The following is a 144,179-nucleotide window of genomic DNA, read 5'->3' on the forward strand; positions in this document are numbered from 1 at the left end:
TTCTTTCACGCACACATTTGCCACCTTTCTCTTTTGACGTTTTCCCTCGGTAATCTCCGCAGTTGTGCTCGTCCGTTGCCACAAAGCAACTTATTGTAAATGTTTTCCGCCCCTAACCAATATGGCGGCGCCCGGCTTTCAAATCCGACTCGCGGCTTCTCCAGCCGCCCTTGTTCTCTATGGTTCCGTGGAGGTCTGTGGGCAGGGAGTCCCGTGACGAGTGCCTGGGTACGCGGTGACGGTGGCCGGCAGGAAAAACCGGAGCCTTCTTGGTAAGGAGGGGTTGGGCAGTGAGAAAGAGGCCTGCGGTAGGAGCGGACGCCGAAGGGAGTAGCTCTCCGGCTGCGGCTGGAATGTGAGGCGAACGAGGCAAGGAGGAAACGCCGGAGAGAAGGCCGTCGGTGGGGGTAAGGCTGTTGGAAGGACTGGGATACATGGAGGGAGGCGGGCGGGTGGGCGGGAGACTGGCGGAGGGGAGGAGAGGCGAGGCGAAGCGAGTCTGGCGGATTAACAGCTTGGGGAGGGCGGGAGGGGAGTGTGGGGGACGCCGCCAAGCCATTGCAGGAGACGGAGAGGGAGGTTTGGGCCCAGGCGCGGAGCGGAGGAATGTCTGGGGCGACCCAGCGGAACTCGAGCCAGCGCGGCTGCGAAGGTCGAGCGAGAGAACGAAAGGAAAGCCGCGGGTGCGCGGGGAGCAAGAGAATCCTGGGTGCTGGGAGGGTCTCCGAGGCTGGGCCCGGAGCGAAAGGAGACAATGGGCACGGCCGTCGGTCGGGCTGGGAGGGTTTTTGGACGGACGCGGCTCCGTCTAGGGCCGGGGGAGGAAAAAAGAAAACAAAAAAGCGGGGCGATCTTGGGGCTGAAAAGGGGGAGAGCGCAAGCGAGGCAGGCGGTGCTGAGAGGCGGGTGGGGTGGGGAGAGCAAAGAGACAGCGGGGCCCTTCTGCTTTGGGAAGGGGAGGCTCTCTGCACCTGTGCCCCGAGATGGAGCCCAGGTCGATGGGTCGGGCCCGCGGGGAAGAAGTGGCGGTTGTTTCAGGGGGCAACCCGGGGCTGAAATTCAGGTTGTGGGGCCGAGTGTCGATGGAAAGGGCTGGCGAGGCGGCGGCGGCGGCGGCGGCGGTCGTGGAAGAATGTGCTGGGGTTTTTTGTTTTTTTTTCCCCCTCGTGCGACCTGCCGTTTTGCGTTCCTGCCTGCTGCAAGTCTGTAGGTGGAGAAGCCTCTGATCTAGGCTGGGCTGAAAGGCGGTGGCTGCTGACAACCGAAGGCAGGGGCTGGGCTTCAGAGGCACAGGGCAGAACGAGTAGTAGCAACAACAACAACAACAATGGAGGAGGTGGCTACGAGAAGAAGAAGAAGCAGGAAACCCCAAACGCAGGCTGCCCAGACCGTTGAGAGCTGGATTATTTGCGTTTAAACGGCACCTATAATGTGAGGTACCTTGGTTAGGTTTCTCCATTCCCATCAGTCCGGTTGTGTTGGGCTATTAACTCTCAGGCCCTGCTTCCACTATGCCGATTGGAGACCAGGGTTGGAGCTCAGTGGCAATTTAGGATTTAAGAAAAGACATTGCCACCAAGCACCCATGGTCCTTACTGGTCCGGACAAGGTAAAGAGCATGAGGATGGTCTTTATTGGCAAAGGGCATATATGAAGGCGGGGGCTGGAGGGGAGAAAACTGGGGAGGATGCTAGTGAATAGCAGACAGGTTCCAGGGGTAAGCATAGAGACTTTGTGAGCAGGGCATCAGATTGAGAAAGGATAGTATAAATTGATACATTTATTCTTCAGTTGTGGTAAAACATGGTTTATGCTAGCATTGTTTCACTGTTTTTTGCAAGAGGCAGAAAGGCTTATTTTTATTTTCCCTCTAATGTCGGACATGCTGTCTTACTTGTAGGAAGCTGTATAAATTTTTATATTGCATTTCTTCATCAGCTTATTTTCAGTTGTCCTAGCAAGCATGTTGATTGTTGTACTGGATTTCTGCAACATTTGTTGGTTTATTATTGCAGACGGCTTTGCTGATATGTGCACTGTTTCATAATACATCCACCTATATTATATATAATTTCAGACAGATACAAAAGGAAACTATGACTGATAGTTTGTAACTCATCTTACAGAAGGCTGGAAAAAGAATACATTATTTTAGGGTTTTTGAATGGCAGTTGTTTAAAGAGAAGAGTTTTAACACCAGCTCTTATCTTTCAGAGATTTATAATTCTTTTTCAATTTTAATGTAGTTCTTTCATCAGTTTTGCTTGGGATACTTAGTAGTAGTTTTTGACTTCTTTTAAATTTTGAAACGTATGCAGTTATAGACTTAAATAACTAATAATAATTTGAAATAATTAAGCATATATTTATAATATTACACAGGTTGCAGTGTATGAATGCATGCTGTATATATACTTAAAAATAATCATTTGTATGTAAAGTTCAAGTTCAAAAGTTCAGTATCATATAAATTTCAAAATGTAACTTGAAGTGGACTTTGAAGTAATCATTTTTATTAAGTAGTTACATACATAACCAATGGTGCTTTGCAGAAAATAGTAGTTACAATATATTTTAAATGCACTTCATGGTCTGCTTTAGGAAAAATATTGATTAAAGATGATTTGGGGACTTCCAAAGTTGACAATTAGTTTTTTGTAGTTTTTAATAGGAAAAAATGTTCTTTCTGTTTTGCCTTGATTTTAATTTATATTAAATTCTAATATTAGACATTATACAACATATTTAGCCCTATCTTAAATATAAATACTTCAATGATATCTGGATTTCTACTGAATTTTTGTCAAGGGCTCAAAAATCATGCTTGTGATTGTATTTTAATGAATTTTGAAAATGTGTCAACTAACTACACAACTAAATGTGTTGCTATATCTTGAAAAATAAACATGCAACAAAATAGCTAATATATGTACAGAATGTCAGATGAATTAGTTGGTGGGAGGGGAGGTTGTGACCTTACATTTTGTTTCTATTCTAGTCCCTTTAGTTTTTTTGGCAAGATTTTTTGGACATGATTGCCATTACTTTTTTTTCCTAGAGTTGAGAGAGTGACTGGCCCAAGGTCACCCAGCTGATTTAGAGTCTAAAACAGGACTAGAATTCACTATCTCCTGGTTTTTAATTGGATGTTTTAACCACTACGTTAACATGCAAATTGGTTTTATAAATCTATTGATTTTATTTTGATTTAACAAGAGAAATGAACATGAAGTGATCATCTATAAAGAATAGTTTGAAAAGCAACAGCTTTGAGGTAAGACACTGCATTGGGTATTTGCAATAAAATAAAAACAGAGAAGCAATTTCCAAATTACAAGAATATGTATTTCGTATAGTTTATAAACAGATAATTATTTTTCTCGTGTGAGTCAAGATCAGAAGTAAAGTTTGTTAATATGCTAAAATGTATGTAAAACTCTGCTTCATTATAATTTTTTGATTTTGTAAATGTAGAATAAGGAATATTACAGTCTTAAGTTGGTTCTTTAAGATTGCAAATGATCCTTCACATAAGCATATAATTTGTGAAGCCATATTCCAGTGCACTAATCTGTGAAAAAATTCTGTTTGTGAATATACATAATGTGAGTGTAGCTTTGTTTCATAATTCTTTTACTCTGTCTTTGTATATAATTAATTTGATGGCTTATATCAGATAAGGTAATTGCCAACATTTAAGGTATGCACTGTAATTTTCAACATCCTAAAAAAAGCTATTGGAGAAAATGGATCCAAAAGGATAATCTTGTGAAAAGATATCATAAATATGGCTCCAGTGTTCTCTCTTAAAATCTAAAATGAGATGAAAGGATCAACAACTCTGCTTTTTTTAAAAGGAAAATTTCAGGTTTTTTAGCTATATTCCTACATCAAGTAAAATATTAACAAATGGGCACCTCGTGTCAGCCTTAGATGGATGAGGAATGAACCTTTGATTTGGAAAATGGCTATATCATCCATAAGTACAACAGTACTACTGCCTTGCTTTACAAACTTCAATACGTAACATGGTTCTTGAAAGTGTATTTAAAATAAACTAGATGCAATAGTGTTATCATTTTGCAATCTACAAATACCACTTAGCACTCCTATCTATATTACACTTTTCCTGGGAAATACATAATATAGTTATTGCACTTGCATTTTATTATTGAAGAAATCTTTAATTTTTTCCCTCATGATTATATTATCAGCTTATTCTACTGTGTGAGGGACTACTTAAAATGACAAACATAGCAGATCGTTCAGAAATGCCTAAAGTCATATAAATGTATTTGTTAATTTTGATGTGGTTTCAAATGTTTCAGCAGCAGTTGTATTCCTGCAATGAAATTACTAGGATGTGCAACTTGCATATTTTTATTTGAGATGTGCTTTTGGTGTAGGTTGTTTGTATACTCTGAGGAGGCTTCAAGTGGAATTGTAAGATAGCCTGCCAGACAGAGAGCACTAATAATTTCCCCTACAATGTGCTGGGGTCAGCAGATAATCTTACTGCTGGCACTTACAGGGTTTTCACTTGTCAGTTATGATTCTGTCATAATAGACTACATATTAGGAAGAAATGATGCCTTTTAAAAAGATTCATAGACAATTTGAAACGTATCATAACATTAAATCTTTGAGCAAGTTCTCTTTTCTGCTTGTTCTTGGTGCTAATTTTTTTGCTTTTAAAAATTTGTTATCTTGGGAGGTAACTTTATCATTCCAGCAGAGTGGTGAAGCAATAGAATACAAGGGTGCCTCATAATAAACTCAACTTATTATTTAATTATAGACTAGGAAGTCAAGGCGACTCAACCCCAAATCTAGGTTTGAGTTTGAGAACTAGGAGCAGCTGGTGTTACCAAGCTATACTTCCCAAATTCTTGTTGCACACTAACAAAGGCTGAAAGGTTTAGCTGTGACTTTTGTGGTTCATAGCAGTTTTAGTATTCTTGCTAAAATATAGCACCATCAAGGCTTTATTTTATAATATTCTAGTCTGCTTTTGCTCCATAATTTTAGGCAATGTACTTGATATTCTATATTAGCTGAAGCTAAATAGGTAAAAAGCAGTGTTTCTTATGTTTTACCAAAGTTTTATGCAATAATTGAGCATATATTTTGTTTTACAATCTTAAGCCTAGAAGAAATATGGGCAATTTTTCATTCACTCAAAAAGGCTGGAGGAAAAGATACCAAATTTATATCCCAGAGTAGACATACATACTTAGGTTCTGCAGAAGTCAGACCGTTTGCTCATATGTGCCTTCTGTCTTTACAATAAAACAGCAATAAGCAAGTTCCTGAATTTAGGGTGAAGGGTGTCAAGAGAGGAGACATATTGCCACCTGGCATAAACTCTTAATATTTTCCCCACAATCAAGCAAGGTACAGTTTAAATACAATATCTAATCCAAAATCATTTAGTGAGTTTCCTTGTTTGAGTCTGGGTTTTAATGATAGCTTTTCAGTATCAGTTGGTTTGAGGGCCTGCACATAGTAGCAATCCACAAGGGCACTTGTAGGGAAATTGCTTGTGAATAAAATAATTAGCCTACATCTGTCTTCTAGACGAAATGTCTTCTAAAATGATGCTTGAACATCAAAGATGCTTCTAGGAGATTTTGCCATTTACATTGAGAATACTGTGATATCATGGTTCCATTGGTAACAAAGAGGCTACCCTGATTCATCTTTGGAGTATTTCACACATAAGACAAAATAAACTTTTGGCCTTTTACCTGTGTGTAAAGATGGCCTGAAGGTAGAAAAGTTCAACAATAGTGAGATCATTCCTGATTAAATTTGAACTTAAGGCATCAGTAGCTTTATAATTTAAATTAGGTAGCTCTTCCCTAGGAAATATATGGAATCCAGTAAAATCTTAAATGCATTGAGGAATTTTCCAATAATTAGAGTGCTGATGTCATTCTCCTTAAAGTACAGGTAGTCTTCTCATGACAACAAAATTTTGATAGAGGCAGAATGCGACTAGACTTGTTTTTACAATGGTGGTAAAACAAACCCTATTTCTTAAGTGAATCACATGGTTGTTAAGCAAAGCTATTCTTAGGAATGGAAATGGCTTCTTCCATTGAAGCTGATTTGTGGGAATATGTACTTGATAGTTTTAAGTCATGAAAATCAAGCCAAAACGTCTTAAAACTGTTGAGATTAGGAACCATGCCCAGCCTGCCCCTTTACAAAGAATAATAAAAAAAAGAAAGTTAAACTTTGTTTTTTGGAACCTACAGTGCTCTGCTTAGCTTTGGAAGAGCTGTACTCTTCACAGAGCCTTGGGAAAGTGAGGGCACTACAAAGCCAGTTCCAGTACTCTAGCACCATCCAGGAGCATGGGAAAAGAAGTATTTTAAGACATTGTAGCTGAGTAACTTTAGGGCACAAGGCTGGGTACAATGGCACAAGGTTGGGCAACCTTGTGGGAAGAGGAAAAGGGTGAAGGTCAGTTGACATGGTGCAGAGCAGTGAGGGTGGCTGAGATGCAGCTTCCAAGGTATTTGGGGCTTTGTAGAAGAGGTGATTACTACTCACCCTTGGAGTCTCAGGAATTTGGAGCTTCTCACAAGGCAGCTGCTTTGTACCACTCTGTGAAGCACTAAACTTAACCCATTTGAAGTTATTATTATGCTGAAAACACAACTTTATGGCTCATTTATGATCATTTATGGCCTTTGCATTATCACATAGTCGCATAATCTCATTAACAGTTAGTGCATGTTGTCCCATGCCTGAATTGTGTTTTTTTTTCCTCCCCCTCACTTGCAGAAACGATTGATTGGAGAGAAAGAGATTACAAGAATATAAGCTGTGGGGTCCTTAGTGTTTTCTCTTGATTTAACAAGAGAAATGAACATCATGTGATCATCTATAAAGTATAGCTTGCAAAGCAACAGCTTCAGAGTAAGAATCTGAAGAATCAGTGAACTGATTCCAATGCAGTGATGATGCGACCAAGCTCAGAGAGCACCAAGGATGCCACAGTTTAACCCTGAGCTACAAATATTCTCTTCTATCAGAGAGTAAGCTGCTTGATCTTTCACACCTAGAGATTGTGCTGGCAGCCCAAGGATTGGGAGCCATCGGTGAGCTATGCAAACAGCTTACTGTATTCGCTTGATATCTTTCTTTCCATTATCTCTGTTCTGTGGGGAAGGGGAGGCAAAAAGGCAAAAAGATCATCTCTCCTTTGCCTGATCCTTTGGGACCTATTCTGTGGCAGGGAATGCTGAACACGAACCTTTTCTGGCAAGTCTCTTTTGACTACTTTTCTGCCTGTTCAGTCGCAGGGAAGCCATATTGGCAGCCCTAGAACATTTGGAGTACCACTAAAAGATCTGGTTTATTGTACTTCTAAAAGACCTTGCCTAGACTTTTCAGAGGCACTAAACAAATGGGCATTTTAAGATATGGCTTTTGCCACCCAATCTTAAAAAAAAATCTAGGTTCCATTGAAACAATTATTTATTTATTTATTTATTTATTTATTTATTTATTTATTTATTTATTTATTTATTTATTTTGTCAGATTTATATGCCACCCTTCTCCCACAGGACTCGGGGCGGCTACACAACAATAAAAAAACCCAACAATAAATAAGAATTAAATAATATTAAAACCAATTTAAAATCCCCAGTCCCCAAGTTAAAATCTACAACAGATCAGGGAAGTTGATGAAAAAGCCATGTCTTTAGGTCGACGCGGAAGGTGCGGAGGTTGGGGCCCATCTGGAGCTCGGTGGGCAACCCATTCCAAAGGGTCGGTGCGACCACAGAGAACGCCCTCATCCTGGGGACCGCCAGTTGACACTGTCTAGCCGAGGGGACCCGGAGGAGGGCAGCCTTATGTGAGCGCACTGGGCGGTGGGAGGCCGGAAGGAGGTGATCCTGCAGATACCCCGGGCCCATGCCATGAAGGGCTTTATAGGTAAGTACCAGCACCTTGAAGCGAATCTGGCTTCACTGCACTGGCAACCAGTGCAGCTCGCGCAATAGTGGTGTTATGTGGGAGTAACGGGACACACCCGTAACTACTCGCGCGGCCGCATTCTGGACCAGTTGGAGCCTCTGGGTACACCCCAAGGGCAGCCCCATGTAGAGGACATTGCAGTAATCCAACCGAGAGATGATGAGAGCATGAGTGACCATATGGAAGGCGTCCCTGTCTAGAAAGGGTCGTAACTGGCGCACAAGGCGAACCTGTGCGAATGCCCCCCTTGTCACGGCCGTACAGTAATACTGCTGCAGTGCATATTGTGAACATTATTCTAGTCAGTAAGGTTCTTAGTTGGGCAAGGAAGGTAATGTTTAAGAAAGAAAGTGTGGTTTGACACTGTAAGATCCATACAGTTAAAATTCTTGTGAAGGAATTCCCGTGTACAGTAAGTTTTTCTGAGCCTTGCTTTCTCCCTTGAGGAAGAGTATCTAGGCCTGTACAGTATGCAGCCTGCTGACCACATGCTGTCCACAAGCGGTCGTCTGTATACTGCCAGCATTTTTTTAAAAAAATCATTGCCACTAAACATTGTTGCCGGGAAGGATCTGCCACCACTCTGAAAAACATAGTGTCAGGTTTTGATGCTATGGTGCCACATAGCATGGTGCCAAGGTCCTCCAATGCCTCCAAGACTGACTCCTGCTGCCTGTTCAGAGCTGCTTCACTCTGGTAGATGCCAAACAGTTGATTGTTGTGGTAGAGATACGCCTTTGCAGCCCACAGTTATTTTTAATTTATCAATGTGGCCCTTTCCCCTTACAGGTTTTACAGAGCTGAGTGACCTTTTTTGTGTTAGACCTTGAGGTCCAAAAGGTACTTCATAGTAATTCAGCCATACTAAAAAATGAAGTTCTTTGAAAACTAAAGCTAGAGTGCTCTTTCCGCAGTCCATCATATTGGAGGTCTGTTGATTTTCAAGTAATTCATTTAGGCAAAACTCTAAATGATATCAAAGTTACTTTACAATCTAATTATAAATGTTTATCACTTGTGGCAGTAATTTGTGTATCTGAAGCTATAATGGGTTTAGTGGAAATCCTGTTTATATTGAAAGAGGAACAGTATATTTTCTTTCAAAATTTATAAAAGATGTTTAGAATTTCTGGAAAAGGGCCTTTATGTCTAATAGTACGGGGAGCACTGCAAAATAATACATTTGTTTATAAACAATTTATCACTGATTACATGTCATGAAGTATTCCTGCTGTTACAGAACTGTTTCAACTTAGACTGATCTGTACTGAAGAATGCAGTGTAAATGTTGGATTTCTACCAGCCTGCAGTTGTAATTGTTTATGACACTTTTTTCTTGGAAATATATGTTCTGAGAACAATTAAAAGCAACTTTACAATATTGTAAGTTTTTCAAAACACAGAATTTGATTGTGGATCCCATGTAACAAAAATAAATTGATACATGGAGAGCTATAACTTATCTTCAATTTATAAAGGCACTTCCCCTTGCTGTTGATTATAGTAATTTAAAAAAAGAGGGGCCAGAGATTCATTTACATTCCAACATCACATTAGTAGATTCTGCTAAATGGACAGCGCCCAAACAGTATAATGGACCTTGTCCAATATATATATATATATTTTCTCCAAGTTTTTAATTTTATTTTACATATACATATCAATGCGTGAACAGTGTAGTACCTGAGTGTCATACATTCTAATGTAAATAAAATTAATACAATTAATCATAGTTATTACATTCAACCAACTTATATAATTCTAATAATACACATTTATATTAAGTTGTAGTCTATCATTTAATTATTCCATGTTTTAATATATTGCTCTAATGCCACTCACCATATTATTTGAACATACATAATACCGCCATTCAATTTCTAAGCTTCCCTCTTGTTATTGCTTTTATTTTATTATGTAAAAAAGCATGCACTAATATTCCCCCTTTCTCTTATTTCTATCTATTCTAACTTTTAATCATGTCACCCTTTTATTAAAAGACATTTTCTTTCTATCCAACATCTCTCTACTTTGGTGCTTTAAATCATGTTCATTTTTAACTTTCCTCCCATATTTCACTCTTTGCTCTATTTGTATTAAGATACAATCATTCATTATGTTCCACTCATTTCTTCCTTATGAATCATTTTATTTTATTTTAAAAAATCCCACTTTTGTCCAGTAGTCCAAGAACTGTTTATTCAGACCTAAAGCTGCCCTTCAAGAAATACACTAATCACAGTTCTTTGTATCCCATAGGTAATCAATCAGTTCTGTTTAAATAGTCTTAGAAGTTATCAAAAGCCCCTTTGCATCCCTTTTACAGGTTCAATCTTCTAGCATAACATTCAGAGGTCACTTTAATTAAATAACTTTCTTATTCTCATACTTAAATCTCTAGTAGTTGTGGGGTAGTTCGATATAACCCAAGTAAATATTTTCACAATCCTTCATGTAAGTATTCCCAGACTTGTATATTTTCCTTTTGTCAGCAGATGGCGCTCTCACAACTTAAATTTCAGTGTTGCTACTAGTCAGTCTAGTTTCAGGTTTTTTTATATAATTGTAATTTTAATTGTAATTCAATTATAGAAGCAGGATAGGTTTTTAAAGTAAATAATTCCAACATTTTAAAATGCCTTCCCATTACCACGTCTTCCCAGTTTAAGAATCCAATTTTCTGTATTTTTAGAAATTTATTGTTTTTCTCTCTTTAGGTCTTTTCCTTCTGGTTTGGTATTTTTCTCAGTGTGCTTAATCGCTGCTTTAACAAATAATTCTTAACAAATAGTTCTAAATTAGTCCTTGAGGTTAGGTTTTAAGTGAAAAGGAATCCTCTCCCCCAGTTCCAGTCACTGTTCACCTACTTTGCTCCAGCCCAGTCTTAGTTGTACTCTGGTTGTCCCAGCTTCGTGGCAGCCATCTTTATGCTGCCTTTTCTCCTCACCGTGGCTGAGAGGGAAAGAAAACCCCGGGTCAGTCAGGAGAGCTGCGACTCTCTGCAACCTCACAGGGCACCTCTCTTTGTTTCACCGCCCCTACAGGGTGGCTTTGGCTCCTTTCAGAGCCCATCAACAGGAAGAACTTGGCACGGGAGCATGGACTCCTTGTGTCCAATCTTGTCGTGATGTCAACCGGAAATCTTGTCCAATATATTGAGCCAATAGTATATGTTTGGAAAAAAATATGTGAAGCCCAAGGATAATCATTTTTTTTAATGAAATAAATTGGATGTTAGGCAATTATTTGTTACTTATAAGCTAAAAAGTTCTCTGTTATTTAAAGAAAAACTCAGAAGGTTGTCATTATCAAACTCTGGTTTTCATGACAAGATTAATGCAAGTAAATCATACCCCAATTAAAAAAGAATATTCTAAAATCTGGATAAATCGGGAATGAGCTTCAAAACCATTGCCAAGGTCCATGATCAGGAGAGACGTATACAAATGGTAAAAATGCTTTGTCACACTAATTCATCTCTTAGTACCTCAGCAAGTCCTCTCTAAAACTGGTTGATTATAGGAAGTTCATTCCACCCCATTTTGTGGCATATAACGTAATTGAAAATTGGCTGTGAAGTTTGGGATTGCCAAGTTTCAGTTTGCAAATCTCTCAATTTGCTGCTGTTCTACTAATGGAAATATAAAATGAAGCTCTAAATCTCTATGTGAAATTCTGGTGAATCGTTGCCTTCAATTAAGGGCACAGCCCATTTGGCTGTCCCTGCTTTCAGCATTCTAGAACAAGTGACCCCTGGAGCACTCTAGGAAATTCTGCTAGCTGACCCAGCACAAGCAATTAACACTGAGTTGTGAAAGTCAGAAAATGATCCTGGACTCCTGATTTCTCAGCAAAGAAGTATTGGTTTGACTTCAGGCTGTTGACCTACTCCTGGCTGAAGCAAATCTTGTTCCAAATGCTCTGCTGGTTGTATCATTAGATTGTCAGGCTTATTATTTGTATGTTCACTTGCTATTGGTGTTGCAATAATACTTTAGCAAGTTCCTCTGCTGGCAGTGTGATGCCTCAAATATTGATGCCATCTCCATAACCAAAATAAGATTTGATGTCTCTCTGTTTAGAGTCTAGGATGGCTTTCAAGATTAATGTCAATTCTTCAGGGTAGGTCAAGTCAGGAAATACCTAATAATAAAATCTTGAAAGCTTGACAGAGTTTCCTTTTACTTCTCTTATACCAAGCAGTATCAAGTTTCTTTCTACCCTTTATTTCTTCCAAGAGCTAAGATGACATTTACTTTTAATAATTCTTACGTTCTTTGTTCAAGGTTGTCTCTGTACTTTATCTGTCAGGTTGGCAGGTAAATGTTTTCTCTGGCTGTTAAATTTCTTGTACTGTATTCAACCCCATCAAAGGCTTTCTGCAGTTTGTAAACATGTCTCTAGGGTGCCTGTTCCTCTTCAAGTCTTCACTGAGTCTTTGAATCTTTCCTAGCTATGCATGTGTCTCTCTCATACCAACAAAACAGTGTATCACTGCCCTGTTCAGTTTAGGTTTATTAGCTAAACAGTTGACTTAAACAGTTCCAGCTTTTGAAGATCAGTGGTTTTAATAAGAATTAAAAGCATTCAGTTCAAAAGCTGGAACTGCTTAAGTCAGTCCTGCCAACCATTACCTCAGTTGCAGTTCTCCTATCCTTCTCAGAGTCTTCTCTGTTGTCAACTCAACATCCATAACCCCTCGTCTTTGATCAGAAAGTTTCTTATGAAAACCAAACTACACTCTTCTTTTTCAGGAAACCTAGTGTAAAGCATTTGTTGCATTTTGGCATGGAAGTTTGCCCATATGATGAGCCAACAGAGACAGGCATATCATATCGTGGTTCTTTCCAGTTGGCTGCTCTCTTTGATTATAACTATTGTTTTATTGTATAATGGTAAAGGTTTCCCCAGTGAAGTCATGTCCAACCCATGGGGTGGGTGCTCATCTTTGTTTCTTAGCTGAGAGAGCCAGCAACATCCGAAGACTTTTCTGTGGTCATACGGCCAGCATGACTATACACCAAGACTGTTACCTTCCCACAAAGTGGTATCTATTTATTTACTTGCATTTGCATGCTTTCAAACTACTAGGTGAGCAGGAGCTGGGGAAGTGTAACAGGAGCTCACCCCATCGCAGGGCGCTTGGGTCTTGAACCCAGGCTGTCAGCTTTCCAGCTGACAAGTTCAGCATCTTTAACCAGTCACAGCTACCTCTGTTTTATTGTATAACATCCTGAAATCTGAATTTGGCAGATAGCATGAAGGCATTTCCATCAAACATGGAGTATTTCATCAGCTGTAACTACATTGTATACTTTTCAAACCTATAATATCTGAGATTGACTTTCATAGTATGTTATTAAAAGTCAATCCCAAATTGACTTTTCATTAGTATTTAAAGACTGCTATTACTTAGCATCTCCTACGGTCTCTTTCTGAGCATCATACAAGATTTGGTTCTTTCTCTTTAAAGCCCTGTAATGTTTTGGATTGATTCCCAAAGGAATATGTTCTTGTTTTTACTTAGGGGTCTGGAAGAGGTGCCTCTCCTATCAAAGATGTGGTTAAGTGTTGATTGGTAAAATTGACTTTTTAGTAGTGATATTCCACCTGAAGAATTCTATTCTCCATTGTGTCGGGGAAGATCATCCAGGAATGGGTAATATTCTGCTTCTCTGCTTGGGGACCGAGTAAATTTTTTCTTGGCCATGCCTTCTTTGCCTGGGTGCTCCCCAGTTTGACTCGGTCTTCCAGCGTGTTGAGACTGAGAAAAAGAGGCTCACCCATTCCTGGATTTCTTCATTCCACAGGACGGAAAGTTATTAATTTTTTTTTTTTGTTGAGCAAGGCTCAGTGATCGCTGGGGAGCGATCTGGGGGGTTACCGGTCCGCTGGTGATCTTCCCTGCTGGCTTGTGGATCAGCTAAGGCCCTTGCCAGTCCCATGTTTAGTGGAGGGAGTCACTGCCTGCCAACGGGCAGTCCCTGGCATTCGTCTGCTATGGCAGAGAGAGGCTCAGTTACTGTCTGGTTTCATCTAGGCACACTGATAGCGGAGAGCACTTTTACGCCAAAAGGGCCATGGCAGGAGCACTCATGATGAGCCGGCCTGCCTGATTTATATGCGGAAAGCGGCTGCCGAATCTCAGCATCATCACAGCAGAGAGCTCCTCGTGAGCCAGTCTGCCCAGATCTGCAGCCCTCTGTTCACAGTGGAGACAGGAGACCACCGCCCCCGCCCCCCGAGAGAGTTAGGTGTCCGTCCGAGGAGCATTCCACAGCGGAGAAATCGCTGACATGAAATAGAACCAGTGTGCAGATCAATGCTCAAGCCGGAGTCTGAAGTGAAGAGTGAGTGGGATAGTCGTCAGTGCCCACTGGTGGAATTGCCCCCCCCTGGAGGCTAGAATGACCCGAATTACCTTGGGGAAGTATCATCCCAGCCGATGACACCCCCCCCGGGAATACCGGGCCGCCAGCCCGAACAAGAGGGTCTAGAATGGCTGCCATCTTCAGGACGTGGTTACCTCCAGAACTGAGTGGCAGAGTGGCTTCCAGCGGTATTTTCCGCATGGTGGCCCCCTGCCCAGGTTTCCAAGGTTAGTGTCTCCAAGCCGACCGAACTGCTCGCTGTCTGCTTCGGGGGGGGGCCATCAGCGTGTCCAGCCTGATACAGCCTGCGGTTCAGATTGAGCATTTCTCCTTCCATGGTGTGTTCTTGGAACCATACGCATACAGCTTCATTCCGTGGCCATTCTGCCACGGCCACACATGGCTTTCTTCCGCGACTGTTCTGCCACAGCTTCTCTGAAGCTGCGGATGGCCTGGCAGAGCCTGACAGACCGCTAGTTTCACCGCTTTCCCTACGGAGCCCTTCTTTGGGGGAGATGGGGTTCGTATTTTTGCCTTCCAGATGTCCTCCAGGAGCACCAAGGTCGGTCTGTTGCCTTTCGGACCTTGGGGTCGAGTGGGCATTGTCTTGTCTGCCTTCTTTGGATTTGCTGGCAGCTCATGAATCGCTCTGCAGCCACCCGAGGCGCATTCACACCTGTGCATGGGATGTATGTTTTCCTGTCAGGTATGTAGATAGAGCCGTTTTGTCTTCCCCATCCCTAATCCATGCCATCGGGTGGATGCACACTCCGCGGCTCGGCCACTCTTGGCCAGGCGATTTTGCCAGGGCGCTTGTACACAGGGGGGACTTCGGACCAGACTGCTCCCTCCCGTATGACTAACCAGTTTTGGTAAGTCCCATTCCTGTATGATCTTCCCCGACACAATGAAGAAGGGGCTTTGGTCCTACCTGATACGCTCCTTCTCAGGGTGTGGGGAAGATCATCCAGCCCCATCCTGCTGGCCATCTGGTCCATAGTCCGAGAGGGGCTTCTGTTTTCTCAGATTGTGAGCCTCATCTTCTTCATTATCATCACTGCGCCTTCATCGAACTGGGGAGCAGCCAGGCAAAGGAGGCGTGACCAAGAAAAAATTTACTCAGTCTCCAAGCAGAGAAGCAGAGTATTACCCATTCCTGGATGATCTTCCCCACACCCTGAGAAGGAGTGTATCAGGTAGGACCAACGCCCCTTTCCAAAGTCTCACCTATTCATTGTCTCTTTAATATTAGGTGAAGACAGAACTGGTATGTCATTTTAGAAGTCCTCTTCCACTCACAGCTCTTGGCTGAAAAGAGGTGGCAACAAGAAGACTTTCACACATAGATTTATCTCATATTCTAATTGTGCTCTTTCCCAGACTGCAAGTCTGTTCACATAGTCACTCATGCCATGACCACTTTGCATTTGAACTTTTGCAATGTGCTCTATGGAGGGCTGTCCTTGAAGACCACTCCAAATCTACAGCATTGCGAATACAGGTAGTCCTCAGTTAGCAACCACTGTTTGAAATTACAATGGCACTGAATGAGTGGTGGTTATAATTAGATTTTGATGTTCTGGCCATCTTAGCATCCCTATGGTCATGTGATCATGATTTGGATGGTTGGCAATTGGCCTGCACATAACAATCATTGACATATCCTGCAATCATGTGATTTCTGGGAAGCCAGTAGGGAAGATTGCAAGTTGCTCAGATAAATGTTCTCATCTGTGCATCCACCCACAGTCTTGCTGCACTCACACTGCATCTCCCCATCATTTGGGCATCTTCTCCCACAGAGCAGAAGCCACCCTAAGCCCCGCTGCTTTCATGCCATACTTCCTCCGGCCACCCATGGAAACTTTTTTTCCTTCATCCATTAACCATCACTTACCTGCCTGCTGGTCCACTTGTAAGCCACCTGGACCTCCAACTTACTGTTGGCTTCTCCACTCACTGGTTGTTGTAAGTCAGCAGGAAGTTGCAAGTAGATGCTTGCTTAACAGCACGATTTTCACTTAACAACAACAATGAGGACTGCAGGAATTGCCATTGCTAAGCAATGCAGTCACATGATATTGTACTTTATGACCGCATCACTTAGGGATAGAAGTTCTGATCCCAATGGCCTTTGTAAGTTGATCACTGCCTGTAATTATCGGTTCATCTTAGTTCATGGTCTACTATGAGCTGTTTTGGTTACTAATGAGCTTCAAGGTGTTCATTTCATGTGTTAGTTATCGCCCACAAAGCTTTTCATAGGAAAGGAACTGGCTATCTATGGGTCCATCTCTCCCATTATTTTTGCCTCCCTTGTAAAAAAGGGCATCTGATGAGACTTAGGAATTTTTTCTGCCAGTGCTTGTGGCTTGAATTCCCTTTGGAATAACATCCTCATGGTTTGGATCACCTAAATTCTGCAAGCCTTCAGACAATTTTTAAAAACTGGTATTTCTTCCAGGCTTTGGGATAGTTTGGGTTACACCTCCATGATGTACAATGTCTATTATATGTTAGACTAATGGGGTAAATTCCCCCCACCCCCATTGTGTTTACTCTGGGAAAGGGCAATTTTATTAATTACTGTATTTTTCGGAATATAAGACGCACCTTAGTTTTTGGGGAGGTAAATAAGAAAAAAGCTGATTGGCGGGTAGATCGGCTTCCTGGAATAACCCCAATCAGCTGTTTCCAGAGGTGAATTTTAGCAACAGGTTCCTTGGTTGTGAGCTTTGTGCTTTGCTTTTTTTTTTCTGCCTCTGAAACTTCTGAAACTGTTTCAGAAAAAAACTTTCTTTTCTGCCTCTGAAAGCCTCCGAAAACAGAGCTTCAGAAAAAAAGCCTCTGAAGCTCTGTTTGGGGGCTCCTTTTCTGAAGCTCTGTTTGGAGGCTTTTTTTCTGAAGCTTTGTTTGGGGGCTTCTTTTCTGAAGCTTCATTTCCGATACTTTTTTCAGCCTCTGAAATCCCGTTTGAGAAGCTGAGAGGGGCTACAAGTCAAAGCTGGAATCTAGTGCCCTTAGTATTTTGGTTTCCATAATATTTGAGAATGGCCAATATTCAGGATTATGAGGTTTGTAGACCCAAATATCTGAAGTATCAGATTATCTAAATATGAAATAGGATGGTTTTCTTGACATAGCAGGTGTCAAGTTCAGCAGAGATCAGAATCCTTTGAAAATAGTCTTACATGAATCTAAAAACCACATGTCTAAATGCCTATAGTACAGGTATGTCAAACTGGCCTGACTAGGTGGCTCAGTTGCTAAGACACTGAGCTTGTCGATCAGAAAGATCAGCAGTTCGAATCCCTAATACATGTCTCCTGCGTGAGCAGGGGTTGGACTAGATGACCTCCAAGGTCCCTTCCAACTATGCTACTGTTACTGTTACTGGCAGCCTCCAGGCCGGATGCATCACATGCAGGCTACACCAGTGGTGGTATTCAAAATTTTTTACTATTGGTTCTTTGGGTGTGACTTGGTGGTCATGTGACTGGGTGGGTATGGTTAGGTGGTCATGATCCTAGTTCCCCGTACGAGGATTCCTGCATCCGGACCTTTTGCAATCCCCCAAAGGGTCAAATAAAACCAGATTGCATACAGCTCTGAACCCTTAAGGCAAACCAAATACAAGTGGTCCTCGCTTAATGACCGGTTGCTTAGCAAGTATTCAAATTTATGACTGACCTCCCCAGAGCTACTTGACCTGTTTTTGGAGTTTTGACAGCCTTCTGGTTTCCGTTTAAAAAATGACCATTGGGGAAAATGGACTTGTTTAACAACCACAGTGTTCGCTTAATGACCACAAGGTTCACTTAACGACCATGGTGTTTGCCTAACACGGGTCTGCAACCTTAAACACTCAAAGAGCCATTTTTCTATTTTCTTTTAAACAGGTATCTCTCTCTCTCTGTCTCTCTCTCTTTTCTCCCTCTCCCTTTCCCTTTCATCTCTCTCTTTCTCCCTCTCTTTGTCAACTCCTCTCTTTTTCTCTCTTTTCTCTCTCATATCTCTCTTTCTTTCTTCCTATCTCTCTTATCTCTTTCTCCCTCTCTATTTCTCATCTCTCCATCTCTCTCTCTTATCGCCTCTTACTTATCTCATCTCTCTCTCTCTCTCTCTCTGTGTCTTGTCTCTTTCTTTTCCTCTCTCTCTGTCTCTTGTCTCTCTCTTTCTCTTTCCCTCCCTCTGTCTCTTGTCTTCCTTTCCCTCCCCTTCTCTCTATGTCTCTTGTCTCTCTTTCCTCTCCTCTTCCTGTCTGTTTCTCTTTCCCTTTCCCCCCTCTCTCTTTCTCTTCCCCCCTCTCTTCTCTCTCTTTCCCTCTCCCCCTCTCTTTGTGTCTGTCTCTCTTTCCCTTCCCCCTTCTCTTCCCTCTCTCTCTCTCTCTCCCCCTCCCTCCCTCCCTCTGTCCATTGGGCGGGGGAAGGAACCTCTAAAGTGGTGTTGGGTGGTGGGAATCTGATGTCCGGAGGCCAACAAGCCAGGTACTGAAGACCAGATGGGGGCAATCCCACAGTCTCTCCAAAAATAACAGATGTCTTATCATTTGCGAGTGCTTCTGGTGAGGAGGAAGAGAAGGGCGGTGGGAGGAGGTTTGGCGGGTGGCAGACGGATGGCAAGCACTTCACGGCTCCTAAGGGGGGTAGAGCCTCCCCACTCACAACATCTTCACCTGTGGGTATTGCTGGTAGCTGCTTCCTGCATCAGGAGGTCCGTGCATGGAGGCAGGAGGTGGCGGTTTCTTTCGCTGCCTGCAGGCAGCGAGCAGCAGAGCAAGTAAGCCATCGATCTGCTGGCTGCCTCTAATCTGCAGTTTACTCGTGAGCACATTTACTCGTGAGCATGGTGCTCCTGACGCAGGAAGTGGCTGCCAGCGATGCCCACAGGTGAAGATGTTGTGAGTGGGGAGGCTTGATCCCTCTTAGGAGCCTCCGTTTGCTCATGAGCACCATTGGCCTTTCTCCCTGCCTCTTCTGGCCAATGTTGGTCACGAATAAACTGCAGTTAGGATCTCCCTCGTACTTCCCTCACAGGTCAGGTGGGCTGGGGGAAATACATGGGAAGAGCTCCGGTGCCGCGATCTCCTGCACGCTCCCCTCTCTGCGTGCATTGGTCCACACGCTGCTGGTATTACCCCTCCGCCAGCTCTCCCTCCCCTGCCCACCTGCTGGCCCGTGCCCTTTAGCCTTACCTTTGCCTGTAATAGTAGAAGTATGTGGCTAGATTCTGCAAGTAGTGGCTGGTTGGGGTGGGCGGGCAGGCAGCAACGAACACGTGGGCGGGGCGAGCGAGCATCGGGAGGCCAGGGTGAGCGAGCGGTGACCTGGCAACTGGTTCAGGAGCGTGGCCAGCCAGAGGTCACTACCGGTTTGGTGAACTACTCAAATTTCTGCGAATGGTTCGTCCAACTAGTGCGAACCGGCTGAATACCACCTCTGGGCTACACCCACCCTAGCTCCGCGAATGGGAAAAATGTTGTGAAATGTCACGTGACGGCAATGTGACACGGCGAGTTTGATACCCGTGCTATAGTAGAAGAAAAACTTAATTATGTTTTGCAATCTGTAAAGTAAATTGATTTGGGCAACTGACAGATTTCATGGTCAGGTTTTCTTCTTTTTTCTTCTCTTTTCTTTTCTTCTCGTTCTTTAATAACAGACATTAACTTCTAAGATTTCAAGTTAGTGTATAGCTCTTGTTTATGTAAAAAAATTCTGTATTTAGTTTGGAATCTGCTACCAACAAATGTTAGGCTCCAATCCTCTGCACTTTTAACTGGGAATGAGTTTCAATAGAATTTTTCAGGTATACAATTATAAATCAAGTTGAAAGATTCTTGTAAGCAATAACATGTTTTCTCAAAATATATACTGAGTTGTTAATCTCTCCCAAGTGTTCTGCAAGTATAGCTTCTGATTCTGCAGTCTCCTTAAGGTGTACGTGTAAAAGATACTTTTGATACTATTTATGAAGACTGAAAAAAAAATGATAAAAAGTCCTCTTTATGAAGACTGCACGAGCAACATGAGAAACAAAGAACCTGGGAACAAACAGAACAATTTGTAAATAAAGGCCAGATGCAGTGTGAAAATGGAAAGTAAGCAATCTGTTATAAAAAGTTGGGAAAAGCAAAATTTTACTTTATGGGCATTCAAATGTATGACACTAGATTTTTAGTCTACATTGGAAGCTACTCTTCAGCCTGTTGAGATCAATTGTATGTCTAATGGGTCATGTATTAGCATTGTACTTAGCATTGTAATGGGTCGGTTCCATTATGGCCATAAATTGAGACCTATCTGTATACTGAAAACCATAAAACAATAGAAACTTTTCAAAAAGGCAGTCGCTTTGCTGGGTAAATGAATTGGGGAAGTAGCTTTTAACTGGGCATCTATTATTAATTTTACACTTAAGTGCACTTCCCATATGACATATATTCTGTCATATGTAAATCTATATAGTTTTAGTTATCTGATTTTTTGGATGAAAGCCATAATTATGTATTTTCAGTTTTTATTGGATTCTGTCCAATAGCATCATTACTTTAGTTCAAAATTTTTATCACATGTACAATTTCTGTGTCTCACTAAGCAAGTATCAAATCCAATGTTTTGATGCTATTTATGCAGGCTATCATAGAAGCATTATATAACACATGATGACTTCATCCCACCTTAGGTGGTATTTGTGTTAGCTACAATTGTTCGTCAACAGTACTTGTGTGACTACTACTGGTACATGTAGCTTTTGAAGACAACTATCCAGCTCTTTTTTTTCCTTGTAATATTATTTTTGGGTAAAAAGTGTGGTTGTATAGATGCAAACATGAAATAATGATCATAGTGTGATCTTCCCAAAGTGGATGAAAATAATATTGTAATCCAGTGTATAAAAGTAACTGGATTTTTCTTGTTGCATATCTATAAATGTTGATAATAAGAATTCTTTAAAAATTTATAGATTGTCAATTTTTTCACTACATTGGATTCATTCAGGTGATGTTCTGGGACCTTTTTAGTTGAAATGTCTGTCAAAATACTTGTGTGTTCCTGGCATGTAGATGGTACAAAATTTTCTTCATTCTTTTCTACATCAGTCAAAATCTGAAATTAGCACTAATGAATAACACAGAGTGAATAATACAAGCTTAATTTATGAAGATACTTCATAATTGAGCAATCCAGATGCTGCCCTTCATGTAAGGCTAGAATGTGGCAGAGTAATCAAATGTATTATATCAAATGTATTAAATTGTTTATAAGGATTATGCCATCTTTATTTGTTTAGGTAGCATTTTAGGATAGTAATTTTTCTTTCTTTTTTTTTTATTTTTCTTTTTGCTTCTTCTGGCAAGCTTCCATTCTGTTTTGATTTATTAGTGTGCTAAGCATACTTTCATAACAGATTTCCATTTTTTCAGATCTTTTATTATAAGTTGTTTAAATTGAAAATTCATTTCTTATGTTTTGATCTATATCCATTGTTGTATGAGCAAATTTCTATGTGGCAATGGATCTTGCTTTCTTTTTCACCCAATCCTGGTTTATGCTCTGCTTTAGTGGTCATAAATAATGGCGGCTTTTAATACCATCGACTGTGGTATTCCTCTGGAGCAACTTCGGAGGTTGGGAGCAGGGGGCTCTGTGCTATCCTGGTGCATTTTCTTCCTCTGTGGAGGTTCTCAGTTGGTGTTAATAGGCGAAAGATCTGGCCCTTGCCCACTGCTTTGCAGGGTCCCACAGGGCTTGGTACTCTCTCCACTCGTATTCAACATCTACATGAAGCCATTGGGTGAGATCATCCATCACCATGGACTGAGATATCAATATGTTGATGATAATCAGCTGTATATCTCAGCCCGTGATGAGTTAAGCAATGCCATGATCTCTTTCTTGCAGTGCCTGGGGGCTGTTACTGGCTGGATGGAGAGCAATGGGTTGAAACTGAACCCTGGCAAGACCGAGTGGCTTTGGGTTTCGAGTTCTTTGGTCCATGGAGAATTGCCACCTTTGGTCTTGGGGGGTGGCACTGCCCCAAATAGACCCATTACGTAATCTGGGGGTTCTTCTGGACTTGTGACTCATGCTTGAAGAGCAGGTGGCAGTCATGGCCAGGAATGCCTTTCTGCAACTGCAGTTATGCCCTTCTGCAATGCCAGTTATGCCCTTTCCTGGACCAACAATCCCTACTTACGGTCACTTATGCCCTAGTCACCTTCTGTCTTGACTATTGCAACACGCTCTACATGGGGCTGCCCTTGAAAAGCATCTGGAAGTTCCAGTTGATGCAAAATGCAGCAGCCCTCATGATTTTGTGCAGATTTCGGTGTGCACATGTATTACCTGTCCTGCGGGAACTGCATTGGTTGCTGATTTGTTTCCGGGTGCAATTCAGGGTGCTGGTTTGTTAACTTTAAAGCCCTTCCGTCATGGGTTGGGACTAGGTTATCTGAGAGATCATCTCTTGCCAGTCATATCTACCCAACCCACTAGAGCAGGGAGGCAAGAAATGTTGTGGGTCCCATCCCCTAAGGAGATATATCTGGCAGGACCCAGAATAAGGCCTTCTCCGTGATGGCTTCCTCCCTCTGGAACATAATCCCTTCGAAAATTAGACTGGGCCCCATTCTAACACTCTTTCGGAAAGCCCTGAAGATATTCTGCCCGTGGGCATGGGGAACCCAGAGTGGAATGGAGCCCATTAAATGACTGATATAAATGTGTGTTGTTGCCGAGGTGGTGATAGGGTTATTATTTTATTATTATTATTTATTATTATTTTTATTTCTTTTATATTATGTTTTTATGTCCTGCAAACCGCCTTGCATCACCATGTGCAGATAGGCGGCAATATAATTTTTCTAAATAAATAAATAAAATAAACAAATAACTGGAAGAGGGAGAATCCATTCTGCTGGTGGACATTGTTCCATCAGCAGAATGGGACCATTAAATGTAACCCATTATTATGTCTGGAAAAAACTAATATTCATCATAGCTTTGATAATACTGGATTAAATTTAAGTCAAAGTATTTTTATATCTTAATATTGGCAGAATTTCTAGACTACTTCTTTATTCAATAAATATTAGGTTTTTTTTTTTTTTTTTTTTTTGCAATTTAATACCTACATAAACTATTGAAACAAAATAAATTTGGAAAGAATAACCACTTTTTCAGTAGTTAACGTGCCAAAGTGCAATTGTTCTCAGATTTTCATAATTCTGTTTTAGGTTTTTAGTAGGGATCTGCAAAATGTACCATGTATGAACTATGCAGGTGAGGTGTGACATCAACAACAGTTGAAAAGAGTGAATTCCAAATTTCAGTTGTGTCAAATCATGGCTGACTCACAATAGTTAAGTAGAACCCATAAAATATTATTGTTTTGTTCCAGGTTTGAAACATAAGAATTTCTTGGTTTGCGCATGCCCTAGCTTTTGGTTATTTTCTCATGTTTACACAAACAAAACTTTATGTTCATTTTTTTCTATCTCCCCTGTGTCTAATATTACTGTTTTCATTTTATTCAATTAACATAACATACTTTTTGAAATCTCAGTCGTATGTAAAATATGTGAAATATTTTATGAATATTGGCATTCTCCTGATATAGTTTGTGTTCATACCTCCCCTTTATTCATTCCCATAATATATTGCTGCAGAAAAACTATGTTCTGTTATATGAATAAGAATTGTTTGTTTTATTGAGAATCACTATATCACTATTTTGTTAGGTTTGGTTTTTAATATGTTTGTGTTGTTTGTATCCAGTGGAATAGTTGTCAGTGATATATTTTCCCCCTAGTATTTAACTTCTCCCTAACTTTTGTTTTTAAGAGAATGGTCATGAAAACTAAATTTTAAACAAACAGTAGCCTGGTAATGATTAAGATTATAAAAAAACAGTGTACAAACTTTATATTTAAAAATTGGGAAATCTGAATAAAACCAGCGTTATAACACTAAAGATTAATGCTTGATTTCCATAAAACTGCCCCATTAATATGCTCCTGGCTACCGCATTCATTTGTTTATTCAGCAAGAGCTCTTATGGCTATGTTTGAAAAGAAAAGAATGTCTGCTATGCATATTCAATATATAAACAATTCAGAATTATGATTACCAGGATATGAGATGGCAGGGTTGCACAGTATTAATGTTTTTTTTTCCTATCTGAACCCTTGCTATGCCGTGTGAGAATAGGTCAATCAATTTTATCCCTTCCCTTTGAATAACCAACAAAAAGATGTTTATCCAGTGACCTTCTTGGCTGAATAGTGATATGAACTTCAGTGTTTTCAACTTATAGTTTCCTCGTGTGCCTTTAAACTGATGGCATGTGGGGTGCAAAAGATTGGTTTGCAAGGTAGTCTTTTGTTTAAAGATTCTAATTTGCATGGAACACAGAGAACATGCTTGGGGTAAAACTAGACTTTTGCTGAGCTTGTGGTATACTGGCCAAAATATCCCCAAATTGATAGGAATGGTATTCTTTTCATGCTGTTATCTCTGTCTCTCTATCTTCTCTATCTCTATCCAAAATCAGTCGCGGGTGACAAGCACTTGGGGGAAAAGCAATGAAAAGAAAAAAAAACTATGCCTGCCTGCCCCCCCTCCCTCCCTCCCTCTCTCTCTCTGTAAAACACCATAATAATTTGGTAATGTTCATTTCTAAGAATAGAAAAGAGCTGAACACTTTTTCACAAAAATGTATGTGCTGTTCTGTTTGTAATGTTTCCCTCCTCCCAGTTAACACACACTGAACAGCTATGACATCCACCCTGACCAATCTCTTAGTTTCTGTATGATGAAGAACTTTTATTTGGTTGTTTGACAAGGACATTTACTATGTTTAATCAGAGGTACTGCAAAATAATTATGGTTGAGAAAATTGAAGGCTAACTAAAGTTCTTAGATGTGGTTGCCAATGAAGAGAAGGCACCACATACTATTTTAAGCATAACTATATTAGTCCCTTCTAATCTTTGTTTAATCAGTGACTTACATGCTTGGCTAATTTGTGCATCTATGTGTTATATAAACCAAACTAAAAACAATTTTAGTCAGTGTTTTGCAAATCCAATTATTTAGTAAACCATGATGTAATGAGTTAATGAAGACATATAGAGGAATCTAATAAAAGAATCTATCATTCAGAACAACTCCTGTTTTTATTTTCTCAAAAATAACTGGACATGGAGTTACAAGCACAGATTTATTTTGCCATGATGATTCTGTGGTGTTTCCCTTTTTGAAACTGGTTAATTAGAATGTAATTGAAAATATATAAAAATGCTACTTTTAGTTCTGATGGGAACATAGGAAAGTGTGCAAAGGTCTCCATGGTGATAAGCATCTTCGCTCACTTAGTGAGTTGAAATGCCTATGTATGAAGCTGTTAGTTTCTTGAATTCTGAAGGGATAACTTAGCTTCAAAAAAAGGCTGTAAGTGCAAAAGATTTTGTTTGAAAAATACTAGTTCTTTAGAATTTTTGACAAGAAACGGAATTGAAATGAAAGTGGTGTGAAAGAAACATATGAAATGCAAAATGAGGAAGAACATTGCCAAACATCAGTATATATTTATCATAGATATATTTATGATATTGGTTGAAGTAATGGAATTTTAAGGATTACTAAGAACTTGCATACAGATATAGGTAATTCTTCCACTTACAACCACAGTTGGACTGAAACAACCACTGTCGTGGTTGTTGAGTGAAACAGTAGTTAAATGAGATACTATGTGACCGCTTTGTTCAAGAGTTGCAATCCTGGCTGTTCCAGTTGCAGTCATTCAGCAGGCTAATAGAGAGAGGGCCTGGGGCCTCTCCCCACCCTACTGGGGAGAATGATCACAAGAACCCTGCTGTTAGTTAGCATTTTTGCCAGATTTAAGGTGTCCTTTAGGACGTGGAAGGATTTGCCCTCCCTGCATGGAGGGATGGACGGACATTTCTTGATGTGCTGGAAGAATGGACCTCAAATTCAGTATCCCCTTTACTTGTAACTTTCCCTTCTGGCTTTCCTTATTGACTTTCTGAGGAAGCTGGCAGAGAAAATTGCAAATGGTGATCACATGATCATAGGGCACTTGGCAACCGGTCGTAAATGCAAACAGATTGCCAAGTGCCCCAAATGCAGTAATGTGACAAGGGCACCCTCAGTGTGACATTTTATGGTGGCTAGTAAAGCACCAGTTCCAAGGCCATAGCGATTACAAATGGTCATTAAATGACTGGCCATAAATCAAAGACTACCTGTAATGTCTTTTAGGTTTGATATAAATGTCAAATACTAAAGAAAAAAAAAGAATATCAGCAGATTTATGTGGTAATATATATTATTTGAAAATTATATCAAATTTGCGTGCTGCTCATCTCGCAATTCAAAGCAACTCTCAGAATATGAAAGCAATAGTAGTAGCACTTAGACTTCTATACCACTCCATAGTGCTTTACAGCACTCTCTAAGCGGTTTACAAATGTCAGCATATTGTGTCCAACAATCTGGATCCTCATTTTACTGACCTTGAAAGGATGGGAAGACTGAATCAACCTTGAGCCTGTCAAGATCGAACTGGCAGGGGCCAGACTTAGCCTGCAATACTTCATTTTAACTGGTGCGCCAGCAAGGCTCCTCCCAATGAAACTTCTCAAAAAAAAAAAGAAAGAAAGAAAGAAAGAAAGAAAGAAACTTTTATTATACTCATAATTTTAAAGTAATGTTTTTTAGAAATCGTAGTATTTTTATAACATAAGTGTGAATCACACTTTTTACTGTTCAACTTCATTACAAAAAAAATTATATTTGTTGGAGAGGGGCATTACTCTCATTCTTGATGGCTTTCCCTCCTTGTGGAATAGGAAGGCAGAGTCTGACTTCTAATTCAGTGCCATTGTTCTGCCTGACAGCAAGAATTGCCCTAGGAACTTACATTATGTCGAAGAAATGCATGAAATGAACTTGGCTTGAGACAGTTATTTCGCAATTTGTGCTGGTAATGCTGTGGAGTAGCAAGTTGTGGTGTGCTTTAGTTGAAAAACCTGTGTAATATACATTTATGCAAGTCATGAAATTCCAAGGGCTGAAATGCATTTCAGACAAGATACAAATCTTAATCTCTTTTTGTACTTAATGGAAATTATGTTGACATAGTGAAAATATTGCTTTTGAAGTATGCTTGGGTGTTTTTCCAATGAAAATATACAAATTATAGATAAATGTCCAAGTACAAAGAATGAAAATATGGTAATGATCAAATACACCTACTTATGAGCGAGTACAAAGATACAAATCTGTTTAATTGCAAATGAGTTTTTGCTGTTAAGTTAGAGATTGCAATCACTGACTTGTTTAATTTTGTTTTAGTTTCTGAGTAGTATTAAGAAGATCTGGAAGTTTAATATCTTCCTCCAGTAAACTTGGTGCTTCTTTTCAATTAGTATAGTATGTAGTAGAATGAGGGAATTAGGATTCATTTGACTTTATGAGTTTTAATAATGTAGTCAATGAGCATGAGTTTTGTAGCCCTTTTCTATACTACAGGAGTTAGTTTTCGGTGTCTGTTCAAGGATCTGTCAAATGTTTCTCTAATAAAAGAATCCCCCCCTCCTTTTTTTTTTTTTACTTTTTAGTAAATTAAGATGTTGAGCTCTTACGGAGACCTGGCAGGGCATGATGGGAGCAGTTGGATTCACATCATCAACTAGTTATTAGGTACATCAGTGAGAGGGGATATTGCAATAGTTAATAAGGAAGCTATCTTTTTGCAACAGGTGTTCTTCAAATTGGTGTTGGCACATTCATGTTTGGCTATCTTAATAGATGCAGTTCAGGATCTCATAGCTTCCAAAGGCTTTTCTTGGACTATTTTGGTACCCACCCATGAGGCACATCATAATCTTGATTGAGTTCTTTCCTATTATGCATAGGACCCCCATTGGATCGACCACTATCTCTTGAGTTCTGGACTCCTCTATAGGGTGAGGGCCAAATAAGGAAACTCGTAGATCCTGTTGAATTGTAGGCTGTTCTATGGGGAATATTTTCTTCAAAGTGGCTGACCACCTAGGTCTTGATAAGAAATTACAGCATCTTCCAGGTGTTTATTACTGTGCTGTTCAATGTTCCTAGTCCATGTTAGAACATGTAGCACTTTGAGTTACTCATAGCAGTTGCAGACACTAAAATATGGCAAGCAACTTGAATGAATATGGAGCAAGTCTAGAGAAAATTCCTCGTAGAAAAATTGAGACATTATCATAACACCTTTACTCTTACAATCAGGAGAAAAAACAATATATTTCTTCCCTGTCATCCAGGAAATTTAGGAAAGTAGCCCAACATCTAATAGTTTAGGACAATGATCTGAAATGATTTGAACTCCACTGAGAGCAGTTTACATGTTTCTTTGCAGATGAAGTCACTCAGATTTGTACAAAGTTTGATGTTGCTTTCAACAAAACCATTTCCTACTATTTGTCTCGATCAGTTTCATTATTTACCCTATGAGAAAGTGGAGAAGGTTCTTTCTGCTGTTACTTAGATCTACTTTAAAAGAAGCTGTTTGAGAATCTAAGATTATTGGACTTGGCCAGTTTATAAAGCTATTGGGCATTAATCAGTATTTTCAATTTATTTATGTTAATGGCTTAGATAGTGACAATGCAACTTGGATGGAATGATTTGGCTTGACACTTTCTAGGCAAATTAGACCTGGATTTGATTCCTTTTTTCATTGGAAAGAATTACAATGTGATGATGTTACTTCTGACTGTCTTGGGACTTTTGATACCATTGATCACAGTACTTGATCAATGGGAGTTCTTTCTTTCTGGATGCATGCAGAAAGTAAGGCCAGGTTTTGCTATTTTGTAGAAGAAATCCCTTTTTTAGAGTATAATTTTTATTAAGAATTTTAATTGCAGTAGTAAAAACTAGTACAAACTAAAAATACAAAAAGAAATAGAAAGGAAAGAAAGAAAAACAGAAGAAAAAAGATTAGAAAGAATATGTGTGTGTGTGTGTGTGTGTGTGTGTGTGTGTGTGAGAGAGAGAGAGAGAGAGAGAGATACTTCCAATTCTTCACCCCTATACAATTAAACAGATATCTCTTGCTTCCGTATCTCATACCTTATATCTAGCAAATCCATAAAATGTATGTTTTAAATAAACCTGCTTCATACTCCTTCCTTTATATTTCACTCTTGGTTTTTAATTTAATGAAATGATGTAGGATTTGATGTCTCTTCAATTCTTTATCCCATCACACAGATACATTGAAGACTCTTCTGTAAATCTAGTAAGAAAACATTTTCCGGATCATTTGTTACAAATGGTTTATCATTTACATTTCCCTTTTTAGTTTTTAAACTTTGCCAGTTTCGGATAAGGATAACAGTAAATTATCCTTTTCAAAATAATTTCTTGGCCTGACATTTGTAGTTTCACATTCTTCATCTTGTCAGATAAAATTTGTTCCATGTCTATCATTTGTTCATTAAACCCTTTTAAACAATATAGCCTTAGAAGCAAACATTATTGCTGACAGTGTTGATATTGTACTTGTGGCTCAATTCCATATGGTTGATGTACTAGAACTTATTCAAAAATCAAGGAAAATTCAAGATTAAATCAAAAGAGCAACTAATAGCAGAATCGTTGTCAATGATTTTCCCACTTACGTTTATCAGAAAGATTCAAATTGGACAAAAAGAATATGGGGAGCAAAATAAGATTTGAACCAAAATTGTGCACTGATGATAAATATAGAATTGCTAAAATATGTAATTGTAGTTCAAATTTAAAACGGGAGGAACAGGTAAACATGTTTGTTAAAGTGGACTAAGAATTTTGATTATATATAGTTAAAAGGATTAAAATTTACATTGTTACAAATTCTCTTAAAGAGAATTTTTATAAAACGATGTATGGTTGGTACATGATACCAGGAATTGTCTAGAACAGGGGTCCCCAACCTTTCGGACCACTAAAATCATAATTTTAAATCCCACGGACCACTAATATGATCTGCCTAATGACCTGCTGGGTGGGCATGGCTAGGTGGTCATGGGACTGGGTGGGCATGATCAACTCGATGTCATTCACGTCGAGATGCACCTAGCTGGCCTCTACACACCCCTCCCCTGCCAGCCACTTCTCGCCTCCCCATCCGGGCTCCTTAGGGCCCCAACAGGAAGCAGTTGTTAGAGCTAAGCAGTCACCAAGAGAAAGAGTTGGCAAAACAGCTGGCTCAGTTCAAATTGGATTTGACCGAGAAGGAGGCTCAGCAGAAGCACCTCACTGTCATGATGTAACTTCAGAGAGAGAAGTTAAAATAATCTCTTTAATTTTGAGACAGTACCGCAGTCTAACAGTTGTACTTAAAACTGCACTTCTTTATGTCTTTAACAGCTTTCTTTATATCTTGTTCTTTTTTTACCTAGTTTCTTCTGTTTTCTTTTCTTTTAGTTTTTTTTTCTTAAAATTTCATTTTATTTGTTCTAATTTAGTTTGTTGTACTTATTTTTAAAAATAATACAAAATATAAAAAACCCTACTTTCTTGCTCTGTTTTCAAAAATCTCTCTTAATATTTCTGATGCTGTAAAGTTTTATGCAATTTTGTAAGTCCCAAGCTTGTTTCTTTTTCCTTCTGCTTAATCTTTAGTTTATTCTCGTGTCCACTTTCTAAAATCATCACTTACCTTTTGTTACGACTGAGGGATCCTTGATGCTGTCTGAGTTTGGTTGTTTTTTTGCAAGAAAACAACAAAGCTCATAGAGCACCTAGGACCCCTTATTTCAACCCTGAGCTACAAATATTTTTCTTTTTGTTACAATAATAAGGATGGCCAAAGTAACCCAAGAAGTTATTTATTTATTATAGTTAATTCCAGAATTTTATAGTAAAAATCAGTACTCCACATTTATCTGGACCCTTAAAAAAAACCTTGAACTTTTTCTTTATTTCAAATTCTTTAATTTCTTAGGTTTGCAATTAATTTTTCTTTGTTCAAAGTCAAAGATATACTTACCCAATGAAAACTTCTCAAACTTGTCATTTTGGACATCTCTAATAGCTTTAGAATAGTTGATAGGCAATTTCCAAAAGAGAAAGTGATTTTGGAGAAGAAATCCTGAAAGTTTCAATTTGTTTTTCATGCTTTTTATTATTTATTTGTTTAAGCTGGTTGTCATTAGTATGCTAGTGATTGCAATTCTTTTCCTTTCTTTAAAGACTTTATTGTTATAGAACCAAGCTACTTATAAGATTGCCTGGTCCTATGCAGAGTATTCTCCGTAATGAGGGAAACGGCTGTCACTTTGGGGGTCGACAGTTCCATGAAGCATGTGACCGAGTCCTATAAATTAACATAGCTCCGCCCTCTTGGCCCAGTGTTTCGACTCGGTCTATGCTGACCGGTCGTGTCTCCCTGTGTAGCTGTTTCCTTTGTCTCCTGCTGCAGCCTAAATTGTTCCTGTTTATCAACTTTTGGACTCTTACTCCCTTTTTTCTTGTTTTTTATTTGCTTTTTTTGGCTATCTCGATTGTCAGCGCTGCGTTTCGTCGCCTCGCGCTCCCCTCAGCCATCGGGTTGAGCGCGGCGGTGCTTTTGCGCGCGCTTTTCGCCTGAAGTCTCCAGCCATCGGGTAAGACTCTTTGAACTTGGCGTGGCTATTTACCGGTGAGGAGAGCGCTCCTGGATCGCTATTCGGCCTGTTGGTCTGTGATCAAGCCTCATTCCCAGCTTCGGCTCTCCGTCTCTCTCCCGGTTGCCGCTTTAACAGCCCTTCGGCTGGCGGCGTTTTTTTGAAGTGACTGACAGCCCGGATTGCTTAGTTTAGCCGCGATCGCAGTAATAGCCTTGAGCTAGCGATCTGCCTATTGCCGCCTGGATCGCTGAGCTAGCGATCGTTGCTATAGACTTCGGAGCTGGGGTTTGGCCCTTTTTATGTCTCAGGACAGCGGCGGCTAATTGTTATTAGTGTCAGCGGCCATTTTGACCTACTTTGTTTTGCTGGGGCTTCTTCTAAAATGGCGGCTAGGCATCAGTCTGCCTCACATCATTCGAGCAGAGCTTCAAAGAGACCTGCCCAAGATGACCCATTGGAGGGTCCCTCTCCTAAGCAGCCCAAATCCCATCGGGGCAAAAATACCAAGCCTGTCTCTGCAATTTCGAAGGATGAGCAGCGGCGCCACAAGGCCATCGAAAAGGCCTTTACCAAAGCCCAGTCTCACGTTGAACAGGCCAATCCTAGCACTCCAGTGGCTCCCTCAAGAGCTCGGTCACCCGCTCCATCTCTGATGTCCAGTGCCGCCCGGGAGCTTTCGCCAGATGGTTCGATTTCGGCTGAACCGCCACATTTGCCTGGTGCTGACTCTCTGTTTCAAACAATTCCTGATCCTGAGGCTCCCCAAGGGACAGTCAGAGACGATCCAGCCCCGTTGGCTCCTCCCGTGGTGTCTGCTCCACCCATTCCAGAGGCCTTTGAGCTCATGCTAGCCAGGGTCATTAAGCAAGGACTTGCCCAATGTCTACAACAGGGCAACCCCGCTCCTGAACCTCATCTTTTACAACATCATCAACCGGACCCAGCCGGAGACTCTGTATCCGAACTAGACCCGGCGGATTCTGTGGCATCTCCTGACCACGTTTCTCTGAGTTGGATGAGGTTCCTGATTCGGCCCTGTCTGATGATGAGGGACTGGTTCCTGATCAGACTCCTTTTATTGGGCTTTTCAAGCCGCAACTTTTTCGTTCTTTGTTACGCAAGGCCATAGTGACTACTCGTTTGGGCAATGTTTCTTCTGTTCCACCGGATTCCGTTATTCCCGATCCAGCTTCAGCTGTCTTTGCGGAGCCTGCAGTCGACCCGGAGACTATCCTGGCTCCCAAGCTTTTCTTAGATGTACTTCAACGCCAGTGGAAATTGCCAGGGGCTGGCCCTAGTCCAAATAGCCTTGACAAGAGACTGTACAATTCTGCTCCCGCCCTTTCGGATTTGTTGCAGCCTCCTCCGGTGGACGCCCCAATAGTGGCTCTCTGCAATTCCTCTCATTCTGCTGGTCCTCCGGAGGACTCTTTGCATCCGGAAGATCGCAGGGCTGAGAAGACCCTGGTCAAGGGGCACCAGGCGGCTGCCTGGGCCATCAAGGCCTCGTCATCAGCCTCGTTCTTCAACAGAGCCGCGCTGTTATGGATCAAACAACTTCAGGACCGCATTCAGCCTACCGACGCGCGTTCCCGTCAGGATTTGAACAAAATCTCAGCGGCCCTTGAGTATTCAGCGGGTGCCACTCTAAATGCGACTAGATTTGCGGCAAAAGCCCTAAGTTCCAACGTGACATCGCATCGCCTCCTGTGGCTACGCAACTGGAATGCCGACATGCGAAGCAAGTGGCAGTTGGCTTCCGCGTCCTATACTGCAGGCTCTTTGTTTGGACCACCGTTGGAACCTCTACTTGTGGAGACTAGAGACCGACGTAAGATTCTTCCCTCGGTTTCCAGACGCTCTGATTCTCGTTTTTCAGCTCTCCCACGGAACCAGTCCTTTCGTGCTCCCGACTCTGGTCCTTACCAACACCGCTACCAACGTCCCTTTCCTGCGAGAGCCCACTCCCAGGATACCCAGGTTAGACAGGGAAATAGGTTCTTTCCTAAGCATTCCTTCCGGGGGGCAGGGTCGTTTCCAACGTAGATCCCGCTAATTCTGCTCCCATTGGGGGACGCTTGTCCCTTTTTCTCCATCAGTGGGAGGTTTCTACCTCTAATGCCTGGGTCCTGTCTACCATTAAGTCGGGGCTTTATCTAGAGTTCCTTTCCCCTCCTCATTCTGTTTTTCTTCCCTGTCCCGTTTCCCGGGATGTTGCTAAGAGGGCTTTAGTATCTTCGTCTATTTCCCATCTTTTGGACATTAGGGCCGTCCAGGAAGTTCCTCGGGAGCAGTGGGGCCAGGGTTTTTATTCTCGTTTGTTTCTTGTTAAGAAGTCCTCGGGGGGTTGGCGTCCCATCTTAGATTTGAAGGCTTTGAACCGGTACGTTACTTACCGCCGGTTCAAAATGCATTCTTTGTCCACCATTTTGGAGTGTATTCACCCAGGGGATTGGCTCTCCTTTATAGATTTAACCGATGCATACCTTCACATACGTATTGCTCCTTCCCACCGTCAGTATCTCCATTTTAGTTTTTTGGGACATTACCAGTATAGCGCTCTTCCCTTCGGGCTGTCCTCTGCTCCGAGGGTCTTCACTAAGATCATGGCCGTCCTCATTGGGCATATTCGGACCCTTTCTATACGTTTGCAATTTTATTTAGACGACATTTTGGTACTGTCCTCTTCTTCCCCTTCGGCCCAACGGGATTTATCTTCTGTCCTGTCCATATTGCAGGCACATGGCTTCTCGATTAATTGGGACAAGAGCCAGCTTAATCCTGGTCCCCGTATTATCCACTTGGTGGCTTCTATTGACACGGTTTCTTCTATAGTTTTCCTCTCCCCGGAGCGCCAGATCAGTGTTTCTTCACTGGCTTCTCAGTGTTTGGGGGAGGGTTCTTGCTCGGTGCTAAAGCTTTCCTGTTTGTTGGGCAAAATGGTCTCCACCTTTGGAATAGTTCCCTGGTCTCAATTACACAGCAGACAGCTCCAGTGGTTTCTGCTCCCTCACCAACGAGCCGGCCGCAGTTCCTCTCTCGTCCTCCTTCGGCTGTCCCCACAAGTTTCCGCGTCCCTTCGGTGGTGGACTTCAGACGCCATCGCAAGAGGAAGCTTCTTTCGCGAACCTCACTGCCTGTCGCTGGTGACGGATGCCAGCCTTCTGGGCTGGGGGGCCCATCTTCTTCACCATCAGGCCCAGGGCCTTTGGACGGTGCGAGAACATCGGAACAACATCAATTTTTTGGAGCTGCGAGCGGTCCGTCTAGCTCTCCTTCGTTTTCAGCATCTCGTGGAGGGCAAGGACCTCCTTGTCCTAACGGACAACATTTCCCCAAAGGCCCATATCAACAGGCAGGGGGGCACTCGTTCCCGATTGCTTCTAATGGAATCTCTGCGTCTGGGCTTATGGGCCGAACGTCACCTCCGGTTCCTCAGGGCAGACTACATCTCGGGGGCCTTAAACGTTCAGGCGGATGCCCTCAGTCGCCACGTCCTGGACCCCGGAGAAAGGAGCATTCCACAGGCCCTATTTCAGAAGATCGTCGGCAGGTTTGGGACGCCTGTTGTCGATTTATTCGCCTCCTCATCGAACCGCCGGGTTCCTCGGTTCTTCTCCCGTTATCCAGACCCTCGGGCGGAAGCCACAAACGCCCTCCGCAGTCCCTGGCCGTCCGGCCTCCTCTACGCGTTCCCGCTTCTGCCCCTTCTGGCGAAGGTGATTCGGAAACTCCTGGAAGAGAGGGCAGAACTGATTCTCATTGCCCCGCATTGGCCCCGTCAACTGTGGTATGCAGATCTTCGCTCCCTGTCGGTAGCAGCTCCCTGGCGCATTTCTCAGGCCTCTCTCTCTCTTTCCCAGGGGGCGCTCCAGCATCCGGATCCGTCGGGCCTCCAATTGACCGCTTGGAGGCTGAGCGGCGCCTTCTAACCGATGCCTGCGTTCCCCCGCGAGCCATCTCCATTATGCAGGCTGCTCGCCGCGGTTCTACCACGCACATCTATGAGGCGACATGGGCCGCATTTTCCTCCTGGTGTAGGCGGAACACGGTGGATCCCCTGACTGCTTCTGTCATTGTGGTCCTTTCCTTTCTTCTGGAGGGTTTTGATGCTGGGTTGGCTCCGTCTACCCTGCGCCGGCAGGTGGCTGCTCTTTCTACAGTCTTAACGTGTGGCTCTAAAGACTCTCTCGCCCATCATCTGCTCATCAGAACTTTCATGCGTGGAGAAACTAATTTGCGACCTCCGGTAGTCCACCTGTTTCCTACCTGGAATTTGAACTCCGTCCTTCGGGCTCTTATTGACTCTCCGTTTGAGCCTCTCCGCGAGGTTTCTTTGTGTTTTCTGTCATTCAAAGTGTTGTTCTTGGTGGCGATCACCTCGGCTCGTCGTATTTCAGAGTTGGGGGCTCTCTCCATTCGCCAGGACCTTTGTATTTTCCACAAGGACAGAGTGGTTCTCCGCCTTGATCCGGCTTTTCTACCCAAAGTGAACTCCCTTTTTCATCGGACTCAAGAATTGGTCCTCCCTAACTTCTGTTCCCGTCCGTCTCATCGCCTCGAACGTTCCTGGCATACTCTGGATGTACGACGAGCCCTCTGGATTTATATTTCGTGGACAAGCTCCTTCCGTAAGATGGAAGCCCTGTTTATATTGTTCCAGTTGGATTCCATTGGCACTCGGGTCTCTGGACCTACTCTGGGCCGTTGGATTCGAGCCACCATCGCGACGGCTTACCAGCGTCTCTGTCTGCCGATTCCCCCTCGGATTACAGCGCATTCCACCCGGAGTGCAGCAACTTCCGCAGCCTGGGCTACCCGCGCTCCATTGGAAGAAGTCTGTCGTGTGGCCACTTGGACATCTCTCACGCAGTTCATCAGGCACTATCGGATGGATATCTTTGCCTCATTGGACGCTGCTTTCGGCCGCCGGGTCCTGCAGGCAGTTCATCGCCCATGACTTCGGCAGATCCGGTTTTTCTTTCTCCCGCCCTGGAGGACATTCAGCTCTGGTATGTCCCCAAAGTGACAGCCGTTTCCCTCATTACGGATAATGGACATTGGTCTTACCTGATATGTCCGTTCTCGTTGTAGGGAAACGTCTGTCACGCCCTCCCTGATGGGTCTAAGGGGTGGGAGGGGTACTAATTCTTTCTCGTTCTAGGGAGACATGTCAGTCTACACAACGCCCTTGCCGAAACACTGGGCCAAGAGGGCGGAGCTATGTTAATTTATAGGACTCGGTCACATGCTGCATGGAACTGTCAACCCCCAAAGTGACAGACGTTTCCCTACAACGAGAACGGACGTATCAGGTAAGACCAACGTCCATTCTCAGATAACAAATAGAATTTTTTCCTGTCAAATAGCATATATTTGTGTTTAAATGGTGTTTATTGTCAAGCTTTCTCCATAGTGGTAGAAACAGCATCCAGGAATGGGTTGTTTTGATAAATCACAACTATATAACATTTATAGATTTTTGCAGCTTATATTGGTAGGGGAAGTATGCACAATAAATAATATTCTAAGGTTCTGCTCAAATACCTCTCCTATCGGCTTTTGAAGAATTAGTACTTATTTTTTGTCTAGGGTTTATTTATTTATAAATCACATTTATAGGCTAACATATTCAAATGACTTTGAGCAGTGAATAATTTAAAAATATTGAATTGATGATAAAAACAAAGGTGATAACTGAATCTGGTCCATTTTTTAATGTGATTTTTCTTTTAGTGGCTGCCCACCCCCCCTCAAGTGGTCCTGTTCTGTTCAAATTTCAAAGGGTAATAATGAAAGTCTGTGAACCCTTTGTATTTCTCTCATCAGTATATCTTGGATAGACAGATGGATGACAGAATTCTGACCCTTTTACATAATTAATTTCCAACATGCTGTTGACTTGTAGAGAATAAAAATAGAGAGAACTAAGTGTGATTGAAGAAAACTGATTCTGTGCCATTGAGCAGCTGTAGACATTGAGTGCTCATTAATGGACCAAACTGCTGAGAAGTTTCAGTTAAACATTGTTATAAATGCTTTTGATTCCATTTTAGAAAAAAAAAAATCAGGAGACCCAAATCTGGATGGAATCAGCATGTCTGCAATTTGTGCAGAGGAACACATACAAGGAGAAGTGTGCAGATATGCATAATAAAGGATAGAGGAGTCTGACTTGGTGACAGTAAATAAGAAAACGATAAAAGAATCTTAAAAGAAATGGCAGGAAACTAATATTTAGCTAAACGCCGGAAGAGATATCCTTAGGGTAAGAGCTGTTTGAACAAGTGAAAGGACAGGAGGCAGCATGCAATCAAGACCTGGATGGACACCTGTCATCAACATTGTATTTATTACATCTTTCATTGCTTAACCATTATTAATGATTGAGAAAGGTTAGATTAGTTCCTAGATCATTTCAGAGTTCTTTTGATTGCAGAATGATATTCACATTTAACCAGGGGTGAAATGCTCCCAGTTCAGACCTGATCGCCCTATCTGGTAGCGATGGTGGCGGGTAGTTCGGAGAACCGCTAGCAAAAATCTCTGCCCCCCCATGCCCAGCTGAGCCGCATGATTATCAGAGGCTTTTTTTTTTACTTTTAAAAGCATTTTTTCTACAACCTCTAAAATGCTTTTAAAAGTTAAAAAAAAAAGCCTCTTATGATTGCGCAGCTCAGCTGGGATTGTCAGAGGCTTCTAAAAGCACTTTTTTCTGCAACCTCTTCGGCTGAAGAGGTTGTAGAAAAAAAAATGCCTTTAAAATTCTATTTCAAACATACTGAAGCTGATTGGCATTTTTAAATCGTGCATTATAATACTCAGTATTCAACTTTTAAAAATATCATTACTAAAACTCCTTGTTTACTGTACTAACATTGCCCTCTCTCATGTATCTTTATTTTTTGGATAGGTTTATTCAAAACAATTCATTCCGCAGTTTTTTTTATCCAGGGAAACAAATATAAGCCTAATTTGTAACTGAATTTGAATCATTTTCACGCTCACCATTTCATGTAGTAATAAATTTCATAATAAAAAGCCTGCAAACATGCTTGCTTCAATTACAGTTGCAAGAAAAAGTATGTGAACCCCTTGGGATTATGTGGAGTTTTTCATGAATTGGTCATAAAATGTGCTCTGAACTTCATCTAAGTCACAACAATAGAAAAACACAGTCTGCTTAAAATAATACTACACAAACATTAGATGTTGCCATGGTTTAATTGAACATAACATGTAAACAATCACAGTGCAGGGAGGAAAAAGTATGTGAACCTTTGGACTTAATAACTGGTTGACCCTCCTTTGGCAGCAATAACCTCAACCAAACGTTTCCTGTAGTTGCAGATCAGACCTGCACAACAATCTGGAGTAATTTTGGACCACTCCTCTTCACAAAACTGTTTCAGTGTAGCAATATTCTTGGGATGTCTGGTGTGAATCGCTCTTTTAAGGTCATGCCACAGCATTTCAATCGGGTTGAGGTCAGGACTCTGACTGGGCCATTCCAGAAGGCGTATTCTGTGCTGTTGAAGCCATTTTTTTGTTGAATTACTTGTATGCTTTGGGTCATTGTCCTGTTGCATCACCCATCCTCTGCGGAGCTTCAGTTGGCGGACAGATGGTCGTACGTTTTCCTGCAAAATGTCTTGATAAACTCTGGAATTCATTTTCCCATCAATGACAGCAATCCGTCTAGGCCCTGAGGCAGCAAAGCAACCCCAAACTATGATGCTCCCTCCGCCATGTTTTACAATGGGGATGAGGTTCTTATGTTGGTGTGCTGTGCCTTTTTTTCTCCACACATAGTGTTGTGTGTTCTTCTCAAACAACTCAATTTTGATTTCATCTGTCCACAGTATATTTTGCCAGTAGTGCTGTGGAACATCCAGGTGTTCTTTTGCAAACTTCAAACGTGCTGCAATATTTTTTTTGGACAGCAATGGCTTCCTCCGTGGTGTCCTCCCATGTACTCCATTCTTGTTTAATGTTTTCCTTAATTGTAGATGTGTCAACAAAAATGTTAGCATGTGCCAGAGATTTCTGTAAGTCTTTAGCTGACATTCTAGGACTCTTCTTTACCTCATGAAGCATTCTGTGCTGTGCTCTTGCAGTCATTTTTACAGGACGACCACACCTAGGGAGAGTAGCAACAGTGCTAAACTTCTCCCATTTGTAGACAGTCTGTCTTACCGTGGACACATGAACATCAAAACTTTTGGAGATACTTTTGTAACCCTTTCCAGCTTCATGCAAGTCAATAATTCTTGATCGTAGGTCTTCTGAGAGCTCTTTTCTGCGAGGCATGGTTCACATCAGACAGTGCTTCTTGAAACCAGTAAACACAAAACAGGTGTGTGTTTTTAAAGGGCAGGACAGCTGTCGGCAACACATCCAATATCATCATACTGATTGGAGTCAAGGTTGGCTCACTCCTGGCTCACTTACTTTTTCCTCCCTGCACTGTGATTGTTTACATGTTATATTCAATTAAACCATGGCAACAGCTAATGTTTGTGTAGTATTATTTTAAGCAGACTGTGTTTTTCTATTGTTGTGACTTAGATGAAGTTCAGAGCACATTTTATGACCAATTCATGCAAAACTCCACGTAATCCCAAGGGGTTCACATACTTTTTCTTGAAACTGTATATTCAAATTTTATTGTGTTCAGTATTTTTGTAAGGAAGAACTATTTATTTATAAACAAATGGCTAGGCATTCCTCTCTTTAGTTACAATATCTCTTATAAAGTTGTGATTCTTCTCATGATCTTTGCATCTTTACATAGCAAAATTATGTAGTCAGGAATTCAAATATTGCACTTTTGTATGTTGCAATCTTATTTTTTTTAAAAAAATGAAATTTAAATTCTAAATTTTAAATGACAATATTTGGCAGAGTGCATGTCTATTTATGGGTCTTTTAAATGTCTGTTACTGATTGAATATGTTTTTATTGTAAAGGGATTTTAACTGTGTTTGTTACTTCAAATAATAATTTTAGATAAGAATCATTTAGGAGCGCTTATTGTTCTGTGTTTTTAAAAAACATTTCTCAACTTTACAATAGTAACAGAAATTATTTGGACATTTATACATTAAAATTGCCTCTAGAACAATACTGGAAAAATACCTGTGACTTCATGCTACAATAATAATGTTTTCCAACTCTTATATGTTCTTTAATTCTGCACAGTGTCTAACATAACTGTGTCTATACAATGTGTATGTGTCATACATGGAGCAATACTAGCATGCAGATCACAGGTTGGATATCAATGTTGTAAAGATACACATTTTCAAATAATGCTTAATAGTTGCTATCTGCTATAGGGCTCTTTTTTCACTTGACATTTGTCCACTCCTTCTTGTGATGCATACCAACATTTTAACACTTCTATTTATTCACCATGACTGGTTGCTGTGTAAAATGAACATTTAGAAAGAATACAGATTTTATAATTTTGTTTTGATTTTATTCTTTTGATTTTTATAAACAATATTTGTCCTGCAATTTAGTTATTTTTTTCCTCAAAAATGATAGTTATATTGGTTTATTGTAGCAAAAATTGAATAGCGTGTGTAAAAACCATGCTTTATTACAGATTATGATCCAAAAAATTCCTAGTACGAAAATCCTACAGGATTTTTACTAATTTATGTTTCTATATAAACATTGTCCTTTTTTTAAAAAAGTATTCTTTGCATAGACCTGAATGGGCACAACTGTTATTTGGGTATGAGTCTAGGTACTTGGCTGTATGCTAATAGAAGGATATTTTCTTTCTTTTTTCAGAACTGAACTGAAAGGTCTTTCTTATTTCTTGAAATAAAATCAATCTGTTCTCAGATTCTTTAACAGTTATGGATAGAATTTGTGTAGTGATGAAAGTATGAAATTTTACATTGCTGAGGGGGCAGATCTGACATGCATTAAAAGCATTTTTCACTGAAGCAGACAAATGGTAGCCAGTCAGCTAGAAAGGCAGTTAATGTGATTGATTACAGCACAGTCCTATGCATGTCCATGCATCTAAAATATAAATCTGAATTTGCTGAGCTTCACAGTAAGGTGCTGACTTGTGTGATTTTGTGGAAGTCTGAAGACAGAAACATTCCATTTCACTTTTGGCATCCATGATAATGGATTATTATTGGTTTGTTGCACTAGACTAAATGGCTACTGCTCAAAAAATGGTATTTCATCAACTTTCTTCTAATGAATCATGACGTACTGAAACATGTTTCATGGTATATTATCAACTCCTAAAACATCTCATAGTAACTCATAGACAACTACCATCAGTCTTCAACCTTTCCTTTTCTAGGAAAGGTTCAGAAAGAAGTGAGACGCCAGCCACTGAACATCCTGAAAGAAATGGTCTATTTGGATCTTTTATCAGAGTTCAGGCATGGGATGGAAAGAGCTTTGGTGCACAGTGGATAACCTTTGTAGACTTGGATGGGAGAAGTGCACCTATCCTATTTCTTTTAGACACTAAAACATACTAAAATGTGGCCTTTAGAAGCATTGCTCATGGTAACGTTTTAGACCCACTTGTGATTGGAGATTAAAGGCACTTTCTGCAATGACTTTGCTTCTTCCTCAATGGAAAGTTCCCATCAATGGGAGTAGGAGAGGAGAAGTTGGCTTGGAGGCTACTTCCTTGTGGATGCAAGAAGAGGCAGTCTTCCTTTCCTCCTGTTTAACATATACATGAATCGGGTGAAATTTACTTACCTTAGCTACCAGTTCGCAAATGTAAGCGCTCGCTTGCGTGTGACACCTCTGTGCATGCACAGGACTTTGGCGCATGCACAGAGGATCAAAAACATGATGACATCCAGGTGGGTGGGCGGAACCTCCTGCTGCCGGCGCTACCGGTTCACCCGAGCCAGATAGAACCGGCTCAATTTCACTACTGACATGAAGCCACTGAAAATGGTTCAGGGTTTGGTTCCATCACTTTGCTACTTGATAAATTATTAATCTGGGCCAAACTGGTGGCGTTGTGGCCATGCCCTTGTGCCTGGATGCTGAGAGTGTGGATTGGAGAGAACAGGCTAAAATACAATTCTAGCAAGAAAGAATTACTGTTTGTTCATTTTAGAGTTTCTTGGTGGCTCCAATGGTATCTTTGGATAGGTATGCATTATCCCTGAAACAGGAAGTCCATGACTCCAGGGTCTTCTTGAAAAAGTTGGCAGAAGCTGTGGGCAGAGGGACCTTTGTCTTTGCCTCAACTAGAGTGCCAGTTGCAACTCCACCTGGGATGAGACAACTTTGCTGCAGTGATTCATATCTTTATTTATAATTAGCCACCTGGATTATTGCAACACAATCCACATGGTGATGCCTTTAAAGATCACTTGGAAGCCTAACTTGCTAGTGTTTCATGTAACGTTTTGGTAGAAAAGAAAGCAAGAGTTCATTGTGGTGTTCATTCCTTATTTTGTGGGCTCAATGTAGATACCTAGGTGTTAAGTAGTTAATTCAAGAATATTGTGCTGGATAAGTCTTTGCTGGGATCTAGATTGCCTTTTTTATATTTATCTCTTTGGAATAAAGAGAAAAATGAAATCAACTGTGCTGTATCCAGAAATCTAGAAATGCATGTTAAGGAAGAAGTCTCTTTGTGTGAGTCAGTTTTTCATTTTGCTAATCATATTCTTGAATGTGTGTCTGCTTTAAAAAACTCAAATTGGTGCAACTTGGCTTCCAGTCAACCTTTTCATGTACTCCCTTCCATCAACAAATATGTCACTAGTGCTAGCATTTTTGTAATGTGGGTGTTATCAGATGGTAGATAAGACCATCACTCATAGCAATTTATGGCTTTCAAGATTTAACAGATTATGCAAAATTGTAATGCAGCACAGATTACCATGACAACTGTGATAAAGAAGTCAAAATGGTACGTGCTGAGAAACCACATGGGATGGTGTACAAACTGTTTCCAATTGCTGGAAACGAGGTAGTGCAGAATAAAAGGATTGCGCTCTGAATACTTCACAGATTAGTTCATAAATCTAAAGTGGAAATAATTTTTTTAGACCCAGACTATATACTTCCTCCTGTAATACATTCACTAAAACCGAAGTTTGTATTAAGTTTAAATTTGGAATTGCAAATTCAGAAACAGAATTTGGACTGTAGTATCTTGTGTGGTATGTATTAATTTAGTGACCTGACCAGCTTATTGAAGATAAAAAATAACTTGTTATATTTTAAGAAAAAAAGGTACCAGGAAAAATCTTGCATTTTACGTTAAAAACACAAAATGTGCTATGGGTGTGTTACATTGTAATGCCTAAATTGTTAGTAATACGGTTTTGTCTTCTAGAAATGTTGGTTTGTATCTTTTTATTCGTATCTTTATATTTTAAAAATAAAGTCAAATCTTCTTCAAGTTGAATTACACTTCTGATGGGTGTTTCTCATACTATAGAAGCTTACAGTGTTATGTATCCCTACAAAGCTTTGAGATGAACACAAGACTATGATATCTAAGCAATTCTATGGTAGCTCACAAAAGAACCTCTTTCAGAGATGATCACATAGATCAGGGGTGTCAAACTCGATTTCATTGAGGCTTGCATCAAGGTTGTGTTTGACCTCGGGGGCCGGAGTGGACATGGTCAGGATGGGCATGGCCATCTCGACATCACTCTTGTCAGGGGTGCCTATAGTGGCCCGAGCACTCTGCCAGAGAAAACAGGCTCCCGGGCCAGTCCTTCACTGTTTCCAGGGTGGCCCCATGGGCCAGATCTAAGCACTCTGCAGGCCGGATCCAACCCCCATCCTTAAATTTGACACCCCTGACATAGATTATCTGCTTTTTTAATCTGCTTTTCTAACTTTTGTTATCCATTGCTTGGGTGTAGACCTTACTAAATATTATATCCAGTTCTATTTATCATATATATAAGAATCTACATCCTTGCTTGTGATTTGAAATCATAGAAAATAATTATTGTTTTCCTGCCATGTCTCTTTCAGATACATTACTTGCTGAAATTGTATTTGAGTTAAAATATTTTTAACAAGAAATGCACCATTTTAACTTTAAATGCTTTACCAAGTAGATTAAACTTTTAATTTTTGTGCAGTATCTAGATTTCATAAAACAAACTATAAAAATTTATAGCCTCATAAAAATACATTTATTGTATTCTTCATATGACAGTAACTCATTCATTAAGGTTGGTGGATCCCTTTTCTCAGTTCGCTTTAGTATTTATTAAAAGAGGTCTGAGTAGTGCATCTTAAGTGTTTAGATTTCTTTAAAAAATAATTTTGGACTGTATAGTTTTTGGAGAAGCTATCTTGCGAATAATTCATTTGTAATTCCATAATTTTTAAGAAAAGGCTAATGGGAATATATTCTGTTCTTATCTTTCCATTTTTTACTTCTGTATGCTATTCCCATTCCCATTTCTTGGAAGGGAAAGGAAAATATTATTTCTGATCTAATAACAGAATGATCTTTATGCAAAGGAAGACTCTGCATCCAGATTCTGTTTGATTTGATGATTATGTGCCATCCACATAGATTTTTTTCCTGGTTGTTCAGCTTTTTCAACTGTGCACTCATTGCTAATAGTATGGAATGTAGCTGATCATCCTGTTCTAACTGGATTAATTTGACCCTGGGTCTAGCAAATTAGATAATATTCTCAAGTTCCATTTTGTAGATACATTTCCAGAAGAAGTTGTTTATGAACAGGAAGGGAAAAAATGCAGGATCAATTAAAAAGTCTACTTCAGATTCTGTTTTCAGCAGTGTCTATCTGCATATTCTGGAGGTATCCCAGTAGCCTTGCAAGGTTCATAGGCCCAGACTAGGCTTATCAGTGCAGATTGTTTTATTCTCCATCTGCAAGTATGAAATGTCTACATTCTGCAGGCATTTTGAAAATTAGCCAAATGTAATTCCAGAAGGCATTCAGCAGCTGATTTCTGTTGTTTTCTTCACTAGTTATATATAATTTTTAGTACTTTGTTCTTTTAATTTATTGCAGATTGTCCAGACACTATCTGGGTTGTGGAAGATAAATAAATAGATGATAAATAAATATATTTCAATATTAACATCTTTTTGGAGGAAATGGCAAAAGTTTTTTTTTTTTTTGCAAAAGCTAACAATAAATTGATGGCATATGATCCAAGTTTTTAAATGATATTTATGATTCCTTTTAAACTGGAATTCACAATAAAAGTTTTCTGTGTCTAAGTTTGAATGCTAGAAATTGTAAGTGAATAATCTCTCTGCTTGGTTTTGGAAGAGTCCCCCTGTCTCAGTATATCTAGAAATGGAGATAACTCATGCTATTCAGATAGTCCTTGACTTACGATTACAATTGAGTCCAAAATTTATGTTGCTAAGTAAGACATTTGTTAAGTGAGTTTTACGACTTTGCATGCCACAACTTGTTAAGTGAATCACTGCAGTTGTTAAATTAGTAACCCAGTTTTTAAGTAATCTAGTTTCCCCATTGATTTTGCTCATCAGAAGGTTGTAAACTTTGATCACATGATTCTGGGACTGCAACTGTCATAAATATGAACCAATTGCTAAGCATCTGAATTTCGATCACATGACCATGGGGATGTTGCAACAGTGATAAGTGAAAAACGGACATAAGTCACTTGTTTCAGTGCTGTTGTAACTTTGAATGGTCACTAAATGATCTGTTGTAAATCGAGGACTACCTGTACTCATGTTGGTGGTCCAACCTTCTAGAGCAGAGTTTCTCAACCTTGGTACCTTTAAAATACATATTCCCCATCGCTTGTTGGGAAATTCTGGGAATTGAAATTCTCAGATTTTAAAATTGTGAAGGTTGAGAAACAATGCTCTAGATAGGATATAGGAAAACTGTGTGGACAGTGGGATAGAAAGCTAGAAAGGAAGAGTTGGATAAAACTAACTTTTTTTTTGTAGAGCTGGATAAAATCTAAGTGGGATTAGGGAATGCTAAATTGTCAAGAGTATATTTAAAATAACTTCTTTTTTTATCTTTATAAATTTTCCATGTGTTTTTTTTAATTACAAGAGTTATTGTGGGGCCCCAAATCTGCATTACTCTTCCAGATTTTCAATTTATGGTACTTTTAAAGTGATTGTTGTACAGCTACATTCCAGAATATCAGAGCATTCTATCACGTAACACCAGTTTAGAGCAAGGCAGGGAGCCTCATTGAAATATCTTGTCAGCTGATTACTTATGTTAAGATCTTTGGTTTTTATGCAATTAGAATAGCAATCCTAACTTATATTAGTGCAGTTTTGGGAAATATATCTTTCATTCCTTATAAACAATTAAAGAAGAATCGTTACGAACTGTGATTTTATATCTTTTTTTTGCAGAGCAAATCAACATGGGGTTTTGAGAACATCTGTGCATTAATGTCTCTCTTCTCTCCTTATGTTACAGAACTTCTAATGAAGATTTTTTTGACTATCTAAGCACCAGTAGCCGAGTTTTCTGATACTGAAGCTGTCTGGATCCAACATGTAGCAGATAATTACTATGCCACCACACTTGTTACTTCTAGGCCACACTTTTGTCTTTTAAACCTCCTTGTATATCAACAGTGAATGAATCTTCTTAATTTCTTTTTTGGATTTTGTTAACTAAAATTCAAGTTGGATTTCAAGTGGTATTAATTAAACTAAGGAACAATGAGTAGTAGTCTTGGAAAAGAAAAAGATTGTAAGGAGAAAGATCCCAAAGTGTCTTCAGCAAAAGAAAGGGAGAAAGAGGCCAAGGCCTCCGGTGGATTTGGGAAAGAAAGTAAAGACAGAGAATCTAAGACCAAAGGGAAGGAAGCCAAAGATGGGAAAAAGGACTCTAGTAGTGCACAGCCAGGCGTGGCTTTTTCAGTAGACAACACAATAAAACGGCCCAACCCAGCTCCAGGTGCCCGTAAAAAATCCAGTAATGCTGAGGTGATCAAAGAGCTAAACAAATGTCGGGAAGAAAATTCAGTACGTTTGGACTTGGCTAAGAGGTCTATACATCTTCTCCCATCATCTATCAAAGAGTTAACCCAGTTGACGGAACTTTATTTATATGGAAATAAGTTACAGTCACTACCTGCTGAGGTAGGCTGTCTTGTGAATCTGGAAACTTTGGCCTTAAGTGAGAACTCACTCACCAGCCTTCCGGACTCCCTTGGTAACTTGAAACAGCTTCGTATGGTTGATCTACGGCATAACAAATTGAGAGAGATTCCTCCTGTGGTGTATAGGCTAACTTCCCTTACTACACTTTATCTGCGCTTTAATCGTATCACTTCAGTGGAAAAGGATATCAAGAACTTATCCAATCTCACCATGCTAAGCATACGGGAGAACAAAATCAAACAACTCCCTGCAGAAATTGGTAAGACTTCTTAAAATCCTGTATGAAATGCTTATTTCTTGTCTACATTGGTATTATTGTATATCTGCTATTAATGAGCAAAAGTTGTAGCAATTAAAACATATTGATACTAATTAAGACTTGATGGCACAGTGGTTAGAATGCAGTATTGCAAGCTAACTCTGCCTACACTCTGGAATTCATCCTGATGGGGCTCGAGGTTGAGTCAGCCTTCCATCCTTCTGAGATTATTAAAATTTACCACATATTCAACAGTCTATTTATAATGAATGGCAATTTTTAACTACTGTCTCATAGATTTATTTCACTTGAAATAATACATAAAAAGGTAAATGAAAAGGTTTCAGCTGTCCAGTTGTATCCAATTCTAGAGAGCCAGCATGGTTTCTTGGCTAAGGAAGCCAGCATTGCCCATAGACATTCTGTGGTCATGGGCCAGTGTGATTATACATTGATTTACATGAAATGCTGTTACCTTCCCATCAAAGTGGTACCTATTTATTTACTTGCATTTACCGTATTTTTCGGAGTATAAGATGCACTTTTTTTTCCCCTAAAAGAGGGTAAAAATTTGGGTGCATATTATACACCGAATGTAGCCCCGCCCAGCCACCGGCCCCCACCCTTTTGGAGGTTTTGGAGGCTGCAAACGCAGCCTCTCAAATGGAGAGCCTCTCAAACAGATTTTTTTTTTCTAATTTTTTTCTCCCCCCAAAAGAGCCTGTAGTACAGTGGACTAAGCACTGTTATTAACATCTGCTGCTTGCAGTTACTGCAAGTTCAAATCTCACCAGGCTCAAAGTTGACTCAGCCTTCCATCCTTTCAAAGGTAGGTGAAGTGAGGACCCAGATTGTGGGGGCAATAAGATGACTTTGTATAAATATACAAAAGTATGAAGGCTATTGCTTAACGCATTGTAAGCCGCCCTGAGTCTCAGGAGAAGGGCGGCATATAAATTAAAAGCAAAAAAAAAAAAAGTGCGTCTTATACTCTGGAGCGTCTTATACTCCGAAAAATATGGTATATGCTTTCGAACTGCTAGGTGGGCAGAAGCTGGGGAATTAACAGAAGCTCACCCCGTTGTGCGGTATTCAAGTCTTGAACCCAGGCTGTCAGCTTTCCAGTTGACAAGCTCAACTTCTTTAACTACTGAGCCATTGTGTCCCCCCCATGATACATATCCATTTTTAAAATTTTGATTTTGAAGCTACTGTTTACTTCAGGATTGAACGGCATGAATTAAAACTCCGGGATATTTTTGGGATTTGTCTTATTGCCATTTATGTAGTTCCTTTTGAAAATACTCAATTAGCTAGATAGTATGAAATCTATTTTCCCAAAGGCAACAGCAAAACTACTCAAGCAATCTCAAGATTTGCAACTTATCTCACATATAGTTGGCTGGTACGGTAAGAATATGTTATGGTTTTTAAGAATGGTTTCTTTATTTCTCAACCAAATATTCTACCTCTGTGAAATATTTCTCTTCTCCTCCTACCTAGATTTCCTTAGTTCACTGTAATCTTTTCCCAAACTGCACCCTGCCTCCAGCACAATTTTTTCCCTAGTTCTTCTAAAGCTTTGGCGAGTTCCACTCTACTCCCAAACACATTGTGCAAATGTAAGATGATATGACTAGAAAGCACTGTTGCACTTTGAAACAAATCCATTGCAAGGATTTTTTTAAAAAATTATAAACAGGGCAAGTTGAGTCACTTGAGGGCTGAAGATACGTGTAAGAACAGACCTGTGTTAATGGGCATAGCATTGCTGACTTCTGAGCTAAAGAAATGGACTATTTAACATATTTGATAGCATAGATAGCATAATTTTTTTCTTCTCTGTATAGTTTGGAGAATAGTTTAAAATGAAAAATCCTGACAATAGATTACAATAAAAAATGTAGGTTCTTTTAAGAAAAAATGGAGAAAATTTCCCTCTTTTAAGATCTAATGTTTTCCATATCTGTGTATGAAATTTTCTATTACATTGAAGCAGCAAAAATGAAGAGAGGGATAGAAAAATGATAAATGATAGTGAGTAACAGACTAAGCATGAAAAAATAAGAAAGAAATATGGGTGTGTGTTTGACCGGATTTAAGGTGTTTTTATAACTGGAAATATTGGTTCAGGTTTAGTACGGGTGGTTTTTTACAGTGGGGCAAAAAAGTATTTAGTCAGCCACCAATTGTGCAAGTTCTCCCACTTAAAAAGATGAGAGAGGCCTGTAATTGTCATCATAGGTAGACCTCAACTACGAGAGACAAAATGAGAAAACAAATCCAGACAATCACATTGTCTGATTTGGAAAGAATTTATCTGCAAATTATGGTGGAAAATAAGTATTTGGTCACCTACAAACAAGCAAGATTTCTGGCTGTCACAGACCTGTAACAACTTCTTTAAGAGGCTCCTCTGTCCTCCACTCATTACCTATATTAATGGCACCTGTTTGAACTTGTTATCAGTATAAAAGATACATGTCCACAACCTTAAACAGTCACACTCCAAACTCCACTATGGTGAAGACCAAAGAGCTGTCGAAGGACACCAGAAACAAAATTGTAGACGTGCACCAGGCTGCAAAGACTGAATCTGCAATAGGAAGCAGCTTGGTGTAAAGAAATCAACTGTGGGAGCAATAATTAGAAAATGGAAGACATACAAGACTACTGATAATCTCCCTCGATCTGGGGCTCCACGCAAGATCTCACCCCGTTAGGTCAAAATGTTCACAAGAACGGTGGGCAAAAATCCCAGAACCACACGGGGGGACCTAGTGAATGACCTGCAGAGAGCTGGGACCAATGTAACAAAGGCTACCATCACTAACATACTACGCCGCCAGGGACTCAGATCCTGCAGTGCCAGATGTGTCCCCCTGCTTAAGCCAGTATATGTCCGGGCCCGTCTGAAGTTTGCTAGAGAGCATTTGGATGATCTAGAAGAGGATTGGAAGAATGTCATGTGGTCAGATGAAACCAAAGTAGAACTGTTTGGTAGAAACACAACTCGTCGTGTTTGGAGGAGAGAGAATGCTGAGTTGCATCCAAAGAACACCATACCTACTGTGAAGCATGGGAGTGGCAACCTCATGCTTTGGGGCTGTTTCTCTGCAAAGGGACCAGGACGACTGATCCGTTTACAGGAAAAAATGAATGGGGCCATGTATTGTGAGATTTTGAGTGCAAACCTCCTTCCATCAGCAAGGGCATTGAAGATGAAATGTGGCTGGGTCTTTCAGCATGACAATGGTCCCAAACACACCGCCCGGGCAACGAAGGAGTGGCTTCGTAAGAAGCATTTCAAGGTCCTGGAGTGGCCTAGCCATTCTCCAGATCTCAACCCCATAGAAAACCTTTGGAGGGAGTTGAAAGTCCGTGTTGCCCAGCGACAGCCCCAAAACATCACTGCTCTAGAGGAGATCTGCATGAAGGAATGGGACAACATACCAGCAACAGTGTGTGCCAACCTTGTGAAAACTTACAGAAAACGTTTGACCTCTGTCATTGCCAACAAAGGATACATAACAAAGTATTGAGATGAACTTTTGATATTGACCAAATACTTATTTTCCACCATAATTAGCAAATAAATTCTTTCCAAATCAGACAATGTGATTGTCTGGATTTGTTTTCTCATTTTGTCTCTCATAGTTGAGCTCTACCTATGATGTCAATTACAGGCCTCTCTCATCTTTTTAAGTGGGAGAACTTGCACAATTGGTGGTTGACTAAATACTTTTTTGATCCACTGTATATGGCTAGTGCAGACACCTTTGTAATAAAATTTCCCTTGGCATATTGGGGGAAAAACCAATCTCCCTATTGTTTGAGAAATATAGATGCATTTTTCCTGAAATTGATTTTTTATTGTAAAACTCCTCTGTTGTATTATTTAATATTTTCCTGTACATGTCTAGACATCTTCAAAGGATTCTGAACTTGCATAATTTCTCAGTTCAAAAGTTAAAAGTTTTACAGCAAAACAATCTAATTTTATATGCCTGAATTGTTAAATTCAGGTTAGCTTATAGAAAGGGCAACAAAAGTTGACATGTTAATTAGCCTATATATTTCTCAAACAATAGGGAGATTGGTTTTTCCCCCAATATGCCAAGGGAAATTATATTTCAGTTCAGACTAATGGGTTCTAATATTGTATGTGCTGCCTCCTGAGCTTTTTAGCACCTGGACATGACAGCATAGTAATAATAAAGTGTTACTGGGCCTTGATCTTTATTATCAGGAATAGCAAATTAATATAATACTTGGTACTTCATACATTTGCCGCAAAGGGTACCGTGTTAAAAACTTTGGAACTATAAAAGTATTTCTGCTAATTTCTAAGCCTAATGTATTATGGAAAAATTGTTTGTTTTTTCCAGTCATTGTGAAACTAATACATATGGCTTAATTTTATGTTTTTCTGACTACTTCAAGTTTGTGTACACTTTTTTAGCTTCTGAAAACAGTCTGTATTTTCCCTATATGATTTAGTGCAGGCTTTATCATGAGGAACATTAAAATGTCAATCTGCTTAAAAATTTTAAAATTAAGAAAAAACAGACCAAATTAACAGTCAAACCAAGACTGTTGGCTATTTTATATATTGTTTATGAAGTTTGAATTATTTTCCATCAAATGAACTGCTGCAGGAAGAAATTCTGTCTGAGAAGTGGATTTGTGTGGGGTGAATTTGAGAAAATGGGCACTAGGAGAAAAAGAAGAAGAGGAAGTAAATAGATGCAAAATAAGAGCTAGTGACATGGAGAAGATTTCAGGTTCCAGAGTTCACTTTCCATTACCTTTTTATCTCAGCCTTTATTCAACTTTGATTCCTGGGTGAATCACTCATTAGACTTAGTGTTCACTTTGGAACAAATGGTGCATGATCTGAAAATGAGGAACAGTATAATTAGTCCCTTGCCATAGGTGTCAAATTACACATTATTTTCATTCCTGACGGCTTATCCTGGACATCTGATGGATTCCAGCTAATTGATGGATTGTTCTGTTAGGTACAATTCTTACTGGTTTTCTGCAGAACAATTTTAAAAAGGCTAAATTATCAGGTATTGGCAAGTGATTATTAGTTTTCTTGTTTGATACTTGACACAGGACTTCTGTCTGTTTATTTTATTGATGCTCAGTATAGCTAATATAACTTGGTGTGTATAATTTCTAATTATATAATTTGCTTGTACTCTTGTTTGGATATTTTTTTTAAGAATACTTAATACTTTTTGGGATCATCTGAATTCTTCAAGCATTCCTTCAAAAGAAAAGAACACTGCAAAATGTTTCTTTTTCAAATACTATTGTCTTAGTTGTTCTTTTTAAAATCTTAAATGATATAAAATACAATAATAAAAATAAAATACAACAATAATACTTAACATAAAATAAGGCAGGTATTTTTTGGTTTTGTTAGGCCATTAATATGAATTATTTTAATTTTTTAAATTATACATTGAATAATTTGAATATGGCAGCATTTTTCTAACCCAATATTTCCCTTTACCACAAATTATTTTATAGAAATGTTAATTTTATTTATTTGTATACAACTTCCTCATTATTACAGGAATTTATGAAACCATGGAGAGATATATATCTTGGAACTCCAGTACACAATAACATGTCTTTTCCTACAAAATTTCTCTGTAGTACAGAGTCTTAAAACTCAGTTGAAGTGTTTTGGTTTGAACAACAACCTCTGCTGCATTGGATTTTTAAAAATAAATTCTAGTAATTCCTAATTATTTTATTTATTTAATTCTAATAAAAATGAGCAAGCAGAACATACAATGGAATGGGATGTTAAAAGCAAGCAATAATATTCAAGAATGTTAAAAAGTGGTATTACTTGATGTGTGTCTTTATATTGTTTGTCTGTTCTTAATCTTAGCTATAATCCTTTGTGATCTATCAGATGAAATGACAATATTAAACACTTAAATTTATTTATTTAAATAATGAAAAAGCTTTTATCCCGTTTTGCTACAAAATCTCAAACAATGTGATTTTGTTCATTGTCAGGTGAGTTGTGTAACCTCATAACACTGGATGTAGCCCACAATCAGCTTGAACATCTTCCAAAGGAGATTGGCAATTGCACACAGATCACCAAACTTGATCTACAGCACAATGAACTTTTAGATCTTCCAGACACTATAGGTAAGTAAAAATATCATAATTCATTTATTAGATTTATATTCTGCCTTTATTTTTACAACTCAAGGCATACTTCTCCCTTTTCCTATTTTTACAACAACATCATCAACAACAACAACAACAACCACCCTGAATAGGGTTAGGCTAAGAGACGGTTTTCTCTTAGCCTAAGGCTTTCCATGCCTTCAGATAGACAAGAACTCACCATTGCCTGGTTTCTAAATCAATATCTTAACTACACCAAACTGGCTCTTTTCTTTAAAATTTATATAAACAAACTAACAATTCATATATGCTTATTATTATGTAAATGAGCAGTTTGATCATAAGTGTCCTGTTGATCATTTGCAATAAGTTCATTTAAAATTTGGTTATTATTGTAGACATGCATGGATTTGCATTGTAAGATCCATTTAAAATATTGCAATTTTCATAGATGAAAAAACAGTTAATGTAGGAAAATCTATAAATTATATAGTAAGACATAGTGATTGCAAAATAGGTTTGGAAAATACTATCAACTTCAATTTCCAGTTTCTGGATATTTTTTCTGTACTTAAAATATTTTCATTTCATTTTCACATGAGGTTAATGGAGTATTTTTGTTTGTTTTGAGGAAACAATAATATGCACATTTATATAAAATATTGCTGAATAGATTCATTTCTTGCCAGCGGTGAAGAAATGGAGAATTTATATGTCAGTATTTTCAAACTGATAAATACAAAGCAATACATTGTTTTTGTTTGAAGTTTGGCCTGGACATAGATGTTTTTGGCAGCTATGTATACAAATTGTGATCTCAGAAGCCGTGCAGGGTTAGTTTTAGTATTCAAAGATTGTTCCTGGGAATTAGGGCTTTTGGCTGAAGTAGGACCTGGAAAAACCTTCCCAAAAGTGGTTGAAAGCAAAAGTGTTACCTTATATGTCAAGAAAACATGTAGTTCAGTCATCAAGAGTTGAGCTTGATTCCAAATTATACTTACCTTGAATCTTTAAGGAAAAAGGAAAAAAGCATGATAAAAGAGCTCTTTATTTCAGAACAAATCCAGGTCAAATAGGAAAGAGATAACTCTTAAACCACTTGAGCAAAATCTTGCTTTGGCCTCATTGTTATTTTAGTACCTAGTCTCTTTCTGGATTACTAATACTATGCTAGGTAGCAAAATACAATTTTTAATTTTGTATGAGCAATTCCTTGTCCTCAGCAAAAGCTTAGCTTGTTTGTTATGACTATCCTGCCAATATCAGGATTTTCTGGTTTCTCCCTCCCCTCCATCATAAATCCTAAAACAATACAGAGGATAGATAGGTCACAGGTATTTTCCCTTTAAATAATACTTTGCCTGAGTATTCCTAGAAAATAACTATCAGATACTAATGGACACATCCCTCAGCCTGAGACAGATATGAAAAAATATTTTCAGCAACATGCTGAGATTTAGAAACCAGTTGACAAGGATTTGCATTTCTTTTTCAGCAACAAACATTTATAGTCATAGTAAGAATGCTTCAGGCTCTGATTCTCAAAGTATCCATCATATGACAAACAAGACCAGACTTGACAGATTGTTGCTGAGTCTGTAAAAGTAGAAGTGGCTGTTTTTTGTGTTTGAAATGCTATTTAATGAGAAGAATTGTTATGATTGTATATAAAGATAGATAAGCAACATGTACAGGTAGTCCTCGACTTACAACAGTTCATTTAGTGATTTTTCAAAGTTACAATGGCACTGACAAAAGTGATTTATGACCATTTTTCACATTTACGACCTTTGTAGCATCCCCATGATCATGTATTCAAAATTCAGACGCTTGGCAACTGGTTCATACTTATGCGGTGTTCCAAAGTCATGTGATCATCTGTTGCGATCTTCTGTCAAGCAAAGTCAATGAGTAAGCCAGATCCACTTAAGAACCAGGTTATTAACTTAACAACTGCACTAACTGTGGCAAGAAAGGTTGTAAAATGGGGCAAAACTCACTTAACAAATTTCTCACTTAACAACAAAATGTTGGGTTCAATTGTATCAAGGACTACCTGTATTGCTTGCTATATTTTAAGGAACGATAAGCCACTTCATAGCCTTAGTGAAGTTATCACAGATAGTATCAGGTGAAATGCTCCCGGTTCGGACTGGATCGCCCGATCCGGTAGCGATGGCGACGGGTGGTTCGGAGAACTGGTAGCAAAAATCCCTGCCCCCCCCCCATGCCCAGCTGAGCCACACGATCATCAGAGGCTTTTTTAAAATTATTTTTAAAAGCATTTTTTCTACAACCTCTTTGGCCGAAAAATTGCTTTTAAAAGTTTTTTTTTAAAAAAAAAACCTCTAATGATCACGCGGCTCAGCGTGATCGGCCAAAGAGGTTGTAGAAAAAATGCTTTTAAAAGCCTCTTTTTTTTTTATTGAAAAGTTTTACAAAAACAACAATTTTTCCCCACCCCTTTTCCCACCCCTCCCCCCGACTTCCCAGAGCAAAACGCAAGGTATTTCAATTAACAATTAACAATAAACTAAATTGCTTAACTATCCTTTAAACTGTCATATCCCCCTTAAAAAAAAATACTTAACCCCACCATAGTTAATATAATACTTCAAGGATATAATACTACTAGAGTTAAATATTCACTCATAAGCTATTTGATATTTTTTAGTCTGATACTTATTTTGAATATAATCAATCCATTTTCTCCATTCCAGTATATATCTTTCTTGGTTATAGTCCTTCAAATATGCTGAAATTTTAGCCATTTCAGCTAGGTTAGCCACTTTCAATATCCAGACTAACTTTCAGTTTCCACTCCGCTCATAACAAAGGCGTCTTCTCCAGCCTCCAGCTCAAGAAAGTTCCGTTTGCAACAATGTATACACGGAGTTAAGCTTTGTTACTTCTAAATGCTTGCTCTCTTGCTTCCGCTCTGTCTGCTTCTTTAATAATCAATCCAACTCACTTTTCGCTGGCAGAATTGGACGCGACGTCTAGCTCTGCCTGGGCAGAGTCGCCAAAGATCCGGAGCGTTGGGAGGGCTAAACTGGGGAGCTCTCACCCTCCAAGCCCATGGCTTTGTTCCAGGAGCTTTCTGGGAGCTCTACCCACCCCCTCCGGCTCTCCTCTCCTTCTTTTCCCGAAGGAAAAGCGCTGTTTAGCGCTGTCAGGGCGGTTTTACGAGATCGCGAGGCTGGCGGTCTATGGAGACCGTCCATGAACGTCTGCGGAGCCAACCGGAAGTCGCTTTTAAAAGCCTCTTGATGATCCCAGCTGAGTTGCCTGATTGGCAGAGGCTTTTAAAAGCATTTTTTAACAATCTCTTTGGCCGAAGAGGTTGTAGAAAAAATGCTTTTAAAAGTAAAAAGTAAAAAAAAAAAGTTGGCCACGCCCACCCAGTCACATTACCACCACCACCACCAAGCCACACCCACAGAACCGGTAGTAACAAATTTTAGATTTCACCACTGGATAGTATGTAGTAAACATAAGGCATTGAGAAGCATGAAAAGTCATTTAGGCAACCTCTCTTTTTTCAATATAGAAGTATTGTTTTGTTGGTTAGAATTGATAAATTCAGATATACCCAGTTAGGATTTGGATATATAAGTTAGGGTGATATTATTCAGTTTTTAAAGTATTATTACTCTGGTGTTTTGTTTTTCTTGTTTGTTTTAGATACATACCTGTTTTATTCTTTATCATTCCCCCCTTTCATTCTTAACAATATTCAATTTATTTTTGTATTTATAATAAATATATAGATCCGGTATTCATACTCATGTATTACAAATATGATAATAGTTGATAAAGTTAATATGGTAATGGTAATAAAATTACTTGATATTTTATGTAAATGATTTTGAAATTGTATTGTTACTTGTATTTTTAAAAATGTATGTTTCTTTCACATGTCTCTTTTCTTTGAAGTAGATAACTCTCCTTGGTGATGGCTTATTTGTAATTATGTTAAAACTTTAGTGAAAGAAAGATTAGTTTTCATGAGCAGAAAAGCATATGCTTCTAGGAAAGTGAGGAATGTCCAACTCAGAGAGTGATTTTACTTAATGTATTATTTTTGTTAAAAAAACAGCCTAAAAACTGATGCTCTCTGGTTGGTTTATAATAAAACACACTAAAAATGCAATCTGAATGAAATCATAAAAATAAAATAAAATAAAAACACAAAAAACATAACCGAGAAGGTTCCTTAGATATATCTTCTGAAGAATGGGGCCTCACAGAATGACTGTCCATTGGCTCATTTTGAACAGGAATATACTATTTGGAGTAGATGTTCTTGAAGATGTCCAATAACTAAGCCTTCTAGTTGCTCTCATTGTTCACCATTTATATCTAACTTTCAAATATATACTTTCAACTATACTATATTTCTCTTTCAAACATTTTTCTTTCTCACATTCATACATTTGTCACAAATAGTAGTGACTACAAAAATCTGATCAGCGTATCTCCTCCATAGAATAAGGTTTCAATGAATTTTCCAAATTATTGCTTGTTGTTAGGTCCCATAGATTTTTGGAGACTTCTACCAAATACCTTAGCACATACTCTACAGTATGTCACAGAAGTCAGTACTTCCCTTCACATTTTGTAAATATTTAAGTATATCTTTTCATGTGACAACACTGAAGAAATGACACTTGGCTACAATATAAGGTAGTGGGTATACAGCTTGTATAACGGTGTAAATGTGCTGTCCCCTAAAAGTAACGCAACACACAGCCATTAATGTCTCAACTGCTGGCAACAAAAGTGAGTACATCCCTAAGTGATAATATCCAAATGGGGCCCAAAGTGTCCATATTTTGTGTGGCCACCATTATTTTCCAGTACTTCCTTAATCTTCTTGGGCATAGAATTCACCAGAGCTTCACAGGTTGCCACTGGAGTCCTCTTCCACTTCTCCATGACGACGTCATGGAGCTGGTGGATGTTAGAGACCTTGCGCACCTCCACCTTCCATTTCAGGATGCCCCACAGATGCTCAATAGGGTTTATGTCTGGAGACATGCTTGCCAGTCCATCACCTTTACCCTCAGCTTCTTTAGCAAGGTAGTGGTTGTTTTGGAATTGTGTTTGGGGTCGTTATCATGTTGGAATACTGCCTTGTGGCCCAGTCTCCGAAGGAAGGGGATCATGCTCTGCTTCAGTATGTCATAGTACATGTAGGCATTCATGGTTCCCTCAATGAACTGTAACTCCCCAGTGCCAGCAGCACTCATACAGCCCCAGACCATGACATTCCCACCACCGTGCTTGACTGTAGGCAAGGCATACTTGTCTTTGTACTCCTCACCTGATTGCAGCCATACACGCTTGACACCATCTGAACCCAATAAGTTTATTTTGGTCTCATCGGACCACAGGACATAGTTCCAGGAATCCATGTCTTAAGTCTGCTTGTCTGCAGCAAACCGTTTGTAGGCTTTCTTGTGTGTTATCTTTAAAAGAGGCTTCCTTCTCCATAGTAGTGGAGATAGCATCCAGGAATGGGTTGACCTCGTCTGGTTAGCTGATTGGATTGAGTCTGTCAGACCTGTTAGGACATGCCTCTGTTGCTAGGGCTCCCCAGCTTTTGACTCAGTCCTTCAGCTAGGACAGAGGTGTCAAGGCTTTTCTCCAAACCTTTGGACTGGAACATTCCTGGATCCTTTCTTCATCACTTTCTTCAATCTTCATGAGTGTTTAACCCAGCTGACTCCCGAACATCTGGTTGAGTCACTGGGGTCACCTCAGCGGCGAGGGCTTCACCTCAAGCCGCTGGAAGTGGTCTTCTCGGCTGTCAGGTTCCTCTTCCACACAGCTAATCCCAGGATTGTCATGTCAGGACTGTAAACTTTTGCTATCAGACAATCAGCTAAGCAGACAAGGTCACCCCATTCCTGGATGCTATCTCCACCCAATGAGAAGGAGCATATCAGATAAAACCAATGACCCTTCTGGGACGACAGCCCTGCAGACCAATTTGATGCAGCATGCGGCGTATGGTCTGAGCACTGACAGGCTGATCCCCCCACCACTTCAACCTCTGCAGCAATGCTGGCAGCACTCATACGTTTTATTTCCCAAAGCCAACCTCTGGATATGTCGCTGAGCACGGGCACTCAACTTCTTTGGTCAACCATGGCGAGGACTGTTCTGTGTGGAAACTGTCCTGTTAAACCACTGTATGGCCACCGTGCTGCAGCTCAGTTTCAGGGTCTTGGCAATCTTCTTATAGCCTAGGCCATCTTTATGTAGAGCAACAATTCGTTTTTTCAGATCCTCAGAGAGTTCATTGCCATGAGGTGCCATGTTGAACTTTCAGTGACCAGTATGAGAGAGTGAGAGCGATAACACCAAATTTAACACACCTACTCCCCTTTCACACCTGAGACCTTATAACACTAACGCATCACATGACACCAAGGAGGGAAAACAGCTACTTGGGCCCCATTTGGACATTATCATTTAGGGGTGTACTCACTTTTGTTGCCAGCAATTTAGACATTAATGGCTGTGCGTTGCGTTATTTTGAGGGGATAGCACATTTACACTGTTATACAAGCTGTATACTCACTACTTTACATTGTAGTCAAGTGTCATTTCTTCAGTGTTGTCACATGAAAAGATATACTTAAATATTTACAAAATGTGAGGGGGTGTACTCACTTCTGTGATATACTATATAAGACTAATTCATCTAAGTTTTCTATTCTGTTATTATTTTTTTCTTTGAATAAGAGAACAATAACTATATTTTTCCCATTTCGGGCATAGGAGAAGGCTTTACAATCATGTTAAACAAGCATCACAACCACTATAAACAAACCACATTTATATTTTAACATTTTGCCAGGTAGCCCATCTATAGCTGCAACTTTAGTAGTTTTCAGGGGTTTAGCAGCATTTCTAACTTTCTTTTTGTAAAGGACAGTAACTTTGATTTCATTTATTTTGATTCCATTCTGCAAATCATCCTTTTATGCAAACCTTTACAATACTCTTTCCAATTCCTCTTTCCTATCAGTTAACCCTAAGTCATCTCATAATTTTTATTTGTCATTCCATTCATTCTATTGGTGCCTTCTCATTTGGCTGTTTTCCTCCATTTCTGAAACTTTTAAAACTCCCATCAAACTTTCTCAGTATTGTTGCGTCTTTTAAAATCATTCCTTGTTCTTTGACTACATTCTTTGCAGTTATCTTTTTTTCTGTATACATAGCATAGAATGTCTTTCATCATACTTTTGCAACAGTTGTTTTTTTACATGGAGTTACCTATTCTCGTGTCTGTTCTTTTTCACTCATTTCTTTCACTTTTCTATGTCTGAATCTATCCTTCATTCAGAAATTAATATCACTCTTGTATTTTCCTATGAATTTTTTCATCAGTCCACTAGATCTGTCCACTAGATCTGAACATTGTTGGTTATATCCTTTTTTAAAATTCTCAAGCTAAGACATAACTGCATTTCTTTCAATACAGATTAATTCAATTCATTCAATCAATCAATCAATCACGCATGCATGAATTCATTCATTTTAGCATTTGCTTCTCTTACATTCTAAATAAGTTTTCCATATATTTATGGGCCCATAAATATTGATCACTGTTGCCATCATTATTTGGTGAATTGAATCATTCAGAGTTAGTAAAATAAGGAAAACCTTCTATACTAGCTTTAATTTTTAATTTTAATTTACTCTGTGCAGCATTCTGTTAACAGAAAGGGTAAGATAAGTTAGTTCAGGCATAAACAATACAACAAAATGTTTATTTAGCAGACCTTCTCATGCAATGGACCAGGTTATAGCATTTGGGTAATTATTTCATTATGCAAATAATTAAAAGGACCCCATTTGAATATTGTATTTAACAGATGTAAGTTGCTGCAATAATATACTTAGTGCACATTTATGAACAACAAACCATTCCTTCCCATTTGTCTGTTAAAATGAAGTTCCATTGTTTACATATATATGTGGTTTAGTTCATTTGTAGTACTAGACTTTTATCTGTAATCTTGGTAGACAATCTAATTGTCTACCAATAGTCAAAATAGGCAAGGTCTGTCTAATGTGTCATGAACATCTTTTTGCTAAGATTCTGGGTGTGTTTTTCCTTTGCTTTTCCTTTCTCCAACCCCCCCCCCCCTTTTTGTGTGTGGGGGAGGAGGGGAGAAATTTACCGATACGTATTCTGTTTTCTAATTCTTAAAGTACCTCGAATGAAAGATCTGTGCTTTAGTGCAGCTTTTATCTGCAGACACATTTTAAAGTTAAGAGTTGTGCTATGAGCTGGCAGGTCTAATTTTTTTCTCTTACTTTTAGCTGTGCTTCCAGAATTTACAGTTTTTTTAGGTAGTGTGTCTTGGCATTGGTACTTTTTAAAACTGATTAATATCTTGAGTTTTTAATTACCTGAATCACATGAGTGAAACTAAGGTTTTTGTACATAAAATAGTTTACCTTGAGAGTGTTTCCCCAGTACTCATTATTGCACTAAATAATATCTATACACTCAGAAGCAATTTTCTGTGTCTGCAAAAAATTTCAGGAGACAACGGAAGATCTTTCATTAATTAGCTTTTGGCATGACGTTCACTTGCAAGCTTTTTTGTTTCCCTGCTTTTGAAAGCTATTAATGTTGCCCCTCCTCTCATAAGGAAATACTTTTCTTGTAATCTTAAAATGTGTAAATTGCTCTAAAGTATTGTGGTGATGACAGCCAGTAATGATTAAAAAGAAACAAAGCATTTAGAAGTAGGCATTTAAAGTATTGCTGGGAAGCCAGAAATGAAAGCAAAGCACAGTGGTGGAAAATTATCTTGACTAATGGAATATTGTTGAAATACTGATGAATTTGTTAGAATTGTATTTATACGTTGGAAAATTATCCTAATGCTTATATGTGTGAAAAGTGTATGCCTTTTTCAATAAACAGTAATAAAAGAGAAAGAGGGACTTACCCTTTCCCAAGAATAAATACAGCTAGTAGGAGTTTCTAAACATAAGATTCTTAAACATTTTGTTTCTTTTTCAGGAAATCTATCTACTTTGAAAAGCCTTGGTTTGAGATATAATCGTCTCTCAGCAATACCCAGGACTCTAGCACAGTGCAGTAAACTTGATGAGTTAAATTTGGAAAATAACATTATTTCTACTTTGCCAGAGGTAAGACACTTGAGAAGTAGGAGTTCCTGTAATAAAAATAAATTATTCAATTTGAGTAAAGTAAAATAAAAATTTCTTCATCATAAATTTTATAATACTAAGCAAAAGACAGAATTTGCTTATTTTATTAAATGTAGAAACCACTTGATTCTATTCTGGCTTCATTATGTTAGTTTAATCTTGAAAATTAAACAGGAGTGTGCCAGAAAAAGAAAGAAGCTTTTGATTTATTTAACATTGCCAAAAGACAGACTGAATGATTGAGATCTAAAGATTTATACTGCTTAAGATTTCTCTGTTAGGAAGATAGGTAGTTTCTAAATGAAGCTAAATCAAATTTACAAAAATTTTCAAATTTAGTAGCCATTATAATCCTCTTCATGAGTTGACCTCAATTTCATGCAGATTTCTTGACAATCTACAAATGCATTAAAAACATTAAAATAGGCAATATTAAATGCTTGTTAAAATAAACCAAAATATTCAGCAAATGCTTCCAAATTATAAACCAAGATTTGGAATATTATTATTCCAAATTAGTATTCGTAATATTATTATTACAAATGTTACAGCTTTATTCTGGATATTGGAGATGTCCCCCATCATCTTCACTTCAAAGCTCTTCTCATATTAAATTTTAAAATAAAATATGTAAATAAAAAAAATTATATATATATATATATATATATATATATATATATATATATATATATATATATATATATATATATATAATTTTTTTATTTATTTTTCAAACTTCTATACCGCCCTTCTCTCTTTCGGACTCAGGGCGGTGAACAGCCAAGATAAAAAACATTTATACATAAAAGTTAAAAATAGATTTAAAATAATTAAATAAATTTGGCCCGTAATTTAAAACTTATCAATTAAAATCCATATCAAATTTTAAAACCAACCATAAAATCAGGACAGTCCGGCTAACTGAAAAAAATAGGTTTTTAGGGCCCGACGAAAAGTCCGGAGGTCGGAGATCACTTGTATCTCTGGGGGTAGATTGTTCCAAAGGGTAGGTGCCACCACAGAGAAGGCTCTCCTCCTGGGGGTCGCCAGCCGACATTGTCTGGCCGACGGCGCCCTGAGGAGGCCCTCTCTGTGGGAGCAAACTGGCCGGTGGGAGGCAATTGGTGGCAGAAGGCGGTCCCATAAGTACCCTGGCCCTAAGCCATGGAGCGCTTTAAAGGTGATCACCATCACCTTGAAGCGCACCCAAAGTCCACCGGAAGCCAATGCAGCTCGCGCAGGAGAGGAGTCACATGGGAGCGCCCCGTTGCTCCCATAATCCCCCGCGCGGCCACATTCTGCACCAGTTGGAGCCTCTGGGTGTACCCCAAGGGGAGCCCCATGTAGACAGCGTTAACAATAGTCCAGATGAGAATATATATATATATATATATATATATATATATATATATATATATATATATATATATATATATATATATATATATATATATATATATAGGTTATTCTGCAAATGCATTAGGAGCTCCGTGTTCTTGACCCTAGGTATAATTTTCTGTTTCTTAGTTACAAACATGATTCTTTGAGTAGAACTAGTAGTTGTTCAGTTTATGGGCATAGAATCAGAAAGTACAAATACAGTATGTGAATTTACTTATTTGCATTCAATGTCCACAAAAAATAATCTGGAAGAAGAAATCTGACGTGACGATTGTAAAGTTACTTACACATCTGTATAATGCAAATAAATATGGATTAATATTTCAGTTCAAAGTGATATAATGTTGATATAAATGATTGGAATTGGCATTGAATAAGAAATGATCTAGAAATAAGGCACTGAAATCCATCAAATGTCATATAAATTATTAATACTAAAACTGATTGGGAATGAGTAAATATTGCTTGTAGACTTTGCTAATAGGAAAAAGTTGCTTAGTAATTAATCTCCTGTCCCAAGAACATTATAGAAGTTACTTAAGTGTATGTAATTAAACATACAAAAGAAAGTGACTGGAAATCAGATTGCTTTATAAATGGGCTCCCAGTCTAAAACACCCTTAACAAATAGAATTTTGCATTTTTAAGTGCTGATTTGTATATAATTTATAACTGTTCCTGAAAAGAGCCACTTATTAGAGAAGTAGTGTAATCCATTAAACATATCACTTTGGCTGCAGAAGAAAGAAAATGCATTTCTAAAGAAAACTGCAGAATTGCAAAACACACTAAGTTTTTAATGATAAAATGCCCGCTGAGTAAACATGTCTTAAAATATTAGCTGGAAAAAGTGGTTGTCCAATTCTATTAATAAATTGTTTATATTGGGATACTTTTAACAATAATACATTCAACTTTTAATTCTTAAAATGCTGGTGCATTTCAAAATGTATAGCTTTGAGCTAGTTTTGGGAAACATTCAAGATCATCTGAAAAGTCAGCTATTCAAAGTTTTCACTGTAGTTTTGGAATGAATGGCTGGATATCCTACCCTGCATTTAGACTGAATAATATTTTCTCCTTAAAAATGACATACTGTAAATAAATGATTAGTGTTTCATATGCGTAATATCTCTGCATCCTTTATAGTTATACATTTTAAAATTCAAGCAAAGATAATATGTTTTCCTTGGATAAAGATTTAAATCTTCCCTAATAGCGTCAGTTTTCATAGAATTGTAACAAGAATCCCGTGACAATATGGCAATTCGAAAGAGTGGCAAGTTTGTCTGTCACCTCTTCCTTTTTTATATGGGACATGAAACTTAATTTTTTTCTGGAGAATGACTTAATTTTTGTTTTATAAAACTTTACCTGTCTGCAAGGGGCTAAACTCTCTCAGAGATTGAGCTGTCTTTTTAAATACTTAACATATGGCTAACATATGGTATGACTTGTCAGAAATGCGAACATTACAGCTATTAAAAATATTACCAAAAGCAGAAAGCATCACTCTTAAAGACATTTCTTTTTGAACAGACTATGTTATCTAGGCTGCGCATAGAAAAATATCTATTCAAGTACAAAGAGATTAGAATACATAAAGTATATAATTTGATTTGTTCACTTTGCTCTTGCAGGGTCTCTTATCCAGTCTTGTGAATCTGACTAGTCTAACTCTGGCAAGAAACTGTTTTCAATCTTACCCTGTGGGTGGCCCTTCACAGTTCTCTACTATCTACGCTCTCAATATGGAACATAACCGCATTAACAAAATTCCTTTTGGAATTTTTTCTAGAGCAAAAGTATTAAGTAAGCTGAACATGAAGGTGAGGCTTTGTTTCAGGAATATGAATTTTCTACTGTAAAGTAAAATATCGTATGAAAGTGCAGCCAAAGAAAATTGTGGCAGATACTATGGATACCTGATATTGTAGGATAACTTTACTAGGATTGTTTGTAAAACTAGTATCAACAGTATAAAGGCTTTCTTACATAGTGATAAATGATGTTGAAATTAGGAAGTTGCAAACATAGAGAAGTATTTTCCATAAAAGTACAAAGCTTAGACTGCCCTTTTGGAAAATGTCTGTTGGTTAAAACTAAAACAAATAAATTAAACATTAAAGTGATATTTAGATTATTTCTTAGTTAAATCTAGCTAAACATTGTTGTAGCACATATTTAATTTAAATTGTTAATGGTTTAAAATAGAAAAGCTAACATAGACAACTTGCAGTTATATGAGTGATAAGACTACAGTTATACTAAACTGGTTCTTTTCTCAGAATCATTAGGACATTCAATTAACATTGATACTACTCAGGCCTTCTCTTTTGAAGATGTAGAATGCGTCCTGTCCTTGACTAAATTGCATTGTGAATGTTTCTTTAAAAAACAACCCCAAGCCCTTGTAATGATTATTTCTTTGTGAGAAAATAGTGACATTTATGTTCTTTATCTGTTTTAACTGAATATCATTTACAATTTATTATCCTTAATTTAAAAAAACAAACAAACCCAAAACTTTATTTATTATGTTATGTTAAATTGCAGGACAATCAGCTGACATCACTTCCCCTGGATTTCGGGACATGGACCAGTATGGTAGAACTCAATTTAGCTACAAATCAGCTCAACAAAATTCCTGAGGATGTATCTGGACTTGTTTCTCTTGAGGTGGTAAAAAGTAGATTATAGAAGATCAGCTAAACAAATTCTAAGAAACATGACCAATCTTGATGTATTTATTGATAATTGATCATTAAACTAGCAAATATACTCTGAAGCAATCTAATTTTGGAAAGATTATTTAAACAAACTTTATACCAGTTTTGTCTCACATCAGAGTAATTATGCTGTGCACATTATAACTTAGTTTTATATGAGGACAGAAAAGATATAGCTATTATATTATCTTAAACTGCAAGTTTTTATTTTCCTATATGGTGAATATATAGTGATATACAGGTGGTCCTCAATTTATGATTGTAATTGAATCCAGAATTATGTTTGTAAATCATGGTGGTCATTAAGCTTAATTTTATGACATTTTTTGTTGTGGTTATTCAATGATCACAGTGTTCATTAAGCAAATTCATTGTACCCACTCAATGGTTTGTTGTTGTTGTTGTTTTTGTTTTTTTTTTTGCTGGAAACTGAAAGTAAGTGTCAGTTTGCTGCAAAAAAAAATTGTGGTAATGTGACCATGGTCTAAAATGTGATCACATGACCACAGGGATAGGGTGAGCTGGCAAAACATCAAAACCATATTTTAAATAACTCTGGGAGGTCCATATAATGTCAGATGGTCACTGGGTAATTGGATGTAAGTCGAGAACTACCCATATATTCAATTGGGTGTTTTCATGGTAAAACTATAAAATGCATGTGTTGTATGACTTCCTATATGAATTCTAACAGAAAGAATTCAAGCTTGAGTGTGTGACTATGGGAAGTAGTTGATGGAGGGAATCGTTTTATCTAATCTCTCCTTATTTTCCATTCAACTCATAAAAGATATAGCATTCCTTGTAATTGGCATCTGTAAACACTTGCCTTCCCTTCTCATGTCTTTGCCCTGCCCCTTTTTTTTCTATTTTTTCTGTAGGATAAAAGAATATATTAAAAAAATTCTTTACTATTTGCACAAAATAATTTAAATATTTTTGTAATTAAATTATTAATGAAAAACCATTCTTATAAAATTAAACATCTATTGACAGGAATGTGAAAATCTAGACTTTTCCATATATCTTTTATATCTTTCCTTTTATAGGAAACTTTTATAGTTTCCATAAAAATGTTTTCTTCATTCTTGCCCAATAAAGAATATTTATTTATTTCACAAGTCATATTTTCTGGAGCCAATATGGCATTAAAGTTTAATAGTGAACAGTCTCTAGCTCTCTTTATTTTTAAAAAATATGTAGCTAATTCTGCCATTACTTAATGTATAGCTGCCAGTTCATTCAATGTTCTGTTAATTTTATTTTAGGTTCTTGTTTTGTCAAATAATCTCCTAAGAAACCTCCCACATGGCATTGGAAATTTGAGGAAACTGAGAGAATTGGATCTAGAGGAAAATAAGCTGGAATTGTTGCCAAATGAAATAGCATACCTTAGGGATCTACAGGTAAAATAATTACATGGTATAGTATGTTTTGTCCAATTCAAAGTGTATATAAATACCTTAAGGGATGTGGTGGGTCAGTGGCTAAAACGCTGAGCTTGATCAAAATGTCGGTAGTTCAGCAGTTCGAATCCCTAGTGCCATGTAATGGGGTGGGCTCCCATTACTTGTCCCAGCTTCTGCCAATCTAGCAGTTTAAAAGCACGTAAAAATGCAAGTAGAAAAATAGAGACCACCTTTGGTGTGAAGGTAATAGCGTTCCATGCGCCTTTGGTATTTAGTCATGCTAGCCATATGACCATGGAGACGTCTTTGGGCAGCGCTGGCTCTGGTTTTGAAACAGAGATGAGCACTGCCCCCTAGAGCTGGGAACGACTACCTTTTATTAATGTCTTCCTGCCTTTTTTATTGATTGATTGATTGATTGATTGTCAATTTTTTTTAGCCTGGTGTCTTCGGCCACTATACCATACTGGATTTCATGTCATTTTTTTTAAAACTGTCATGTATAAATTAGTTGCCATTTGGATGCTGAGCACTCTGTTGTGTTATGTGGGAATGCCTACTGACACATAAGGAAGAGAAATTAAGAAAGATGCTCAATTGCTCCCTAGCTATAGAATTTACTGTATACATGTAAAAAATAATTTTAAAATTTGAATTGCATAAAATGTAATCCTAGCCTTTTCAGCTTTAAGAAAGAAGGTAAAGCCCTTCTCTTCAATCAGAACTTTTAGCAGGTTTTCTAATTTTTGTTACTTTCATGTTTAGTGCTTTTGTAAACTTAGCTGCTTTGAGTGCCCTAGAGTTGAAAAAGTGAAAATTTATACTGAGTAATAAATAAAGTAATAAATAAAAAATGAGAAAGATTACTTTACAGAACATTTGACAGTTCTGGTTCGTATGTCATATTCAATAATATTTTGGAGTAATGCAGTCCCAAATCTAGCCATTATTTGTTGACAGTTGGAGAAAAAGGCTTTTGTTCTAATGATAAAAAGATACCTGCTTTTGTTAATTCTTTAGTGGAAAATATTAATTTTATGATTACATTATATATTCCTTAAACAGAGACTGATCCTAACAAATAATCAATTGAGCACTCTTCCTAGAGGAATTGGTCACCTTATCAATCTGACACATCTTGGGCTGGGAGAAAACTTTCTTACACAACTTCCTGAGGAAATAGGTAAGATATGATCCATAAATTCATGGGCTGGTATTGATAAGGTATTTCTGATATGGTGTTTCTCAACCTCAACAACTTTAAGCTTTGTGGACTTCAACTGTCAGAATTCCCCAGTCAACACTGGGCAATGGTTAGGGAATCCTGAGTTGAAATCCACAGTTGCTGAGGTTGGGAAATATTGCTGAAATGTACCAATGAGATATTCAAGGTAAGTCAGCATCTGGCAGTATTTGTTATATTTAAGATATTTTCCGCTCATAAGTTCAATCTTGGGAATGTAAGAACCACAAAGGTAGTATTTTAAAATTCTACCATGCCTGCCAAGCTGTTTTTTTCACTTTGCATATGACTAGTTTTGCTACTAACTTGCATAATTTGTTGTAGTCTTCAGGAAAACCCCCCATCAATATTGCCCAACCTCTTATCCTCATTATGTATTATCAATTAACAGAGTCCTTGAAAAAAATTTGAGCTTCCCACACAGAATGGGAAATAATCATGATATTTAAGATCTATTTAATATCAGTTCTGACATTTAGCACAGCATAATATATTCAAGTTTCTCAAACACACACATGATTTTGATTCATTACAATGTTTTGAAAATGTAAGTTAGAATTTGCAAGTCTGTTTGAAAATTTTTGTCATTTGTGTTAATGTGGTCTCTTAAAATAAGGTTTTGGAGTTGGGATGTCAGTAAGGAAAGATACTTTACTAGCTGAAAGCAGGCTTAGGTTGTTGAAGAAAGGTAATAAGGGTTTTTATCCAGTAGTATGCTGGTAAATGTTTAAAAACCAACTTTGCCAGGTTCATTGGTATTGTTGCGCTGTGCCACTAACTGTGAAACAACTGATCGGCACACTAGATGTTATAGCTCACGTCTGCTGTCAAGTTTTGCAAATTCCCCAAAATTTAACAATCTGCTCTCATGAGCCAGTATAAGCCAGCTCTAGCACGCCATTGGCTTTATCCCTTCTAAATTCATATTAATTTTTATTTTCATGCCAGCACTAAAAACTGCTGTTACTGCAAACTTAGAAATGTGCTTTGAATTCAGTGAACCTGTTTAGATGCAAAGGATGATATGTTTGCTATTCTAGGTAACGGACAGAAGAACAAGTTAGCCAGTAGTAATTTCTAAATCACTTATTGTTATTTTATGACTAATATATTTGGTTTCAAAAATGCTCATTATTTTGCAGGTACACTGGAAAATCTGGAAGAACTGTATCTAAATGACAACCCACATCTAAACAGCCTTCCTTTTGAACTGGCTCTTTGCAGCAAACTATCTATAATGAGCATTGAGAACTGTCCGCTCAGTACCCTTCCAGCTCAGATTGTTGCAGGTGGACCTTCCTTTATCATCCAGTTTCTCAAAATGCAAGGACCATATCGAGCCATGGTCTGACTGATATCTTCCCCGATGATGTACAAAATATAAATGGCTTTTGTGGTGTCATTATGTATATAGTATCTAGGCTACATGATGCCCAGTGTGGATAAAAGATGGATTGTCCCATACACTCTACTAAATGCAAACTGCACTGTTAGTATTGTGTATGTGTGTATATATAATATAATATATAGATTGTATATTATATTATAAAACATAAATAATATAAAACAGGCAAATTTCAGACCACACGTATGTATTCCTGCTCATAAAGGAAACATAGCCATTTAGATTTTTTTTCCCATTATAAATGCTTGTTAAAGTTTTCTTTAGTGAATTTGATGGTTATCTGGATAATTTGGGGTACCAGTTCACTGAAAACAATGTCAATTAACTGCTGATCAATTTAAGGGAAAATATTTTTAAACCAAGCCTTTTCCTGTTGGATAAAAAGCAATTTAGTCACACAAATTATTTTGTCATTCCTTGTAGATCACATTTTGTGACAAAAAAAAATTGGAATTATTTGTATTTTCCTTTATTCTGGAAAGTCCTTTAACTTATTTTAAGTTTTAAACAAATGGTCTTGTATGTTTACAGTCAGGGTATGTCACTGGATTGGGGGTGGGGTGGGATTTACTCTGTTTTATTGAATCTAGAAGTTGTATTATTCTGCTGAGGGCTTTTTATTGACTGATTCGTATTATTGCAAAAATATAAGCAACTAGTTAGTGAAAAAAAATAAGTCCAACAGAAGCTTGAGTTCCTTTGAATTCATCAGTTATAAGCATATCATACTGAAGAAGCAATTATTTTATAGTTGCCTCATTTAGCATAAGCAACATTTTTCACTTAAAGAAGTGACAAATTTGTAGAAAAGTATCATGTTCTGTTAAGATTTAGTATTGCGTCAATGATGGACCTGAAATGCAACAGATAATTGTAAGGGTTTTTCCTGGTCTTTGTGCAATTAATGAATGTGTCTTTTTTGAAACCCTGCAGTATACGTAAAATTTATGGTCGGTTGACAATGTTAACTCTGGTTTTATATCTTGCCTTGCCTTGTACATCCTCCCATTATTATGGAGTGTCTGCGTCAAAGCACAATATCTTCATGCTGTGCTGTTTTGCTGCTGAACTAAATGCACTTTTCCCTGTAAAGATGGGACACTTGCTTCAAAATAATCAGTTCAGTACCATGATTTATTCTTTTAACCTCATCCTATCAATCTCAGTATTAAAGACTGGTCTGTTTGGAAAAAAAAAGACATTTTTTCATTTGTATTTAGAATGTGATTGCTCAATAGAAAAACATTAAGTGATTGAATAGAAAACATGCGGTTTATTGTCTTTTTCAGGGCTGTACAAAGGGCTAATGATGCTGCAGTGATTTTTGCTCCTGCACTTGATTGCTACTGCCATTTCGAATTGGATGCTCACATAGCAATTACATTTGAGATAAATTTGTTTCAGTGTCAATTGATTATGATGGGTTTGCTTAAGGGATACTAGAATTAAAAAGAGGGTGTTCTTTAAATTATATATCATAGATGTCAAGATAATTTTTTCATCTATGGAAAAAAAATTGTATTTTTAATTTTGATATTAATGTCTATTTGATAGGCACAATCCTGTTGAAATCAACACAATTCACTGAAGGTTTCATTCATAAACACTAATAAGCTCTGAGTAAATATTTCTCAAGATTGTTTTGTAAGAGCCATTGATTTTAGTGGTTGTGGATGTTTCTTCAGACTGAGTCAGCATAACTTACTGCCTTCATCTGTGACATGAATTTTAGCATTCATTAATTTTATCTCTGGCAAGGAAGTATTCCTTTAAGAAAGGCAGGTACAGATATAAATCCTTAAAGGGCTATTTTAGATGTCAGTGGATTTGCAAAATATTATTGGGTTGGAACCAGACTGAACACACATCTAATTGGACAGATAGAAGCAGGCTTAAAAGGATCTCATCAAGGGAATTGCTGAATTTGACCAGCCTTTGGAATTGTTTGCTTAAGAAAAAAAAGATAATTGATAACAGTGTCTTTCGTAAGAGTGTCCCTCTTTGTCTCTCAGATATTGGGAAACTCCGTGGAGAAACTCAGACCATAGGTCAACAGGAAACTAATGTGGAGAAAGGAATCCAATCTCATCAGTTCTATTAACCAGTATAGCAGAATTCATACCATCGATTTTCCACCACTTACTTTAAAGTAAATATATGAATATCTAATTAACCTAGATACTTGTTGATAATGATGTATAGTTGCAGCTGACTACAAGCAATCTGTCTGAATACTGAAGTGTTAAAATACAAAGATGCTTATAGTGGTGGTTAAAAGATTAAAATCTACTTTTTGCTGAAGCTGTAAACTTGTTCCATTTTATTTAGTATGTGTATATTTAATACGTTGTCCACACGCACTTTTATTTTAGGTGGAAATAATATTCTTCCAATGAATTGTTTCTTTTACTTCTTAAAGTCAGAGTTTAGCCATGTGTTAAAATTGTTCTAGGAAAGATTGAAAATATTTCAGTAAATTTCTACAGAGTTAAAAGTAGGATAGTACACTCATAGTAGGCAGGATTCACCTACCACTTAGTGGAATTGTGGCAGATTAAATGTATAGTTTAATCTGTAAATATATTGATGTAATTGTTCGTGTTGAAATGATTACTATTTTTCTTTAAAAAATCACTTGCATGTTAGAAATTCTTTTTACTTATTCACTGATTTTTTTTAAAAAAAGAGACTGAAAACAGCTTAAAAAAGCAGTGAAACCTGCTTCAGCATAGTATGATTTATTAATATAAATCATATATTAGATTATATTGTGAAATATATTCTGATGGTTGGAACAGAAATCATAATACTCCCAATTCCTGCTTAGAAACTTGAATTTATGATTCCTGAAAAGTAGGTTCTTGTATTGGTGCCATCAAATTTGAACGGAAGTTCTATTATTATTTGATTTTTTACTGAAACATTTAAGGCTGTATCTGTAGAGAATTTTACTTTCCCGTTTACTATACAGGTACTCCTCAATTTACAACCACAATAGGGACTTGAAAATGTATTGTTAAGCAGTGCGGTTGTTAATTGAAGCATCACACGACTGCACCCAATTTTCTGATCTTTTTGCTGCAGTTGTTAAGCAAATTACCTGTATTCATTAAGCAAGACATGATATGGCCATAACTTAGAAGCTCCATCCAGCTATCCCATTGATTTTGGTTGTCATAAACCAGATAGAAGGCTCACAAATGGTGATCACATGATTGCAGGATGCTGTGATTGTGGTAAATGTGTGACAATTGCTAAGCACCTGAATCATGATCATATAACTCAGAGATTCTGCAAATGGTCATAAGTGTGACAACTAGTCATCAATCCCTTTTTCCCTTGTAACTCTGAACAGTCATTAAATGAATAGTCATTAAGCAGGGACTACCTGTAGATTTTGTAATAATACTCATCCACCTTTTGGTAAAACATTAGGATGTATCCAACCAAGCCTCTGATAGTTTCTGATAGCAGACAATACATATCTTCCAATAATGAAGATTTGTTCAACTTGTTTAATAAGCTTTGTATATAATAATAAGCTTTATATCTGGATTTAATTTTTGGTTTAGTAAATCCATCTCAATTAAGAAACAGTAACTGTCTTTTTCCACAAAATACAGTTCGAAATTGAACTTGAGTTTAAAGCTCACACGTCCTATGGCTTGCCTTTGTTTTTGTGGTTTACCCATTTTTCCAGTTATTGGAAAGAAGTCGGCAAAAAGAAACCAACTGGACTCATAAAATAGAGACTGTCTTTTGTCTCTGCTCAACAACCCCTAATCCAAATAAATTATGGCTTAATATTTATGAATTCTGCCATACATTTATTCAGAATGTCTAAGTAAATTTCTTAATATATCTGGAAAAATCCAAACTGTTTCAACAGTTGCTATCAAATTTTAATATTGCAGAAGGAGGTTATTAAATATATGGGAAATGATCATATCAAAAATATTTAAATATATTAAATCTAAGTTTTGTTTTGGCTTCAATTTTGGAGTAATGTCTTCCACATGTTGTTCAAAGGTCAAGTACAGCTCTTAGATTAAAAAAAGGTTCCACACCTTTCCATACCTATGGAACAAAAAGAAGTCTCCCCTAATTGCATGTAATTGCATAGTTGTCAATATCATATACAGTACTTTGTTGGGTGAGTCTTAAGTTGGGGTGCTATAGTAGCTAATAGGATTTTAATAGCAAATAGAACAGAAAGTCAATTTCAGGCTATTGCAGTAGCCTATTACAATTATAAACATGGTTATTTTCTTCATGATACTTTGAGAAATATAAAATTCAGTCCTACTACCTAGGAATAAATTGGAACATAGAAATATTAATTGGAACTATTTGTCTTTTCAAAATGAGTTTATATGTCTTTGTTGTAGATCATACTTAGAATTTTAATAGAAACTAATAGGCTACATTCAGGAACAAGTTAAAGAAAAAGAATTAAACAGTGTCATTGTCTTAAAAGGTTTTCCTAAACTTCCTTGATCGCTATTTAAACATCTGGTTAATAATTTGAAGTTCTTAAAATTTATCTTTGCAAATCTGATACTGTATGATTATGAATGAATTTTTGTTGGAAAAACAGGATTTTCTCCAATGCTGTGGCCAATCTCCACCGGAACTCCCATTGCTCTTCTGGAGTGCATCTCAATCTCAGGGCATTTTGACTATGAGGTGAGATCTTCAAGGTAATGAATCACTCTCCCCTAATTCTGGAGGACAGCCATCAGCAGAAAAACTGGGTTTGGAAGAGAATTTTGCACCCTAAAATAGTTTGCCAGACATTTCTAAGAAGAGAGAACTACTTGCAATCAAGACAAGCAAAATTTAAAATGGAATGTTTCACTTGGGCAATTTTTGAAACTGAATCTTGGAATGGTTTTATATTCTTCACATATCGGGGGACAGGGGACATGGGACTTTTTTCTGATTATTCAAAATTCTGAATGCAAAAGAAATTTATAAAGCCAATATTGCACTAACTTTGTATCTTTAATCAGCATGTCAGAACTTGCTTTTAATTAGGTATACACTTGGCAGTAATTTGCACAATATACCAACATTAAAAGGCACATGTAGAACAATTGACAATGATAATATCTGCAAGAAAAATCTGATGGCTTTTTTTATTCAGTAAAGATCTGAAAATTCTGTTTATTATTTCAGTGTTGCAGTCTTAAGCAGAATAATACATAATTCTGCCTGATTCTATGAGTCCACAATAATTTGTGAATTGATAATAAAAGCGTGTTAAAACAGCCGACACAAATGTACTTTCTGAATTATTGTAATGTTGATTGTTACGTCTATAAAATATTGACTTGCTTTTCTTTATAATTCATTCTGTATCAATGTATTCATTATAAATAGTATGTTTGTAAAGAAGCCACTGCTGAGTCTTTTGGACATTTTCTACCTAACAAGTCTAATTTTGTCTAAAAACTGCAACATTGCAGTTGATACTTTGCAGTTTAGAATCATTTTTTCAGAATTCTTTGTAACCTGCAAATCTTTTCTTCTTGTCTGAAATAAGCACGAGAGATAAAAAGCTGAACTTTTATAAAGGAACTCTTGGTTTAAAACCTTTACTTCCTGTTTTCTCTCCCTCTCCCCTCCACACAAAATATGCTGGTGGATTGAAAGCATGGAAAGATGGTTTCAATCTTGCATGGATTGCAATATTTGATAGATGGAATAATATTTTTGATATCTGGTACATACTGCATTTTATATTTCATATGCTGCAAATATGGGGCATCTTTTCCTGGAGGTAACCAAACATAAAAAAAACATACAAACTCCCCCCTCTCCCCCAATGCATTGTAGATTATATGCATTCCAAGCTACTTGAGTGAACTACATATTAAATTTTGGAGGTTTTATTTTGTAATAGAAAATAATTGATATGATCTTTAAAGTGCTTAACCTTACTTCAAGGTTAAATAAGAACATGATACAAGATAGTACAATTTATTTGAACAAAATTTTCGGTATTATAGAATATATAAATAAGCCCTTCACTGCTTTTCTTGCAACACTTTCTGAGAATTCAGAAGTTTATTTGCTTTTTAGATAGTATTTTCATTTACTTCTCATTTACTTCATTTACTAGTCTCAAATGCAGACTAGTTTTAACTTTTATAGCTGCTGAAATAAACCAACAATACCTGGTGTTAATTATGATATTTTTATCTCTACACTATTCCAACTTGATGGCAACTTGATTCTTTAACTTTTTCTACTGCTACTGTTATATAATAAAGATAACGCAGGAGTACTGTGGCGATTTATTAAACGGTGGTGAATGAAGTCTGGCAAGAAGAGTGCTAAATGCAAAGGAATTATGATTAGAAAATATATAATGATAATTTGGGATAAAAATGAGAAATCAGCTTATTTTTTCATGATTAAATTAGTTATAAATTATATTACTTTGGCCAGCATGCTGCTTTTAATGTGATAATTGAAGAAGTTAAGAAAAACCTAAGTTTAGCTTCTTGTTTCCAAGAATTTTTATAAAGGGTTGAAGCTTTTAGCACTGTAGTTCAACAGTTCCTTTCTTTTATTCTGTTCCAGTTTATATTTAGATAAATACCTTAATATGAACTATTCTGCATGATGCTGCAAATTTGATTTGGAGTGAAATAATTAATGCTAATGTTCCAAACTCTGGAGTTTTGTTTGTGAATGATAGCGGTACATGATATTCTGGCTAGTATTATAGACCTTGAATAATTTGTGGCAAAGTTTAATATCTACATTCCTTCAAAGTCTAGCTGTTAGATACGAATAAGGTAGGAACAAGGAACTTATTGTTCCTACCATGGGAGATTGATTTGCAAGTTTTAGCCCCACTGAGAGTTGTTTCAGACCTGAACAAAAAATCCTAATTATCTCTTTCGTTTCTAAGTTTCAAATACACAACATTTGAAAAGAAGCCTGCACATAAGTGTTTTTATCAGCATTGGTAGGGAATAAATATAATTTGGTGATGGTTCCCTTGAATATCATGCAGATCATTCTCCTTCCATATACATTTTTATGGCGTTCTTTGGGATCTCAATCTGCAAGTAGCTACCTGTACGTGCAAATTTCTTCGCTGTTTGAATATGTTTAGAAATCGTGCTGAAGCATACATTCATTTATGAACTTTGATTTAATTTAATAGCTACTCTGCTGAACCTGGTGCCATTAGGAGAAAGTAATTGGTATTTATTTTTGGGCATAATATGTTAGCTGAATATGAGAAATGCTACCTTAACTCTCAGCTATGAACTTTCAAAAAACAGCTATGACTATGATTTTGGTCGATGCTGAATATATTATCTTTCTTAGAAAGCAATAGTGAACGTAACACATATGAACTTATGGTATGGAAAAATATCAAAAAATTCTGCCATGTGAAACATGAGGGACTGCCTCTCTCTGCTTACATAAGCCCACCCCATCTGATCTGGCAGAGGAAGTATGCTGTGGGTACTTTCAGCTAAGGATCTACATTTAATTGGTCCCAGAAGATGTGCCTTCTTTGTTATGGTGCCTGCCTTGTGGAATATTTTCCGTCCCCAAAAGTTAGATTTGAAACCCCCCATTCCTTTTGATATTCTGAAGGCCCTTTAAACCTGGTGATGTGACCAGCTGTGGGGCTGCCATAGAACTGGAGATCTATCTAGATGACTCCATTGTTGAGGGGACCGTTTTATGTCTTTCTATGGGTTGTAATTTCCATATTTCAGGATATTTATTATTATGGTCTTTCAATTTATATTTATTGTTTTTATATTCTTGATTTTTATTTATTCTGTGCTGTCCAGTGACCTAGGGTGAGATGAGTGGCTATATAAATTTGATTAATAAATAAAGCAATATATCATGGGTAATTAATATTCATGTCCTATCTATCCACCCACCGACTTTGTATTTTATCATTTAAATGTCACATGTTGGAAACTAAAAGGACAAATAGTCTTTAAAAATCTGAAGTTTTCTTAATCTCTCTCGCTCTCTTTCACCATGTCACCTATATAATGATGGGGAATGAATATGCAGCAAACAAGAGATGAGGGGGAAAAAAACAGATTCAGTTTTAAGATGCACCCTGACTGCAAAGGAACATGTTATTTCAATAGAAATTTCAATAGAAAAAATAGGACAGTACAGACTCAGAAGTACCTGTTTCTATTTGTAACTATATTTCTTCCCTTTCATCTATCTTTTATCTCTTTACCTCCATCCAAACAAATCCAGTTTTTCACAGTGGCCAATAGACTACCTGAAAATATTCTGAGAAACAATTTAATCATTTGTTTCCTCATCTGTTTTCTACTTCTATGCTGTCATAGCAAAATAAAGCTCTTTGCCACTGATTGCTCTCCACCAAGACAAGACAATGCATTAAGACAACGGGAAACTAAAGGATATTTTCCTTTTCTGCTATACGGGTAGTCCTCGATTTACAACAGTTTGCTTAGTGACCATTTGAAGTTACAGTGGCACTGCAAAGTGACATCATTTTTCACACTTACGACCATTGCAGCAGCCCCATGGTCATGTGATTTACATTTGGATGCTTGACAACTGACTCACATTTATAATGGTTGCAGTGTCCCAGGGTCATGTAACCCCCTTTTGCAACAAGCAAAGTCAATGGGGAAACCAGATTCACTTAATGATCATTTTACTCATTGATCACTACAGTGATTCACTTAACAAATATGGCAAAAAGTCGTAAAATGGGGCAAAACACACTTAACAAATTTTTCACTTGGCACATAAATGTAGTTGTAAGTCGAGAATTAGCTGTATAAGATACAGAACAAAATAAAATAATAAACACAGACCAGTACATAGGTGTTTTGTTGTATTGTATCTCTAGTCAATCTAGTCCAAGGAAGCCCTTGGACTGCCCAAGGAAGCCCAGTAATTTCCCAGTAGATGGCTTTCAGACACAGCTACACTGCCATCAAAGCTAAAAATGGTGCACACCCCTCTCTAGCTGCATTCATGATCACATACTTAAAGTTTAATGTATGATATATGACTACAATGACTCAACCAACCCACACAAGTCCCTCCCCACCAGTTCACCTCCCAATATATTATTTATTTATTTGAATTTTTATACCGCCCTTCTCCCGGAGGACTCAGGGCAGTGTACAGCCAGAATAAGAACACACAAATATAAAACTTAAAAGCAATTTAAAATATATATTAAACAATATGGCCCATAACTAATTAAAAACCCCATTCTTAAAAAATGATGATTCAAAGTTGAAGAAATGGAATCATGCCAGCCCGGCTTATTGGAACAGAAGAGTCTTGAGGGCACGGCGGAAGGTGCGTAGGTCCAGGATCCTCTGAATCTCCGGGGGCAATTCATTCCAGAGGGCAGGTGCCCCCACAGAGAAGGCTCTCCCCCTGGGGGTCACCAGTCGACATTGCCTGACCGATGGCAGATAAATACAATGACATTATTTGTATTTCCAGTTTGGCTGTCATCTCTGTCCACAATTTCTTTGTTTTTCTGGTATTTCTACATCAGCTGGAATTTGTTTCACCTTTTTATCCCATCAGTCTACTAAACAGTCCATGACCTGTTTGACCACTATTTCAGAGATATTTCCTTGCCTAAACAGACTTTTGTTGTAAGTCTACCAATTTTGAATGAATTAGATGGAGAGCCCTGCAAATGTGCCATTGGTGCACATCTTTGTAAATATTTTTTGATAGAATTAGATTTTGCTTCTGAGTTAATGATGGAAGAAAAGTGCTATTTCAGAATCCAGTTGTCTTTTTATGTTAGGAAATATCTTTGTATTGATTTGTGTCTTTGTGGAGCAATAAACCTTTTAAGGGACTAATAGCTTCAGCCAAACCTCAAGCAGTGACTCAGCCGCTAATGCTCATTATGAGAGAAAATGGTGTGGTAAAGCTAAAATTATTCTTTCCTGCATAAGTGTGAACGCTTTCTATATTCAGTCTCCAGAATGGGGAATGTATGGGGAATATATAGGGAGGGTCATTCATATTTTCCCCCTAATTAGCAGTGATTGGTATTGCTCACATAGGAAGACCTAATGCAAATGTTACATTCACTTGGACTAAACCAAGAGTGAACATTATGCATTACCTCATCACTTAGAAATGAAAAGACTATTATATTTGTATTATAATATAATATAAATAATATAGTATTTTAATAATAACAGAATAACAGAACAGAACAGAATAACAGAATGTTATTGGAAGGGACTTTGGAGGTCTTCTAGTCCAACCCCCTGCTCAGGCAGGAAACCCTACACCAATGTTGGCGAACCTTTTCGGCACCGAGTGCTGAGAAATGGGAGCGCATGCATGTGAGTGGGGGAGCACCGGACACCGGAAGAGCAGCTTCCTGGTGCACACATGCGAGCGCCGGAAACTGGAAGAGCAGTTCCCTGGCACACATGCATGTGCCGAGAGGCTGAGCTTCCGGTTTCTGGCATGTGCATGCATGCTGATCACCTGTCTTCCAGTTTCTGGTGTGCATGCGCGCGCAAAGACCAGCTGGCCGGCGCGCATGTGCGTGGCGGAACCTGGAAGAGCAAATGGGCAATGGCTGGCATACCCGGAGAGATGGCTCTGCGTGCCACTTCCAGCACACGTGCCATAGGTTCGCCATCACAGCCCTATACCATTTCAGACAAATGGTTGTCCAATCTCTTCTTAAAAACTTCCAGTGTTGGAACATTAACAGCTTCTAGAGGCAAGTTGTTCCACTAATTAATTGTTCTAATTGTCAGGAAATTTCTCCTTAGTTCTAGGTTGCTTCTCTCCTTGATTAGTTTCCATCCATTGTTTTTTTTGTCCTGCCTTCAGCGGCTTTGGAGAATAGTGTTTCTAGGCTCTTTATTTTTGGAAGAAGGGGAAAGCAAACATGTTTTCTGTTTGTCAACTTGTTGTGTGAAAAGTAATGCTTAGTGTCATGGTACCGACTTAGGTACTAGCATGATATGCAGACCTAGGGGGAGGGTAATCTATGCATACCCTTTTTGATTAAAATGTTAGGGTTCCAAGTAACATCCCCAACCAATGAATGTCAAGCCTCCAAGTAACATGTCCCAAAAAATAAAGTCCAAGGCATCCATCTTCCTTTTCAAATCCATTTATTAGGAACACATTAAATTGGCACAGACTTGGTGTAATTCCGGCTTTGAACCGGATCCGGAATTACACCCAATAAAAGCATAAATTAGAAACTTGTCCCGAGTCACAACCTCCAATCAATTATCAGTCCAACAGCCTGGTGACTCCAAACTCCACCTTCAGCCAGCTGCAGGAGTCTTCTCTCTTCCCATGGGAAAGGCATGCCACGTAGACATAACATTCCCCCTTTATCTTTACACCCCCATCTCAATAGTTAGAAAGTGGCGAGCGTGAAATATTTATAAAATTCAGTTACTACAAACCTAAAAGCTAATAGAAAAAAGTACAAAGGCTACAAGAAAATATGGCTACACATGTGTCATCTTCAGGGTCGACAATGAAGACTCCAAGGCCAGCAGTTCCTCAAAGTTCCATTTTATTAGAGACGTCATATTGGCACATTTGGGAAAACTCAAATCTGAAAGCTCCCGGGTTTTCACCACCCAAAGGAAAGTCCAAGTCCCTTACCCTGCACCTACATGTCCATCATGTGGTCCAATCAATCCATTGTCCCAATTGGAGATGCCTCCCGGTCATGCCACTCCAGGTGCAGGTTGAATGCCCTTGACTTTCAGAAAAGAATGTTGTTATGGCTCAATACTTCTACAAACTCCATGCAAACCTCCCTCCCAGTTTCCCATGGACTAAGTGTGGCAGCCCTGAAGATCCGAAAGAAAAGATGGCCTCTAGGCCTGACAGGCTGCCCTCCATCAACTGATGACCGTGTCCTGAAATGAGAGGAACATAGGTGGTTAATTCAGTCAGCTCCTAGCCATCTATCCCCCCCTCCAGGAGGACCCTTTAGCTTATCAGGGAATTTGTCATGGAATTGCTTTACTAATCTATCTGCCTTTACATCCCAGCTCTTAACCCAAGTAGCCTCAGACAAAGGGTATCCTTTCCAATGAACTAAATATTGCAACTGACCCGTTTAATCTAAGGTCTAAAATTCTCTTAACCTTGTAATGGGTCTCCCCTTGCATCACTATAGGCTTGGGGGCTGGTTGGGTCTGTGGTCTCAATCTTAAACTGACTGCTGGCTTCAGCAGGCTGCAGTGAAAGACTGGGTGCACTTTCCCTAATATGCGTGGGAAGTTAAGCTGAACTGTCACTGGGTTAATTATTTTCACTATTGGGAAAGGCCCTCAGAATTTAGCTCCCAGCTTCTTGCTAGGTAATCTCAATTTATTGTATTTGATAGGTAAACTCGATCTCCCACACGGAAGGGAGCTTGTCAGCTTGTTTTTTGTATGCTTCTGCCAGTGCTTTCTTAGTGTCCACCCAGCCCTTCTTTAACGACTCCATCCATTCAGTTACAGTCATGGAGGAGGGTGGTTCTCAGCAGCTCGGACATGGGAATAAAGTCCATGCTGCTGGTGACCTGAAAGGGGGTCAATCCGGTGCTGCACGGCATTGTTGTAAGCCAGTTCTGCGAAGGGCAGTAGATCCGCCCAGTTCTCGTTAGTAATCCACATAACATCTTATGTATTGTTCCACCATTGCGTTCGTCCATTCCACGGCTCCATTCATGCTCGGATGAAAAGCTCAACTAGGTCCCTGAGTTGATCTGACAGATTTCAGGAACTCCCTCCAGAACTTGGCAGTGAACTGGACATCCCAGTCTGATATCACAGATATGAGTGCATGGGGCATTCCAGGCAGCCAATAAATCTGCTTGATGAACAGTTCATCAAAAGAAAAGATGACCTCCAGAGCTGACATAAACTTTCGTTCAGGAAAGGAAGCAGTGTCAAGTTTGCATTTTTACTTCACAGATTTTAGTATCCCAAATCAATGGTGGAATGGTACTTTATGCTCTATTACTCCAGATTCAATTCTCTATATCCATTGTTACAATTGGAAAAAATTTGAAGATTTAATGTCAGTGACCATGCACTGTTTGTATCATTTAACAAATAGCTTAGAAGCCCAAAAGAATTCTTGCATCTAAAGATGATACTAGATATTGATGTTTTGCAGCAAAGTTTTAAATTAAAACAATCATTTAAATAGGAAGGCAAGTGGGACAGAATGTCACTGTGATACTCAGGAGTACCATATTTCCTATCCTGCTGTGGATAGTACTGATGAATCATTGATGAATGCCTTATACATTTTTTCTTCCTCTTTTTTGCCGTTTTCCAGTAGATGTTACAGCTTTGATGCTGCTTCTTCTGAACTCTACCTTAAGCCTCACTCATCCATCCTGCTTGCTGGTTTCTCTCAGCATTGCTTAATCAGTCTGAGGCAATAATGCACTTGCCATCAGCCCACTTCAAGGTCAAAATGTACCACCTATGTATTAACCTTCATGAACATTTTTGTGCACCTTCAAGTCAGTTTTGACTCCTGGTAACTGAATGGAGAGGTCCCTACAGTTTTCTTGCAAACTCTTTTCAGAAGTGGCATGCCACTGCCTTCTTCTTAGGTGAGAGAAAGTGCCTGGCTGAAAGTCATCCAGCTGGCTTTGTGCCTAAAGCAGGACTAGAACTTACATCTCCCTAATTTCTGGCCCACTGCCTTCAACCATTACAGCTTTTTGTGCATAAATGGGAGTTGCAACTGTAAAGCCATCATGAACTCTTTGAAAGCCACACTTGTAACAATATGAAAAGCAAATCTAAAGTAGACTTTAGGCTCTGCCCCAAATCTATTTAAAATATTTTCCTATGAGATCTAAAGAGAAGATTCAAAAACAAGATTTTTATGATATCTCAGCTCTGTTTTGCAGAGTGAGGCTGCATCTACAGGTTCATATGTTCAAATGGGAAAATAGCAATCAAGGTTCCAGAATGGAAGGCAGAATTATTCTAATTTCATTAGTTTTACTACTAGGTGATGAAATCAATAAGTACTTTGAAACTAGTTGCAACACGCTGTTGTATCATCCATTTGATTTCTGAAATGGCTTCACAATGCATCTGTTAGATCTCTTTTAATCATAAAATTGCAGGTGCTAATGTGAGGAAATTTAAATATTACTACTTCATTGCAAAATGTCAAGGTTGGAAACACCAGAATATTAGAAAAGGTGACTCACAACTAAACTACAGCTATATATATTAAATACATGCTGTCTAGTTGTTTGTTGTTTTTTATTTTATGACAAAAGATGCACGTGCAATTTATCCTGAATTTCTCATGCCATGGGTGAGTAGGAAGGATAAATTGCTTCTTCCTTTGTAATGATAACGGTATAAGCTTAAAATTTTGTTTAGATCATGCTTGCATTGTACCAGCAAATCTATTACAGGCTGTCAACAATTGAATGAAATGAGATAGCACTCTTTCATTGTGTCTGTAATTAAAGCATGCCACAGCTATCAATAGTCATTTAAGAAGTATCTTCATGAAAGAAGCAACTGCACGGCAATGTTTATTATTTTACTGCTGGTTCCCGCTATGACTTTACAAGGCTATGTACACAGATGTGGAAAGAAGACTGACAAGCATTGGTAACAGAAATGAAACAAGGGTGTGGCTTTCAGTTAAAAGGTTTCATTTTGAAATGTTTTGGGTTTGGGTTAAGGAGAATCTTCTTGTTGCAGCATATTTTCTGATATCTTAGGTCAAAGAGAAGTTTTTGAGTGTCTCTATTTTTTTTAACGTCTCAGGCTAATCGCTGCTGGAAAATCAAAGTTTAAATGTGCATGCTTATAAAATAGGAATGTGTTGGTGTCTGTGCATGCAAAATGTGTAATAGATTTAGACGCTGCATTGAGGCTTCTTGGATCTCTGATACTCAGATGCCTTTGAAATCAGTGGCACTGAGAACATCAAAAGACATGGCAGCAATACTTAGTCCCAGTTCTCTGTATAAATACATGGAAAATCAGAAGCAGGGAAATATCAGTAGAAGAAAGGGCAGAATATTGAATGTTCCTCTCAAGTATATTTTTTCCTCTAAATTCGTTATTCTGCTTTCCTCCCCTCTTGCTAGATTTGATTCTCATCTCAGACATTCTATATGAAAAAGAGATAGGAAAATAGTATAGAGTATTTAAAAATGACAGAAAAAAGTATTTGGAGAATAAAGTGGATAAGAAGGATTTCCATTGAACAATCACCTTTTGAATATTCACATTCATAACACAAGTGGAAAAAGCCTGTAATCTATAATTCTAGTTTTACTTGTTCAAAATCATACAATTTATTAGCTCTCAGATGTTGAGAACTTTCAGTACTAAGTTCTGAGATCCACATTTTGGAATTCAAATGCTTTGATAGTTAAACAATAAGCTCAAAGTGAGAATATAAACAAATCACCATTTGAAACTATTGAAAAAGAAATGCTGTTAATTAGACTTCACTTGACAATTTTTTAAATTAGACATACTGTGGGTTAAATTATTTAATTCCATTTTATTTCTAATCTATAACATTCACTATACCTGTTAAATTAACGTAAAAATGAATACTTATATTTGTGAGCAAATGTTTCCTTTTTCTTTTTCTTTGAAGAATGGCCGTGTAATCCTTTTATAAAATTCTACTAGATCTAGAACAGTGTTGGCAAACCTTTTCGGCACCGAGTGCTGAAACAGGAGAGCACACGCCGGAAACTGGAAAGACAGATGATCTGTTGGTTTCTGGCATGCGCATGCACGCCAGCCACCTGTTCTTCCGGTTTCTGGTGTGCATGCACGTACAAAGACCAGCTGTCTGGTGCGAATGCGCCGGTTCCGCCTTGTCTTTCAGGGGTCCTTGAGCCTCCCTGCCCACACCCCTGGCCCCCATCATCATCCCCACTGATGATTCTGGTTCCACAGCCCTGGGCAGGGAGAGAAAGTTGTGCGGGGAATACTGCCTTCTTCCACTGGAAAGCTAGAGCTCCTTCCTGGCCTCAGAGGTAAGGGGCGTTGGCGTTCCTGGAGCTCGGCTTGGGGGGACAGCAGGCGGTAGAGCTTCATCCCAATTCTGGCCAGGATGAAGTGCCCATCACCGAGAACAAGGCAGTGCAGCCTCCCCTCTTATCCCTCGGTGGCGCCTTCCTGCTTTCCGCCTGGCCCGCCACACCTCTTACCACTCAGCGGCGTTTCCATGCTGCACTCTCCTCTGGCTCTCCTGGGGCAGCTCGCCTCCCCGATGGCAGCTTCTTCTCCTTTTCTTCTTGGCTGTTCCAACATCCCGACCAGAAGCAGCAGCGTGAGAACTGTTGCCGCCCCTCATGGCGGCAGGACCAGTGGGAGGGGCGGCTGGTGGCCCAGCCAGCAAACACTGCCCCACTGTCCCATATGCCCAAGTTGCCCAGGCACTCTGCGGATGTGCGTTGGTGCCGCGGTCTGGAGCTGCACAAGAAGCCCGCTCAGGCAGGGAGGAGGAAAGCCCTGGCCCACCCATCCTGGCTGGCAGCTATGCTCTCCTTGCTCTTCCAGGTTCCAGTGCACCGGCCAGCTGGTCTTCACACGCCTGGGAGCCCCAGAAACTGAAAGAGCAGGCACCCGGTTTGCATGCGGGCGCCGGGAAGATGATCTTCCAGTTTCTGGCACATGCATGCACAATGGCCAGCTGGTCTTCGCATGCTCATGTGTGCCAGAAACAGGAAGATCAGGTGGCCAGCACGCATGCAAACCGGGTGCCTGCTCTTTCAGTTTCTGGTGCTCCTGCGCACTCGTTGCCTAAAAAGACAATAACTACAAGGAAGGTTCAGTGTGATTTATAGTCTTTTTTTGGTCAGCTCAATATGCAAGTGGAATACAATTTTCGAAGACTATTTAAAAAAAAATATACTAAAACCAAAAATTAAAAAATAAAATATTAAAAGGCATGACAGTCAAAATTGTACAATGTCCTCTATTTCATTTGGCATCTATTATGAACACACTGGAGACAGAGGCAAAGAATGGCACTGGATAATATGAACTGACCTCAAAAGGAACAGTTGGAGGAGTGCATCAAGCCCCTATGAGTGTATGGAAAATGATCCTATTTTTTCTTTGGGTTGGGGCTTCCACTGAAACTAAGTCTCTCCAGAGTAATAGCTGGTGAATAGTAACTTTGTCTTGTGGTTAAGGCAGAAGGCTAGAAAGCAGGAGAGTGTGAGTTCAACTCCTCTCTTGGCCATGAAAGTCAGCTGGGTGACTTTGGGTTGGTCATTCTCTCTGAGCCCAATTCAACTCACAGAGTTGTTGTTGTGGGGAAAAGGACTAAGATGTTGGACATTTTCAGCACTTTTAGTTCTTTGTAAAAATAAAAAAGTAGCACACACACGCACACACACAAATATTTTGCTTTCTCTTATAGGGTACATTGAAATATTTGAATCTAAAGAAGCAGTGAAGCACAATCTTTGAAAGAACATTACTTATCTTGACCAAGGTCGTTCTAGAAAAGTTGTGTGCAACTTCCAACTGGATTGGATGAGCCAATCCAAAGTCATGGTGTAGTGTCCCCTCTGCAGCCAATCAGTTACAGATTTTTGTGTGATTTTTTTAAAAAGAGTCAAAGTAAGTGGCATGAAAAACACAACAAAATTCCATATGGGAGATCATGGGCAAATTCTCTTGGCCATAAAATTTCATAAATATGGCAGGGATCTTTCCTGTTTAGAATCTGGCTGAAACCATCCTTTCCTCAGTGCTCTCCAATAAAGGTTTTTCAGACCTTTAAACCATTAAGGTGGTTAAGGAACCATTAAGGCTGAAAGTTCTTTATTAATTCTCTATATGAATTATTTTGTGGATACAGGTTGCATTTTCTTTTATATGTTCAGGCAACCAAAGTACTTAAGCTTCAATTCTAGTTCAAGATTCTTTATTGCCTGACATTCTTTATCATTTAAGGCTTTCAAATGGAGTTGTATATTTAAAAAATAATGCATTTTTGCTCTTATCACATTAAACCTGCCGATTGCTGTCAGCTTGCTTTTAAGAAACCAAAAGAACTACTGACTGTAAATTATTACTTCCATATGATGAGACTATCAGTAACCCTTAGCTGCAGATGGATGTAACAGGATCTCTATGTTCTCACCACAATACAAGCAGCAAGATCAGAATTTCTTTTTCCAAAGGATGGCAAACTGACCTGCAATAACTTGACACAGACACTAGGTGTCGCTGTATACTTATTCTCATCATTTTCCCTTCCAATTCAGTTTTTTTTATTTTTTAAATTCTTTCTTCAGATTTGACACTGGCTGACTATGGGAGGAAAAGATCTTTAGCAAAAAATGCTCAAGCACAGATTGATGATAGCACAGATTATGGATACTGAACAATCTATGAAGAGACTTCAGTTTAGTCAATCTGATCTAAGAAAGTCTCTTGCTTATGGGATAGATGGTAAATTGGGACAGTAGTAATTTCTAATCCTGTATTTTTTTCCTGGGAAAATGCTCTATTTAATTAAATAAGACTTACCTTTTTTCAAAAGACCTCAATGGTAAGCAAGCCCAAATAAGTAGAAAAAACTGCAGCAGACAACCAGGGAAGCAAATAAATATTAATTAAGGAAACATAAAAGAGGCAATCAGACCTCAACCACAACAAGCAGAGCAAGTACTGAACATAAAGATCCATCAAACCCCACTCCCCTTTACATATTTCATATTATCTCACCTGGTTATGAAATATCTGCAAGACAACAACCAAGACTAAAAAATACAAGAACTCAGGAAAAATGGGCATTTAGACCTGTGGTGGCGCAGTAGTTAGAATGCAGTACTGCAGGCTAATTCACTGCTCACTCCAGTTTGATTCTGAGCGGTTCAAGGTTGATTCAGCTTCCCATCCTTCTGAGGTCAGTAAAATGAGGACTGAGATTGCTGGGGGCAATACTCTGACTCTGTAAACCACTTAGAGTGGGCTGTAAAGCGCTAGGAAGCGGTATAGAAGTCAAAGTGCTATTGCTGTAATTCTAGATATGTTCATGACAGAATTGGATCTTGTTGAGGTTGTTATTGATGTTGATTGGAATTGGCTGAAGGACTTAGTGTTCTTCTAGCTTTGTGGTTTCTATAATTGTTATGTTCTAGGCAACAGAAGAATTACTTAAGTAGTAAAACCTCCAGGATATTTGGCAAAGTACTGATGAAGGACAAAAAAAAAGGAAAGGAAATATAAAGATACTATTCAATGCAGCTAGATTCTTCTGAATAGAGATTTCTGGAATTCAGGTTTCATTGGAGGCTATGTCTCTGAGTTTGAGAGCACCAAGGACTCCACAATTCAATCCTGAGCTAGATATGTTCTCTTCCATTGGTTATGTCTCTAAATAACAGGAAAGAAAATGCTAATTTTTGAGGAAGGTGGTCAGGAATTGGGTGAAGGTGAGAATGGTTAGTAATGAAGTCTAAATTGGAACTTGGAAAGTCTGTCTAGGATGACTCTCTCTGAAATTATGATGTACTAGGATATATCTTAGGACTAAGGTGAAAAGCTGCCTGTTATACACCATTTGTAGATATCTGGAAATAAGTAATTAAAATATCATAACTTTCAAATAATCTAAAGATACCGAGCCCTGCATTATGTATTCATCCTTTGAGTTTTCATCACTTTAAAAAATCATTGTAGGTTCAAAATTGTAAAGACTGCATTAGACAAATCATTGTTATCCTCATGGTACTTTATGAAGTGTTGTAATTAATATTCAAGTCTTACTATCAGTAGTGCACTGTGCACACTATGAAAACAAATTGGAAGAATTGTTTTGGAACTTGCATGAGTGCAGCAGGTCTCTGCTCTTCATTAAAGCAGATGGTTTGTTGGACTTCCACAAAAGCTTGAAAAAAATAGTGCTGCCACTATAAAACTCTCGTAATGATTTGATTCATTATAGTGGCAGCATTGTTTTGCAGGCTTATGTGAGATACAAAACACTTCATCTGAAATGTTTTACTGTACACAGCTCTAGTGATTAGTCATTATTTTTTATTATTATCAAAATAATACCCAATGCCATCTGTATGCTAGGTGGCTATAAAAGTGTTACTGTACTACGTCCAAAGGTCTCTGCTTACTTACCTCTAAAAGGGAATCAAGTGGAATTAGGAGAAAATATAAGGTGCTATTTGATCTGGTTTACTTAATCATTTAGATGGGGAGAACTGAAGCTAATGACTTCTCATTTATAAAACCAACTAATGGGATAGAGTTGAAATGGAGCTGAATGCTTTTCAGTTTCTGGTACTTGAAATGCAAGGGTGAAAGCTACACTACTCTTTAAAATTGGGCTGTTTTTCTATTTTAATACTGTTAATAAAGTCTTGTATTCCAAATGAAAGAGCATTATGATTATGGATGTTTTCAATGTCTACTCTAACTTTATATCCACATGACAAAGTGACTATCACCTTAAAAGACAATTCAAACTAAGTGGAAACCAAATGTAAAATCATTAATACCATTCAAAAGCCAAGATTGAAATGAAAACCCTTGAGTTTGTAAATATAGCTTCTGATTGACTGCATCTCAGAGCTTAGAAAATGATGTTAAATATGTTCATAGGGTTATGAATGTTTTGCTTACAATGTATTGGCTGTTATCCACAGATGACTTGCTAAATCCATTAAGCACATGATTTAGAAACTGAAACCTGCTTTACCCGTGACTTCTGATTTTAGTGCTGCTTCTTGTGGTTGCGACTGATAGAGTAGAAAGAGATTTGAGCATATCTGTTCTGATTGGGAGGAAAAGTAAACAAGTAATGCTAATGGACATATACATGTGCTGACAGCATTCACTGTGGAGCTTAGAGCAGTGGCAAAAGGTAAGGTAATCATTGCTAGTATGTATATGCTATACATAATGCTTGAAAAAAGCATCCAGAAGGATGAAAATATGCGCTACCTTGAATAACTGGGAATTTTTCGATGATGTATATGGGAAAAGACACATGAGTACATTTTGATGGTTACCACTTGGTAGATCATAGACAGATTCTCAAAAGAACAGTTTAAACTTTTGAAACCAAATTCCCCTAGCTTTCTATTTGAGAGAATGCTTGTTTGAGAAGATGGAACATTTCATCCTAATGCAAACAATCCTGGCCAGCAAAGATTTTTTTTTAGGAATCTCAACAACACAGTTACTGAATTTGCTTTATTTTTCTGAAGATCAAAAAAAGAAGTAAAAGATCTTGCTTACCACTCCCTTCTTCCTCTTCCTCTTTCATACAAAGTTACGGAAATTAGATTTGTTCTTTTAGTCATTCCACCCCCTAGATTTTAGAGTCACAAATGACTATACTTAGTTTTCAAGCAGATTCATTACAAACCTATACTTGTTTTTAATTTCAAGATTGTATGCAGAGGAGCATTCATGGAGAGTTTGGCACAACTGTCCCCTTTCCTATTCTATATTGTGTGTGATTACAGTGCCAACATTTGAAACAGACATTATAAAACCAGTTCAGCTTTCCTAACAATGACATTTCTGGAGACCAACTTCTATTGACTTTATGGAACCTGGCCAATAATGATAACATCTATGGATTAAAACATCTGGAGGATAACAGATTGAAGAAAGTTAATCTATTTTTTTTGAGTTGGGTCAATTTTTTTTTAGTTGGGTCAAATACATGTATATGTGTTTATGTGATGGTGATGTATCACATAAAAATAATTTGGATCAATTTTTTAAAATATATTGATGTTTTTAATTTTATTTCAGTTTGAAGGAATTATAACATTCTAAAGCCAACAATATCTACCTGCCACATATTACATGTACACACATAGGTACTGAAGGTATTTGAAGCAAAATTTCAAAGCATGAAGCATGGATATTGAACAAAGCATGTATTACAATCTCTCTCTAGGCAAAGTTAGGCAATGATAAAGCAGAATTCCTTGCTCCAAAGGCTATTGCAAAAAAAACAACACACACTTGTTTTTGCATTCATCAGCCTTAGCTTCTCCCTCCCTCCCTCCCTCCCTCTCTCTCTCACATACAGGGCTTTTGATGAAGATAAGATCTTTTGAGCAAGCTTATATACCACCATGGCTCAAAGCATATTTCTAGAAGTAAGAATTAGCACTCAGACTGAAAACCAATGAAGCTTTATATGAAATCATATTTATTGTTATGTTTGGGTTCAATAATTGGAATCTAAACTTAGTCATGTTTAAGAGCAGGGCCAACATTAACAATGGGATAATACACAAAAACAGTCTGTGCTGCTTATTTTGCTCATACAAAAGAAAATGCGTTGAGAGAAAGTAAACTCCATTTCTGACATACAGGGAGAGGTTTTAGAGATCCCCAAGTATGTAAACATCTTCTACAAAAAAATAATACCAAAAAGGGTTTTGTTATGTGAAGCAGAGCAATAAATGGTTTGAAAATCATGATGTATATATTTCATAGTTGATGTTTCTGTTTTTCAAAGATCAACTGTTTTTCAGACATTTCAGTCATAATGTACCCAAGTAACTTTCCTATTGCCAAGAAATCAACGAATAACCCTTTGCTATTATGTGAAGGGTATGGGAGTGCAATTCTATGAAATTTTTCAGAATGTACTGCAGCATCTGGTAGAGGCTGAAGTTAGCCAATGGGAAAGATGTAAATGATTAGGCAATAATGAGGTTTTCAAGTTGTATTATTATTCTGAAACACTACCATAGGCAATAGGTGAAAATATTTTAGAGACAATCTTTTTTTCTAAAGACCAAAGACTGTATCTGAGGCTTTGGGAAAATAATATAAAAATGGAAAGGACCAAGACATTAACAAGGAATTTTAAAGTATGGTAGTACTAAAATGTAAAAGTCAGACAAACTACCGGCACCTGAGAAGGATTGCACTGACTTAAATCGTTGCAGGTCATAAAATAGCCAGTGAGCCTGGCATACAGACTCTTCCCTGTAATGCAACAAAACTGGAATTGCACAGTAGCAAATTTGCCTTTGTCTGATATGTAGAAAGTGTAAAAAAAGGGAACATTATATCAACCAGAGTATTTGTTTTCTCTGAAACAAATCTTCAGAGAATTGGGGCTACAATTTTCAGTCTTTGCAAAGCTGGTTTTGGTTAAACCCAGCAGTTCTAATAATAGACAATTGTTCAAGCTCATTGCACTTTGCAACCTCAACTGTGCAATAAACAGAGAACCCCACTGAGTTTACTGAAGCTTGCTCCTAGAAAACTGCCTGGGAATGGAGTCTGTATTGTAAACACAGATGCTCTCATGTATGCTTAGATATCTGTATCTGAACATATTAAACTTATTGGACACAGAGGGTTTTACTATGGCATCTCATAGGACTAAACATGAGCTGCTAGACTCTAATGTAAAGTAATATTGCTACGTTACTATTATGACTTGAATGTACATTAAATTCAAGTATCTGTAGATAGTTTCCTTGAAGATACTATATCAAGTTTGCCTAATGATAGTTCTATTACCCCTTAAATATATTTTAAACAAAAAAACTGTGGACATTGAATGCAAATTTATGATGTTATAACATGATGATCAATACCTTATCACATAAAAGGAATCAAAATTAGAAGCTGAGCCACAGTACAAAAACAGTTGGCTGTTAACTATGTTAGCTGGAATTTCTCTGGCTTGCAGTTCCAATATGTCTGTCTAAAGGGCTCCAGCTTTGAAAGGTGTTCTAAAATGTTGATGGGGGTCTCAAAAAAAGAAGTATATGACAAGGCATCTTTGAAATTCAGTAATGAAAAATGGCCACATAATGTCATAAGATGAAAAAATGAATGAGTACTGAAAAATTGAGGACTGGATTAAAAAACCAGTGACCACATTGGAAGAAGTACATTGAAATGATCTGGTTCATAGACAGAAAATGAATAATGATTTAATCACAACTATATGAAAGAAGAATATATAGATCTACTCAAAAGAGGAGGCCAAGAAAATTGTGACTGAATGAAATTGAAGATCTATAAAAATAAAGAAATTTAAAGAAAAGAAAAATTATGAGATTATGTATGATGCCATGTCAATATTAATTATACAATTAATTTGTTATATTTAAACATTAAACATATATAAATCTAAGAGCAAAAGGACAAAGGCAAAAAAAAAAAAAGGGGTGGTGGGGAAAGAAACCTATCCATAAGAAAATGGGAACTTGTGGTTGTAGCAGCTATTTTGATATATACCTGTAGAAAATGCAGCTTGAATTACTAATAATATAACAGAAAATTGCTAAGAGGGCAATAAGGTATGGACACAGGAAAATAACTCAATGTTCCCTATCTACTATAAGAACTGTGGTCAGGGAAGTGGGAGTTACACAAACTGTGGGAGACATACATCCCCTAGTATCCTTCATCTGTGCAATCTCTACCCTGGTCTGTCTTTCATTTAGCATTCTCATATTGGGCATGGACCCAGGATTTTCTAGGACAACACAACAATAGCAAGAGCACTTAGACTTATATACTTCTATATGCTTTACAGCACTTTCTGAGCAGTTTACAATGTCAGCATATTACCCCCAACAATCTGGATCTTCATTTTACTTGACCTCAGAAGGATGAAAGGCTGAGTCAACCTTGAGCCGCTCAGGATTGAACATCCAACACATGGCTATGGTGTAAGTGCAGAATTATATAGGAGTATAGGCAGTCCTCAATTTGCAACCATAATTGAGCCTAAAATTTCTGTTGCTGAGACAGTTGTTAAGCAAATTTTGCCCCATTTTATGATCTTTCTTTTCACAGTTGTTAAGTGAATCATGGCAGTTGTCAAATTAGTAACAGGCTGTTAAGTGAATCTGGATTTCTTATTGACTTTGTTTATCAGAAGGTGTCTGAATTTTGATCCCATGATGATGAGGATGCTGCAATGGTTGTGAGTGTGGAAAACTGTCATAAGTCACTTTTTCTCAGTGCGGTTGTAACTTCAGTCGTTAAATGAACTGTTGTAAGTCGAAGATTGCCTGTATAATAAATTGCACTGATGTAAAAAATTATTTAAATATCCTTTTCTCTTAAATATGGTGTTAAAATATTTTTTGCTCATTATTACGTTGTTATTGTTTTTGTGTGTGTTTTATATAAAGATACTTACTCTCAAAGAGAACTGAATGATGGATATGTATATTTGTATGCTTGATAATAATTATGGCATGACAAGTAGTTCTGAAAGGTATTGAATCCCTTGATTTCACAAAGACTATAATCCAAAGGAAGTTAAGCAGGTTCACATTTTATAAAATTCAGCATCATCAAATAAATTATTTTAGCTTCTCCAAGGTAGCTGCATAACTGGAAAAACTTTCTGAAGTTGGTACTATACAACTCAATGGTGATAATCTGTATCAAAACAACGTTGATTTCACAATACTAGTAAAATTTTCAGTTAACTGCACCGTGATCATACGTGCATAAAAATGTTATGATCTTATTATTGAAGTATGATATGCTATAAATTCAGAGCTCTTGTTAATGTGAATATGTATGTATGTATGTATGTATGTATGTATGTATGTATGTATGTATATATATAGCTTAGAACTGAACTGTGGAATCATTGATTCCCTCTGAGCTTGATTGTTTGCTAGCAAATGTTTCATTAGTTAACTAGGGTTAGAGTTAGGGTTAAGGTTATTGAGTGTGAGATTTGCTCCTTGTTTACATAGAATAACTTGCCCTGCCAGTCTTGATGGGAGTGTAGTTTTCTCATTGGTAGTTATTTTATTAGGAACTACTTAATATTGTCTTCTGCTTGGTTGTTTGTCTGGTGTTAATCCCCGTTTATCTGGGTGTTGGTTTCTGGAGAGGATGTTCTGGTTTTTTTTCTTCTTCTTAACTGTTTTATTGCCTCTTGAATGGTGTGTAAATATGGTTTATTTCTATATGCCTATTTATGACTGATTTGCCTGAATACCAAGCATTTATGAGAGTTAAATATATATATTCTCGGAATATTAAATTATGGTTCATCTCCTTGGTACTGGCTGCAAGGAATCAGAACATTTTGTTGAAGGAAATACTGAGTCGTATACTGTACAGTGTAAGCAACCTTTTGAGGGCATATACTTACTGTGCATTATCCAGGTGAGGTACAATCCACAGCTGATGATTGATGGAATTACTGGCAAGATGCTTCATAGCACAACCTTACACATCTCCTCAGGCCAGTCCCAATGAATACTGTACAGTGATGCATCGGGAAACATATGTGTTAGTAGAGATCAGCCTGTTCAACAATTGAAGATAAACACGGAAATATTGAAATTAATAGCCTCCAACACATGCATATATGTACATGAAGGTATCTGTGCAATTACACCCTGAATTCATGTTATTAACCTAAAGTGCTTAGAACCTCATTCTTCTACCTAATGGTTTTCCAGTGTGATTTGCCAAGAAAGGAAACAACTCCTTAATATCCTTAATATTATGTTAAAATATATGAAAATAACTAAAATGAAATTGAAGGGGGGGGGGAACGGAGAGGATGGCGATAGATGCGATGCACCATATGCCCAATTAGTGGGCGACGCGTACGTGCAATGCTCAAACACGGCTAACAAATTATGGTCGGGGGGGGGGGAGGGGGGTTCAAGAGCAGCGGAGGCGCGGCGGCCATTCAACTGCTTGCTCGGACACCTCCCCGCCCTCCCGCTTCGGTACTAACTGGGCTTTGACTTCCACGTCTGGAAGCGGGTCGAGTAGAGAGGAAAAGGCTTGGTGTAAATACCGGGAAGGAGGTTCAGAGAAGTTGCGTGTGTGCAGCTCGATTCCTTTCCAGCGAGGGCTGAGGAACGGAGGGAGGCGTGCCGCGGTAGGTGGAGGTGCGAGCGAGCCGTTTGAGAAGTTGGCGGGTGGGCGTGTGCCCCACGCAGGACTACTCCCCGCGGGAGGCCGAGCGAGGGGACGGCTGCTTTCGGGAAAAGAAAAAAAGAAAAAAGAAAAACCGGAGCCTCAGGCGACCGGCTGAAAAGCTCCTATCGGCCGGAGGAGCGGCTGAGAGACAGAGGCGGGGAAGAGCGCCGGGGGCTGTCCCCCACGTGGCGCTGACGCTGAGCCACTGAACCGCCGAGCCGATCGGGGGGCTATAAAGTGAATCGGGAGCCCAGAAGGCTGAGCTTCAGCCAGAGAGCGAGCGCTGCCTTCCTGGAGGAGGAGGAGGAGGAGGAGGAGACTTCGCATCCCGTTTCCAACCCTCAGCCCCAAACCTTCTCCGTTTGCGGTCCTTGGCATCTTGTAGAGCGGCGGCGCCTCGGTTGAGAGTGTGAGGCGGGGACCCTCCGCTGCCTCCTGGCGTTTCTTCGCGCGGTTTATTGGCGAGAACGGCGCCCTTCGTCGCCTCCATGCGGGAACTGCTCCGCTCCCTCTCCGCCGCCTGCCTCCCGCGGAGGTCCCGTCCTCGCCTTTCCTCTCGCGGGGTGAAGGTAAGAAGCAACTTTTGACTCCCGCTCCGCCTGCCGCGAATGGCCTCTTGAGGAGCCCCCCCCCCCGACGCCCTCCCGCCTCGGCTGGACTTTGTAGAGAAAATCTGGGGCAGTGGGGGAAGGTAGGAAGGAGAGACCCGGTCGCCTTGCCGGTCGGCGAAGACTGAAACGGAGGCGGGGGGCTGTTATGGAAGCTGAGCCAAGCCGCTTCTTTCGCTCCTGATTGGAATCGGTGGCTTTCCGGTGCCTGCAGAAAGGACCAGCCCCGCTGGAGACAGGTGCGGGATCTCCTCCTCCTCCTCCTCCTCCTCCTCGCAGGGTGTGCCTGTCTTAAGTGACGTCCATGAAGCTGGGTTAATGTTGAAGCTGAAGAGCCCGTACCCAGAGCAAGGGGGATTCGCTTCCCTGGCCCACCTGCCCACTTTCCAGCTGGAGCACAGCTACCCACAGCACATGGATGGCAATGGGAGCTTGAATGGAAGTGAGGGCGGGCAAAAAGAGGGCCTTCTTTACCCCTTGCCCACTACTTTAGCCCTCATCTTCCTGGCCACGCTGCTCATGATTGTCACCATCTTTGGCAACGTATTAGTCATCATTGCCGTCTTCACCAGCCGGATGCTGAAGGCCCCTCAGAACCTCTTTTTGGTTTCCTTGGCCTCAGCAGACATCCTGGTGGCCACCTTGGTCATTCCCTTTTCTCTTGCCAATGAGGTGATGGCCCAGTGGTATTTTGGCAAGGTGTGGTGCGAGATCTACCTGGCTTTGGATGTACTCTTCTGCACCTCTTCCATTGTGCATCTCTGTGCCATCAGCTTGGATCGCTACTGGTCCATTACACAGGCCATTGAGTACAACCTCAAGCGCACACCACGCCGCATCAAAAGCATCATCTTCCTGGTTTGGGTCATCTCCGCGGTCATCTCTTTCCCACCGCTTATCTCCATTATAAAGCAGGGTGAGCCTGAGAGTCAGCTCCACGAACAAACAGAATTGAAACCTGAGAACAAATTGCTCAGCTGCAGTATCAACAAGGAGACCTGGTACATCATCTGTTCCAGCATAGGCTCCTTCTTTGCTCCTTGCCTTATCATGATCCTGGTCTATATCCGTATCTACCAGATTGCAAAAAGGAGGTCTAGAGTGCCTCTCAACAAGCAAGGGGAGACTGTAGAGAGCAGACAGAATGGGTTGGATAACAAAGATGATACGCAAGCGATAACCAAGCTCAATGGGGGGAAGACAACATTGGCAGGAGGAAACCAGGAATCAGAAGTCAATGGTATAGACCTGGAGGACACATCTTCTTCAGAGCACAATGACACTCCTCAGCCTAGGAAAGCAGAAAGGCTTCCCAGAAGTAAGGGCAAAACCAAACTTTGCCAGATTAAGCCTGGGGACCATTTGCCTAATCAAGTAGAAGAGGATAGGAATGCCAAAGCTTCACGATGGAGGGGGAGACAGAACCGAGAAAAGCGCTTCACCTTCGTACTTGCAGTAGTGATTGGAGTTTTCGTTGTCTGCTGGTTTCCTTTCTTCTTCACTTACACATTGACTGCTGTTTGTAGGAGATGCAATGTTCCTGAAACCCTCTTCAAGTTCTTCTTCTGGTTTGGTTATTGCAATAGTTCCCTGAATCCTGTCATCTATACTATCTTCAACCATGACTTTAGGAGGTCCTTTAAAAAAATTCTCTGCAGAATAAACCGGAAGAGAATTGGGTGAAGCGGGGATCTCTTTGCAAGGAAAGTCTTAGGTTCAGCTCTGGTGGGATATTGGAAGTGGGTGGCACCTTGTCTAATTACTGAACATTGACTCTTCAAAGGCTTCAGGTGAGATAAAACAATTAAAATATTAGTGCGCAACCAGAACCCAAGAGGATATGTGCCCAGGGATGGATCAAAAGTCTTATTTTAGTGTGTTCTTTCTATGTATTTCAGCACATTGAACAAATGAGGCTGGGAAAGGAAAATGTAAGTCATATTTTTCAGAAGCACTTTCTATTTTCCATCTAAGGTCCCTGACATTACGATATTGCATCCTTGAGATCTGTGCATCTTTAACTTTTGTAGGAAAATTAGCTTTAAACTGTTTTAAATATTTCTTGAGGACACACATTCTATATGAAAAGCAAAAGAAAGATACACATTTGAGTGGACCCCTGCTGCCATCTCATCGATTTCAAATATTATAGTATTAAATTCCAAAATTTCCAATATGGTTCTGGATGTTGGGATATAACAACTGGTAATATAAGCTTTGACACAATGGCCAGTGTTTGATTGTATTCACTATCTGTATTTGTTTTTTCAAAAAATCATGTTTGTCTTGTCTTTTTAAAATGCAGTATTGTTAAAAGGCTGTATCTCTTATTCTGTACCAATTGAGAGAATCAAATATGAAGGATTTCACAATTAGAAAGGGAACTGTCAAAAAAACTGAGCTTTCTAAGACCTCAGAGGTTTAAGAGGAAGTATTCTTTCTTTGTGATCCTTTCATTGAGATATGTTCAGTGCAATTTACTTCTTTCTGTAGTTGTAAATAGATACCATAGAGGAAATTCTCTGTTTACTTTACAATGCTATTTGATTCACACTGATTTTTTTTTTACATTTTCATTTGTGCTAGCTCCTGTACAAAAACATATTTTCATGTACAAGTTCATTTTTCCCTTTTTACCTAATATGAAACCATACAAATCTTTTTTTCCAGCTGCAAAATTGGATGATAGAACTCTTTTGATTAGTCACATAGTGAATGTTATACTTGAGTATAAAGGAGAAAGAAAATGAACAGAATAATTGTAACATGTAAAAAATCATGTTGGCATAGGATAAAATATCTTTGTTAACTATCTTCCTTGTTTGTTTTCCCAGAAAACAAGTTAACTATTGCAAGTTAACTTTCTCAGCTCATCAAATAAATATACTGAGTATTATTAAAAGGGAAGCGGAAAACATCAGAATTTTATTTTCAATATTATGACAACATATTCAGTTAAATTTACAATCTGATTAAGTACTTCGTATCTGATGATGCTGGAATAACTCTTCCTTTTAAAGCTGTAAAGTCGATACATTCTTGCTTTTTGTGCAGTTTTTTATATGGATGACAGGGCCTTCTTTAAAAAATTCCACCCTACTCTATGGAACACTATGGATATCCAGTCTTCAGACTTGTATGCCTTCATTTTGTAAGGATACATATCCAATCTCTTACATAATAATAATAAAAAAGAATCTGACACTCCTAGTCAGTCTAAAACTAGAATGCTAATAGAGAAGGGAAAAGAAAATAAGTTAGTAGCAACAAAGATATTACCTTGTCTAAAAGCTCATTTTTTAAAAAAGGTTAAAGAATTAATTACAAATGTTTGCATAAAGTGTTTTTAACCCAGACTTTAAAATCTCTTTTTTAAAAGACTCATTTTCCAGTGCAAGGAAATTCATACTATTTATATGGAGCTGTTTCTAAAATGTGTATTAGTATCCAAGGGCTGAAACAATGGGTGTGTGATGGGGAAATGGGGATGAATACACCAGCACACAGTCAAAAATAATGCTGCCATTATAAGTCTATTGCAAAGGTATTGCAATTTAGCAGGATTGAGGCCAGGCCTTATACTGTATGTGAATCAGGCTGCTGGGTCAATATACAGTTTTTCTTTGACTTCAGTTTAAAATGAGAGAGTCACTTTCTCCCTGTTGCAGTAAAACAAGATAATAAAAGTGCAAAGCCTGTGTGACTTCCCCTATTTGTTGTAACTGATATTTGAAATGCTGGAATTTTAATACCCTCTTCTTACCAGAAAAATCAGGACACATAGATAAGGAGAAATTTTTCTTTTTGATAGAGGCAATCTGTCTGCATTGTGTTGTATTTTATATGTCCCCAATTTCATGTTTTCCTGCTATATTTGGGCTGAAATTTGCAGAGTTGTTCATGACGGCTGGGAATTCCAGAGATAAGCCAACATGTTTGGAGACCCCAATTTGGGGAAGGTTGATGAATTTCTAATGCCTTGAAGGAGCTAAATAAGAGATTTCAGTTAAGAGACATCGCAAACCGTTTAGCTGGCTTTTCCAGCCTTACAGATTGGTCCTATTGTAATATTGTAATATCTGCTTATGGTTTGTAACAACTGGTTTGTATTCAACTGCTAAAAGTATTTTACACAGTAATCAGATAGCAGAGATCCAAATTTACATAGGAAATTGAGAACCATGTTTTCAATATGTTTACAAATAATACCTTTGCAATGGTCTATCCATAATAGGAAGGGAAATATTTTGAAATGGCTTCCTTATGATATAAAAAGAATAGCTTAAAACTCAGGCCAGAGGGAAAGGCCAGAATCAATGGCTTAAAACTACAAGGAAATAGGTTCAGATTAGATGACAGGTAAACGTCCTCACTATGTGAGCTGTAGGTGACTGGAGTAAGATACATGGAAAGTGATAGAATGTGGTAGATAAACAGGATGGCCCTGAAGGACAAAAGGAAGATCTTCAGATAAATGAAACCTGAGCCCAGGCCAACAAAGTACTTTGAAAAGTGTCTCAGACAGTGCTCCCCTCTTGTTAATTTTCATCAAGATGAAAAAGGAAGGTAGCACATTCAAACTTACAAGATAAACTATTTTATTGGAACAAGATCTGGGTGATGTCCGTTTCTTAGTCTAGTCTATCTGATAGGGTTGCCCTAATTTCTTCTTTGCCAAAAGTTCAAACAGAAGCTAGATAGTGTTCTCTCAGAGATGTTCTAGAGCAGGGCGGTCAAACTCCGGGCCCACGAGCCAGATGCGTCACACATTGGCCACACCCATGCCCAATTTAGCCAAGGGAAAAATCGTATGTCATGTGATGCTGCCATGATGACGTGAGTTTGACACCCCTGTTCTAGAGGATCATATACGCAGCAGAGTATTGAATTAGATGTGATGCTTCAATGACTCTTTGAACTGTTACAATTTTATGATAAGTAAATACAGAGAAAATGAAATATACTCAACTCTTATATAGCTGGCTGTGTTAATGAAATTCCTTGATTACACACTGAGCTCTTAGGCAGAAAAATGGCTTCTGTACTGCCAGCTCTGGGGTGACCCTTTCACTCAATTAGATGAATGTCTCCGGAAACTCATCAGAAGGAAAACCAGAGAGCCTTCTTATCATCTGAAAAATGACTTATGGTGGAATAAACTGTAAATTTTAGCCATTTGGTCTGAAATAGCACAAGGGAAAAGTTAATTGGCCTTGTAAAAGATCTTGGCTTGAGAATGTGGGTTGCATATTTTTAGGGTTCTGGTATTAAATGTACTGTATGAAACAAGTAAACAAATGCCTTACACTGGAAAAATAAAGTGGTTTCTGGAATATCTTTCTAAATCAAAGTTGTATCTGGTATAACAATCCCTGAATACCATGCCATTTGACCTTTTTAAGAAAATGTAACATGTAAACAGAAATAGCCATAATGGATTTATAAATAAATGAATAAAATTGACACCTCTGAAGCATGGTAGATCTTTGTCATCTCTGTGTTTGGTTTCAAGACTTAATCAGCAAATGGGAACTGACCTTTTCAAGCACATATTGCCATGGTCCCTTGTATTTAATCATTGTTACACCACATGTTAAACAGAACAATAGCCTGCTTTATTATGCTCTAAGAAGCTTTTGATATGATTGTGTTTTCTTATAGCAGAGCAAATCCATTCATGCACCTCTTTAAGGCCAAGAATTGGGACAAAATCATGTTTGAGGTTTTTGATATTTTTCCTTTCCAGTTCCGTCCCTTTTTATCATCTCTTGAAATACTGTTCTAATCTGGAGTGTACAAACTGCTGAAGAACTGCTGACTAATTAGGTCAAGTGCAAACAGAGATTATTGGAGTAAAGCAATGCTTGCGTCCAGCTAAATGCCTGGTAGTGTTTAGAAAAGATAGAACTGCAGAACAGATCTGTTATTTCAGTTAGACACCCCCAACTCTGTCTGGGTTGTAAGATTTAGCCCAGAAACATTTTATTTGCATGAAAAATGGATAGCAAAATTAGGGGCAGTAATTTTTACAATCTATACTATGTGCTGTCTGTTCCTTGTAGTTCCTAGAAGCCACTGTGTTCCTGGTACTAAACTAATACTTGATTTCTTAATAAGACTTTAGATTTAATTAATTAACTGCAAGGAAATGATAGTTCTATGAAGGGAGCTGGGGACTGTATATCCTTAAATCATAATTCCCAATTTACTCATTTATTTAAAACATTTTTACTCTGCTATTCAGCTGAGAAAGGTTTCCAGAAGAGCTTATAAAGGTCATTAAGAGAGAAAAAAAATCCTGGTTTCAAGCTTGTAGTCTAAAAGTCATCATGCAAAAATAAAAGGCTTTGACTAAAAAAAGAGGAAAAAGCTATCTCTACCTATATAAAGCAGTTTTATAATTTACAAAAGACATAAAATGATCAACTAGAAAAGAGGAACAAAAGTCTGTAAAAAGGAACTTCTGAATTTATTTCTCTTCTGTTTACAACTTCAAATTTTTCTCTGTTCTCAAGTGATCCAAGCTAAGGTTCATTGTCTACTCAAGCAAGACACCAGAGTCCTTTAATCTGCAAATATTTATTACAGGTTTGCAAAGCCAGATCAAGCTCACGTGGGCATATTCAGTATCATTCCATGGGCAAGGTCGAAACAAAACAGGATATAGTTATAATCAAGGGACAAGGAACTACAGGATTATAAAACAGGATTGGTTAGAAATTAATTATCAAATTTATTAAAATACCATGGATTCACTATGCTGTCCCTATTAAATGTCACATCCGAACTTCCCTAACTCTGAAGTCTAACTAATGTCCCCCTGAACCCTAACTGCAAGGTTCAACTACTCTATTACACAGCAGAAGCCATTCTTATAAGCTAGGTAGTTAATGGTGGCTGTGCTTAAAATTCTAGCTATACTCAGGAGCCCTGTGCTAAATGCTCAAATTGCTTAAATGCTTCCAAGCTGCTCTTTCAGTTGAGCTGATGGAATCTTTTCCCTCACTGAGCACTCTCCAAAGAGTTGTGTCTGGTAAATCAGTGTAAAACCACATACACAGTTGTGGTATAATTATCGTAAAGCTCTGCCGGTGAATCTCAGCAAGGGGATTCAGAAGATATTTCTGCCACTCAGAAAATAAAACCTACTTGCCAAATTACTGTACCCAAGAAGAAAGTCAGCAGCTGCAATGTACATGTTCTCCAATCCTTATAAAGTCATCAAAGATTTATGCACTGAGCACCATGCTCTGGATTCAGCAGACTCCACCCAGCCAAAATCCACTTAAATCATTGGAATGATTTTGTAACCAAGGCTGTAGAGTAGCCTTTGGGTTCTAAGTAGGTATAGCCACTGAGGCAGGAACATAGGCTTAGATTTGCACTGCTACCATAAATGGTAGGTTTTCAGAATTATAAAAGTCCACTGAAAGCAATGAGACCCATTTTGAAGAAGGAAGGCCCACCTCACCTCCATGTTCCTTTATCTCTTTAGGAAAGGTCAGGGAGAGTTAAGGGTATAATTCGGCTCCTCAATTTTCTGGAGGTCATATGGTGAGGTAATTGTATTACCAAAATGGATGTGGGGTTAAACATTTTTTGGGGCTCTTTATTTTGGAATCTTTTCCAAAGTTTTGTATATGGTAATCCCAGTACTATTCCCACTGATAAAAGCCCCTCCAAACCTAAAAAAAATGACTGAAATTAGCTTGAATAACTGATTTTTGGCTATCTGAAAGATAAAGGCCTCCTAAAAGCCTGTGCCTCATTTCCACTTACACTGTTGAAATCTGACTGACAAAATTTGTCAGTGCAATGTCAAGGCACTGCTAAATGAATTAAAACGTGGGGGTATGATTAAATCAGGTTCAAAGTAGCTTTGAAGCTAAAGATTGCTACAAGGAAATAAAACAATTATGTTAATAAGTCACTCCAAATAGCTGTAGTCAGAAAATGGTTTCAGCAATCATCAGATTAAAAAAAAATGCTTGAGAAAGGGAAATGTAACCAATTTAAACATGTAAGTGCCATATGCTAAATAAAATACAATAAGCATATAAGGAAAGGATAAATGGGAGAATGAACAAATCCTTTATTCTAATCCTACTTGAATCTCTAGGTTTCACAATTCAAAAGATCCCCCCACTCTCTCTCCCTCTCTTTTTGAGGTAGGATGAAACAGACAGCAAAAAAAACCCATCAACATACTTTACTATAACTGAGATCCAATGTGTTTTGAAGGGACACCTCTTTGTCAGGGAAATAGTACAGGCAGATTTCAAAGGATGGAAATGCTGAAATTAGATTTCAGGCTCAGTAAGAATAAAGTTTCTCTCCCGCCGTTTTATTTCAGGTGTAACTTTGTCTTGCCTCGCTCTACTTCGTTTCACCAACTTTACCTCTGCTGGCAAAGACTTCAAGTAGGAATATCCCATGTTTATGTAGTTATAGGCCATTTAGAAGTAAAAAGGATGAAGCCAGCATGCTATACTGATATCTGAAGCCATCATAAGTCAGTATATTTGGATCAATTTTGTCCTAAATTGCCAGACATTACAGCACTTTAATGATTTTGGACTATCACCTTATGTGCTGACTTATGTTATAATGAGAGCCAACCTCATGCTTTAGGAGCTGGTATGGCTGCTATGATGTGTACATTTTCACTTACTAACATAAAACACAGTGAAGAATCTGGCAGTGGCTTTGTTCATGGCAAACTGGATAAGCTTAGCTGGCACTTTAGAGAATGAGTTGAGTTGTAAGAGTAATCCATTATTTTTCTTGTTTATTCATCTTTTGGAAAGTTCAAAGTCCCTCAGATAATTTCTTTATTACAGTCAGCAACATGGCAGGATTCTCCGTTACTGTTTCATTTAGTTTTCCACTGAACATCTTATCCATACACTTAATACTTTCCTGGATTAAAGAATATTTTTTTTCCTTCCTTCCTTCCTTCCTTCCTTCCTTCCTTCCTTCCTTCCTTCCTTCCTTCCTTCCTTCCTTCCTTCCTTCCTTTTCCTTCCTTCCTTTCCCTCCCTCCCTCCCTCCCTCCCTCCCTCCCTCCCCAAGACAAATATCAGACTGTAGGCAAATGATAGGGGAAAATATTGCTTCCTCCTTAACTGCATTTGTTCTTAACATGAAATTGAATATCAGCAGTATATAGGCTAACCAAACGCATCATTGAAACTTCATGGAATTGCTCACTTAGAGTGTTCCCTCCAGGTAGCTTTGAGCTACTATTTGTACAAACACTACAGTTGCATGTGAGTTTAAGGATTTTGGGATTTTATTTGATTCTCCTTGGTACAGTTTGTTTATTCTTAGTTGTATGCTACTTGGATCCAGGAATATGAAAACCTACTAAGAATTGATAGTATTTTTTTTATCACTCCACAGAGCAAAAAATTTTTTAGCAACATATACTCATTTTAAGAGCCAGCTTGCTGTAATGGTTAAGGTATCAGACGAGAAATTGGGAGTTCCTGAGTTCTAATCCTGCCTTAGGCATAAAGCCAATTGGCCAGTCACTTTCAGCCCTAAGAAGATGGAAAGAGCAAGCCACTTTTAAAAAACTTGGTATGAAGCTTTTATTGGTGGACTTCAAAGTGGTGTTAAAAGGGACAGGTATAATTCATTAACTTGTGCAATAAGAATTTGCCTCTATATTGCCACCAGATTTTTTTGATCCTAACTGATCTTGGTTAGGGTTCTAGAAACAAACAATCAAACTGTAATATTTTCTGCAAGTCTTTGCACCCATCACAGAAATTTGCACCCATCACAGAAGAGAAGAAAAGAAAAGAAAAGGAGTTTCTCCTTGTTAAAAGGATATGAACAATTTCTGCATGTTGAAATATTTCTCCTAAAACATCTGACAGATTGATCCCTGCTGGGAAGCAGATCAGAGTTCACCTTTTCTTTTTTTAATATATATTTCAGTACATATGTTTATTTTATTTATTTTATTTTATATTGGATTTCTATACCGCCCTTCTCCCTGAGGACTCAGGGCGGTGTACAGCCAGATTAAAAAACATGCAGAACAAATATTAAAAACAATTAAAAGATATATAAATTTGGCCCAATTAAAACTCATTACCAATTAAAAACGTTTAAAACATTTAAAAAACAGTTAAAAATTTCATCTTAAGCCAGCCCGGCTTGTTTAAATAAATGGGTTTTAAGGGCGCGACGGAAGGCACTGAGGTCTTGGATTCTCCGTATCTCTGGGGGGAGCTGATTCCAGAGGGTAGGTGCCCCCACAGAGAAGGCTCTCCCCCTGGGGGTCACCAGCCTACATTGTCTGGCTGATGGCACCCCGAGGAGGCCCTCTCTGTGGGAGCGCACGGGTCGATGGGAGGTCGTTGGTAGCAGCAGGCGGTCTCGAAGATAGCTAGGCCCTATGCCATGGAGCGCTTTAAAGGTGATAACCAACACCTTGAAGCGCACCCGGAAGACAACTGGGAGCCAGTGCAGCTCGCGCAGGAGCGGTGTTACATGGGAGCGCCATGCTGCTCCCGTCACTACCCGCGCTGCTGCGTTCTGGACCAGCTGGAGCCTCCGGGTACTCCTCAAGGGGAGCCCCATGTAGAGAGCGTTGCAATAGTCAAGGCGAGAGGTGACGAGGGCGTGAGTGACTGTGCACAGGGAATCCCGATCAAGAAAGGGCCGCAACTGGCGGATCAGGCGAACCTGACAAAAGGTCCCCCTGGTTACAGCCGTCAGGTGTTCCTCCAAGGACAGCTGCATATCCAGGAGGACTCCCAGATTGCGAGCCCTCTCTGTGGGGGCCAATGACTCGCCCCCAATAGTCAGTGATGGAGTCAACTGACTATATCGGGATGCCGGGAGCCACAGCCACTCAGTCTTGGAAGGGTTGAGCTTGAGCCTGTTCCTCCCCATCCATGTTCTTTCATACCATCCAGTATCTGTCTGCCTTTTATCAGTTAAATGGGATTTGATGACTAGATTTCTAATGTCTTGGAGTAACCAACAACATTAACACTATTGTTTATTTATATAATTTTTATGGTTGCTCTTTTCATTTCCATAATTCTGTGTGGTGAACAATAAATTAAAGTCATAACAATAACACTTCTAAATTTAGAAAAATAGTGTAGAAGAAGAGTAAGCAGAGCTGGGAGGTGGAGCTAAACAAGTCATCAGCCTAGAGTCATTATGTTCCCTCAAAACGCTCTTGAATTCCATTGACTCCTTATCTAGGGCACTTAATATAGAATTTTAGTTGACTAGATTAATGTCAAAGGATCAGGATCATATGCTATGTTTCACCACAGAAGATATATTCAAGCTGATACTCAAGAATCTAGTCAACTAAAGTTCAATACTAAATTGGCCAGATAAGGTTAAATGGAATTCAGTAGTAGTTGGGCTTAGAATGTTTATGAGGACAGAATGATTCTAGGCTGATTACTCATTTAACTCCAACCCCAGCTCTACCTGCTCTTCTCCTACAAATAGTCACCATAATAAATGTAGCCAAGATCATTTAAAAATGAATTTATTCATCAAATATAGAAACCACCCATCTCCCATACAGAGGGAGTCTGGGAGGCGTACAAGTAAAATATATCCAAGTGCCATATAGCCAAATTCATCTAACATCCTAGCCCTATTCTTGAGGGAATAGCTAAATTTTAAAGCTTTTCAGATTTCCAACAGGATGGGACCTTCCAAATCTCAGGAGAATGATGTTCCACAGAACAGGTGCTATGAAAAAGAACTTCCCTTCTCCCTCCGTTTTTTGTTTGGGGTGAGAGCTAGGGTGGATCTTGCTGAGATGTTTACTCAGGTTACATCCTGCCTTGGACTCTTTTATCTGATTATTGTCTTGATAGCAGCCCTTCCCTGAAGGCCATTCTCTCTCCTATTATCATGGTCAGTCTGGGATATGTCAGTCTGCAATTGCTCCTGCCTTCCCAATCTCCAAATAACCTTTGGAAAAAATCTTCTTCCTGTAGTGGTGACAGAGAAACATACGGTACTGATTCTTGTCAACATTCTGCAAATCAGTCTTAACAGAAGTTAATCTCAAGGGCAACATTCACTATTGTCCAAATAAAATAAAATAAATGGCCTGTTCATCATTTTGGTTGTAGGTAGATATTTTTGGAATCCTGAATTTCTACTTGGAATTAGAATAATGGCCAAAGATATTAATGAGAGATTTTGAACCAACTGGCAGTGTACATCTAGGTAGGATATATTTTTCAACCAAGGTGATATAATGGAAATTTATATGATTTCTGATGAATGCTGAGAACTTTCATTGTGTATTTCTGTATGTTATTTTTGCCATTTATTTATTTATTTATTTATTTATTTATTTATTTATTTACTTATTTATTTATTTATTTATTTATTGTCTGTCTATCTGTCTATCTGTCTATCTGTCTATCTATCTATCTATCTATCTATCTATCTATCTATCTATCTATCTATCAGTGGTGAAATCCAATTTTTTTTACTACTGTTTCTGTGGGCATGGCTTGATGGGCGTGGTGTGGCTTGGTAGGTATAGCAGGGGAAGGATATGGCAAAATCTCCATTCCCACCCCACTCTTGGGCCAGCCAGAGGTGGTATTTGCCGGTTCTCCGAACTGCTCAAAATTTCCGCTACCGGTTCTCCAGAACCTGTAGCGGAAATCCAGAAAGTGCTGGATTTCACCGCTGCTATCTATCTATCTATCTATCTATCTATCTATCTATCTATCTATCTATCTATCTATCTATCTATCTATCTATCCATCCCCAACTTTATTATTTTTTTAAATAAATTCTTGCCATTGTTGTAGATTACAGGGATTTCTTACTAATAAAATTTCATATTTAATGGAGATTAGCCTACTCAATACCCAGTTGGAAAGGTTAATAATATATTTGTGAAATTTGTTTAGAGGGCACAAGTGTATGTAGGTAGGCCATCTTTAAATAGGTCTTACTACTTCTAGCAGATGTGATACTTAATTTAAGGATATGAATCTGGTTACAAATAAAATGTTTTTGTGTAACAGTTTAACAAAATTTGGACTGCTGAGATTACTTTTTCTGGTTCCTTGTTGCTTGAGGAATGCTTTAAAGATTTGCTAGAGCTTGAACTGGACTGGAGTATGTAAACAGAAGGTTCTGCTATTTTGAATGAAATGTTCCAGCAATTCTTTCCTAGCCGATCAGCTTGTGGTAAGCAGTGAGGATAAGTACACTGCTTTTCTTTCTGGGGGAAAAAATCTTTCCAATTATACAGGGGAATAAATTTGGAACAGTGATTTAACTGTCCTAAATTGAATCAGTATTAACAGACAAATACTGGGAGAATTTGATTACTGAAAATTCTCAGTTCCATGCTCACAATGTCCCTCTTCCAGTTTTCCAAGATTTTCCAATCTCAAAACTGGAAGTCAGTAGGAATTAATTATTGGATTCTTTTCCTTGAAATCAGAGATATGCTTTTGTTCTGAAGAAAAACTAATGAGCCAATTTTATTTTAAGCAAATAAGGTTGAGAACTTGAATAATGAAATACAATAAACAATGTGATTGATGTGAGATTTGCACTTAATTATTTTGGCTCTTGAGGCAAGTCTAGCATTTCTTTAATGTTAACACCTATTCCAATTAACATGAGCACTTTAAACTGGCATCTCTCAACATGTTACATCGAAGATTGTTTCCATGGGTAACCTTACCAATGACAAATATTGGTAGCAATTGAATGATTCACTTTTGCACTAGGTCTTGCAATTTAAGTGTAAAATGTGAAATGAATATCCATCTTATCAGTTCTAACACACGAAATTTGCTTATTTCTATCCCAAATTGAAGGTTACTCAAATGTAAACTAAGGGTATGAATATAAGAAGTCTTTATAAATTATTTGTAGAATATATATACACACATGGATCAGTCATAGCAGGTCTCTTTTATTTCTCTCTCTCATATGTATCGATCTATCGATCTAACTACCTATCTACCTACCGACCTACCTACCCACCTATCATCTTTATCCTCCTTTTATAAAATGATCTCAGTTTACAATTTTTACAAATAGATATGCCATTTTGTGAAGTGTCCTTTGGTATTAATGCAGAGTTGAACTAATCACTGGAGTTATAATTAATGTATTAATTTGATGTATAAACTAGCTTTCTCCAGAGACTCTAAGTACTGCATAAAATCAAAAGTCATCAAAAGCATATCTAAAAGTTTTTGAACCTAATTGCTTATATGCAACTAGAAATAAGCGCATTTGAACTCAATGGAGTTTAACATTCAGAAATGAGAAATTATTTATTTATTAAACAAATGTATAAGGCTGCCCAAATCAAACACAAGGGCTCCTGATGGCTTATAGAATTAAAATCCAAAACATAATTTCCCACCATCACACTTTTGCAGTGATAACAGATATATTCCCACTGATTACTTCATTGGCTCTGTATCAATCTAGGATCCCCAGGCCAAGATGCTACATCTTCAGAGTCTTCTATAAAAGCAACAAGATAGGGGCTAATTTTACTTCTAAGTGAATGATATTCCATAGGGAGGAAGCCATCATTCAGAAGGCCCTTTTTAGTGCAGTCCCATGTAGAATTCATTTCAATATTCCAAATGGGAGATGACCAGGGTGTTGGTGACTGTAAGAAGGTCCAGGAAAGGGCATAACTGGGCAAAAACACACAGTTGGGCAAAGGTCCTGCTGGCCACAATTGCCATTTATGTGTAGAGCAGGTCTCATGAATTCAAGAGAGCTCCCACTGGATCTGTCTGTGACAGTGCAACTTCATCCATGACTAGAGATGGTAATTCACCAAGAACCAAGGAGCCCTGAACCAAGAAGCTCTGTGTTTCCAGGGTTCAGTTTTAATCTATTACTTCCCATTCAATTTTAGCCTGTTGGTCTTTATCCAGATCTCAACAGCAGGAGGACAGTTGTGTCATCATTTAACTCATCAAAGGCAGCGATGTACAATTGAGTATCATTAGCATAATGTTGATATTTCACCCAGTATCTACCCATGATCTACCCTAGTGGTTTCATGTAATTGTTAAACAGGAATTCAGACAGCTCTGACCCTTGCAGGATTCCGCAAACAGGGGTCAAGGATTGAACTTCTTGCTCCCAATCAACACTGAATGGAAACATTGTTGGACAACACAGTGCTCCCAACTCCCAGATTCCAGAGCCATTCTAGAAGGCTGTGTCAAAAGTTGCTGAGAGGTCACTTTAGAGCAAGGGCAGGACAGATGCAAGACGATGCATGATCTCTATCCTGCTCCTGCCAAAGATCATTGAAAAGCATAACCAATGCCATTTTTAACCCATATCTAGGCTTGAATCCCAGTTTGAGAAGGTCAAAATAATCTGTTTCATCCAGAATCATCTGAAGTTGCAGTGAGACTACCGTCTCAATAACTTTCCTGAAAAAGAGGAAGTTGGAGACAGCACAGAAATAGTCTATTATAGCGGCATATAGTGATGATTTTTTAAGAATGAGGCAAACTACAGTTTCCTTTAAGCTGAGGTACCACTTCCTCATCTAAAATAGCATTTTGGAAGGCTTTTATCACCTGGGGTAGGGGCCATGGATCTAAAACACAGGTGGCTGAACTCTCATTACCTAGTATCCTGTCCACTTTCTTAGAAGGTACATGGTCAAACAATTTTAACAGTTTTAACCAAGTCATCATAAATTATTAAGCAAGACTCCATGTGACTGCAACTTGCAATTTTCCTGTCTATGGAGATTCTCAGTCATCCAGGTCTTGGTTATCCCAAAAGGTACTTCTTCAGAGCTGAAGAAGCTTCTTGGATGAGAAGCAAAATGTCTTCAAAGAAAACAAATCAGAAAGTCCAGTTGCCTCTTGAAAAAACACCTTTGGGATAGCAATTTTCCTACTGATTTCTAGATTTATTTTGCTTGTCAAAAGCTGGTTGTGAAGGACACAAATAGTGATCATGTGTCCGCAGGACAACACAATGGTCATAAATACCTGCTGATTGTAAAGTAACATGGCTGCATATATTGCAAATATGAGGAATGGTTGCAAAGTTGTTTTTTCTTAACTATTGTAACTTAAATTGCTAAAGAAGGGAGTTAGTAAGAGAAGGCTACCTGCATTGTGAGACTCCACTCATGTGGAATTAATGTTATAAAACTGAAATGAATCTGCTGCAAATTGTCAAGAATTAATTAACATATCCTTTACAAACTGGGGTGCCATTTTCCCTGAAGAAGGAAACATATAAAACTTGAATACATCTCTCCTTAATACTAGGGATATTTCATATGTTTTGCTGATCTAATGTCTATGGCAGTCTGGCACAAGAATAACCTGACTACCTGTACTCGCATCTTCCTGTCTTACAGTAAATGAACTCTATGTTAGGCTGCCCTTGAGGATAATAGGAAGTTTGAATAGAAATGCAATATTTTCATCCCTACACTTCAGTAAACACATTAAGGCAATTGGACCCTGTCCTTGGGTTATCTTTTTCTCCTTTAAATTTAATTTAATTTTATGCTGAGGTTTTCCATAATGTATTTAAGTCATGTACATGCTTTAGAAATGATTGTGGTATTTGGAAGGTTATTGTATTCCATGTATTCAGAGTATAAAGAGGAGTGGTTCTGTAGGAGGAAAAACAATAAGGATAACAATAAGAAGGCAATAGTCAGCAACCTTTTCGGGGGGGAGGAAATAATCAAGTGTTTTGTTTGTTTAAATATCAAAACTAAATTTAACTTGCATACAAAAGTTGCTGTATCCACACTCAAGTAGGCTTCTGGAAAATCTTCCCCTGAATTTTCCCCTCTGTCTTCAGGGATCTATTGTCCCCTTGTACTGTACCTTGCTGCATAGAAACAGTCTGATTACTTTATACTATATGAAGATTTATGATTACAGATAGTCCTTGACTTACAACAGTTCATTTAGTGACTGTTCAAAGTTACAACAGCACTGAAAAAAGTGACTTATGACCGTTTTTCACATTTATGACGGTTGTGGCATTGCCATGGTCATGTAATAAAAATTCAGATACCAGGCAACTGATTCATATTGACTATTTACTGATTATATATTTATTTATTATTTATTACTGTGTCATGTGTTCTCCTTTTGCAACTTTCTGATAAGCAAAGTCAATGGGGAAGCCAGATTCATTTTACAACCATGTTACTAACAACTGCAGTGATTCACTTAGCAAATGCAGCAAGAAAGGTTGTAAAATCAGGCAAAATTCACTTAGCAAATGTCTCACTTAGCAACAAAAATGTTGGGCTCATTTATGGTCATTAAGTCAAGGACTTCCTGTATACTTGATGGAGCCAATGAAGAGACAATTACAGAATCCGTTGAAGAACAATTTCCAGGTCTTTCAAGGCAACATCGAATGTGCAGCATAAATATACATTTATGAAATGGAATTCACTGCTAAGAAGGATTGTTTCAAGTAGATTGACATTTGGGGTTTGCTGTTTCAAGGAGCAAAGAGACTCTGTGCGTACAAATCTGATCTGGGAAAAACTATATATTTGGCTATCAAAGAGAAAACTATAATCCCAAACTAGATTAGGAGTCATATTTATTGAAGAATTTATATTATACAAGTAAAGTCAGGTCGGATAGACCTAATTGATTTATAAATGTAAATTAAGTTCTATCTCCCCCAGAATGTAACATAGATATATTGTACCAAATATTAAGTTATTAAGGTACTACTTATAGGCATGTATGTTATTTGTTTTGTTGTTTTGTTTGTCATTTATCTGGTGTGTTGTCTTCTTTTTTAATGACAAATGTAAATAAAGATTATTTAAAAAAAAAATCTGATCTGCCTTGTACTTTACTTGTGCCTTGAAGCACCTCCAGCTGGTGCCTGACATTCGGAGATGTTCAGAATGATACAGACTTTTGAAGCCTCTTTTGGTTGTGCCAGATGTGAAGCCATTTAGGAATGTTAGGAGTGAGAGAATTAACAAAAGCTGTCACACTCACCATTAGATATTCTTCTTTAACCTTCAGGCTTAAATTAATTCAGCAAAACATGCCAGTCCTCTTCATCATCATTAAGAAAAAGAGATGCTGCCAAAAATCACTGCACTGGCAGAATCTTTACTTAGTTTGGGCTTAGGAGTCTGTGGTTGTTTTTTTTTTTAAAGGATTTATACATGATTAGGGACCTTCCTGCCTTTTTGGAAGTGACTCTCAATACATGAGATATGCGAGTGCTCTTAGCAATAGAAATATTTCACAACAATACTATAAGATATTGTGCAGTACTACACACTGTTGTTGAAATTGTGCCATAACCAAGAAAGAAACAGCTAACATTATACCTAACTCAAGAGGCACATGGAGGGAAAAAAACTATGCTAGGAATATAGTGTGTTCTTTTTTTAGTTCTGTCTTCTATATCCATTCCAGAGTCCTTCATGGATGTAATTTTTCTTTTTATTGGTTTTTGTTTTGTCAACTGAATTGCATTTTCTGCTTGGCCCATCCCTGGTACAAGCCACTCACCAGTTCCTGAGTGCAGAATGAGTGATATTGTTCTCTTACTCCTAGCTCATTGTAACATATAAATCTCTCTCCCTTTCCCTCTCCGTTCCCCCCAACCCAATGCAGATAGAAACCTTTATTAATCTTTCTGTGCGGCTCAGACAAAAAGGATGTTTCTACACATTGACTTTGCTCTGGTACACAACCAACTCCAGACATATCTGTTCACAAAATATTAGTTGGTTATGAAAACTGTTGAAGAGTTCTTTTAATGCTTTGGCTTAAATATGATTTATTTCATACCTAAGCAAAGTTATATTGCTTTTCTTTAATTTCTTATTTAAAAAAGAAACGAAGATCTTATTGTAATGAAAGTGTTCTATCAAACAAGCAAGACAATATGTATTCATATATATTGCTGGATTAAGAATGGAAACATACAGGAAAAGCTTATAAAGTCAGACATCTAACATACTCATTATATTAAATCATGTAAAATCAGAGACAGCAAATGGTCTTACACCAAGGTCTTTTGCTTGGTGTATTAGTAATAAAGAGACCTTTAAAAATATTATTTAGATTTTCCATGTTTGCCTTTACAAACAGTGCAGTTAGAGAGTACATGTTTATTTTGCATTCTGGAAATGATATAATTTCATTAAGTGTACAGTTTATTAATATGCACAGGAAAGTTCACCCAATGAAATGCTTTGCATTGGTTAGTCCTTCCAAAGAAGTTTATGAGAGCTGATAAAGACAGAGATTTATTAAGGAGTATGTTTTAAAGGAAAAATATACCATGCTTTGTTGAGTATATGGTTTCACCTGAACAATTCTATTGCATTTCTTTGAAATCTATAGATGCTGCATGAAAAATGACATTGACTATGCTGCATAATCTAGCAAACTGAATGCAACTTCTTATTTTCTGGCAGATTCCTAGGAGACCAGGCTCTGATAATAAAATAATAAGATAAGATAAAGTGTACTCTTCCATAAAAAGATTGGAGAAACCAAGAAAACCTTGTAAGAGAAAATCTAGTAAAATCTAGTAAGATAAGTAATACATAAATTGTATGCCATATGACATGTGTGTTATATTAATTTCTTTTCAAAGATAATCAGAGGCACAAAATTTTTCCCTACAATAAAGTCAACAGATTACTTTTACAATTGATCGGATGCCCAGTTCATGGCTAAGTAGAACAACTGCAGAAATATTTAAAAAGCATGCACAATTGAAACACAGTGAATCTGAAGCTGGCTATAGCTTCAAATTCAGTGCATTTCAATTGTGCATGCTTTTAAATATTTATAGTAGCAAAATGATTTCAACATGCTTAGAATCTGCAAGAAAACAACCACCACCAAAAATCTGTAATTATTTCAGTGCATTTATACAGTATATCCATATGTAAACCAATACATACCGTATAGGCAGGAAAATATTCCAGTGTTATGGCTATTAATATTATACAGTGTCTTGAAAGTATACTTTATACAGTATGTGTTTGTATCCCTTTATCTGCATGTTTCTCTTTCTCTCTCTGTGTGTGTTTATATGTATTTATGTGTGTGTGTGTGTGTGTGTGTGTGTGTGTGTGTGTGTGTGTGTGATGGCTGTTTTATTTCTAAGTTCAGGCTATTGAGATTTTCATCAAAGTTTTACCCTCATTTGTAATTTGCATTTGTAATGATAATTGTGATGATATTTTCATTGACTCCAAAAAGCTCTCAGTGTTTTTCTTTGTAATGTTTTGCTAGACAATATAAAGCTTCCTGGTGCATTCATTATTCAGCCCAGGAATGTTTAGTAGAAAGTATATTTGGTTATCAAATTTTCTGCCAGACAGTTCAATTGCATAGAAGGAGATAAAAAGTCTCTTCTTCATAAATTACACATATTTCTCAGAAATGTTGCAGTTTTGTCCCCTTAAGTCATAAGAGCTCAGCATCACTTTTAGAATGTAGAGGCAGCAGATCTAAAACAAACAAATCAATTGAGCTCTCATATTGTGAGGTAAATGTTTCCATTCTTATCAAAAAGATTTTTGTATTTTGGGGGTTGAGAAGACAGAAGAACCGAAATTATTTATTTTATCTTGAGTTTACAAGCTCCAGGAATGAAATCTATAGATACAAGAAAAGCTATGTAGCTTCATATCTTTTTCTGTCTCTGTCTTCTTGTTCTTATGGCTTCCTAGAAAGGGAGATAAATGTATTTTCTTGTTTTTTTTTTATTGAAAAGTTTTACAGAAAAAAAAAGAATTTTCTTCCCCCCCATGTTCCCCCCACCCTTTCCCTCCCCTCATTCCACCCTCCCCACCAGACTTCCCAGAGCAAAATACAAGGTATTTCATTTAACAATCATAAACTAGATTAACCTACTTATCCTCAGACTACTAACTCCCCCCCGAAACCTTAACTCCACTATAGATAACATAATACTTCTAATACTTAACGTTCATTCATAAGCTATTTGATATTTTCTTGTCTGATACTTATTTTAAATATAATCAATCCATCTTCTCCATTCCGATACGTATCTTTCTTGTGTATAGTCCTTCAGGTACGCTGAGATTTTCGCCATTTCTGCTAAGTTCGTTACTTTCAGTATCCACTCTTCAATATAGGCAAAGAGTCCTCCTTCCAATATTGCGCTACCAACAGCCTATCTGCTGATATTAAGTTCAAAATCAATTGAGTCTCTGATACTGTACAATCCGTCGTTATACCCAATAGGAACAATTGAGGAGTAAATTTCAACCTTCTTTTCAGAGTATTCTGCATCACCCACCAAATTTTTATCCAAAATGCCTTGATTTTCTTACAGGTCCACCATATATGATAATAGGTTGCATCATTACATTCACATCTCCAACATTTATCTTGCAAATTCGAGTACATACATGATAATTTTTTAGGATCTAAGTGCCATCTATAAAACATTTTATAAAAACTCTCTCAAATTTTGTGCTTGTGTAAATTTAACATTTCTGACCCAAATCTTTTCCCATGTTTCCATCATCACTGGTTCCTGAAAGTTTTGTGCCCATTTTATCATACAATCCTTAACCAATTCCGTTTCTGAATCTATTTCCAATAATGCATTATACAACCTTTTAATATGCATCTGACTTTGATCTCTAATCTGTTTCACCAGATTTTCCTCATTTTGCATAACACCAATTTTTTGATCTTCCCTCCATCTAGCTTGAAGCTGACCATACTGAAACCAAGTATAAATTATCCCTTCTTCTTTTAAAGCACAACGACTGACCCGAGATAAATGTATTTTCTATGTGTTTGCCTTCCAACATAATCTCTTAGTAGCTAGGCTTTTCATCAGATTTCTTTATTACCATTTAATTTCATAGTTCAGTTGAAAATAAGTCATGGTGAATTCATTTATTTATTTAGCATATTTATGTAGCTGTCCATCTTACTAATATAATGCTGAGTAGCATCTAATCAACAAACAATTAAAAACAAATATAACAATCATTCAGAAACAATTACATATAAATAAAAACCAAGATTAAGACAGAATAACAACATCCTAAATAGCCACCTCACTGTCTCCCCACAAGATCCCAAAGCTTTTTGGAAAAACCATGTTTCAAAGGCTTTTCAGAAGGCTAATAGGGATGGGCTAACTTCACTTCTGGAAAATAATGTTCCTGAGAGTGGGATACAGCAGATACAGCAGAAAAGGCATGCCTCCTTGATTTCATCAGATTGAACTCTATATATGACACATTTCTTCTGTTGGACCTGTTGGGATGGTAGATTTAATCAAGAAAAGGTTACCCTTCAGATAACCTGATCCCATGCTACGTAGATCTTTAAAGTAAAAAACCAGCACCTTGAATTTCATCTGGAAGCAAACTTGCAGCCACTGCAGCTCAAATAATGGAGGTGTTCCATACCTGTCTATGCAGCTGCACTTTGAACAGTTGAAGCCCCAGACCCTCTTCAAAAGCAAAAAGATGTGTTGGAATCATTTTTTGGTTTAGTCTATCAAAAGGAGTTTAATTGCCTGTTTCTATTTTCATTTATAGAATGGTTTGGGATGTGCAATCACTGAACTCCCTCAATAGATTGTTGGTATATAAAATCAGATCTTCCTATTTTTTTATGTGGTTTTTGATTTTTTTTTTATAGGGAGGTTGCTTTTGAATTAATATACAAAACCAGTGAATGTTCTCGATGGTGGGAATGCGTTGAATGCAGTATATTCTTCCATACAATTTCTGATTTTTGAAATATAGCTCTATGTTTATATATGTTATAATGCAGGCATTCCAAATGGAAAGGAAACAATTATTTGGAAAGGAAACAGCATGCCATAATTCCTTTTTCTTTGACATGATTAGCCCATGATTAGTTCTTACATGCTAATCAGTGGTCTGGTTCTACAATACTGTTAGCAAGAGAGCTATTAAAAGGAGCTTCATTCAGCCTTTATAAACCTTAAAAAAAACAAAGATGCAGATGCCAAATTAGGAATGCTGACTTTTGAAGTTGTTGGGGGATGGAAAGCATATGGTTTCTGAAAGCTTTAGATGTTTCCCCAAAGTCCTTGTAATACTTGTCATTGAACTGTCAGTTTAAAGGTAATAGAAGGTAAACTAATTTAGACAACAAGGAAGACTCTTGTTCACTGCATTTAATTGATTGATTAGTCACTAAGTGAGGAGAAAATATATATGAATTTGAAGAAGTAATTTTTTACCCAAAGAAACACAGAAGGATATATACATATAACAAAAATACAGGTCTGTCTCTTCCCAATGATGCTTGCCTGTCCTGTGAAATTCAAAAGGAGAAGCATGTCCCATGTCCTGTGGCGGGGCTCAGGAACAGATCATTTTCTGTTTGGTACCTGTCCTTTGAAACATATACATTTGGTTAATAAATACATTTGATAAACAAATGAACAAATATCATTCTGCAAAGTTTCCCTGAATTTTCTGGCCTTTTGAAAGGCATAGAAAAACTGGTTTATCCATCAAACCTGGTGCCCTGATAGAATAGGTGGGCCCATTTCTTGATCATAGTTATGTTAAATGAGGGTTCCCTGTTGCTATGTTACTTTATTTAAGTTGTTTTTATTTTGGTTGTTTTTATTCTGTTTTCAACTACTCATTTTTAGCTGCTCATAGTCATACAGACAAGATGGGTAGCTATATAAATAAACAAAACTGTGTATGGAATGTTCTGGTTTCTTAAAAACAGGTTTTTCAGTTGCAATATTTTTCCAACAAATCTTTATTTTAAAGAACATATGCTAGTAATAACATTGATTCCACAATATGCTTTGCAAATTTTACTATAGAAACATAACATGAATCTTATGCTCTACAGACTGCAGTGATCATAGATGTGAAGGGGATATATTAAAGCCATATGCTAGAAGAAGGAAATAAATAAAATAAAATAATGTATATCTAAGCTGTCAAGTCTGAAAGAAAGAAGCTGACAATTTAGAAGGTCACAATGCACAAAAGTTTGAATGACTATTGTTGTGAAAATGGTTCAACATTTTTTTTAAAAATCCAGGATATTCAAAAAGTCAGATAAAATTTAATTTTAAGGCTATGCCTGCCAATTGGACTACATGGGGACAACAAGGAAGACATGTCCATCTTTTCCCGGATATCTGGTACCCTAAACTGATCTTACATTATCTTTATATTGGTAGAGAATCCTTGCTTTTTTTGTAAGATGCTGCTTGATGTGAATTATGGTTACTGTGTCTGGGTAGGAAAATTCAGACATCCTGGAACAAAGAAAAAAAAAACTTTCCTGTATTTCTTTGTTATCATCTAGTGGTCATCCACATTTTTAAAGATATGGCAGCTCTAATGGATCTCAGTAAAATGTTTACATCATGACAGTTGAAATATTGATTGGAAAAACTGTCAGTGAATATTTTCTGCCTCAATTTAACTGTGAGATATATATACTTCAAGTAAAGAATAGGAGGCCTGAAGACATATGGATTAGATCCAGGACTTCCCTAGACTTTCCCTGACCTTCAACAGCACACATTGATATTCTCTCTGGCTCTCTGAAAAGGATGTATTCATAAATACTACAGTTCAATAAATGAACTGCTGCCCAATCACATGATCTTTCAAACAGTGTCATAGCCCCACTCTTGCAGATTCTGAATTCAAATTTTTATATGTGTAGTATTAAGGTAAAGTCTAATATATAGATTATTTTTCTTTTACTCGCTATGAAACTCTTATGGAGAATCAATTTTTTAAAATAGTATGGCCAGGAAAATCATTTTCACATCCTGCAAGCATGAAAATAGGGATTTGTTAAAAGCCTTGTCATCCTTGTGCCTATAGTTCAGAAAACTCTTCTTACTTTAAAGTAGAAAAATCCCTTTTTTAGTGTGGGAATTACAGTACAGTGAAATGTCCTGAAAGTATAATACCAAGGTAAACCTATGAGCTTGTTCTTTTTTAAAAGAATGGGTCATGCTACACAATATAAGCAAAAGGCATTAGGTAGTATAGCAGTACACCCCCATTCAGCTTGTAATGCTTTTTCACTGTTGATGGCTAACTAATTGTCCAGTGATATACAACAGGAAGAAAACAATGACAGTCTTTCTGTCAAAGACATCACTCATTCAGGAAATGGCTGAAGGATGCCCATTTTGATAAAGAGAATAATGATGTTCTTGAAAACTGAGCAATGCTTAGAGGCAGATAACTGATGTACAACCAGCTGTTTCTAAAATATCCTATTAGTTCCTGTGGAACTGGAATTGGAGGGTAAACAGATGGTGAGAGATCAATATGATTAGAGAAAACAATCCAATTATTCCAAATGCATAATAAACAGATAATAAATATTTACCTAAAAAAACAATGTTAGTTAGACACCAATTTAAATGAAAATTAGCACAGGATGGAAAGTGGTATCATTCCCATAATATTCTGAGTTTACTTTGGGAAGAAGATGATGGATCACCCATTATGAAAGGAAAGAATATCCTAGGAAAGAATAAAAAATTAGAAGAATGCAACTGTGCAATGACAACGTATCAGTTAAAGAAAGAAAGAAGAACTTAAGAAGAAATGTAACAACACTTATTCAGAAATAGATAGGAAGTTACAAGATTTGGCAACAAGAAGACAAGCAGAAGAAACTGCAAGTGGGGATGAAGGACATGTAAAGCTTAAGCAAGATATAACTCTATAAGGGCAAAATGAAACGTAAGCTCAGGTGAGGTGCAACTCCATAGACCATATCTGTCAGACTTGCAGCATCACACTGCCGTCATGTGATGTATCATGACGTATCGTGACATTTTTTTCCCTTTGCAGAGCTGGAGTGGGTGTGGCCTGTTCATGACACATCCGGCCTGTGGGCTACCAGTTTGACACCCCTGCCATAGACAAATGGACACATAGACTAAAAGCAAGGTAGAATTCCCAAAAAGATAATAGCTTTGTGAAATGTTACTTCCCTATTTTAGAAAGTAAGTTCAAGAGCTTCAATAAAAATTTTGCAAAAGTCTTTCTCTCGTGTTTGGCTCTGATTGGCTTTTGTGCCATGCTGAACCAATTTTTGGACAACAAAGAGATGTATTCAGTTTAAAGGCTGAATGGGTCTGGCTGTACAGCATAATTAAAAGTATTTATGTATCATGATGTTACAAATCACATGACAATTAGGAACATTTGTTATATGATTTGTGGAGAAAATAAAATTTCAGCTTGGCCTGTTAATTGAAACCAAGAGTAGTGAGACTGAATTCCCACACAACAGGTTTCCATACCTGTTCATAAATATGCACATAATATTCTTTTAGTTCAGAATGCTATGACTTAATTTGCTATATTGTATCCAATTGTTTTCTTCAAATGGTCTATTTTACAAGAGCAGCTTAACTATAGAAGCTAAAATGCTATCCTGCTGTAACAGTGTTAATGTACAGCCAAACCACTGCAGGTTTTACTTAGTAAATGTAGTAGCAACACTACTACATTTTAGTAATATTAAATATAGTATTAATAATGCAATGCAACTTGCTTTAACTGTCATAACATTTGCTGTACTTGAGCAATACATTTAAGAGTCTTTGAGATGAAATTAGGATTTTAAGAATAATTTATACTATTTTAGCTATTTTACCATTCAATAGAAAATATATTCTATAATCAAGATTTTTTAGTACTTTTATTTTTCTGTTTATTTAAAATAAGAGCTGAAGTACACATTATACATACAGTCTTACATAGAAGGACTATGCCAAATAAGGAAGTTTACAGTAAGTATATAATAATAGATTTTTATTTTCTCTTTTAAAAAAAGACAATTAATTTGCAGGACTCCTGGTGGGTGATATCATGCAGTGCTTGTTGAAAAAAAAATGACAGAATTTACCAAAGTTACTTTCAGTTTGTGACAAAGGAAGGATAAATGGAAGAATTAGTAAGTTTGAGATTCTTTTCAAATACTCTGAAAGTTGTATTCATATTAATAATAATGGAATGCTATTATAAATGTATTAAGCAGTTGGTTTTCAGCCCTCGGAGGGTTTTATCTTGAAAATATAGTTGTTGCAGAAATAATAATGATCTAGAGACTTTTCTTTTAAAAAAACCTTCTCATTTATTTTTTCTCTGTCTCCATCCCTCTTTTTGCATACTGAATGTCTTTGACTTAAACTTATGAAAGTTATTCAGAATGTTAGGACCACAGTTTTTGTGGTGCAGTTATTAAATTATTTGAAACATTATGCTGAAAGAAGAAGACTCTGAACCAGGGGTGAAATCTAAAATTTTTTGCTACCGGTTCTGTGGGCGTGGCTTAATTAGTGGGCATGGCTTGCTGATAAGGTGACTGGCAAGGCGTGGCTTGTTGGTCAGGTGGGCGTGGCCAAGTCAATGTCACTTCTTTGCTCTTTTTTAATCTACAAAACACAACACAACTCAACTGGCTCACCCACAATGTAAAAGCAGCTGTGCTAGACCCAAAATGGCCAAAATGATACTTGGCAATGAAGGATTTGGTTAGTATGGGTGGTTTTAATTTTTATAATGTTTAATTTTTATTGTTTGTAACATATACTACTGATAAGATCAACTCCACAATCTGCTTTGCAATTTTTACCATAGAAACATAACGTGAATCTTGAGAGCAGCAGACTACAGTGATCATAGAAGGGGGTGAATTGAAGCCATATGCTTGAAGCAAGAAATAAATTAAATAATGTATATCTAATGTAAATAATGTGTATCTAAGCTGTCGAATCTGAAAGAAAGAAGCTGACATCTTTTTAAATTGTTAAAATTTTAGACAGCTACTTAAAGAGCGATGCTTGTATTTAAATCAATTTTCTAAGTGTTTTGTGCTGAAATAACAGGGGAATGGACATCCTTTGCAGTTCCTCCTTCCTGTGCTCTTTTAAAGCTTCTGCAAAAGGTTGAGAATAAACTGCAGCAACATGAGAGACAATACCAAGTATTAAAAGGGAATGATGGCCTTTTTATTGCTCACTCTAGTAAGGAATCCATTGGATACAATGCCATTTATGGATAGGAAAAGGCCTTCTATTTAATGAAGGGTAAATTTTAATCCAATGCATTGTATTAACACATTATTTATCCAAACAATTATAAATTATAATAAAACTGAAATATTATCCTAAAAATTCTCCTTCTCAAGAACTGTGATGTATATGTTCTAACATACAGAGACTCATAGTTTCATTCAATGCCTTTAATCTTCACATTCCATAATCTTTTGTCTATTCTTAAAAATATAAAGCTGTCATAATTTTCTTTCATATTGAGAATATAGTATCTTCACTGATCATCCCCATGGTGCTTTAAAATCAAAACAGCAGTTTGAGAGAGTCTACTAGGTTTGACTCAGAAAAATCTGTTTTGGACGTTGTGCAGCTCACACTGTTATCCCAATCTCCTCAACTCAGTAATCCTGATAAACATATCACTGTGTTCTCTCCATGTTAGCTGATAGCTGATAGGGTTTGTGAACTAAGGCAAACAATCAGTGTTTCTCCTTGCTTTTCTCTAAAGCTCCATCATGGTTTCTGACTGCTGATTGCTGGCTGTACTTAGTTCTAAAGTTGTATCATTTAGATTTCAAATGGCAAAGATTTGGATCTTTGTAGTACACAAACATTTGCATTAGAAAAGTCTGTTTATTTGTATTTTGAATAAAAAGGGAGCAAAATGTCTTACTGAGTTATCCTCTAAGAGAAAACATTAGCAATTTATGCTGTGTAATTATATTTGCCAGTTTCAATCAATTGCCTCTGATTTGTACAGTTTACTAGCATAACTCTGTTCTTCTCTCTGCTTAACAGCAGAGCAAGTCCCTTGGATGTAATGGAGATGATTACTGATTTACTCTGAAAGCAACAACAGGAATCTTTGGCTGGAATTTTGAATGATATTTTATGAAAATGAAATCTCAGCAGAGATTTCCTACTGTGCACAGCTGGCAGGAAAGGAAAGCAACATTCTGAAATGAGAGCACAAAGTTATTTTGCCATGCCCGATTTTCATAGCAGTGATGTAAATAAATGCTGTACTATCTTATCCTGGCCTAGGCTGCCCTAAATCCTTATGAAACCATACTTTCCCAATGTAAATCAATCATGACCACAGCAAATAAATTCTCAGAACCTCTTTGTTATTCCTTTTCATATTAATGTTGTTCTAAAAATGAATGAATGACACAGCTAAAATCTTTACTATATGTACTCAGATTGTGCACTGTATATATTTCCTCTTGCTAAGTGGCTGAAAATAATAGCGCCTCCGTCCCTAATCCATAAATTTACAGTTTATTTGTGAACCGTTGGAAAATGCCTAAAGTTTCTCATGGTTCATCTCACCCATATTATTCCTCAAAAGTATTGTATTTTATTTTAATAAGTAGGCATCTACTGCCTTTCTAACAACAAACAAGAAGGCCCTTAACTGGCTAATAAGGAGATGAAATGAATTAGAATAATATGGAGCAGCTGTTAGGTATATTTAGAGCTCCTCTAACTCAGTATTTTTCAACCACAGCAATTTTAAGATGTGTGGACTTCAACATTCAGAATTCCTCAGCCAGATTAAAACACAAGAAAGAATGATATGCTATAGATTTCTAAGTCAGCATAGTTAGCCATCTTCTCTTTACTAGGGCACAAGTAAATGATTATTATGCCTGGAGAAGTATAATTAATTTACTCTACAGTAAAAGGAAATACTACCTTCTTTATCCAGGGCTTTTCCATGTGGCAGACATTTGTCTGAATACAAGTCCCAAAACTCCACAATTCAAACTGGAGTGGTTTAGTTGTGAAGCCATTCCCATAAAAGATCTGTCCAATGACTGAAGAGCGAGAGGGGAATTCTCTCCCATGAGAAACAGACTGCCTGCAAAGTGCTGCAGATGCAAATGCTAGTTCTGATGTGATTTCAATTGTACAGCAGCTGAGCTGAGAACATATTGGTTCAATTATCAACACTGGCAGTGATGCCATATCAGTCGCATCTACGGCTGTTTCCAAAATGAAAAAAAAAAAGGTGGATTTTACCTTTCCTTTCCCTTCCTCTTCTTTCACCAAATATGACCCTTGAGACATTCCTCAAAATACATCGCCACTCTGAGCTAAGTTGTTTCCTTGCTAGCACTGATGATGTTTCCTAGTTTGGCAGTGGCAGATTAAGGCTCACTGGTGCCCTAAGCACTGACAAATCTTGGTGCCCCCCTCCTTTGTACATACTGTACAAACAAAGACAAGTTTTCTTTCTCAACTTCGTGGTGTCCCCTTTTGGCCTGGTGCCCTAAGCACATGCGTAGTCTGCTTAATGGTTAATACACCACTGTAATTCGGGTAATGAAATGTCTGCAAGAAAACAAGCACCATCAGAGAAAACCTAGGACTCCTCATTTCAACCCTGAACTACAAATATTCTTCCTTTATTGGTCAGCCGCTCAAAATGTGTGCAGCTGTGTAGTAAAAGAACATCTTAACAGTATTTATTTTAGTATGAAATGTTGGAATATAAACAGGAGAACATCTAGTCTATCCTTTTGTCCAGTCCAAGAACCACTATTATTATCTCCAGGAGTTATTATTATATGTAGTAGGTTTTTTCCTTCTCCAAAACAGGCCCTTGCCATGAAAATATTCACATAATTAGCCTTATATAGAAATATTTCCAAATATAGCAATGTCCATAGTTAAATGGAATCATAGTTCTCATTTTCTCTTTTAATAACATCAAATAAAGGGAATCCAGTCCAGAAGAAAAAAATCAGATTGTGCAACAACTGTTTAAAGCCAGTTTTTAATCAAGTCCATATTTCAAGAAACAGTTCTGAAAGCCAAGTTCTGTCTATATATAAGAATAGCATTAAGATAAATTCATGTTTTGGCTTTATTTTCTTGTATATGCAAAATGATAGCAACTTGTCTCTGAGCTGCTCATTTTATGGTGCCTATTCGTTAAGTGCATATGGGCCGCAAAGAGAGAAAATGAGATTTATATATTGGATTTGTTACTTGGGGAAGATGAAGCCTTCTTAGATCTGATGCCTTCCTGATGTGTTGTACGTCTGCATATCTATGATGGCTGGAAATGTACTTTGTAAGCTAAAGCAAGAGTAAAGAATAAAGCAAATATGAAGCCATAGGGTACTAAGAACTTACCCTATGGCTTCATATTTGCTTTATTCTTGGTTTGGAAGATGCTACATTATTCATGTCAGTGTGCACCACCAATGACCAGGACTTCTGATATTTAGAGTGGGCTCATGCCATTCTTTTATATGATTAAACATCATAAGTGGTTTTACTTAAGAAGGGAAAATGTTCTTACATTTTAAGCTATTAGTTAGATTGTAGAAAAAGAAATGAAGTGAGTTCTTTCTTTTTTTGCTTTGTAGAGGGAATTATTAACATTGGCTTTTATATTTCTTATTCTGTATATCATGCTACATCAGTTTCAAATGCTAGGGTTTGTTCTCTTCATTTTCAAAAGATGTATGCCACAATGAAAGCAAATGACTCTCCTAGCGTGTGTTTAATCAGCACTGCCAAACTGGTTTACATTATATAGAACTTGAAAAAAAACCTCGAGGGATTCCTTAATACCTTAATGCTATTTGTATGATTATTTCATTTGAGTCATGGAAATACATTTATATAATATAGCTACATATAAAAATCAAATTTGCATACACTGTAACTATAAACACTAGATTATGAGCAGGTTTATGAACATTTAAGATTTATGAACATCCTTGTGGATGCTTTCATTCATTTACTAAGCTATGGGATGTTGTTTAGATATGTAAGTGGGACCTGCCAAAAATGTTGCAGTTTGGGAGTGCTTCTATTCAACATGCTTACTTGTACTTTTTCTTTTTATCCCCCTAGTTTTGTAGTTTACTTTCTAAACAGAAACTTTATCATTCTCACAGGTTTATTTCAGGTTATGTCCTTTTGGAGGTTTTTTTTTTAGGGGGGGGATGTTCTTCAAATCTTGAGCTTGTCTCATATGGGTTGATACATTTCTCTTCTGGATGGTTTGTGCTACATAGAAGTAGGCACTCCATTCTAAGCATTAGAAACTCTGGATAGATTGGAAACGCTGAATGGTAATGCTCAGTTACAAACATTTGCAGCCTCTTCGCTTGAAATTGATACTCTGTTTGGCAAAGAGGAAAATGTTGCATAATGTAGAGACAACTCAAGATTTTGCCTTTTGAGATTCAGTTTTATATTATTAGGACACATATATATTATGACTTGGATCATTAAGCATTGAATATGGACTTTCTGAGCAGGGGTCTATTTCTTATAATGGCCCAAGATGAGCCTCCTGCTATTCACATGTTGCAGCCATAGACGGCTTACCACTTCAATAATTACTGAATTATCCATCTGCCAGTGTTGTTTTATTCACTGGCAACAAAACAGCATTTCTCATCAGTAAATGCTGCTGCAGTTTGGAAGAATTCTATTGATTTGTTTTCTTATTGGAAAATACACATAGCCCTCCTATCTATCAACTACTGTGAGCCCACTGTGAGGGCAGAGGACCCAACTATGAGTCACTATGGTGTAGTGGTTAAGGTGTTGCACTAGGTGCTGGGATACCTAATTCCAGTCTATCCTCATCCATTGGGTAACTTTGGGCTAGTCTGTCTTTTGTAGCTCAATCTTCCTCATAGGATTATTATGGGGAAAAAACAAGGGGAACGTTCTGGGAGTTGAAGTCCACAAGTCTTAAAGTTGCCAAGGTCGGAGACCCGTGCTCTATATGATACCTTGAGCCCCTGAATGAAAAAACAGGCTATAAATCTAGTAAATCAATAGCGGTTATATCAGTGTAAAAAGCTTGCGGGAAATTTGCTACGAAAAATATCCATTTATTTTCATCTATTTTATTTTTTATGAGTGGCTTTTGGCACAAAACTGAAAGAGGGAGCTGAGGCATTCTGCAAATGCATGTCTAGCAATCATTGATAGGCTGATCATTGACTGTGCTCAGATATTGATGAGTGGGAATAATGAATTTGTCAGTTTTTGCAACTCTAAAAGCTCCCAACATGGAAACATTCCTATATTCACAGAGCATTGATGCCTGTCAAAACAATCCTGGTATTTTCAAAAGGCAAAAGAGTTGTGTGTTGGATAGTCTGATTATTTGATAGTCACCTCTTTTCCAAAATATTACCATTGTAGTGCAAAGTAATAATAACCTGAACATATAATTGTAATGCATTGTTTAGGAATTATTGCATCTTCTAACAAAGTGCATAAATGCATAATTTAAAAAGTCAAAGTGAAGGACACAATGTTGTATGACTGCAAGGGGCACTGAAAGAAAGGCACTAAGAAAAAGACATATGGAAATACAGGAAAATGAACCTGCTGAATAGAAACTTTTCCTCTTCTAAGATGAAGAGAAGCCAAACTTTTATCAATTGAACCTATAATATATATAACAGCAGTAAGATTTCAAATCCTCATTACTGCTTTGCTCCTTATCTGGTTCTAAAATAGGATCCAACTTGTAGCTTTTTAGTGCTTAACGTGCTATAAGATAAGAAAGTGAAAAAAGCCCCTGAAGTATAAAATTCATTTCTGCTAACCCTACCTAGAACCAGAAAAAGTGAACAATTAAACTGCTGAATTTATTCACTGCCCTTTGAAAGTTTTGATCTAGATTATTTCTCGGGAGTCATCATTTTCATGATTAAAATGTGTGCAATTTTATTTTGAACACCTGGTATATAATTCTTGAACAGATGCCAATCTGCTTCTTTAAGCAATGTTGGGCAGCTGTGTTTAGGACTCACTCAGAACAAAATAAAACAACATCAGGAACAATTGTACAAATATCAGTATATAGTCTTCACCTGCTTGAAAAATCTTCAGAATTCTTTTGCTGCAAGTTGCGCCATAGAATTCTACAAGGCCTCACCTTTCTATCTTGGATTTTACATAAACTTTACATAAATTGACAAACACCAATTTTGTCAATGTATTAACTGTAACGTTTATTCATACCACCACCATTTCTAATCCATAATCATTCAGATGTAGTATGCAGCCCAAAAATAAGCTTCACTTCTATCAAAATCTGCAATACTAAAAACTTGCATTGAACAGCATGAACCAATCAGTGCTTCCTTCAACTGACAAAAACAGGGTTGTTGTTTTTTTTAACTCAGTTGCCCACTCTGAATAAGGAATAATTAAAATTGCTCTTTCCCATTGCACACAAAAGAAAAAAAAGTTGCTAGCCCTGTAACCATTTATAATATAGGAGTATAAATCGAACTGCTTCCCAAAAACCTTGATCAATTGCTCTGTGGGAATGACACCAGCCTGCAAAGCCACCGCACCTCCTGCATTTAATCCCTCTTTCCACTTATTAGATTTAGCATGACAGAAATGTCATCACCAGAAATTTCTCTACTAGTTATATGACTATGCTTGTGCATTACTCCAACAGACAGATTAGAATACACTGAAAATAGTATCTCCTGCAGAAGATGAATGTTGGAGGATGAACAGAAGGAGAGAGATGAAATGAGTGTCTTGAATTTAAGAGGAAAGATAACAGCAAGAGGAAAAATGGATGCCTACAAATTGTGCAGAAGCACTGTTGCGTGAAAAGGAAAAGTCATAATTTTTCAAAGCTGAAATAAGCTAGTGTAGAAATACATTAATGCATTGACAACCAACCAATGTTATGTGATCAGTTAGATATAGCATTTCTAAACTGATGCAAAATCTTTGTCCTGCTTTATGAATAGCAACACAGAGACAACTGATAGGCAACAGGTAATACCGGAGGACATTATTCTTAAGGAAAATGTCAAGTCATGTCATGTCATGCACTGCACTGAAATGCAATCTGTGTTAACTTCCAGCTTGGATCTAAGCTCTTTCAACATACCAGTAAATGACAGTTAAAAAATCAAGTGAGAACTTTTGTTAGATAGAACTAAGATGTAGACATAAGATTTAGATATTTCAATCATTTAATTTTTTGAGGACGAAATTTAAGAGTGCTTTGATCCATTTTTATCTGAGGGCTTTATGTATTTTATTACTTAATCTGAGATCTGAAAATTAAGTTTTAGGTCCCAGCTGGATGATTTTATATTTCTTTGCTTTATAATACTAACAAGATTTCTTAACTTTTGCACTTAATGTATTTTGTTTTTGCAATTTAGCTTTTTTATTTATCCTCCAATTGTAAAAATGGTGTTATTTCAAAGAAAGAATTTATAATTCAAAATTAATCCCTAATAGTCAACACATTGTAAAACGTTCAATAGTAATTTCCTTTTTCCTATTCAAGGACCTGTACTGAATGCATTGCTAGCCTGCAAACATTGTCAGGATACATTGCTTCAGTTGCCAAGATGAAAAATTAAAGTGCAATTCTAAATACTAATTTTTGAAAGAAGTATGAAGAAGGGATATATATTAAAGCTTTAAAAATGAGCTTTAATATGGATTTATAACAGAACAATTCCAAACTTCTGCTGATAATAGTCTGAGGAAATACTAGGTGTGGATTCAGAAAATGGTGGTTCTAGCTAATTCTCCCAGAATATTCAAAAGGTGTAAGATTACTGAAGTCAATATATTATTGGCAAGAGAGAGTGGTATTATAAGAATAAATGGAAAATGGAATAAAAAATAAACTCTACTTGAATCCAAAAAGGAACAAATTGGATGCTTAACTTCTACCAGATCCTGAAGAAATTGAACTAATTCTGGCCAACATTCATCTTCTTCAGGAAAATATAAACAAATGAATGAAAGTGGATAGGAGTTGCATTTACCTTTATTAATGGTGTCTTTAAATTTAAAAAAAATGCAGAAATTTATAGGAAAGCTATAACAGATTTCAAGAAAAAACTGGCTTCAAAGCTAAAGTTTTTGATATGGTTGATTTATTTTCTAGTGGAGGAGAAAAGTCCGTGGTTATTAATTTCAAAATAAGTATAATGTTTTTCCACGGTGAATCTAATATAAGCTATTGCTTGGATATTTAATTTAAAAATTGAACTGAACATTTATTGAGATGGGGATTTGTCTCCAAAACAATGTAAGCTGTCTATTTTGTCATTCATTAGACTGGACAAATTTTAGATCCATATAACTCTCTTCATCTTTTTTTCATGTAATACAGCTGGTGTAATTATTCCCCTCTCAAATTGGTCTCATAACAGCAAGGAAAACTAATGATAATTTGAAAACCAGTGAGTGTATCTAGATGCACTAGAAAATAACAGCTTCCATCTCACTAGGAAAACTGTGAGAATGTTCCTGAGAAAGGAATGCAGGAATACTGAATAAGTCTACTAACTCAATATTAGCAATCCTCCCTGGCAGCAGCTTTTCGGAATATTAACCTGGAATCTTTCTCAGGCTTGTCTGAATAGACTGGAGACTGAACTTTGAGTATTTGTCAAGCAAAGGAAAGTAAAGCTCTTTCTCCATAGTCTACAGCATGAGTTTTATCTATAGTCAGGTCCAGAAATATTGGGACATCGACACAATTCTAGCATCTTTGGCTCTATACACCACCACAATGGAGTTGGAATGAAACAAACACAATATGCTTTAACTGCAGACTGTCAGCTTTAATTTGAGGGTATGTACATCCAACTCAGGTGAATGGTGTAGGACTTACAGCAGTTTGCATATGTGCCTCCCACTTGTTAAGGGACCAGAGGTAATGGGACAATTGGCTTCTCAGTTGTTCCATGGCCAGATGTGTGATATTCCCTCATTACCCCAATTAAAATGTGCAGATAAAAGGTCCAGAGTTCATTTCAAGTATGCTATTTGCATTTGGAATCTGTTGCTGTCAACTCTCAAGATGAGATCCAAAGAGCTGTCACTATCAGTGAAGCAAGCCATCATTAGGCTGAAGAAACAAAACAAACCCAACAGAGAGATAGCAAGAATATTAGGCGTGGCCAAAACAACTGTTTGGAACATTCTCAAAAAGAAGGAACGCACCGGTGAGCTCAGCAACACCAAAAGACCTGGGAGACCACGGAAAACAACTGTGGTGGATGACCGAAGAATTCTTTCCCTGGTGAAGAAAACACCCTTCACAACAGTTGGCCAGATCAAGAACACTCTCCAGGAGGTAGGTGTATGTGTGTCAAAGTCAACAATCAAGAGAAGACTTCACCAGAGTGAATACAGAGGGTTCACCACGAGATATAAACCATTGGTGAGCCTCAAAAACAGGAAGGCCAGATTAGAGTTTGCCAAACAACATCTAACAAAGCCTTCACAGTTCTGGAACAAGATCCTATGTACAGATGAGACCAAGATCAACTTGTACCAGAGTGATGGGAAGAGAAGAGTATGGAGAAGGAAAGGAACTGGTCATGATCCTAAGCATACCGCCTCATCAGTGAAGCATGGTGGTGGTAGTATCATAGCGTGGGCATGTATGGCTGCCAATGGAACTGGTTCTCTTGTATTTATTGATGATGTGACTGATGACAAAAGCAGTAGGATGAATTCTGAAGTGTTTCGGACAATATTATCTATCTGCTCACATTCAGCCAAATGCTGCAGAACTTATTGGACGGCGCTTCACAGTGCAGATGGACAATGACCCAAAAGCATACTGCAAAAGCAACCAAAGAGTTTTTGAAGGGACAGAAGTGGAATGTTATGCAATGGCCAAGTCAATCACCTGACCTGAATCCCATTGAGCAGGCATTTCACTTCTGAAGACAAAACTGAAGGGAAAATGCCCCAAGAACAAGCAGGAACTGAAGACAGTTGCAGTAGAGGCCTGGCAGAGCATCACTGGGGATGAAACCCAGCGTCTAGTGATGTCTATGTGTTCCAGACTTCAGGCTGTGATTGACTGCAAAGGATTTGCAACCAAGTATTAAGAAGGGAAAGTTTGATTTATGATTATTATTCTGTCCCATTACCTTTGGTCCCTTAACAAGTGGGAGGCACATATGCAAACTGCTGTAAGTCCTACACCGTTCACCTGAGTTACATACCCTCAAATTAAAGCTGACAGTCTGCAGTTAAAGCACATTGTGTTTGTTTCATTCCAACTCCATTGTGGTGGTGTATAGAGCCAAAGATGTTAGAATTGTGTCGATGTCCCAATATTTCTTTACCTGACTGTATGTAGGTATATAAAAAAGATGAAATATCACCCTAGCAGTGAAGTGAGGTGGTTTATAACTTAGCAACAATAAAACCAATGTAAAGTATAATAATCATTTACAAAAGAGGCTCAAGTCCATCTTCGTACCCTAAATCTGTCAACCAGTCAGCTTTTAACAGCTTTGTGAAAGGCACAAAGGTGGGGGCTCCACCATACTTTAGCATCAATATAGACCGCCTGATAGACAAGGAGAACTCTCAGCAGTTCTTTTCAGGATGCATAAAATAAGCTAATCCTGGCTGGGAGAGATGATCCTGCAGCTGCACCACTCTCAGCCTTATCCTTTATGCATATCATTATAATGTCATCAAAAATTTCTGAAGATCACTTCACAAGCAAGACAATATATATATTTAATATAATTCTACACATGAAAAGTTATTAAAATAAGCTACACTAAGTGGATTTCTGCTTATTTAACAATTCCTTTCATTGCCAGTGCACTTCCAGTAGCCTTATTGTTGCTGCTGTTATTATTATTATTATTACATTATCTTTCTCTTCCCTACAGAGTGATATCTTATGAACCAGCAGTGGTCTATGAATCATAGATTGGGAACCACTGGCAAATGTTATAACATTCTTGTTTACTATGAGTATGATTGTTGCCTCTCCATCTTTCTTCAGAGAAAGTCTGTTCAGATGATCATTTTAGTAAACATTGTGGGGGAAAAGCAAGAATTACGGCTTAGTCCTGATTCACTGCTAATTTTGTTTGTCTCTGTGTTTTAATGATGAATGTTTGCAGCTTCTTCTACTTGTTTAGGATGAGACATAAAAGAAAAACTACTTTCCCAAAGTTCAAAACAGAAGGAGATTAGAGAGATTCCAAAAATTGTATGACGCAAGTTTGGTGTCATCCTGTGGGTAGGGGATGGTATAGATAATAATAGGAAGTGATGAGCGAACATGTTTGCCCTTGGCTTATCCCTTGTGTGTATTATATCCTTGTACTAAATACATGAAAGGGCTTTTGATGCTCTTTGGTGGTGTACTGAAGTTCGTAGCAGTGCAAAAAGGAAGAGGAATAATTATCTTAAAACAATATATGTGAATAGGAAATTAGTGTAGGAATTAGCAATAATGCAGCAGTTGACTCTTGGAGTTTTGTCTGATTATTTGGGAATGAAGGCCATACGCTGCTATTGAATCATGGACTGCATGGACTGCATTTTAAAAAAGGGCATAGCTATGGAGATAATACTTAAAATGCATGTCTGCATTCCTTCCTCCAGGAAAAAGAAGGAAGTTTAAGTAATAATAAACAAAAAAACTATTACTAGCAGTAAACTGGACTGCCAAATTTTGATAATGCAATTTAACAAATTTGACAAATTCCAGTAGTTTCATAAGAAGTACCTTGAGGGGTGGGGGTGGGGGGCAGGGGACTGTAATAGGACATTGTGGGGACCCCATGCAGAAATTCTGGGTTGTTCACATCTAATAACGAGAGAAAAAAATAAAAATAAATCTAATGGAATATTTTTGTCAAAATTTAAAAGTTGTAATCTTTCTTTGAAAAGTTCAATCCCCAAATATTTTCCCGCTTAAATTTCATTCTGATCTGGGCAGAATATAATGGCAGAGAATTTGATTGTCTAGGGCAGCAGACCATGAAGTCTGAAGGCAAATAGAAATCCCACTTTAATTTTACTAGAAGTAAATTCCTCTTTTATCCCTACGTAGATGCCAGCAGTTGGCAGAAACATCTGTTTACAATAATTTCAAATGCATCAACTTCAAATTCTGTCTTGTATGTAAAATGATGAACATCTAATTGCTAAAATGCCTAAACTTTTATTGAAATTTGAAATTTCTCCCTCCTTCCTTCCTTCCTTCCTTCCTTCCTTCCTTCCTTTCTGACTTCCTTCCTTCCTTCCATTTGCAGTTTAATATTTAACAACTGTAGATTAAAAGAGCGTTTTCAATTGCCTTATTAAGAAAAAAATACTCATAACAGAATAATAAAAATTTTAGCCACAAGAATCACTGTTATCAAATTTGGCTGGATTATATCATTATGTTAATAGCAACAGGTGTTTGATAAATTTCCATTTTTCAATTCCTTTGATAAATCAAAATTATAAATATTCAGATTTTTCAGTTTTTGATTCCTTTTTAAAAAATTGTTCATATCAATTGTATTACATTGTATTTTTTTTTGCTCAGTTATTTCTTTAATGTAAAGTACTGTTCAATTAAAAATAACTCACAATTTTGAAACTTCAAGGAAAATTTCAGCAATCTTGTTTTAATGTTTCCCCAGCGATGGCAGTTCTTGTGATGCTCTTGTATAGCTTCTTATTTTCATTACCATCTAATATAAGGCATTATAGTGCCCAAGATCAAATCCTTTTTTACACAAACAAATAAATTGAGTGCCATTCCTCTGCACTGATTAATACAGTCTGTTTTATTTTGGTGTTTGGTGTTTGTGCATATGTTGTTTACAATGGATTTACCTTGATCCCTCCTTTCCTGTTCTGAAAGCTGTTTGGTACAACTTTTAGCACCATACTACCATCATTAATATTATTTAGTTAATTTATGACCCCCTTTTTTAAGTGGACTTAATCTATTTATGATGTATAGATTTTTTTTCATCACCACCTTTCCTAGAGCAGCAGGTCAGAACTTTTTGCAAATTTCTGTCAAGTTAGGACATATTTACATTCTTACTTAGTGCGGGCTTAGATCCGTGATGGTGAACCTATGGCACACGTGCCAGAGGTGGCACACAGAGCTCTCTCTGTGGGCACGCACGCTGTCGCCAGCTGCTCTTCCAGGTTCCTTCATGTACATGAGTGTTGCCAGCTGGTCCGGTGCGCACGCTCCAGTTTCAGCACTCGGTACTGAGAAGGTTAACCACCACTGGCTTGGATGGTCAGATAATTAATCTTTCTGTGGAGAGAAGATAGTTCAGGATCTAGGATTTCTCAGAGATAATCCATGAAAATTCAGACCGCCCGTCTAGTTCTTTCACCTCCTAGGGTGCAGTTCATACGGTCTTGAAATGTAAACTATTTCAAAGTAAAACCAAGATATTTCCTGGTTGTATTTCATTCAGTCTCAGGTTTCAGTCCTACTGTTCACAATTTCCTGGTGGGATATACTGTATAGTTTTTCTTGAAAAAGACTGGAGCATATTAGGAACTGAATAATTCTGCCTCTGTTATTTGTTAACAATTTGTTATCCTTTTCCCTTGAGATTGAATATACTGACTCTCCCCTACCCACTTTTGAATATGTTTAAATAGCTATTCCATGTCAGGGAAGGGTGCATAAAAAATTATAGAACTTTAAAAAATTGTTCGAGGGTGGTGGAGGAGGAAACAGGAAATGTACAATAAGATGATACATTTTGGAATAAAAATAGATATATTACAAGAGGAAGTTGGTGTAGGTGGAGTTATTGACCGACCCACCGACATATCATCTAATAATCTCTCCTTGCTTTTTGCCTGCTTGTAATTTCCAGGAATGGCAGGAATCCTGCTGGTTGCAGCATGAGCCAGCCATGCACTTTTTTCTTGCCACCTGGCTTTTGTAGCTAGTGAGCTGTCTTTTGCCTGGATCAGACATCTGCAATCTTCCCCTAGTCCCTTAAGTGACTCGGTTTCCTGTACCAGAAAACGTGCCAGTCTCTTGTAAAATAAATACAATGTTCCAATCCTTCCATCGAAGAGCTCTGAACAAGATTCAAGTAGATTTTCATACGTACAAATGCCTGGGGAAATCAAAACTCGTATATGCTAATGTCACTTCCGTATGTGGGCAAAATTATCTTGTGTTAATCATATGCAATGAAAGTGGAGAAAATCATGATTTTACTTATCAAAGTAAATAGACTGCTCTGCATTTATTGAGTTATAAATAGATGGGAAATTTGTTTCCTTATTTTTCAAGGCAGGCAGGTCTCAAATAGGACACCCTCATCTCATAAATGGAGTAATTGCTTCTGAATTATCCTTGTGAGTCATAATAATCAATTCTCTTTGTTATTGTACAATGATTGCAATGATATCCTCCCAACGTTTGCATTTTTCAATAAAAAAAAATAAAATATTCATCTCTGAACCACCTGCTGCCATCGCTACTGGATCGGGTGATCTGGTCCAAACCAGGAGCATTTCACCCCTGGGCTAATCTAAGAATTTAGCACATAGTTTTAAAGCCATCATTTGCAGAAGGAGGCAGGGGGATTACTATGAGGAGAGAAGTTATATAATGTTGGTGGTGAGCCACAATCTTGGCAAACAAGTAGATTTTACAATCACACCTTTACTATATATGGACTGAATGAGAAAAATAATTGCTGACTCACTTAAGGACAACATCTCAATGGAGGATCTTTGCTGACTGAATAACACCAGGTAATTGAACATAAGCAATCTTCTGTAGATTGTCACTAGCCAGGTCTTGTTTTTTTGCTCTATAAATATTAACTTGATTGTCTGTGAGAAAGGCTTTGCACAGCAAAAATAAACAAATTTTCAGATTTAATAGCATTTTGATGACCATAAATAAGAGCAATTTTTATCCCAGTGACATGGGAAAAAATAAAAGTGAGAATTATTGTAGGAAATGATTTTTATCCCACTGAGAAAATTCCTCTTGGTCACCTTGACAATTTCTTCTCTGGTTAACTGAGCTCATCAGTTAACCTGGGTAAGCAGGTGGCCGGATCCAATTTTTGAGTACTGTATGTTCCTTTTTTTTTTTTTTTTTGCTATTTTATATAACATGGAATCAGATTGAGGCACATAATGTACTTAATTGCAGGGAAAAAGATTGTCTGTACAAATATTGCATGATGTCAGAAATTGAAAGTACAAGCAGGGTTTAGAGATGTTAAGGGTTTCTGCCCCATTGAAGATTAAAACATTTCATCTCTGAAGAGCTCAATAGACATTAAAATTATTTATCACTAACATATTTATTTAACGATCCCAAACACCAACAGATAAACTTTAAAAAAAATATCCTGGGATTATTTTTATCCTGACTTCAGAAGATAAAAATAGTAAATGGAAAAAAAAATCCAACTAGCCAAACAGCATGAAATAAATAATTTTATAAAAACACCACAGATTGGTATAATTTTAAAACAACCAATGAGACAACATCAATAGATTATACTAAAATTGAAAGAAAGTCAACGCAAAAGAACAAACAATACATCCTAGCACAGTGATGGCTAAACTTTTTGCTGTCATGTGCCAAAAGCGGGGGTAGCACGAGGGGTTGCGCATGTGTGTGCCCACACCCACAATTCAATGAGCCCTGCCCCCCTGCATGTGTGCATGGCCCCCCATGCTTTCCCTGCTTTTGGCATGTGATGGCACCGTGGGTCAGGTAGGCCCATTTTTCGCCCTCCCCAGGCTCCAGAGGTTTTCTTGGAGCCTGGGAAGGGCAAAAATGGCCTTTTCCACCCCCTGGAGGCGCTCTAGAGGTTGGAAACAGCCTGTTCCGCGACTTCCGGTGGGACCGGAAGGCCTGAAAATCAGCTGGCCAGCATGCACATGCGTGCTAGAGCTGAGCTAGTGCAACACTTGCGTGCCCACAGATATGACTCCGTGTGCCACCTGTGGCACATGTGCCATAGTTTCGCCATCACGGTCTAGCATATCTATTTCAATAGACTAAAAAAAATCTCACAAATGTTCCATAAACAGGTAAATTTTACTTTGACACTTGACAATAAAGTTATCTCTAGCTACATCCATATCCCGCCCCCCTCAGCCTTCAAATACCAGGTATCAGGAGTATTACTGTATTTTTTGGAGTATAAGATGCTCCAGACCATAAGACTTCTTTGGGGAAGAAAACAAGAAAAAACAATCTGCTTCCCAGCATCCATCTGGTATTCATCTGGCCTGTTCACTGTAGCCCATTCACTGCCAGCATGGCCCATTTCACACGGCTTGTTCAGCGTGGCCTGTTCACTGCTGCTGCACTCTGTTCATCACGGCCTGTTCGCTGTGGCCCGTTCACCGCAGCCCATTCGCCACTGCCGCGGCCTGTTCGGTGCGGCCCATTTGCCACCACTGCAGCCCGTTCGCTGCCACCCATTTGCCGTGGCCTATTTGCCGTTCCAGCAGCCTGTTCATTGCAGCCCATTCGTTACCACCCATTTGCCGCCACCGCAGCCCATTCTAGAACAGCTGATTGGCATCGCACCAACCCCCCACTCCCCCGCCACAACATTCACTGTATAAGACACACCGAAATTTTCACCCACTTTTAGGAACGGGAGCGGGGAATTGCGTCTTACACTGTGAAAAATACAGTAGTTTGTTTGTTTGTTTATTTATTTATTTATTTATTTATTATATTTATAGTTGGGTTATCAGGCATGGAGATATATAATTGAATATC

At 37.9% G+C, this 144,179-nt stretch overlaps 2 protein-coding genes across 6 annotated transcripts; both read left to right on the forward strand.

Moving 5' to 3' along the window:
- The first annotated feature begins 209 nt into the window (after positions 1-209).
- On the forward strand, positions 210-77,328 carry SHOC2 (SHOC2 leucine rich repeat scaffold protein). 5 transcript variants are annotated; one of them, XM_070945034.1, is made up of 11 exons: positions 210-407; positions 47,473-48,423; positions 54,466-54,603; positions 63,641-63,771; positions 66,834-67,022; positions 67,750-67,872; positions 69,191-69,328; positions 70,397-70,514; positions 71,717-71,863; positions 73,992-74,128; positions 76,577-76,650. In XM_070945034.1, exons 2-10 carry the CDS (start codon positions 47,721-47,723, stop codon positions 74,078-74,080), a joined length of 1,776 nt encoding a protein of 591 aa, XP_070801135.1. In that variant the 5' UTR covers positions 210-407; positions 47,473-47,720; the 3' UTR covers positions 74,081-74,128; positions 76,577-76,650. The 5 variants fall into 5 exon arrangements, with proteins under 5 accessions (XP_070801135.1, XP_070801132.1, XP_070801136.1 ...); XM_070945031.1 differs by lacking the exon at positions 73,992-74,128 and having other exon boundaries at positions 76,577-77,328; XM_070945033.1 differs by lacking the exon at positions 73,992-74,128 and having other exon boundaries at positions 253-272; positions 76,577-77,328.
- A 22,522-nt stretch (positions 77,329-99,850) lies between these two features.
- On the forward strand, positions 99,851-101,215 carry ADRA2A (adrenoceptor alpha 2A). Its single transcript, XM_070945819.1, has one exon. It carries the CDS (start codon positions 99,851-99,853, stop codon positions 101,213-101,215), a length of 1,365 nt encoding a protein of 454 aa, XP_070801920.1.
- The last annotated feature ends 42,964 nt before the right edge of the window (positions 101,216-144,179 follow it).

Source organism: Pituophis catenifer, unplaced genomic scaffold (genome assembly GCF_029215685.1).
Source record: "Pituophis catenifer annectens isolate HBS135680 unplaced genomic scaffold, rPitCat1.0.hap2 SCAF_6, whole genome shotgun sequence".
Taxonomy (NCBI): Eukaryota; Metazoa; Chordata; class Lepidosauria; order Squamata; family Colubridae; genus Pituophis; species Pituophis catenifer.

Coding starts and splice junctions, on each gene's coding strand:
- SHOC2 (XM_070945031.1), top strand. CDS start 47,721: ATGAGTAGTAGTCTTGGAAAAGAAAAAGATTGTAAGGAGAAAGATCCC. Junction 48,424..54,465: donor ACAACTCCCTGCAGAAATTG/GTAAGACTTCTT, acceptor GTTCATTGTCAG/GTGAGTTGTGTAACCTCATA. Junction 70,515..71,716: donor ACAACTTCCTGAGGAAATAG/GTAAGATATGAT, acceptor ATTATTTTGCAG/GTACACTGGAAAATCTGGAA.
- ADRA2A (XM_070945819.1), top strand. CDS start 99,851: ATGTTGAAGCTGAAGAGCCCGTACCCAGAGCAAGGGGGATTCGCTTCC.